The following is a 137,350-nucleotide window of genomic DNA, read 5'->3' on the forward strand; positions in this document are numbered from 1 at the left end:
CGGGCTGGGTGCCACGGCAGTCGACCAGCCGGCCCGGCGGGACTGAGCGTCCTAGCTCAGGCCGCGGGGGTCGACCAGCCGTCCCGGCGGGACTTGGCCTCCGGGCGCGATGCTCCACCAGCCAGCACAGCCGGACTGAGCCTCCGAGCGCGGTGCTCCACCAGACTGCCCGGCCGGACGGAGCCTCCTGGCTCGGCCCGCAGGGGTCGACGAGCTGGCCGAGCGGGACTTGGCCTCTGCGCGCGGGGCCGCGGGGGTCAACCAGCTGGCCGGGCGGGACTTGGCCTCTGGGCGCGGGGCCGCGGGGGTCGACCAGCTGGCCCGGCGGGACTCTGCCTCCGGGCTCGGGGTGCGTGGTTTCGACCAGACTGCCCTGCGGGACTCATCTTCGAGGCGCGGGCCACGGGGTCCGGCCAGACGGCCAGGCGGGAAACAGCCTCCGGACGCTGTGCTGCGGGGCTCAGTCAGCTCGGCGGTACTCATCCTGCAGGCGCTGGGCTGCGGGACTCGACCAGCCGGCCCGGTGGGACTGAGCCTCCGAGCACTTGGTCCACTAGCCTGCCCGTCGGGACTGAGCTTCCTGGCTCTTACGGCGGGGTTCGACCAGCCGGCCTAGAGGGACTCAGCCTCCGGGCTGGGTGCCACGGCAGTCGACCAGCCGGCCCGGCGGTACTGAGCGTCCTAGCTCAGGCTGCGGGGGTCGACCAGCCGTCCCGGCGGGACTTGGCCTCCGGGCGCGGTGCTCCACCAGCCAGCACAGCCGGACTGAGCCTCCGAGCGCGGTGCTCCACCAGACTGCCCGGCCGGACGGAGCCTCCTGGCGCGGCCCGCGGGGGTCGACGAGCTGGCCGAGCGGGACTTGGCCTCTGGGGGCGGGGCCGCGGGGGTCAACCAGCTGGCCGGGCGGGACTTGGCCTCTGGGCGCGGGGCCGCGGGGGTCGACCAGCTGGCCGGGCGGGACTTGGCCTCTGTGCGCGGGGCCGCGGGGGTCAACCAGCTGGCCGAGCGGCACTTGGCCTTTGGGCGGGGTCGCGGGGGTCAACCAGCTGGCCGAGCGGGACTTGGCCTCTGGGGGCGGGGCCGCGGGGGTTAACCAGCTGGCCGGGCGGGACTTGGCCTCTGGGCGCGGGGCCGCGGGGGTCGACCAGCTGGCCGGGCGGGACCTGGCCTCTGGGCGCGGGGCCGCGGGGGGTCGACCAGCTGGCCCGGCGGGACTCTGCCTCCGGGCTCGGGGTGTGTGGTTTCGACCAGACTGCCCTGCGGGACTCATCTTCGAGGCGCGGGCCACGGGGTCCGGCCAGACGGCCAGGCGGGAAACAGCCTCCGGACGCTGTGCTGCGGGGCTCAGTCAGCTCGGCGATACTCATCCTGCAGGCGCTGGGCTGCGGGACTCGACCAGCCGGCCCGGTGGGACTGAGCCTCCGAGCACTTGGTCCACTAGCCTGCCCTTCGGGACTGAGCTTCCTGGCTCTTACGGCGGGGTTCGACCAGCCGGCCTAGAGGGACTCAGCCTCCGGGCTGGGTGCCACGGCAGTCGACCAGCCGGCCCGGCGGGACTGAGCGTCCTAGCTCAGGCCGCGGGGGTCGACCAGCCGTCCCGGCGGGACTTGGCCTTCGGGCGCGGTGCTCCACCAGCCAGCACAGCCGGACTGAGCCTCCGAGCGCGGTGCTCCACCAGACTTCCCGGCCGGACGGAGCCTCCTGGCGCGGGCCGCGGGGGTCGACCAGCTGGCCGAGCGGGACTTGGCCTCTGGGGGCGGGGCCGCGGGGGTCAACTAGATGGCCGGGCGGGACTGGGCCACTGGGCGCGGGGCCGCGGGGGTCGACCAGCTGGCCGGGCGGGACCTGGCCTCTGGGCGCGTGGCCGCGGGGGTCGACCAGCTGGCCGGGCGGGACTTGGCCTCTGTGCGCGGGACCGCGGGGGTCAACCAGCTGGCCGGGCGGGACTGGGCCTCTGGGCGCGGGGCCGCGGGGGTCGACCAGCTGGCCGGGCGGGACTTGGCCTCTGTGCGCGGGGCCGCGGGGGTCAACCAGCTGGCCGAGTGGGACTTGGCCTCTGGGCGCGGGGTCGCGGGGGTCAACCAGCTGGCCGGGCGGGACTTGGCCTCTGGGCGCGGGGCCGCGGGGGATCGACCAGCTGGCCCGGAGGGACTCTGCCTCCGGGCTCGGGGTGTGTGGTTTCGACCAGACTGCCCTGCGGGACTCATCTTCGAGGCGCGGGCCACGGGGTCCGGCCAGACGGCCAGGCGGGAAACAGCCTCCGGACGCTGTGCTGCGGGGCTCAGTCAGCTCGGCGGTACTCATCCTGCAGGCGCTGGGCTGCGGGACTCGACCAGCCGGCCCGGTGGGACTTGGCCTCCGGGCGCGGAGCCGCGGGGGTCGACCAGCTGGCCGGGCGGGACTTGGCCTCTGTGCGCGGGGCCGCGGGGGTCAACCAGCTGGCCGAGTGGGACTTGGCCTCTGGGCGCGGGGTCTCGGGGATCAACCAGCTGGCCGGGCGGGACTTGGCCTCTGTGCGCGGGGCCGCGGGGGATCGACCAGCTGGCCCGGAGGGACTCTGCCTCCGGGCTCGGGGTGTGTGGTTTCGACCAGACTGCCCTGCGGGACTCATCGTCCAGGCGCGGGCCACGGGGTCCGGCCAGACGGCCAGGCGGGAAACAGCCTCCGGACGCTGGGCTGCGGGGCTCAGTCAGCTCGGCGCTACTAAGCCTGCAGGCGCTTGGCTGCGGGGTCGACCATCTGGCCCGGCATGACTTAGGCCCGAAGCGTCCCCGGACCCCAGCGCGTGCCAAGACCGGGGCAGGGGTCCCGTGCCATCGCCGCAGCACTTTCCGCCCGTTCCCGACGCCTCGGGGGTCGCGTTCTGTAGGCGGCGGCGGCGGCGGCTTGGAGGGTATTGGGGTGGAGACGGTCGTGGGGGTGGAAGCTCGGTGTGGTACTGTCGCGCCTGCCCGCCGGCGACTCAGGGGAAATTCTGTCGCGTGCCAGGCACCCGGCCACCGTGGCCCGAGAGCCTAAGGTCTTCTTTCCCAGCCCCCCTACCGCAGCCGCGGTCGCGCCGTGGAGTCCGGGAGCTCCGAGGCGGACGTGGTGTGCCGGGACGGGATCGGCCCTACGGCCGGGCAGTGGGTCGCCCTGGCCGCCCGGTGATCCGGCTCGGTCCCGCTGACGCGCGCGACAGTTGTCGGGCGCCACCTGGCGGCCGTTTGTATATCGTTCGTTCCTTCCGGAGCCACGACGGACGCGATTTGGCCACGTCGCAAGCGCTGGACTTCCAGCAGGCCGGCGGTGCTTGCGGGATCCTGCGGGTGGCGCCGGCGTGTCGGTGCCCGGCCTCTGGGCCCGAGGTTGCACCTGCAGGATTAGTAGGGCGGTATGGCCGCCTGCACGGGTCGACCAGCACGCGCGGGCGCCCGCGGTGACGGACGGACAGACCGAACGACGCCCCTGGTCCGTGGTGCGGGAACGCCTGAGGTGGTTGGCACCTGGCCGTTCCGGAGCTGCCGACCGAGGCAGGCCGTGTCGGGCGATCGAACGACGCTCCGCGGACGCTCCTGGACGCGGACCTCGACCAGCAGGCCCGGCGGGACTCAGCCCCCGTGCACAGGGTCTGGGGGTTCGACCAGCCAGCCCGGCGGGACTCATCGTCGAGTCACGGGCCACGGGGTTCGACCAACCGGGCAGGAGGGAAACATCCTCCGGACGCTGGACTGCGTGGCTCAGTCAGCTCGGCGGTACTCATCCTGCAGGCGCTGGGCTGCGGGACTCGACCAGCCGGCCCGGTGGGACTGAGCCTCCGAGCACTTGGTCCACTAGCCTGCCCGTCGGGACTGAGCTTCCTGGCTCTTACGGCGGGGTTCGACCAGCCGGCCTAGAGGGACTCAGCCTCCGGGCTGGGTGCCACGGCAGTCGACCAGCCGGCCCGGCGGGACTGAGCGTCCTAGCTCAGGCCGCGGGGGTCGACCAGCCGTCCCGGCGGGACTTGGCCTCCGGGCGCGATGCTCCACCAGCCAGCACAGCCGGACTGAGCCTCCGAGCGCGGTGCTCCACCAGACTGCCCGGCCGGACGGAGCCTCCTGGCTCGGCCCGCAGGGGTCGACGAGCTGGCCGAGCGGGACTTGGCCTCTGCGCGCGGGGCCGCGGGGGTCAACCAGCTGGCCGGGCGGGACTTGGCCTCTGGGCGCGGGGCCGCGGGGGTCGACCAGCTGGCCGGGCGGGACTTGGCCTCTGTGCGCGGGGCCGCGGGGTGTCGACCAGCTGGCCCGGCGGGACTCTGCCTCCGGGCTCGGGGTGTGTGGTTTCGACCAGACTGCCCTGCGGGACTCATCTTCGAGGCGCGGGCCACGGGGTCCGGCCAGACGGCCAGGCGGGAAACAGCCTCCGGACGCTGTGCTGCGGGGCTCAGTCAGCTCGGCGGTACTCATCCTGCAGGCGCTGGGCTGCGGGACTCGACCAGCCGGCCCGGTGGGACTGAGCCTCCGAGCACTTGGTCCACTAGCCTGCCCTTCGGGACTGAGCTTCCTGGCTCTTACGGCGGGGTTCGACCAGCCGGCCTAGAGGGACTCAGCCTCCGGGCTGGGTGCCACGGCAGTCGACCAGCCGGCCCGGCGGGACTGAGCGTCCTAGCGCAGGGCGCGGGGGTCGACCAGCCGTCCCGGCGGGACTTGGCCTCCGGGCGCGGTGCTCCACCAGCCAGCACAGCCGGACTGAGCCTCCGAGCGCGGTGCTCCACCAGACTGCCCGGCCGGACGGAGCCTCCTGGCGCGGCCCGCGGGGGTCGACGAGCTGGCCGAGCGGGACTTGGCCTCTGGGGGCGGGGCCGCGGGGGTCAACCAGCTGGCCGGGCGGGACTTGGCCTCTGGGCGCGGGGCCGCGGGGGTCGACCAGCTGGCCGGGCGGGACTTGGCCTCTGTGCGCGGGACCGCGGGGGTCAACCAGCTGGCCGAGCGGGACTTGGCCTCTGGGCACGGGGTCGCGGGGGTCAACCAGCTGGCCGGGCGGGACCTGGCCTCTGGGCGCGGGGCCGCGGGGGTCGACCAGCTGGCCGGGCGGGACTTGGCCTCTGTGCGCGGGGCCGCGGGGGGTCGACCAGCTGGCCCGGCGGGACTCTGCCTCCGGGCTCGGGGTGTGTGGTTTCGACCAGACTGCCCTGCGGGACTCATCTTCGAGGCGCGGGCCACGGGGTCCGGCCAGACGGCCAGGCGGGAAACAGCCTCCGGACGCTGTGCTGCGGGGCTCAGTCAGCTCGGCGGTACTCATCCTGCAGGCGCTGGGCTGCGGGACTCGACCAGCCGGCCCGGTGGGACTGAGCCTCCGAGCACTTGGTCCACTAGCCTGCCCTTCGGGACTGAGCTTCCTGGCTCTTACGGCGGGGTTCGACCAGCCGGCCTAGAGGGACTCAGCCTCCGGGCTCGGGGCCACGGCGGTCGACCAGCAGGCCCGGCGGGACTGAGCCTCCTCGCTCAGGCGGCGGGGGTCGACCAGTGGGACCGGCGGGACTCGCCTCCGGGCCCGGGGCTCCAGCAGCCTGCCCGGCCGGTCTGAGCCTGTTGGCGCGGGCCGCGGGGCTCCACCAGCCTCCACGGCGGGACTCAGGCTCCGCGCGCGGGGGCCACAGCGGTCGACTGGTTGGCCCGGCGGCACTCAGCCTCCGTGCACGCGGTCTGGGGGTTCGACCAGCCAGCCCGGCGGGACTCATCGTCGAGTCACGGGCCACGGGGTTCGACCAACCGGGCAGGAGGGAAACATCCTCCGGACGCTGGACTGCGTGGCTCAGTCAGCTCGGCGGTACTCATCCTGCAGGCGCTGGGCTGCGGGACTCGACCAGCCGGCCCGGTGGGACTGAGCCTCCGAGCACTTGGTCCACTAGCCTGCCCGTTGGGACTGAGCTTCCTGGCTCTTACGGCGGGGTTCGACCAGCCGGCCTAGAGGGACTCAGCCTCCGGGCTGGGTGCCACGGCAGTCGACCAGCCGGCCCGGCGGGACTGAGCGTCCTAGCTCAGGCCGCGGGGGTCGACCAGCCGTCCCGTCGGGACTTGGCCTCCGGGCGCGGTGCTCCACCAGCCAGCACAGCCGGACTGAGCCTCCGAGCACTTGGTCCACCTGCCTGTCCGTCGGAACTGAGCTTCCTGGCTCGTACGGCGGGGGTCGACCAGCCGTCCCGGCGGGACTCGGCCTCCGGGCGCGGTGCTCCTCCAGCCAGCACAGCCGGACTGAGCCTCCGAGAGCGGTTCTCCACCAGACTGCCCGGCCGGACGGAGCGTCCTGGCGCGGGCCGCGGGGGTCGACCAGCCGTCCCGGCGGGACTCGGCCTCCGGGCGCGGTGCTCCACCAGCCAGCACAGCCGCACTGAGCCTCCGAGAGCGGTTCTCCACGAGACTGCCCGGCCGGACGGAGCCTCCTGGCGCGGGCCGCAGGGGTCGACCAGCTGGCCGGGCGGGACTCTGCCTCCATGCTCGGGGTGTGTGGTTTCGACCAGACTGCCCTGCGGGACTCATCGTCCAGGCGCGGGCCACGGGGTCCGGCCAGACGGCCAGGCGGGAAACAGCCTCCGGACGCTGGGCTGCGGGGCTCAGTCAGCTCGGCGCTACTAAGCCTGCGGGCGCTTGGCTGCGGGGTCGACCATCTGGCCCGGCATGACTTAGGCCCGAAGCGTCCCCGGACCCCAGCGCGTGCCAAGACCGGGGCGGGGGTCCCGTGCCATCGCCGCGGCGCTTTCCGCCCCTTCCCGACGCCTCGGGGGTCGCGTTCCGTAGGCGGCGGCGGCGGCGGCTTGGAGGGTATTGGGGTGGAGACGGTCGTGGGGGTGGAAGCTCCGTGTGGTACTGTCGCGCCTGCCCGCCGGCGACTCGGGAAATTCTGTCGCGTGCCAGGCACCCGGCCACCGTGGCCCGAGAGCCTAAGGTCTTCTTTCCCAGCCCCCCTACCGCTGCCACGGTCTCGCCGTGGAGTCCGGGAGCTCCGAGGCGGACGTGGTGTGCCGGGACGGGATCGGCCCTACGGAAGGGCGGCAGGTCGCCCTGGCCGCCCGGTGATCCGGCTCGGTCCCGCTGACGCGCGCGACAGTTGTCGGGCGCCACCTGGCGGCCGTTTGTATATCGTTCGTTCCTTCCGGAGCCACGACGGACGCGATTTGGCCACGTCGCACGCGCTGGACTTCCAGCAGGCCGGCGGTGCTTGCGGGATCGTGCGGGTGGCGCCGGCGTGTCGGTGCCCGGCCTCTGGGCCCGAGGTTGCCCCTGCAGGATTAGTAGGGCTGTATGGCCGCCTGCACGGGTCGACCAGCACGCGCGGGCGCCCGCGGTGACGGACGGACAGACCGAACGACGCCCCTGGTCCGTGGTGGGGGAACGCCTGAGGTGGTTGGCACCTGGCCGTTCCGGAGCTGCCGACCGAGGCAGGCCGTGTCGGGCGATCGAACGACGCTCCGCGGACGCTCCTGGACGCGGACCTCGACCAGCAGGCCCGGCGGGACTCAGCCCCCGTGCACGGGGTCTGTGGGTTCGACCAGCTGCACGGTGGGACTCAGCTTGCGGTAGCGGGCCACGGGGGTCGACCAGCCAGCCCGGCGGGACACAGCCTCGAGGCGTGGGCCCGGGCCGTCGACCAGCTGGCCCGGCGGCATTCATTGTCCGGGCGCGGGCCACGGGTGTAGACCAGCCGTCCAGCGGGACTCAGCCTCCGGGCTCGGGGCCACGGCGGTCGACCAGCAGGCCCGGCGGGACTGAGCCTCCTCGCTCAGGCGGCGGGGGTCGACCAGTGGGACCGGCGGGACTCGCCTCCGGGCCCGGGGCTCCAGCAGCCTGCCCGGCCGGTCTGAGCCTGTTGGCGCGGGCCGCGGGGCTCCACCAGCCTCCACGGCGGGACTCAGGCTCCGCGCGCGGGGGCCCCAGCGGACGACTGGGTGGCCCGGCGGCACTCAGCCTCCGTGCACGGGGTCTGGGGGTTCGACCAGCCAGCGCGGCGGGACTCATCGTCGAGTCACGGGCCACGGGGTTCGACCAACCGGGCAGGAGGGAAACATCCTCCGGACGCTGGACTGCGTGGCTCAGTCAGCTCGGCGGTACTCATCCTGCAGGCGCTGGGCTGCGGGACTCGACCAGCCGGCCCGGTGGGACTGAGCCTCCGAGCACTTGGTCCACTAGCCTGCCCGTCGGGACTGAGCTTCCTGGCTCTTACGGCGGGGTTCGACCAGCCGGCCTAGAGGGACTCAGCCTCCGGGCTGGGTGCCACGGCAGTCGACCAGCCGGCCAGGCGGGACTGAGCGTCCTAGCTCAGGCCGCGGGGGTCGACCAGCCGTCCCGGCGGGACTTGGCCTCCGGGCGCGATGCTCCACCAGCCAGCACAGCCGGACTGAGCCTCCGAGCGCGGTGCTCCACCAGACTGCCCGGCCGGACGGAGCCTCCTGGCCCGGCCCGCGGGGGTCGACGAGCTGGCCGAGCGGGACTTGGCCTCTGGGGGCGGGGCCGCGGGGGTCAACCAGCTGGCCGGGCGGGACTTGGCCTCTGGGCGCGGGGCCGCGGGGGTCAACCAGCTGGCCGGGCGGGACCTGGCCTCTGTGCGCGGGACCGCGGGGGTCAACCAGCTGGCCGAGCGGGACTTGGCCTCTGGGCGCGGGGTCGCGGGGGTCAACCAGCTGGCCGCGCGGGACCTGGCCTCTGGGCGCGGGGCCGCGGGGGTCGACCAGCTGGCCGGGCGGGACTTGGCCTCTGTGCGCGGGACCGCGGGGGTCAACCAGCTGGCCGAACGGGACTTGGCCTCTGGGCGCGGGGCCGCGGGGGTCGACCAGCTGGCCGGACGGGACTTGGCCTCTGTGCGCGGGGCCGCGGGGGGTCGACCAGCTGGCCCGGCGGGACTCTGCCTCCGGGCTCGGGGTGTGTGGTTTCGACCAGACTGCCCTGCGGGACTCATCTTCGAGGCGCGGGCCACGGGGTCCGGCCAGACGGCCAGGCGGGAAACAGCCTCCGGACGCTGTGCTGCGGGGCTCAGTCAGCTCGGCGGTACTCATCCTGCAGGCGCTGGGCTGCGGGACTCGACCAGCCGGCCCGGCGGGACTCAGCCCCCGTGCACAGGGTCTGGGGGTTCGACCAGCCAGCCCGGCGGGACTCATCGTCGAGTCACGGGCCACGGGGTTCGACCAACCGGTCAGGAGGGAAACATCCTCCGGACGCTGGACTGCGTGGCTCAGTCAGCTCGGCGGTACTCATCCTGCAGGCGCTGGGCTGCGGGACTCGACCAGCCGGCCCGGTGGGACTGAGCCTCCGAGCACTTGGTCCACTAGCCTGCCCGTCGGGACTGAGCTTCCTGGCTCTTACGGCGGGGTTCGACCAGCCGGCCTAGAGGGACTCAGCCTCCGGGCTGGGTGCCACGGCAGTCGACCAGCCGGCCCGGCGGGACTGAGCGTCCTAGCTCAGGCCGCGGGGGTCGACCAGCCGTCCCGGCGGGACTTGGCCTCCGGGCGCGATGCTCCACCAGCCAGCACAGCCGGACTGAGCCTCCGAGCGCGGTGCTCCACCAGACTGCCCGGCCGGACGGAGCCTCCTGGCTCGGCCCGCAGGGGTCGACGAGCTGGCCGAGCGGGACTTGGCCTCTGCGCGCGGGGCCGCGGGGGTCAACCAGCTGGCCGGGCGGGACTTGGCCTCTGGGCGCGGGGCCGCGGGGGTCGACCAGCTGGCCGGGCGGGACTTGGCCTCTGTGCGCGGGGCCGCGGGGGTCAACCAGCTGGCCGAGTGGGACTTGGCCTCTGGGCGCGGGGTCGCGGGGGTCAACCAGCTGGCCGGGCGGGACTTGGCCTCTGGGCGCGGGGCCGCGGGGGATCGACCAGCTGGCCCGGAGGGACTCTGCCTCCGGGCTCGGGGTGTGTGGTTTCGACCAGACTGCCCTGCGGGACTCATCTTCGAGGCGCGGGCCACGGGGTCCGGCCAGACGGCCAGGCGGGAAACAGCCTCCGGACGCTGTGCTGCGGGGCTCAGTCAGCTCGGCGGTACTCATCCTGCAGGCGCTGGGCTGCGGGACTCGACCAGCCGGCCCGGTGGGACTTGGCCTCCGGGCGCGGAGCCGCGGGGGTCGACCAGCTGGCCGGGCGGGACTTGGCCTCTGTGCGCGGGGCCGCGGGGGTCAACCAGCTGGCCGAGTGGGACTTGGCCTCTGGGCGCGGGGTCTCGGGGATCAACCAGCTGGCCGGGCGGGACTTGGCCTCTGTGCGCGGGGCCGCGGGGGATCGACCAGCTGGCCCGGAGGGACTCTGCCTCCGGGCTCGGGGTGTGTGGTTTCGACCAGACTGCCCTGCGGGACTCATCGTCCAGGCGCGGGCCACGGGGTCCGGCCAGACGGCCAGGCGGGAAACAGCCTCCGGACGCTGGGCTGCGGGGCTCAGTCAGCTCGGCGCTACTAAGCCTGCAGGCGCTTGGCTGCGGGGTCGACCATCTGGCCCGGCATGACTTAGGCCCGAAGCGTCCCCGGACCCCAGCGCGTGCCAAGACCGGGGCAGGGGTCCCGTGCCATCGCCGCAGCACTTTCCGCCCGTTCCCGACGCCTCGGGGGTCGCGTTCTGTAGGCGGCGGCGGCGGCGGCTTGGAGGGTATTGGGGTGGAGACGGTCGTGGGGGTGGAAGCTCGGTGTGGTACTGTCGCGCCTGCCCGCCGGCGACTCAGGGGAAATTCTGTCGCGTGCCAGGCACCCGGCCACCGTGGCCCGAGAGCCTAAGGTCTTCTTTCCCAGCCCCCCTACCGCAGCCGCGGTCGCGCCGTGGAGTCCGGGAGCTCCGAGGCGGACGTGGTGTGCCGGGACGGGATCGGCCCTACGGCCGGGCAGTGGGTCGCCCTGGCCGCCCGGTGATCCGGCTCGGTCCCGCTGACGCGCGCGACAGTTGTCGGGCGCCACCTGGCGGCCGTTTGTATATCGTTCGTTCCTTCCGGAGCCACGACGGACGCGATTTGGCCACGTCGCAAGCGCTGGACTTCCAGCAGGCCGGCGGTGCTTGCGGGATCCTGCGGGTGGCGCCGGCGTGTCGGTGCCCGGCCTCTGGGCCCGAGGTTGCACCTGCAGGATTAGTAGGGCGGTATGGCCGCCTGCACGGGTCGACCAGCACGCGCGGGCGCCCGCGGTGACGGACGGACAGACCGAACGACGCCCCTGGTCCGTGGTGCGGGAACGCCTGAGGTGGTTGGCACCTGGCCGTTCCGGAGCTGCCGACCGAGGCAGGCCGTGTCGGGCGATCGAACGACGCTCCGCGGACGCTCCTGGACGCGGACCTCGACCAGCAGGCCCGGCGGGACTCAGCCCCCGTGCACAGGGTCTGGGGGTTCGACCAGCCAGCCCGGCGGGACTCATCGTCGAGTCACGGGCCACGGGGTTCGACCAACCGGGCAGGAGGGAAACATCCTCCGGACGCTGGACTGCGTGGCTCAGTCAGCTCGGCGGTACTCATCCTGCAGGCGCTGGGCTGCGGGACTCGACCAGCCGGCCCGGTGGGACTGAGCCTCCGAGCACTTGGTCCACTAGCCTGCCCGTCGGGACTGAGCTTCCTGGCTCTTACGGCGGGGTTCGACCAGCCGGCCTAGAGGGACTCAGCCTCCGGGCTGGGTGCCACGGCAGTCGACCAGCCGGCCCGGCGGGACTGAGCGTCCTAGCTCAGGCCGCGGGGGTCGACCAGCCGTCCCGGCGGGACTTGGCCTCCGGGCGCGATGCTCCACCAGCCAGCACAGCCGGACTGAGCCTCCGAGCGCGGTGCTCCACCAGACTGCCCGGCCGGACGGAGCCTCCTGGCTCGGCCCGCAGGGGTCGACGAGCTGGCCGAGCGGGACTTGGCCTCTGCGCGCGGGGCCGCGGGGGTCAACCAGCTGGCCGGGCGGGACTTGGCCTCTGGGCGCGGGGCCGCGGGGGTCGACCAGCTGGCCCGGCGGGACTCTGCCTCCGGGCTCGGGGTGCGTGGTTTCGACCAGACTGCCCTGCGGGACTCATCTTCGAGGCGCGGGCCACGGGGTCCGGCCAGACGGCCAGGCGGGAAACAGCCTCCGGACGCTGTGCTGCGGGGCTCAGTCAGCTCGGCGGTACTCATCCTGCAGGCGCTGGGCTGCGGGACTCGACCAGCCGGCCCGGTGGGACTGAGCCTCCGAGCACTTGGTCCACTAGCCTGCCCGTCGGGACTGAGCTTCCTGGCTCTTACGGCGGGGTTCGACCAGCCGGCCTAGAGGGACTCAGCCTCCGGGCTGGGTGCCACGGCAGTCGACCAGCCGGCCCGGCGGTACTGAGCGTCCTAGCTCAGGCTGCGGGGGTCGACCAGCCGTCCCGGCGGGACTTGGCCTCCGGGCGCGGTGCTCCACCAGCCAGCACAGCCGGACTGAGCCTCCGAGCGCGGTGCTCCACCAGACTGCCCGGCCGGACGGAGCCTCCTGGCGCGGCCCGCGGGGGTCGACGAGCTGGCCGAGCGGGACTTGGCCTCTGGGGGCGGGGCCGCGGGGGTCAACCAGCTGGCCGGGCGGGACTTGGCCTCTGGGCGCGGGGCCGCGGGGGTCGACCAGCTGGCCGGGCGGGACTTGGCCTCTGTGCGCGGGGCCGCGGGGGTCAACCAGCTGGCCGAGCGGCACTTGGCCTTTGGGCGGGGTCGCGGGGGTCAACCAGCTGGCCGAGCGGGACTTGGCCTCTGGGGGCGGGGCCGCGGGGGTTAACCAGCTGGCCGGGCGGGACTTGGCCTCTGGGCGCGGGGCCGCGGGGGTCGACCAGCTGGCCGGGCGGGACCTGGCCTCTGGGCGCGGGGCCGCGGGGGGTCGACCAGCTGGCCCGGCGGGACTCTGCCTCCGGGCTCGGGGTGTGTGGTTTCGACCAGACTGCCCTGCGGGACTCATCTTCGAGGCGCGGGCCACGGGGTCCGGCCAGACGGCCAGGCGGGAAACAGCCTCCGGACGCTGTGCTGCGGGGCTCAGTCAGCTCGGCGATACTCATCCTGCAGGCGCTGGGCTGCGGGACTCGACCAGCCGGCCCGGTGGGACTGAGCCTCCGAGCACTTGGTCCACTAGCCTGCCCTTCGGGACTGAGCTTCCTGGCTCTTACGGCGGGGTTCGACCAGCCGGCCTAGAGGGACTCAGCCTCCGGGCTGGGTGCCACGGCAGTCGACCAGCCGGCCCGGCGGGACTGAGCGTCCTAGCTCAGGCCGCGGGGGTCGACCAGCCGTCCCGGCGGGACTTGGCCTTCGGGCGCGGTGCTCCACCAGCCAGCACAGCCGGACTGAGCCTCCGAGCGCGGTGCTCCACCAGACTTCCCGGCCGGACGGAGCCTCCTGGCGCGGGCCGCGGGGGTCGACCAGCTGGCCGAGCGGGACTTGGCCTCTGGGGGCGGGGCCGCGGGGGTCAACTAGATGGCCGGGCGGGACTGGGCCACTGGGCGCGGGGCCGCGGGGGTCGACCAGCTGGCCGGGCGGGACCTGGCCTCTGGGCGCGTGGCCGCGGGGGTCGACCAGCTGGCCGGGCGGGACTTGGCCTCTGTGCGCGGGACCGCGGGGGTCAACCAGCTGGCCGGGCGGGACTGGGCCTCTGGGCGCGGGGCCGCGGGGGTCGACCAGCTGGCCGGGCGGGACTTGGCCTCTGTGCGCGGGGCCGCGGGGGTCAACCAGCTGGCCGAGTGGGACTTGGCCTCTGGGCGCGGGGTCGCGGGGGTCAACCAGCTGGCCGGGCGGGACTTGGCCTCTGGGCGCGGGGCCGCGGGGGATCGACCAGCTGGCCCGGAGGGACTCTGCCTCCGGGCTCGGGGTGTGTGGTTTCGACCAGACTGCCCTGCGGGACTCATCTTCGAGGCGCGGGCCACGGGGTCCGGCCAGACGGCCAGGCGGGAAACAGCCTCCGGACGCTGTGCTGCGGGGCTCAGTCAGCTCGGCGGTACTCATCCTGCAGGCGCTGGGCTGCGGGACTCGACCAGCCGGCCCGGTGGGACTTGGCCTCCGGGCGCGGAGCCGCGGGGGTCGACCAGCTGGCCGGGCGGGACTTGGCCTCTGTGCGCGGGGCCGCGGGGGTCAACCAGCTGGCCGAGTGGGACTTGGCCTCTGGGCGCGGGGTCTCGGGGATCAACCAGCTGGCCGGGCGGGACTTGGCCTCTGTGCGCGGGGCCGCGGGGGATCGACCAGCTGGCCCGGAGGGACTCTGCCTCCGGGCTCGGGGTGTGTGGTTTCGACCAGACTGCCCTGCGGGACTCATCGTCCAGGCGCGGGCCACGGGGTCCGGCCAGACGGCCAGGCGGGAAACAGCCTCCGGACGCTGGGCTGCGGGGCTCAGTCAGCTCGGCGCTACTAAGCCTGCAGGCGCTTGGCTGCGGGGTCGACCATCTGGCCCGGCATGACTTAGGCCCGAAGCGTCCCCGGACCCCAGCGCGTGCCAAGACCGGGGCAGGGGTCCCGTGCCATCGCCGCAGCACTTTCCGCCCGTTCCCGACGCCTCGGGGGTCGCGTTCTGTAGGCGGCGGCGGCGGCGGCTTGGAGGGTATTGGGGTGGAGACGGTCGTGGGGGTGGAAGCTCGGTGTGGTACTGTCGCGCCTGCCCGCCGGCGACTCAGGGGAAATTCTGTCGCGTGCCAGGCACCCGGCCACCGTGGCCCGAGAGCCTAAGGTCTTCTTTCCCAGCCCCCCTACCGCAGCCGCGGTCGCGCCGTGGAGTCCGGGAGCTCCGAGGCGGACGTGGTGTGCCGGGACGGGATCGGCCCTACGGCCGGGCAGTGGGTCGCCCTGGCCGCCCGGTGATCCGGCTCGGTCCCGCTGACGCGCGCGACAGTTGTCGGGCGCCACCTGGCGGCCGTTTGTATATCGTTCGTTCCTTCCGGAGCCACGACGGACGCGATTTGGCCACGTCGCAAGCGCTGGACTTCCAGCAGGCCGGCGGTGCTTGCGGGATCCTGCGGGTGGCGCCGGCGTGTCGGTGCCCGGCCTCTGGGCCCGAGGTTGCACCTGCAGGATTAGTAGGGCGGTATGGCCGCCTGCACGGGTCGACCAGCACGCGCGGGCGCCCGCGGTGACGGACGGACAGACCGAACGACGCCCCTGGTCCGTGGTGCGGGAACGCCTGAGGTGGTTGGCACCTGGCCGTTCCGGAGCTGCCGACCGAGGCAGGCCGTGTCGGGCGATCGAACGACGCTCCGCGGACGCTCCTGGACGCGGACCTCGACCAGCAGGCCCGGCGGGACTCAGCCCCCGTGCACAGGGTCTGGGGGTTCGACCAGCCAGCCCGGCGGGACTCATCGTCGAGTCACGGGCCACGGGGTTCGACCAACCGGGCAGGAGGGAAACATCCTCCGGACGCTGGACTGCGTGGCTCAGTCAGCTCGGCGGTACTCATCCTGCAGGCGCTGGGCTGCGGGACTCGACCAGCCGGCCCGGTGGGACTGAGCCTCCGAGCACTTGGTCCACTAGCCTGCCCGTCGGGACTGAGCTTCCTGGCTCTTACGGCGGGGTTCGACCAGCCGGCCTAGAGGGACTCAGCCTCCGGGCTGGGTGCCACGGCAGTCGACCAGCCGGCCCGGCGGGACTGAGCGTCCTAGCTCAGGCCGCGGGGGTCGACCAGCCGTCCCGGCGGGACTTGGCCTCCGGGCGCGATGCTCCACCAGCCAGCACAGCCGGACTGAGCCTCCGAGCGCGGTGCTCCACCAGACTGCCCGGCCGGACGGAGCCTCCTGGCTCGGCCCGCAGGGGTCGACGAGCTGGCCGAGCGGGACTTGGCCTCTGCGCGCGGGGCCGCGGGGGTCAACCAGCTGGCCGGGCGGGACTTGGCCTCTGGGCGCGGGGCCGCGGGGGTCGACCAGCTGGCCGGGCGGGACTTGGCCTCTGTGCGCGGGGCCGCGGGGTGTCGACCAGCTGGCCCGGCGGGACTCTGCCTCCGGGCTCGGGGTGTGTGGTTTCGACCAGACTGCCCTGCGGGACTCATCTTCGAGGCGCGGGCCACGGGGTCCGGCCAGACGGCCAGGCGGGAAACAGCCTCCGGACGCTGTGCTGCGGGGCTCAGTCAGCTCGGCGGTACTCATCCTGCAGGCGCTGGGCTGCGGGACTCGACCAGCCGGCCCGGTGGGACTGAGCCTCCGAGCACTTGGTCCACTAGCCTGCCCTTCGGGACTGAGCTTCCTGGCTCTTACGGCGGGGTTCGACCAGCCGGCCTAGAGGGACTCAGCCTCCGGGCTGGGTGCCACGGCAGTCGACCAGCCGGCCCGGCGGGACTGAGCGTCCTAGCTCAGGGCGCGGGGGTCGACCAGCCGTCCCGGCGGGACTTGGCCTCCGGGCGCGGTGCTCCACCAGCCAGCACAGCCGGACTGAGCCTCCGAGCGCGGTGCTCCACCAGACTGCCCGGCCGGACGGAGCCTCCTGGCGCGGCCCGCGGGGGTCGACGAGCTGGCCGAGCGGGACTTGGCCTCTGGGGGCGGGGCCGCGGGGGTCAACCAGCTGGCCGGGCGGGACTTGGCCTCTGGGCGCGGGGCCGCGGGGGTCGACCAGCTGGCCGGGCGGGACTTGGCCTCTGTGCGCGGGACCGCGGGGGTCAACCAGCTGGCCGAGCGGGACTTGGCCTCTGGGCACGGGGTCGCGGGGGTCAACCAGCTGGCCGGGCGGGACCTGGCCTCTGGGCGCGGGGCCGCGGGGGTCGACCAGCTGGCCGGGCGGGACTTGGCCTCTGTGCGCGGGGCCGCGGGGGGTCGACCAGCTGGCCCGGCGGGACTCTGCCTCCGGGCTCGGGGTGTGTGGTTTCGACCAGACTGCCCTGCGGGACTCATCTTCGAGGCGCGGGCCACGGGGTCCGGCCAGACGGCCAGGCGGGAAACAGCCTCCGGACGCTGTGCTGCGGGGCTCAGTCAGCTCGGCGGTACTCATCCTGCAGGCGCTGGGCTGCGGGACTCGACCAGCCGGCCCGGTGGGACTGAGCCTCCGAGCACTTGGTCCACTAGCCTGCCCTTCGGGACTGAGCTTCCTGGCTCTTACGGCGGGGTTCGACCAGCCGGCCTAGAGGGACTCAGCCTCCGGGCTCGGGGCCACGGCGGTCGACCAGCAGGCCCGGCGGGACTGAGCCTCCTCGCTCAGGCGGCGGGGGTCGACCAGTGGGACCGGCGGGACTCGCCTCCGGGCCCGGGGCTCCAGCAGCCTGCCCGGCCGGTCTGAGCCTGTTGGCGCGGGCCGCGGGGCTCCACCAGCCTCCACGGCGGGACTCAGGCTCCGCGCGCGGGGGCCACAGCGGTCGACTGGTTGGCCCGGCGGCACTCAGCCTCCGTGCACGCGGTCTGGGGGTTCGACCAGCCAGCCCGGCGGGACTCATCGTCGAGTCACGGGCCACGGGGTTCGACCAACCGGGCAGGAGGGAAACATCCTCCGGACGCTGGACTGCGTGGCTCAGTCAGCTCGGCGGTACTCATCCTGCAGGCGCTGGGCTGCGGGACTCGACCAGCCGGCCCGGTGGGACTGAGCCTCCGAGCACTTGGTCCACTAGCCTGCCCGTTGGGACTGAGCTTCCTGGCTCTTACGGCGGGGTTCGACCAGCCGGCCTAGAGGGACTCAGCCTCCGGGCTGGGTGCCACGGCAGTCGACCAGCCGGCCCGGCGGGACTGAGCGTCCTAGCTCAGGCCGCGGGGGTCGACCAGCCGTCCCGTCGGGACTTGGCCTCCGGGCGCGGTGCTCCACCAGCCAGCACAGCCGGACTGAGCCTCCGAGCACTTGGTCCACCTGCCTGTCCGTCGGAACTGAGCTTCCTGGCTCGTACGGCGGGGGTCGACCAGCCGTCCCGGCGGGACTCGGCCTCCGGGCGCGGTGCTCCTCCAGCCAGCACAGCCGGACTGAGCCTCCGAGAGCGGTTCTCCACCAGACTGCCCGGCCGGACGGAGCGTCCTGGCGCGGGCCGCGGGGGTCGACCAGCCGTCCCGGCGGGACTCGGCCTCCGGGCGCGGTGCTCCACCAGCCAGCACAGCCGCACTGAGCCTCCGAGAGCGGTTCTCCACGAGACTGCCCGGCCGGACGGAGCCTCCTGGCGCGGGCCGCAGGGGTCGACCAGCTGGCCGGGCGGGACTCTGCCTCCAGGCTCGGGGTGTGTGGTTTCGACCAGACTGCCCTGCGGGACTCATCGTCCAGGCGCGGGCCACGGGGTCCGGCCAGACGGCCAGGCGGGAAACAGCCTCCGGACGCTGGGCTGCGGGGCTCAGTCAGCTCGGCGCTACTAAGCCTGCGGGCGCTTGGCTGCGGGGTCGACCATCTGGCCCGGCATGACTTAGGCCCGAAGCGTCCCCGGACCCCAGCGCGTGCCAAGACCGGGGCGGGGGTCCCGTGCCATCGCCGCGGCGCTTTCCGCCCCTTCCCGACGCCTCGGGGGTCGCGTTCCGTAGGCGGCGGCGGCGGCGGCTTGGAGGGTATTGGGGTGGAGACGGTCGTGGGGGTGGAAGCTCCGTGTGGTACTGTCGCGCCTGCCCGCCGGCGACTCGGGAAATTCTGTCGCGTGCCAGGCACCCGGCCACCGTGGCCCGAGAGCCTAAGGTCTTCTTTCCCAGCCCCCCTACCGCTGCCACGGTCTCGCCGTGGAGTCCGGGAGCTCCGAGGCGGACGTGGTGTGCCGGGACGGGATCGGCCCTACGGAAGGGCGGCAGGTCGCCCTGGCCGCCCGGTGATCCGGCTCGGTCCCGCTGACGCGCGCGACGGTTGTCGGGCGCCACCTGGCGGCCGTTTGTATATCGTTCGTTCCTTCCGGAGCCACGACGGACGCGATTTGGCCACGTCGCACGCGCTGGACTTCCAGCAGGCCGGCGGTGCTTGCGGGATCGTGCGGGTGGCGCCGGCGTGTCGGTGCCCGGCCTCTGGGCCCGAGGTTGCCCCTGCAGGATTAGTAGGGCTGTATGGCCGCCTGCACGGGTCGACCAGCACGCGCGGGCGCCCGCGGTGACGGACGGACAGACCGAACGACGCCCCTGGTCCGTGGTGGGGGAACGCCTGAGGTGGTTGGCACCTGGCCGTTCCGGAGCTGCCGACCGAGGCAGGCCGTGTCGGGCGATCGAACGACGCTCCGCGGACGCTCCTGGACGCGGACCTCGACCAGCAGGCCCGGCGGGACTCAGCCCCCGTGCACGGGGTCTGTGGGTTCGACCAGCTGCACGGTGGGACTCAGCTTGCGGTAGCGGGCCACGGGGGTCGACCAGCCAGCCCGGCGGGACACAGCCTCGAGGCGTGGGCCCGGGCCGTCGACCAGCTGGCCCGGCGGCATTCATTGTCCGGGCGCGGGCCACGGGTGTAGACCAGCCGTCCAGCGGGACTCAGCCTCCGGGCTCGGGGCCACGGCGGTCGACCAGCAGGCCCGGCGGGACTGAGCCTCCTCGCTCAGGCGGCGGGGGTCGACCAGTGGGACCGGCGGGACTCGCCTCCGGGCCCGGGGCTCCAGCAGCCTGCCCGGCCGGTCTGAGCCTGTTGGCGCGGGCCGCGGGGCTCCACCAGCCTCCACGGCGGGACTCAGGCTCCGCGCGCGGGGGCCCCAGCGGACGACTGGGTGGCCCGGCGGCACTCAGCCTCCGTGCACGGGGTCTGGGGGTTCGACCAGCCAGCGCGGCGGGACTCATCGTCGAGTCACGGGCCACGGGGTTCGACCAACCGGGCAGGAGGGAAACATCCTCCGGACGCTGGACTGCGTGGCTCAGTCAGCTCGGCGGTACTCATCCTGCAGGCGCTGGGCTGCGGGACTCGACCAGCCGGCCCGGTGGGACTGAGCCTCCGAGCACTTGGTCCACTAGCCTGCCCGTCGGGACTGAGCTTCCTGGCTCTTACGGCGGGGTTCGACCAGCCGGCCTAGAGGGACTCAGCCTCCGGGCTGGGTGCCACGGCAGTCGACCAGCCGGCCAGGCGGGACTGAGCGTCCTAGCTCAGGCCGCGGGGGTCGACCAGCCGTCCCGGCGGGACTTGGCCTCCGGGCGCGATGCTCCACCAGCCAGCACAGCCGGACTGAGCCTCCGAGCGCGGTGCTCCACCAGACTGCCCGGCCGGACGGAGCCTCCTGGCCCGGCCCGCGGGGGTCGACGAGCTGGCCGAGCGGGACTTGGCCTCTGGGGGCGGGGCCGCGGGGGTCAACCAGCTGGCCGGGCGGGACTTGGCCTCTGGGCGCGGGGCCGCGGGGGTCAACCAGCTGGCCGGGCGGGACCTGGCCTCTGTGCGCGGGACCGCGGGGGTCAACCAGCTGGCCGAGCGGGACTTGGCCTCTGGGCGCGGGGTCGCGGGGGTCAACCAGCTGGCCGCGCGGGACCTGGCCTCTGGGCGCGGGGCCGCGGGGGTCGACCAGCTGGCCGGGCGGGACTTGGCCTCTGTGCGCGGGACCGCGGGGGTCAACCAGCTGGCCGAACGGGACTTGGCCTCTGGGCGCGGGGCCGCGGGGGTCGACCAGCTGGCCGGACGGGACTTGGCCTCTGTGCGCGGGGCCGCGGGGGGTCGACCAGCTGGCCCGGCGGGACTCTGCCTCCGGGCTCGGGGTGTGTGGTTTCGACCAGACTGCCCTGCGGGACTCATCTTCGAGGCGCGGGCCACGGGGTCCGGCCAGACGGCCAGGCGGGAAACAGCCTCCGGACGCTGTGCTGCGGGGCTCAGTCAGCTCGGCGGTACTCATCCTGCAGGCGCTGGGCTGCGGGACTCGACCAGCCGGCCCGGCGGGACTCAGCCCCCGTGCACAGGGTCTGGGGGTTCGACCAGCCAGCCCGGCGGGACTCATCGTCGAGTCACGGGCCACGGGGTTCGACCAACCGGTCAGGAGGGAAACATCCTCCGGACGCTGGACTGCGTGGCTCAGTCAGCTCGGCGGTACTCATCCTGCAGGCGCTGGGCTGCGGGACTCGACCAGCCGGCCCGGTGGGACTGAGCCTCCGAGCACTTGGTCCACTAGCCTGCCCGTCGGGACTGAGCTTCCTGGCTCTTACGGCGGGGTTCGACCAGCCGGCCTAGAGGGACTCAGCCTCCGGGCTGGGTGCCACGGCAGTCGACCAGCCGGCCCGGCGGGACTGAGCGTCCTAGCTCAGGCCGCGGGGGTCGACCAGCCGTCCCGGCGGGACTTGGCCTCCGGGCGCGATGCTCCACCAGCCAGCACAGCCGGACTGAGCCTCCGAGCGCGGTGCTCCACCAGACTGCCCGGCCGGACGGAGCCTCCTGGCTCGGCCCGCAGGGGTCGACGAGCTGGCCGAGCGGGACTTGGCCTCTGCGCGCGGGGCCGCGGGGGTCAACCAGCTGGCCGGGCGGGACTTGGCCTCTGGGCGCGGGGCCGCGGGGGTCGACCAGCTGGCCGGGCGGGACTTGGCCTCTGTGCGCGGGGCCGCGGGGTGTCGACCAGCTGGCCCGGCGGGACTCTGCCTCCGGGCTCGGGGTGTGTGGTTTCGACCAGACTGCCCTGCGGGACTCATCTTCGAGGCGCGGGCCACGGGGTCCGGCCAGACGGCCAGGCGGCAAACAGCCTCCGGACGCTGTGCTGCGGGGCTCAGTCAGCTCGGCGGTACTCATCCTGCAGGCGCTGGGCTGCGGGACTCGACCAGCCGGCCCGGTGGGACTGAGCCTCCGAGCACTTGGTCCACTAGCCTGCCCGTCGGGACTGAGCTTCCTGGCTCTTACGGCGGGGTTCGACCAGCCGGCCTAGAGGGACTCAGCCTCCGGGCTGGGTGCCACGGCAGTCGACCAGCCGGCCCGGCGGGACTGAGCGTCCTAGCGCAGGCTGCGGGGGTCGACCAGCCGTCCCGGCGGGACTTGGCCTCCGGGCGCGGTGCTCCACCAGCCAGCACAGCCGGACTGAGCCTCCGAGCGCGGTGCTCCACCAGACTTCCCGGCCGGACGGAGCCTCCTGGCGCGGGCCGCGGGGGTCGACCAGCTGGCCGAGCGGGACTTGGCCTCTGGGGGCGGGGCCGCGGGGGTCAACCAGCTGGCCGGGCGGGACTTGGCCTCTGGGCGCGGGGCCGCGGGGGTCGACCAGCTGGCCGGGCGGGACTTGGCCTTTGGGCGGGGTCGCGGGGGTCAACCAGCTGGCCGAGCGGGACTTGGCCTCTGCGCGCGAGGCCGCGGGGGTCAACCAGCTGGCCGGGCGGGACTTGGCCTCTGGGCGCGGGGCCGCGGGGGTCGACCAGCTGGCCGGGCGGGACTTGGCCTCTGTGCGCGGGACCGCGGGGGTCAACCAGCTGGCCGAGCGGGACTTGGCCTCTGGGCACGGGGTCGCGGGGGTCAACCAGCTGGCCGGGCGGGACCTGGCCTCTGGGCGCGGGGCCGCGGGGGTCGACCAGCTGGCCGGGCGGGACTTGGCCTCTGTGCGCGGGGCCGCGGGGGGTCGACCAGCTGGCCCGGCGGGACTCTGCCTCCGGGCTCGGGGTGTGTGGTTTCGACCAGACTGCCCTGCGGGACTCATCTTCGAGGCGCGGGCCACGGGGTCCGGCCAGACGGCCAGGCGGGAAACAGCCTCCGGACGCTGTGCTGCGGGGCTCAGTCAGCTCGGCGGTACTCATCCTGCAGGCGCTGGGCTGCGGGACTCGACCAGCCGGCCCGGTGGGACTGAGCCTCCGAGCACTTGGTCCACTAGCCTGCCCTTCGGGACTGAGCTTCCTGGCTCTTACGGCGGGGTTCGACCAGCCGGCCTAGAGGGACTCAGCCTCCGGGCTCGGGGCCACGGCGGTCGACCAGCAGGCCCGGCGGGACTGAGCCTCCTCGCTCAGGCGGCGGGGGTCGACCAGTGGGACCGGCGGGACTCGCCTCCGGGCCCGGGGCTCCAGCAGCCTGCCCGGCCGGTCTGAGCCTGTTGGCGCGGGCCGCGGGGCTCCACCAGCCTCCACGGCGGGACTCAGGCTCCGCGCGCGGGGGCCACAGCGGTCGACTGGTTGGCCCGGCGGCACTCAGCCTCCGTGCACGCGGTCTGGGGGTTCGACCAGCCAGCCCGGCGGGACTCATCGTCGAGTCACGGGCCACGGGGTTCGACCAACCGGGCAGGAGGGAAACATCCTCCGGACGCTGGACTGCGTGGCTCAGTCAGCTCGGCGGTACTCATCCTGCAGGCGCTGGGCTGCGGGACTCGACCAGCCGGCCCGGTGGGACTGAGCCTCCGAGCACTTGGTCCACTAGCCTGCCCGTTGGGACTGAGCTTCCTGGCTCTTACGGCGGGGTTCGACCAGCCGGCCTAGAGGGACTCAGCCTCCGGGCTGGGTGCCACGGCAGTCGACCAGCCGGCCCGGCGGGACTGAGCGTCCTAGCTCAGGCCGCGGGGGTCGACCAGCCGTCCCGTCGGGACTTGGCCTCCGGGCGCGGTGCTCCACCAGCCAGCACAGCCGGACTGAGCCTCCGAGCACTTGGTCCACCTGCCTGTCCGTCGGGACTGAGCTTCCTGGCTCGTACGGCGGGGGTCGACCAGCCGTCCCGGCGGGACTCGGCCTCCGGGCGCGGTGCTCCTCCAGCCAGCACAGCCGGACTGAGCCTCCGAGAGCGGTTCTCCACCAGACTGCCCGGCCGGACGGAGCGTCCTGGCGCGGGCCGCGGGGGTCGACCAGCCGTCCCGGCGGGACTCGGCCTCCGGGCGCGGTGCTCCACCAGCCAGCACAGCCGGACTGAGCCTCCGAGAGCGGTTCTCCACGAGAGTGCCCGGCCGGACGGAGCCTCCTGGCGCGGGCCGCAGGGGTCGACCAGCTGGCCGGGCGGGACTCTGCCTCCAGGCTCGGGGTGTGTGGTTTCGACCAGACTGCCCTGCGGGACTCATCGTCCAGGCGCGGGCCACGGGGTCCGGCCAGACGGCCAGGCGGGAAACAGCCTCCGGACGCTGGGCTGCGGGGCTCAGTCAGCTCGGCGCTACTAAGCCTGCGGGCGCTTGGCTGCGGGGTCGACCATCTGGCCCGGCATGACTTAGGCCCGAAGCGTCCCCGGACCCCAGCGCGTGCCAAGACCGGGGCGGGGGTCCCGTGCCATCGCCGCGGCGCTTTCCGCCCCTTCCCGACGCCTCGGGGGTCGCGTTCCGTAGGCGGCGGCGGCGGCGGCTTGGAGGGTATTGGGGTGGAGACGGTCGTGGGGGTGGAAGCTCCGTGTGGTACTGTCGCGCCTGCCCGCCGGCGACTCGGGAAATTCTGTCGCGTGCCAGGCACCCGGCCACCGTGGCCCGAGAGCCTAAGGTCTTCTTTCCCAGCCCCCCTACCGCTGCCGCGGTCTCGCCGTGGAGTCCGGGAGCTCCGAGGCGGACGTGGTGTGCCGGGACGGGATCGGCCCTACGGAAGGGCGGCAGGTCGCCCTGGCCGCCCGGTGATCCGGCTCGGTCCCGCTGACGCGCGCGACGGTTGTCGGGCGCCACCTGGCGGCCGTTTGTATATCGTTCGTTCCTTCCGGAGCCACGACGGACGCGATTTGGCCACGTCGCACGCGCTGGACTTCCAGCAGGCCGGCGGTGCTTGCGGGATCGTGCGGGTGGCGCCGGCGTGTCGGTGCCCGGCCTCTGGGCCCGAGGTTGCCCCTGCAGGATTAGTAGGGCTGTATGGCCGCCTGCACGGGTCGACCAGCACGCGCGGGCGCCCGCGGTGACGGACGGACAGACCGAACGACGCCCCTGGTCCGTGGTGGGGGAACGCCTGAGGTGGTTGGCACCTGGCCGTTCCGGAGCTGCCGACCGAGGCAGGCCGTGTCGGGCGATCGAACGACGCTCCGCGGACGCTCCTGGACGCGGACCTCGACCAGCAGGCCCGGCGGGACTCAGCCCCCGTGCACGGGGTCTGTGGGTTCGACCAGCTGCACGGTGGGACTCAGCTTGCGGTAGCGGGCCACGGGGGTCGACCAGCCAGCCCGGCGGGACACAGCCTCGAGGCGTGGGCCCGGGCCGTCGACCAGCTGGCCCGGCGGCATTCATTGTCCGGGCGCGGGCCACGGGTGTAGACCAGCCGTCCAGCGGGACTCAGCCTCCGGGCTCGGGGCCACGGCGGTCGACCAGCAGGCCCGGCGGGACTGAGCCTCCTCGCTCAGGCGGCGGGGGTCGACCAGTGGGACCGGCGGGACTCGCCTCCGGGCCCGGGGCTCCAGCAGCCTGCCCGGCCGGTCTGAGCCTGTTGGCGCGGGCCGCGGGGCTCCACCAGCCTCCACGGCGGGACTCAGGCTCCGCGCGCGGGGGCCCCAGCGGACGACTGGGTGGCCCGGCGGCACTCAGCCTCCGTGCACGGGGTCTGGGGGTTCGACCAGCCAGCGCGGCGGGACTCATCGTCGAGTCACGGGCCACGGGGTTCGACCAACCGGGCAGGAGGGAAACATCCTCCGGACGCTGGACTGCGTGGCTCAGTCAGCTCGGCGGTACTCATCCTGCAGGCGCTGGGCTGCGGGACTCGACCAGCCGGCCCGGTGGGACTGAGCCTCCGAGCACTTGGTCCACTAGCCTGCCCGTCGGGACTGAGCTTCCTGGCTCTTACGGCGGGGTTCGACCAGCCGGCCTAGAGGGACTCAGCCTCCGGGCTGGGTGCCACGGCAGTCGACCAGCCGGCCAGGCGGGACTGAGCGTCCTAGCTCAGGCCGCGGGGGTCGACCAGCCGTCCCGGCGGGACTTGGCCTCCGGGCGCGATGCTCCACCAGCCAGCACAGCCGGACTGAGCCTCCGAGCGCGGTGCTCCACCAGACTGCCCGGCCGGACGGAGCCTCCTGGCGCGGCCCGCGGGGGTCGACGAGCTGGCCGAGCGGGACTTGGCCTCTGGGGGCGGGGCCGCGGGGGTCAACCAGCTGGCCGGGCGGGACTTGGCCTCTGGGCGCGGGGCCGTGGGGGTCGACCAGCTGGCCGGGCGGGACCTGGCCTCTGTGCGCGGGACCGCGGGGGTCAACCAGCTGGCCGAGCGGGACTTGGCCTCTGGGCGCGGGGTCGCGGGGGTCAACCAGCTGGCCGGGCGGGACCTGGCCTCTGGGCGCGGGGCCGCGGGGGTCGACCAGCTGGCCGGGCGGGACTTGGCCTCTGTGCGCGGGACCGCGGGGGTCAACCAGCTGGCCGAACGGGACTTGGCCTCTGGGCGCGGGGCCGCGGGGGTCGACCAGCTGGCCGGACGGGACTTGGCCTCTGTGCGCGGGGCCGCGGGGGGTCGACCAGCTGGCCCGGCGGGACTCTGCCTCCGGGCTCGGGGTGTGTGGTTTCGACCAGACTGCCCTGCGGGACTCATCTTCGAGGCGCGGGCCACGGGGTCCGGCCAGACGGCCAGGCGGGAAACAGCCTCCGGACGCTGTGCTGCGGGGCTCAGTCAGCTCGGCGGTACTCATCCTGCAGGCGCTGGGCTGCGGGACTCGACCAGCCGGCCCGGCGGGACTCAGCCCCCGTGCACAGGGTCTGGGGGTTCGACCAGCCAGCCCGGCGGGACTCATCGTCGAGTCACGGGCCACGGGGTTCGACCAACCGGGCAGGAGGGAAACATCCTCCGGACGCTGGACTGCGTGGCTCAGTCAGCTCGGCGGTACTCATCCTGCAGGCGCTGGGCTGCGGGACTCGACCAGCCGGCCCGGTGGGACTGAGCCTCCGAGCACTTGGTCCACTAGCCTGCCCGTCGGGACTGAGCTTCCTGGCTCTTACGGCGGGGTTCGACCAGCCGGCCTAGAGGGACTCAGCCTCCGGGCTGGGTGCCACGGCAGTCGACCAGCCGGCCCGGCGGGACTGAGCGTCCTAGCTCAGGCCGCGGGGGTCGACCAGCCGTCCCGGCGGGACTTGGCCTCCGGGCGCGATGCTCCACCAGCCAGCACAGCCGGACTGAGCCTCCGAGCGCGGTGCTCCACCAGACTGCCCGGCCGGACGGAGCCTCCTGGCTCGGCCCGCAGGGGTCGACGAGCTGGCCGAGCGGGACTTGGCCTCTGCGCGCGGGGCCGCGGGGGTCAACCAGCTGGCCGGGCGGGACTTGGCCTCTGGGCGCGGGGCCGCGGGGGTCGACCAGCTGGCCGGGCGGGACTTGGCCTCTGTGCGCGGGGCCGCGGGGTGTCGACCAGCTGGCCCGGCGGGACTCTGCCTCCGGGCTCGGGGTGTGTGGTTTCGACCAGACTGCCTTGCGGGACTCATCTTCGAGGCGCGGGCCACGGGGTCCGGCCAGACGGCCAGGCGGCAAACAGCCTCCGGACGCTGTGCTGCGGGGCTCAGTCAGCTCGGCGGTACTCATCCTGCAGGCGCTGGGCTGCGGGACTCGACCAGCCGGCCCGGTGGGACTGAGCCTCCGAGCACTTGGTCCACTAGCCTGCCCGTCGGGACTGAGCTTCCTGGCTCTTACGGCGGGGTTCGACCAGCCGGCCTAGAGGGACTCAGCCTCCGGGCTGGGTGCCACGGCAGTCGACCAGCCGGCCCGGCGGGACTGAGCGTCCTAGCGCAGGCTGCGGGGGTCGACCAGCCGTCCCGGCGGGACTTGGCCTCCGGGCGCGGTGCTCCACCAGCCAGCACAGCCGGACTGAGCCTCCGAGCGCGGTGCTCCACCAGATTGCCCGGCCGGACGGAGCCTCCTGGCGCGGCCCGCGGGGGTCGACGAGCTGGCCGAGCGGGACTTGGCCTCTGGGGGCGGGGCCGCGGGGGTCAACCAGCTGGCCGGGCGGGACTTGGCCTCTGGGCGCGGGGCCGCGGGGGTCGACCAGCTGGCCGGGCGGGACTTGGCCTCTGTGCGCGGGGCCGCGGGGGTCAACCAGCTGGCCGAGCGGCACTTGGCCTTTGGGCGGGGTCGCGGGGGTCAACCAGCTGGCCGAGCGGGACTTGGCCTCTGCGCGCGGGTCCGCGGGGGTCAACCAGCTGGCCGGGCGGGACTTGGCCTCTGGGCGCGGGGCCGCGGGGGTCGACCAGCTGGCCGGGCGGGACCTGGCCTCTGGGCGCGGGGCCGCGGGGGGTCGACCAGCTGGCCCGGCGGGACTCTGCCTCCGGGCTCGGGGTGTGTGGTTTCGACCAGACTGCCCTGCGGGACTCATCTTCGAGGCGCGGGCCACGGGGTCCGGCCAGACGGCCAGGCGGGAAACAGCCTCCGGACGCTGTGCTGCCGGGCTCAGTCAGCTCGGCGGTACTCATCCTGCAGGCGCTGGGCTGCGGGACTCGACCAGCCGGCCCGGTGGGACTGAGCCTCCGAGCACTTGGTCCACTAGCCTGCCCTTCGGGACTGAGCTTCCTGGCTCTTACGGCGGGGTTCGACCAGCCGGCCTAGAGGGACTCAGCCTCCGGGCTGGGTGCCACGGCAGTCGACCAGCCGGCCCGGCGGGACTGAGCGTCCTAGCTCAGGCCGCGGGGGTCGACCAGCCGTCCCGGCGGGACTTGGCCTCCGGGCGCGGTGCTCCACCAGCCAGCACAGCCGGACTGAGCCTCCGAGCGCGGTGCTCCACCAGACTTCCCGGCCGGACGGAGCCTCCTGGCGCGGGCCGCGGGGGTCGACCAGCTGGCCGAGCGGGACTTGGCCTCTGGGGGCGGGGCCGCGGGGGTCAACTAGATGGCCGGGCGGGACTGGGCCTCTGGGCGCGGGGCCGCGGGGGTCGACCAGCTGGCCGGGCGGGACCTGGCCTCTGGGCGCGGGGCCGCGGGGGGTCGACCAGCTGGCCCGGCGGGACTCTGCCTCCGGGCTCGGGGTGTGTGGTTTCGACCAGACTGCCCTGCGGGACTCATCTTCGAGGCGCGGGCCACGGGGTCCGGCCAGACGGCCAGGCGGGAAACAGCCTCCGGACGCTGTGCTGCGGGGCTCAGTCAGCTCGGCGGTACTCATCCTGCAGGCGCTGGGCTGCGGGACTCGACCAGCCGGCCCGGTGGGACTGAGCCTCCGAGCACTTGGTCCACTAGCCTGCCCTTCGGGACTGAGCTTCCTGGCTCTTACGGCGGGGTTCGACCAGCCGGCCTAGAGGGACTCAGCCTCCGGGCTCGGGGCCACGGCGGTCGACCAGCAGGCCCGGCGGGACTGAGCCTCCTCGCTCAGGCGGCGGGGGTCGACCAGTGGGACCGGCGGGACTCGCCTCCGGGCCCGGGGCTCCAGCAGCCTGCCCGGCCGGTCTGAGCCTGTTGGCGCGGGCCGCGGGGCTCCACCAGCCTCCACGGCGGGACTCAGGCTCCGCGCGCGGGGGCCACAGCGGTCGACTGGTTGGCCCGGCGGCACTCAGCCTCCGTGCACGCGGTCTGGGGGTTCGACCAGCCAGCCCGGCGGGACTCATCGTCGAGTCACGGGCCACGGGGTTCGACCAACCGGGCAGGAGGGAAACATCCTCCGGACGCTGGACTGCGTGGCTCAGTCAGCTCGGCGGTACTCATCCTGCAGGCGCTGGGCTGCGGGACTCGACCAGCCGGCCCGGTGGGACTGAGCCTCCGAGCACTTGGTCCACTAGCCTGCCCGTCGGGACTGAGCTTCCTGGCTCTTACGGCGGGGTTCGACCAGCCGGCCTAGAGGGACTCAGCCTCCGGGCTGGGTGCCACGGCAGTCGACCAGCCGGCCCGGCGGGACTGAGCGTCCTAGCTCAGGCCGCGGGGGTCGACCAGCCGTCCCGTCGGGACTTGGCCTCCGGGCGCGGTGCTCCACCAGCCAGCACAGCCGGACTGAGCCTCCGAGCACTTGGTCCACCTGCCTGTCCGTCGGGACTGAGCTTCCTGGCTCGTACGGCGGGGGTCGACCAGCCGTCCCGGCGGGACTCGGCCTCCGGGCGCGGTGCTCCACCAGCCAGCACAGCCGGACTGAGCCTCCGAGAGCGGTTCTCCACGAGACTGCCCGGCCGGACGGAGCCTCCTGGCGCGGGCCGCAGGGGTCGACCAGCTGGCCGGGCGGGACTCTGCCTCCAGGCTCGGGGTGTGTGGTTTCGACCAGACTGCCCTGCGGGACTCATCGTCCAGGCGCGGGCCACGGGGCCGGCCAGACGGCCAGGCGGGAAACAGCCTCCGGACGCTGGGCTGCGGGGCTCAGTCAGCTCGGCGCTACTAAGCCTGCGGGCGCTTGGCTGCGGGGTCGACCATCTGGCCCGGCATGACTTAGGCCCGAAGCGTCCCCGGACCCCAGCGCGTGCCAAGACCGGGGCGGGGGTCCCGTGCCATCGCCGCGGCGCTTTCCGCCCCTTCCCGACGCCTCGGGGGTCGCGTTCCGTAGGCGGCGGCGGCGGCGGCTTGGAGGGTATTGGGGTGGAGACGGTCGTGGGGGTGGAAGCTCCGTGTGGTACTGTCGCGCCTGCCCGCCGGCGACTCGGGAAATTCTGTCGCGTGCCAGGCACCCGGCCACCGTGGCCCGAGAGCCTAAGGTCTTCTTTCCCAGCCCCCCTACCGCTGCCGCGGTCTCGCCGTGGAGTCCGGGAGCTCCGAGGCGGACGTGGTGTGCCGGGACGGGATCGGCCCTACGGAAGGGCGGCAGGTCGCCCTGGCCGCCCGGTGATCCGGCTCGGTCCCGCTGACGCGCGCGACGGTTGTCGGGCGCCACCTGGCGGCCGTTTGTATATCGTTCGTTCCTTCCGGAGCCACGACGGACGCGATTTGGCCACGTCGCACGCGCTGGACTTCCAGCAGGCCGGCGGTGCTTGCGGGATCGTGCGGGTGGCGCCGGCGTGTCGGTGCCCGGCCTCTGGGCCCGAGGTTGCCCCTGCAGGATTAGTAGGGCTGTATGGCCGCCTGCACGGGTCGACCAGCACGCGCGGGCGCCCGCGGTGACGGACGGACAGACCGAACGACGCCCCTGGTCCGTGGTGGGGGAACGCCTGAGGTGGTTGGCACCTGGCCGTTCCGGAGCTGCCGACCGAGGCAGGCCGTGTCGGGCGATCGAACGACGCTCCGCGGACGCTCCTGGACGCGGACCTCGACCAGCAGGCCCGGCGGGACTCAGCCCCCGTGCACGGGGTCTGTGGGTTCGACCAGCTGCACGGTGGGACTCAGCTTGCGGTAGCGGGCCACGGGGGTCGACCAGCCAGCCCGGCGGGACACAGCCTCGAGGCGTGGGCCCGGGCCGTCGACCAGCTGGCCCGGCGGCATTCATTGTCCGGGCGCGGGCCACGGGTGTAGACCAGCCGTCCAGCGGGACTCAGCCTCCGGGCTCGGGGCCACGGCGGTCGACCAGCAGGCCCGGCGGGACTGAGCCTCCTCGCTCAGGCGGCGGGGGTCGACCAGTGGGACCGGCGGGACTCGCCTCCGGGCCCGGGGCTCCAGCAGCCTGCCCGGCCGGTCTGAGCCTGTTGGCGCGGGCCGCGGGGCTCCACCAGCCTCCACGGCGGGACTCAGGCTCCGCGCGCGGGGGCCCCAGCGGACGACTGGGTGGCCCGGCGGCACTCAGCCTCCGTGCACGGGGTCTGGGGGTTCGACCAGCCAGCGCGGCGGGACTCATCGTCGAGTCACGGGCCACGGGGTTCGACCAACCGGGCAGGAGGGAAACATCCTCCGGACGCTGGACTGCGTGGCTCAGTCAGCTCGGCGGTACTCATCCTGCAGGCGCTGGGCTGCGGGACTCGACCAGCCGGCCCGGTGGGACTGAGCCTCCGAGCACTTGGTCCACTAGCCTGCCCGTCGGGACTGAGCTTCCTGGCTCTTACGGCGGGGTTCGACCAGCCGGCCTAGAGGGACTCAGCCTCCGGGCTGGGTGCCACGGCAGTCGACCAGCCGGCCAGGCGGGACTGAGCGTCCTAGCTCAGGCCGCGGGGGTCGACCAGCCGTCCCGGCGGGACTTGGCCTCCGGGCGCGATGCTCCACCAGCCAGCACAGCCGGACTGAGCCTCCGAGCGCGGTGCTCCACCAGACTGCCCGGCCGGACGGAGCCTCCTGGCGCGGCCCGCGGGGGTCAACCAGCTGGCCGAGCGGGACTTGGCCTCTGGGCGCGGGGTCGCGGGGGTCAACCAGCTGGCCGGGCGGGACCTGGCCTCTGGGCGCGGGGCCGCGGGGGTCGACCAGCTGGCCGGGCGGGACTTGGCCTCTGTGCGCGGGACCGCGGGGGTCAACCAGCTGGCCGAACGGGACTTGGCCTCTGGGCGCGGGGCCGCGGGGGTCGACCAGCTGGCCGGACGGGACTTGGCCTCTGTGCGCGGGGCCGCGGGGGGTCGACCAGCTGGCCCGGCGGGACTCTGCCTCCGGGCTCGGGGTGTGTGGTTTCGACCAGACTGCCCTGCGGGACTCATCTTCGAGGCGCGGGCCACGGGGTCCGGCCAGACGGCCAGGCGGGAAACAGCCTCCGGACGCTGTGCTGCGGGGCTCAGTCAGCTCGGCGGTACTCATCCTGCAGGCGCTGGGCTGCGGGACTCGACCAGCCGGCCCGGCGGGACTCAGCCCCCGTGCACAGGGTCTGGGGGTTCGACCAGCCAGCCCGGCGGGACTCATCGTCGAGTCACGGGCCACGGGGTTCGACCAACCGGGCAGGAGGGAAACATCCTCCGGACGCTGGACTGCGTGGCTCAGTCAGCTCGGCGGTACTCATCCTGCAGGCGCTGGGCTGCGGGACTCGACCAGCCGGCCCGGTGGGACTGAGCCTCCGAGCACTTGGTCCACTAGCCTGCCCGTCGGGACTGAGCTTCCTGGCTCTTACGGCGGGGTTCGACCAGCCGGCCTAGAGGGACTCAGCCTCCGGGCTGGGTGCCACGGCAGTCGACCAGCCGGCCCGGCGGGACTGAGCGTCCTAGCTCAGGCCGCGGGGGTCGACCAGCCGTCCCGGCGGGACTTGGCCTCCGGGCGCGATGCTCCACCAGCCAGCACAGCCGGACTGAGCCTCCGAGCGCGGTGCTCCACCAGACTGCCCGGCCGGACGGAGCCTCCTTGCTCGGCCCGCAGGGGTCGACGAGCTGGCCGAGCGGGACTTGGCCTCTGCGCGCGGGGCCGCGGGGGTCAACCAGCTGGCCGGGCGGGACTTGGCCTCTGGGCGCGGGGCCGCGGGGGTCGACCAGCTGGCCGGGCGGGACTTGGCCTCTGTGCGCGGGGCCGCGGGGTGTCGACCAGCTGGCCCGGCGGGACTCTGCCTCCGGGCTCGGGGTGTGTGGTTTCGACCAGACTGCCCTGCGGGACTCATCTTCGAGGCGCGGGCCACGGGGTCCGGCCAGACGGCCAGGCGGCAAACAGCCTCCGGACGCTGTGCTGCGGGGCTCAGTCAGCTCGGCGGTACTCATCCTGCAGGCGCTGGGCTGCGGGACTCGACCAGCCGGCCCGGTGGGACTGAGCCTCCGAGCACTTGGTCCACTAGCCTGCCCGTCGGGACTGAGCTTCCTGGCTCTTACGGCGGGGTTCGACCAGCCGGCCTAGAGGGACTCAGCCTCCGGGCTGGGTGCCACGGCAGTCGACCAGCCGGCCCGGCGGGACTGAGCGTCCTAGCGCAGGCTGCGGGGGTCGACCAGCCGTCCCGGCGGGACTTGGCCTCCGGGCGCGGTGCTCCACCAGCCAGCACAGCCGGACTGAGCCTCCGAGCGCGGTGCTCCACCAGACTGCCCGGCCGGACGGAGCCTCCTGGCGCGGCCCGCGGGGGTCGACGAGCTGGCCGAGCGGGACTTGGCCTCTGGGGGCGGGGCCGCGGGGGTCAACCAGCTGGCCGGGCGGGACTTGGCCTCTGGGCGCGGGGCCGCGGGGGTCGACCAGCTGGCCGGGCGGGACTTGGCCTCTGTGCGCGGGGCCGCGGGGGTCAACCAGCTGGCCGAGCGGCACTTGGCCTTTGGGCGGGGTCGCGGGGGTCAACCAGCTGGCCGAGCGGGACTTGGCCTCTGCGCGCGGGGCCGCGGGGGTCAACCAGCTGGCCGGGCGGGACTTGGCCTCTGGGCGCGGGGCCGCGGGGGTCGACCAGCTGGCCGGGCGGGACCTGGCCTCTGGGCGCGGGGCCGCGGGGGGTCGACCAGCTGGCCCGGCGGGACTCTGCCTCCGGGCTCGGGGTGTGTGGTTTCGACCAGACTGCCCTGCGGGACTCATCTTCGAGGCGCGGGCCACGGGGTCCGGCCAGACGGCCAGGCGGGAAACAGCCTCCGGACGCTGTGCTGCCGGGCTCAGTCAGCTCGGCGGTACTCATCCTGCAGGCGCTGGGCTGCGGGACTCGACCAGCCGGCCCGGTGGGACTGAGCCTCCGAGCACTTGGTCCACTAGCCTGCCCGTCGGGACTGAGCTTCCTGGCTCTTACGGCGGGGTTCGACCAGCCGGCCTAGAGGGACTCAGCCTCCGGGCTGGGTGCCACGGCAGTCGACCAGCCGGCCCGGCGGGACTGAGCGTCCTAGCTCAGGCCGCGGGGGTCGACCAGCCGTCCCGGCGGGACTTGGCCTCCGGGCGCGATGCTCCACCAGCCAGCACAGCCGGACTGATCCTCCGAGCGCGGTGCTCCACCAGACTGCCCGGCCGGACGGAGCCTCCTGGCTCGGCCCGCAGGGGTCGACGAGCTGGCCGAGCGGGACTTGGCCTCTGCGCGCGGGGCCGCGGGGGTCAACCAGCTGGCCGGGCGGGACTTGGCCTCTGGGCGCGGGGCCGCGGGGGTCGACCAGCTGGCCGGGTGGGACTTGGCCTCTGTGCGCGGGGCCGCGGGGTGTCGACCAGCTGGCCCGGCGGGACTCTGCCTCCGGGCTCGGGGTGTGTGGTTTCGACCAGACTGCCCTGCGGGACTCATCTTCGAGGCGCGGGCCACGGGGTCCGGCCAGACGGCCAGGCGGCAAACAGCCTCCGGACGCTGTGCTGCGGGGCTCAGTCAGCTCGGCGGTACTCATCCTGCAGGCGCTGGGCTGCGGGACTCGACCAGCCGGCCCGGTGGGACTGAGCCTCCGAGCACTTGGTCCACTAGCCTGCCCGTCGGGACTGAGCTTCCTGGCTCTTACGGCGGGGTTCGACCAGCCGGCCTAGAGGGACTCAGCCTCCGGGCTGGGTGCCACGGCAGTCGACCAGCCGGCCCGGCGGGACTGAGCGTCCTAGCGCAGGCTGCGGGGGTCGACCAGCCGTCCCGGCGGGACTTGGCCTCCGGGCGCGGTGCTCCACCAGCCAGCACAGCCGGACTGAGCCTCCGAGCGCGGTGCTCCACCAGACTGCCCGGCCGGACGGAGCCTCCTGGCGCGGCCCGCGGGGGTCGACGAGCTGGCCGAGCGGGACTTGGCCTCTGGGGGCGGGGCCGCGGGGGTCAACCAGCTGGCCGGGCGGGACTTGGCCTCTGGGCGCGGGGCCGCGGGGGTCGACCAGCTGGCCGGGCGGGACTTGGCCTCTGTGCGCGGGGCCGCGGGGGTCAACCAGCTGGCCGAGCGGCACTTGGCCTTTGGGCGGGGTCGCGGGGGTCAACCAGCTGGCCGAGCGGGACTTGGCCTCTGCGCGCGGGGCCGCGGGGGTCAACCAGCTGGCCGGGCGGGACTTGGCCTCTGGGCGCGGGGCCGCGGGGGTCGACCAGCTGGCCGGGCGGGACCTGGCCTCTGGGCGCGGGGCCGCGGGGGGTCGACCAGCTGGCCCGGCGGGACTCTGCCTCCGGGCTCGGGGTGTGTGGTTTCGACCAGACTGCCCTGCGGGACTCATCTTCGAGGCGCGGGCCACGGGGTCCGGCCAGACGGCCAGGCGGGAAACAGCCTCCGGACGCTGTGCTGCCGGGCTCAGTCAGCTCGGCGGTACTCATCCTGCAGGCGCTGGGCTGCGGGACTCGACCAGCCGGCCCGGTGGGACTGAGCCTCCGAGCACTTGGTCCACTAGCCTGCCCTTCGGGACTGAGCTTCCTGGCTCTTACGGCGGGGTTCGACCAGCCGGCCTAGAGGGACTCAGCCTCCGGGCTGGGTGCCACGGCAGTCGACCAGCCGGCCCGGCGGGACTGAGCGTCCTAGCTCAGGCCGCGGGGGTCGACCAGCCGTCCCGGCGGGACTTGGCCTCCGGGCGCGGTGCTCCACCAGCCAGCACAGCCGGACTGAGCCTCCGAGCGCGGTGCTCCACCAGACTTCCCGGCCGGACGGAGCCTCCTGGCGCGGGCCGCGGGGGTCGACCAGCTGGCCGAGCGGGACTTGGCCTCTGGGGGCGGGGCCGCGGGGGTCAACTAGATGGCCGGGCGGGACTGGGCCTCTGGGCGCGGGGCCGCGGGGGTCGACCAGCTGGCCGGGCGGGACCTGGCCTCTGGGCGCGGGGCCGCGGGGGGTCGACCAGCTGGCCCGGCGGGACTCTGCCTCCGGGCTCGGGGTGTGTGGTTTCGACCAGACTGCCCTGCGGGACTCATCTTCGAGGCGCGGGCCACGGGGTCCGGCCAGACGGCCAGGCGGGAAACAGCCTCCGGACGCTGTGCTGCGGGGCTCAGTCAGCTCGGCGGTACTCATCCTGCAGGCGCTGGGCTGCGGGACTCGACCAGCCGGCCCGGTGGGACTGAGCCTCCGAGCACTTGGTCCACTAGCCTGCCCTTCGGGACTGAGCTTCCTGGCTCTTACGGCGGGGTTCGACCAGCCGGCCTAGAGGGACTCAGCCTCCGGGCTCGGGGCCACGGCGGTCGACCAGCAGGCCCGGCGGGACTGAGCCTCCTCGCTCAGGCGGCGGGGGTCGACCAGTGGGACCGGCGGGACTCGCCTCCGGGCCCGGGGCTCCAGCAGCCTGCCCGGCCGGTCTGAGCCTGTTGGCGCGGGCCGCGGGGCTCCACCAGCCTCCACGGCGGGACTCAGGCTCCGCGCGCGGGGGCCACAGCGGTCGACTGGTTGGCCCGGCGGCACTCAGCCTCCGTGCACGCGGTCTGGGGGTTCGACCAGCCAGCCCGGCGGGACTCATCGTCGAGTCACGGGCCACGGGGTTCGACCAACCGGGCAGGAGGGAAACATCCTCCGGACGCTGGACTGCGTGGCTCAGTCAGCTCGGCGGTACTCATCCTGCAGGCGCTGGGCTGCGGGACTCGACCAGCCGGCCCGGTGGGACTGAGCCTCCGAGCACTTGGTCCACTAGCCTGCCCGTCGGGACTGAGCTTCCTGGCTCTTACGGCGGGGTTCGACCAGCCGGCCTAGAGGGACTCAGCCTCCGGGCTGGGTGCCACGGCAGTCGACCACCCGGCCCGGCGGGACTGAGCGTCCTAGCTCAGGCCGCGGGGGTCGACCAGCCGTCCCGTCGGGACTTGGCCTCCGGGCGCGGTGCTCCACCAGCCAGCACAGCCGGACTGAGCCTCCGAGCACTTGGTCCACCTGCCTGTCCGTCGGGACTGAGCTTCCTGGCTCGTACGGCGGGGGTCGACCAGCCGTCCCGGCGGGACTTGGCCTCCGGGCGCGATGCTCCACCAGCCAGCACAGCCGGACTGAGCCTCCGAGCGCGGTGCTCCACCAGACTGCCCGGCCGGACGGAGCCTCCTGGCGCGGCCCGCGGGGGTCAACCAGCTGGCCGAGCGGGACTTGGCCTCTGGGCGCGGGGTCGCGGGGGTCAACCAGCTGGCCGGGCGGGACCTGGCCTCTGGGCGCGGGGCCGCGGGGGTCGACCAGCTGGCCGGGCGGGACTTGGCCTCTGTGCGCGGGACCGCGGGGGTCAACCAGCTGGCCGAACGGGACTTGGCCTCTGGGCGCGGGGCCGCGGGGGTCGACCAGCTGGCCGGACGGGACTTGGCCTCTGTGCGCGGGGCCGCGGGGGGTCGACCAGCTGGCCCGGCGGGACTCTGCCTCCGGGCTCGGGGTGTGTGGTTTCGACCAGACTGCCCTGCGGGACTCATCTTCGAGGCGCGGGCCACGGGGTCCGGCCAGACGGCCAGGCGGGAAACAGCCTCCGGACGCTGTGCTGCGGGGCTCAGTCAGCTCGGCGGTACTCATCCTGCAGGCGCTGGGCTGCGGGACTCGACCAGCCGGCCCGGCGGGACTCAGCCCCCGTGCACAGGGTCTGGGGGTTCGACCAGCCAGCCCGGCGGGACTCATCGTCGAGTCACGGGCCACGGGGTTCGACCAACCGGGCAGGAGGGAAACATCCTCCGGACGCTGGACTGCGTGGCTCAGTCAGCTCGGCGGTACTCATCCTGCAGGCGCTGGGCTGCGGGACTCGACCAGCCGGCCCGGTGGGACTGAGCCTCCGAGCACTTGGTCCACTAGCCTGCCCGTCGGGACTGAGCTTCCTGGCTCTTACGGCGGGGTTCGACCAGCCGGCCTAGAGGGACTCAGCCTCCGGGCTGGGTGCCACGGCAGTCGACCAGCCGGCCCGGCGGGACTGAGCGTCCTAGCTCAGGCCGCGGGGGTCGACCAGCCGTCCCGGCGGGACTTGGCCTCCGGGCGCGATGCTCCACCAGCCAGCACAGCCGGACTGAGCCTCCGAGCGCGGTGCTCCACCAGACTGCCCGGCCGGACGGAGCCTCCTTGCTCGGCCCGCAGGGGTCGACGAGCTGGCCGAGCGGGACTTGGCCTCTGCGCGCGGGGCCGCGGGGGTCAACCAGCTGGCCGGGCGGGACTTGGCCTCTGGGCGCGGGGCCGCGGGGGTCGACCAGCTGGCCGGGCGGGACTTGGCCTCTGTGCGCGGGGCCGCGGGGTGTCGACCAGCTGGCCCGGCGGGACTCTGCCTCCGGGCTCGGGGTGTGTGGTTTCGACCAGACTGCCCTGCGGGACTCATCTTCGAGGCGCGGGCCACGGGGTCCGGCCAGACGGCCAGGCGGCAAACAGCCTCCGGACGCTGTGCTGCGGGGCTCAGTCAGCTCGGCGGTACTCATCCTGCAGGCGCTGGGCTGCGGGACTCGACCAGCCGGCCCGGTGGGACTGAGCCTCCGAGCACTTGGTCCACTAGCCTGCCCGTCGGGACTGAGCTTCCTGGCTCTTACGGCGGGGTTCGACCAGCCGGCCTAGAGGGACTCAGCCTCCGGGCTGGGTGCCACGGCAGTCGACCAGCCGGCCCGGCGGGACTGAGCGTCCTAGCGCAGGCTGCGGGGGTCGACCAGCCGTCCCGGCGGGACTTGGCCTCCGGGCGCGGTGCTCCACCAGCCAGCACAGCCGGACTGAGCCTCCGAGCGCGGTGCTCCACCAGACTGCCCGGCCGGACGGAGCCTCCTGGCGCGGCCCGCGGGGGTCGACGAGCTGGCCGAGCGGGACTTGGCCTCTGGGGGCGGGGCCGCGGGGGTCAACCAGCTGGCCGGGCGGGACTTGGCCTCTGGGCGCGGGGCCGCGGGGGTCGACCAGCTGGCCGGGCGGGACTTGGCCTCTGTGCGCGGGGCCGCGGGGGTCAACCAGCTGGCCGAGCGGCACTTGGCCTTTGGGCGGGGTCGCGGGGGTCAACCAGCTGGCCGAGCGGGACTTGGCCTCTGCGCGCGGGGCCGCGGGGGTCAACCAGCTGGCCGGGCGGGACTTGGCCTCTGGGCGCGGGGCCGCGGGGGTCGACCAGCTGGCCGGGCGGGACCTGGCCTCTGGGCGCGGGGCCGCGGGGGGTCGACCAGCTGGCCCGGCGGGACTCTGCCTCCGGGCTCGGGGTGTGTGGTTTCGACCAGACTGCCCTGCGGGACTCATCTTCGAGGCGCGGGCCACGGGGTCCGGCCAGACGGCCAGGCGGGAAACAGCCTCCGGACGCTGTGCTGCCGGGCTCAGTCAGCTCGGCGGTACTCATCCTGCAGGCGCTGGGCTGCGGGACTCGACCAGCCGGCCCGGTGGGACTGAGCCTCCGAGCACTTGGTCCACTAGCCTGCCCGTCGGGACTGAGCTTCCTGGCTCTTACGGCGGGGTTCGACCAGCCGGCCTAGAGGGACTCAGCCTCCGGGCTGGGTGCCACGGCAGTCGACCAGCCGGCCCGGCGGGACTGAGCGTCCTAGCTCAGGCCGCGGGGGTCGACCAGCCGTCCCGGCGGGACTTGGCCTCCGGGCGCGATGCTCCACCAGCCAGCACAGCCGGACTGAGCCTCCGAGCGCGGTGCTCCACCAGACTGCCCGGCCGGACGGAGCCTCCTGGCTCGGCCCGCAGGGGTCGACGAGCTGGCCGAGCGGGACTTGGCCTCTGCGCGCGGGGCCGCGGGGGTCAACCAGCTGGCCGGGCGGGACTTGGCCTCTGGGCGCGGGGCCGCGGGGGTCGACCAGCTGGCCGGGTGGGACTTGGCCTCTGTGCGCGGGGCCGCGGGGTGTCGACCAGCTGGCCCGGCGGGACTCTGCCTCCGGGCTCGGGGTGTGTGGTTTCGACCAGACTGCCCTGCGGGACTCATCTTCGAGGCGCGGGCCACGGGGTCCGGCCAGACGGCCAGGCGGCAAACAGCCTCCGGACGCTGTGCTGCGGGGCTCAGTCAGCTCGGCGGTACTCATCCTGCAGGCGCTGGGCTGCGGGACTCGACCAGCCGGCCCGGTGGGACTGAGCCTCCGAGCACTTGGTCCACTAGCCTGCCCGTCGGGACTGAGCTTCCTGGCTCTTACGGCGGGGTTCGACCAGCCGGCCTAGAGGGACTCAGCCTCCGGGCTGGGTGCCACGGCAGTCGACCAGCCGGCCCGGCGGGACTGAGCGTCCTAGCGCAGGCTGCGGGGGTCGACCAGCCGTCCCGGCGGGACTTGGCCTCCGGGCGCGGTGCTCCACCAGCCAGCACAGCCGGACTGAGCCTCCGAGCGCGGTGCTCCACCAGACTGCCCGGCCGGACGGAGCCTCCTGGCGCGGCCCGCGGGGGTCGACGAGCTGGCCGAGCGGGACTTGGCCTCTGGGGGCGGGGCCGCGGGGGTCAACCAGCTGGCCGGGCGGGACTTGGCCTCTGGGCGCGGGGCCGCGGGGGTCGACCAGCTGGCCGGGCGGGACTTGGCCTCTGTGCGCGGGGCCGCGGGGGTCAACCAGCTGGCCGAGCGGCACTTGGCCTTTGGGCGGGGTCGCGGGGGTCAACCAGCTGGCCGAGCGGGACTTGGCCTCTGCGCGCGGGGCCGCGGGGGTCAACCAGCTGGCCGGGCGGGACTTGGCCTCTGGGCGCGGGGCCGCGGGGGTCGACCAGCTGGCCGGGCGGGACCTGGCCTCTGGGCGCGGGGCCGCGGGGGGTCGACCAGCTGGCCCGGCGGGACTCTGCCTCCGGGCTCGGGGTGTGTGGTTTCGACCAGACTGCCCTGCGGGACTCATCTTCGAGGCGCGGGCCACGGGGTCCGGCCAGACGGCCAGGCGGGAAACAGCCTCCGGACGCTGTGCTGCCGGGCTCAGTCAGCTCGGCGGTACTCATCCTGCAGGCGCTGGGCTGCGGGACTCGACCAGCCGGCCCGGTGGGACTGAGCCTCCGAGCACTTGGTCCACTAGCCTGCCCTTCGGGACTGAGCTTCCTGGCTCTTACGGCGGGGTTCGACCAGCCGGCCTAGAGGGACTCAGCCTCCGGGCTGGGTGCCACGGCAGTCGACCAGCCGGCCCGGCGGGACTGAGCGTCCTAGCTCAGGCCGCGGGGGTCGACCAGCCGTCCCGGCGGGACTTGGCCTCCGGGCGCGGTGCTCCACCAGCCAGCACAGCCGGACTGAGCCTCCGAGCGCGGTGCTCCACCAGACTTCCCGGCCGGACGGAGCCTCCTGGCGCGGGCCGCGGGGGTCGACCAGCTGGCCGAGCGGGACTTGGCCTCTGGGGGCGGGGCCGCGGGGGTCAACTAGATGGCCGGGCGGGACTGGGCCTCTGGGCGCGGGGCCGCGGGGGTCGACCAGCTGGCCGGGCGGGACCTGGCCTCTGGGCGCGGGGCCGCGGGGGGTCGACCAGCTGGCCCGGCGGGACTCTGCCTCCGGGCTCGGGGTGTGTGGTTTCGACCAGACTGCCCTGCGGGACTCATCTTCGAGGCGCGGGCCACGGGGTCCGGCCAGACGGCCAGGCGGGAAACAGCCTCCGGACGCTGTGCTGCCGGGCTCAGTCAGCTCGGCGGTACTCATCCTGCAGGCGCTGGGCTGCGGGACTCGACCAGCCGGCCCGGTGGGACTGAGCCTCCGAGCACTTGGTCCACTAGCCTGCCCGTCGGGACTGAGCTTCCTGGCTCTTACGGCGGGGTTCGACCAGCCGGCCTAGAGGGACTCAGCCTCCGGGCTGGGTGCCACGGCAGTCGACCAGCCGGCCCGGCGGGACTGAGCGTCCTAGCTCAGGCCGCGGGGGTCGACCAGCCGTCCCGGCGGGACTTGGCCTCCGGGCGCGATGCTCCACCAGCCAGCACAGCCGGACTGAGCCTCCGAGCGCGGTGCTCCACCAGACTGCCCGGCCGGACGGAGCCTCCTGGCTCGGCCCGCAGGGGTCGACGAGCTGGCCGAGCGGGACTTGGCCTCTGCGCGCGGGGCCGCGGGGGTCAACCAGCTGGCCGGGCGGGACTTGGCCTCTGGGCGCGGGGCCGCGGGGGTCGACCAGCTGGCCGGGTGGGACTTGGCCTCTGTGCGCGGGGCCGCGGGGTGTCGACCAGCTGGCCCGGCGGGACTCTGCCTCCGGGCTCGGGGTGTGTGGTTTCGACCAGACTGCCCTGCGGGACTCATCTTCGAGGCGCGGGCCACGGGGTCCGGCCAGACGGCCAGGCGGCAAACAGCCTCCGGACGCTGTGCTGCGGGGCTCAGTCAGCTCGGCGGTACTCATCCTGCAGGCGCTGGGCTGCGGGACTCGACCAGCCGGCCCGGTGGGACTGAGCCTCCGAGCACTTGGTCCACTAGCCTGCCCGTCGGGACTGAGCTTCCTGGCTCTTACGGCGGGGTTCGACCAGCCGGCCTAGAGGGACTCAGCCTCCGGGCTGGGTGCCACGGCAGTCGACCAGCCGGCCCGGCGGGACTGAGCGTCCTAGCGCAGGCTGCGGGGGTCGACCAGCCGTCCCGGCGGGACTTGGCCTCCGGGCGCGGTGCTCCACCAGCCAGCACAGCCGGACTGAGCCTCCGAGCGCGGTGCTCCACCAGACTGCCCGGCCGGACGGAGCCTCCTGGCGCGGCCCGCGGGGGTCGACGAGCTGGCCGAGCGGGACTTGGCCTCTGGGGGCGGGGCCGCGGGGGTCAACCAGCTGGCCGGGCGGGACTTGGCCTCTGGGCGCGGGGCCGCGGGGGTCGACCAGCTGGCCGGGCGGGACTTGGCCTCTGTGCGCGGGGCCGCGGGGGTCAACCAGCTGGCCGAGCGGCACTTGGCCTTTGGGCGGGGTCGCGGGGGTCAACCAGCTGGCCGAGCGGGACTTGGCCTCTGCGCGCGGGGCCGCGGGGGTCAACCAGCTGGCCGGGCGGGACTTGGCCTCTGGGCGCGGGGCCGCGGGGGTCGACCAGCTGGCCGGGCGGGACCTGGCCTCTGGGCGCGGGGCCGCGGGGGGTCGACCAGCTGGCCCGGCGGGACTCTGCCTCCGGGCTCGGGGTGTGTGGTTTCGACCAGACTGCCCTGCGGGACTCATCTTCGAGGCGCGGGCCACGGGGTCCGGCCAGACGGCCAGGCGGGAAACAGCCTCCGGACGCTGTGCTGCCGGGCTCAGTCAGCTCGGCGGTACTCATCCTGCAGGCGCTGGGCTGCGGGACTCGACCAGCCGGCCCGGTGGGACTGAGCCTCCGAGCACTTGGTCCACTAGCCTGCCCTTCGGGACTGAGCTTCCTGGCTCTTACGGCGGGGTTCGACCAGCCGGCCTAGAGGGACTCAGCCTCCGGGCTGGGTGCCACGGCAGTCGACCAGCCGGCCCGGCGGGACTGAGCGTCCTAGCTCAGGCCGCGGGGGTCGACCAGCCGTCCCGGCGGGACTTGGCCTCCGGGCGCGGTGCTCCACCAGCCAGCACAGCCGGACTGAGCCTCCGAGCGCGGTGCTCCACCAGACTTCCCGGCCGGACGGAGCCTCCTGGCGCGGGCCGCGGGGGTCGACCAGCTGGCCGAGCGGGACTTGGCCTCTGGGGGCGGGGCCGCGGGGGTCAACTAGATGGCCGGGCGGGACTGGGCCTCTGGGCGCGGGGCCGCGGGGGTCGACCAGCTGGCCGGGCGGGACCTGGCCTCTGGGCGCGGGGCCGCGGGGGGTCGACCAGCTGGCCCGGCGGGACTCTGCCTCCGGGCTCGGGGTGTGTGGTTTCGACCAGACTGCCCTGCGGGACTCATCTTCGAGGCGCGGGCCACGGGGTCCGGCCAGACGGCCAGGCGGGAAACAGCCTCCGGACGCTGTGCTGCGGGGCTCAGTCAGCTCGGCGGTACTCATCCTGCAGGCGCTGGGCTGCGGGACTCGACCAGCCGGCCCGGTGGGACTGAGCCTCCGAGCACTTGGTCCACTAGCCTGCCCTTCGGGACTGAGCTTCCTGGCTCTTACGGCGGGGTTCGACCAGCCGGCCTAGAGGGACTCAGCCTCCGGGCTCGGGGCCACGGCGGTCGACCAGCAGGCCCGGCGGGACTGAGCCTCCTCGCTCAGGCGGCGGGGGTCGACCAGTGGGACCGGCGGGACTCGCCTCCGGGCCCGGGGCTCCAGCAGCCTGCCCGGCCGGTCTGAGCCTGTTGGCGCGGGCCGCGGGGCTCCACCAGCCTCCACGGCGGGACTCAGGCTCCGCGCGCGGGGGCCACAGCGGTCGACTGGTTGGCCCGGCGGCACTCAGCCTCCGTGCACGCGGTCTGGGGGTTCGACCAGCCAGCCCGGCGGGACTCATCGTCGAGTCACGGGCCACGGGGTTCGACCAACCGGGCAGGAGGGAAACATCCTCCGGACGCTGGACTGCGTGGCTCAGTCAGCTCGGCGGTACTCATCCTGCAGGCGCTGGGCTGCGGGACTCGACCAGCCGGCCCGGTGGGACTGAGCCTCCGAGCACTTGGTCCACTAGCCTGCCCGTCGGGACTGAGCTTCCTGGCTCTTACGGCGGGGTTCGACCAGCCGGCCTAGAGGGACTCAGCCTCCGGGCTGGGTGCCACGGCAGTCGACCACCCGGCCCGGCGGGACTGAGCGTCCTAGCTCAGGCCGCGGGGGTCGACCAGCCGTCCCGTCGGGACTTGGCCTCCGGGCGCGGTGCTCCACCAGCCAGCACAGCCGGACTGAGCCTCCGAGCACTTGGTCCACCTGCCTGTCCGTCGGGACTGAGCTTCCTGGCTCGTACGGCGGGGGTCGACCAGCCGTCCCGGCGGGACTTGGCCTCCGGGCGCGATGCTCCACCAGCCAGCACAGCCGGACTGAGCCTCCGAGCGCGGTGCTCCACCAGACTGCCCGGCCGGACGGAGCCTCCTGGCGCGGCCCGCGGGGGTCAACCAGCTGGCCGAGCGGGACTTGGCCTCTGGGCGCGGGGTCGCGGGGGTCAACCAGCTGGCCGGGCGGGACCTGGCCTCTGGGCGCGGGGCCGCGGGGGTCGACCAGCTGGCCGGGCGGGACTTGGCCTCTGTGCGCGGGACCGCGGGGGTCAACCAGCTGGCCGAACGGGACTTGGCCTCTGGGCGCGGGGCCGCGGGGGTCGACCAGCTGGCCGGACGGGACTTGGCCTCTGTGCGCGGGGCCGCGGGGGGTCGACCAGCTGGCCCGGCGGGACTCTGCCTCCGGGCTCGGGGTGTGTGGTTTCGACCAGACTGCCCTGCGGGACTCATCTTCGAGGCGCGGGCCACGGGGTCCGGCCAGACGGCCAGGCGGGAAACAGCCTCCGGACGCTGTGCTGCGGGGCTCAGTCAGCTCGGCGGTACTCATCCTGCAGGCGCTGGGCTGCGGGACTCGACCAGCCGGCCCGGCGGGACTCAGCCCCCGTGCACAGGGTCTGGGGGTTCGACCAGCCAGCCCGGCGGGACTCATCGTCGAGTCACGGGCCACGGGGTTCGACCAACCGGGCAGGAGGGAAACATCCTCCGGACAGTGGACTGCGTGGCTCAGTCAGCTCGGCGGTACTCATCCTGCAGGCGCTGGGCTGCGGGACTCGACCAGCCGGCCCGGTGGGACTGAGCCTCCGAGCACTTGGTCCACTAGCCTGCCCGTCGGGACTGAGCTTCCTGGCTCTTACGGCGGGGTTCGACCAGCCGGCCTAGAGGGACTCAGCCTCCGGGCTGGGTGCCACGGCAGTCGACCAGCCGGCCCGGCGGGACTGAGCGTCCTAGCTCAGGCCGCGGGGGTCGACCAGCCGTCCCGGCGGGACTTGGCCTCCGGGCGCGATGCTCCACCAGCCAGCACAGCCGGACTGAGCCTCCGAGCGCGGTGCTCCACCAGACTGCCCGGCCGGACGGAGCCTCCTTGCTCGGCCCGCAGGGGTCGACGAGCTGGCCGAGCGGGACTTGGCCTCTGCGCGCGGGGCCGCGGGGGTCAACCAGCTGGCCGGGCGGGACTTGGCCTCTGGGCGCGGGGCCGCGGGGGTCGACCAGCTGGCCGGGTGGGACTTGGCCTCTGTGCGCGGGGCCGCGGGGTGTCGACCAGCTGGCCCGGCGGGACTCTGCCTCCGGGCTCGGGGTGTGTGGTTTCGACCAGACTGCCCTGCGGGACTCATCTTCGAGGCGCGGGCCACGGGGTCCGGCCAGACGGCCAGGCGGCAAACAGCCTCCGGACGCTGTGCTGCGGGGCTCAGTCAGCTCGGCGGTACTCATCCTGCAGGCGCTGGGCTGCGGGACTCGACCAGCCGGCCCGGTGGGACTGAGCCTCCGAGCACTTGGTCCACTAGCCTGCCCGTCGGGACTGAGCTTCCTGGCTCTTACGGCGGGGTTCGACCAGCCGGCCTAGAGGGACTCAGCCTCCGGGCTGGGTGCCACGGCAGTCGACCAGCCGGCCCGGCGGGACTGAGCGTCCTAGCGCAGGCTGCGGGGGTCGACCAGCCGTCCCGGCGGGACTTGGCCTCCGGGCGCGGTGCTCCACCAGCCAGCACAGCCGGACTGAGCCTCCGAGCGCGGTGCTCCACCAGACTGCCCGGCCGGACGGAGCCTCCTGGCGCGGCCCGCGGGGGTCGACGAGCTGGCCGAGCGGGACTTGGCCTCTGGGGGCGGGGCCGCGGGGGTCAACCAGCTGGCCGGGCGGGACTTGGCCTCTGGGCGCGGGGCCGCGGGGGTCGACCAGCTGGCCGGGCGGGACTTGGCCTCTGTGCGCGGGGCCGCGGGGGTCAACCAGCTGGCCGAGCGGCACTTGGCCTTTGGGCGGGGTCGCGGGGGTCAACCAGCTGGCCGAGCGGGACTTGGCCTCTGCGCGCGGGGCCGCGGGGGTCAACCAGCTGGCCGGGCGGGACTTGGCCTCTGGGCGCGGGGCCGCGGGGGTCGACCAGCTGGCCGGGCGGGACCTGGCCTCTGGGCGCGGGGCCGCGGGGGGTCGACCAGCTGGCCCGGCGGGACTCTGCCTCCGGGCTCGGGGTGTGTGGTTTCGACCAGACTGCCCTGCGGGACTCATCTTCGAGGCGCGGGCCACGGGGTCCGGCCAGACGGCCAGGCGGGAAACAGCCTCCGGACGCTGTGCTGCCGGGCTCAGTCAGCTCGGCGGTACTCATCCTGCAGGCGCTGGGCTGCGGGACTCGACCAGCCGGCCCGGTGGGACTGAGCCTCCGAGCGCTTGGTCCACTAGCCTGCCCGTCGGGACTGAGCTTCCTGGCTCTTACGGCGGGGTTCGACCAGCCGGCCTAGAGGGACTCAGCCTCCGGGCTGGGTGCCACGGCAGTCGACCAGCCGGCCCGGCGGGACTGAGCGTCCTAGCTCAGGCCGCGGGGGTCGACCAGCCGTCCCGGCGGGACTTGGCCTCCGGGCGCGATGCTCCACCAGCCAGCACAGCCGGACTGAGCCTCCGAGCGCGGTGCTCCACCAGACTGCCCGGCCGGACGGAGCCTCCTGGCTCGGCCCGCAGGGGTCGACGAGCTGGCCGAGCGGGACTTGGCCTCTGCGCGTGGGGCCGCGGGGGTCAACCAGCTGGCCGGGCGGGACTTGGCCTCTGGGCGCGGGGCCGCGGGGGTCGACCAGCTGGCCGGGTGGGACTTGGCCTCTGTGCGCGGGGCCGCGGGGGTCGACCAGCTGGCCGGGCGGGACCTGGCCTCTGGGCGCGGGGCCGCGGGGGGTCGACCAGCTGGCCCGGCGGGACTCTGCCTCCGGGCTCGGGGTGTGTGGTTTCGACCAGACTGCCCTGCGGGACTCATCTTCGAGGCGCGGGCCACGGGGTCCGGCCAGACGGCCAGGCGGCAAACAGCCTCCGGACGCTGTGCTGCGGGGCTCAGTCAGCTCGGCGGTACTCATCCTGCAGGCGCTGGGCTGCGGGACTCGACCAGCCGGCCCGGTGGGACTGAGCCTCCGAGCACTTGGTCCACTAGCCTGCCCGTCGGGACTGAGCTTCCTGGCTCTTACGGCGGGGTTCGACCAGCCGGCCTAGAGGGACTCAGCCTCCGGGCTGGGTGCCACGGCAGTCGACCAGCCGGCCAGGCGGGACTGAGCGTCCTAGCTCAGGCCGCGGGGGTCGACCAGCCGTCCCGGCGGGACTTGGCCTCCGGGCGCGATGCTCCACCAGCCAGCACAGCCGGACTGAGCCTCCGAGCGCGGTGCTCCACCAGACTGCCCGGCCGGACGGAGCCTCCTGGCGCGGCCCGCGGGGGTCGACGAGCTGGCCGAGCGGGACTTGGCCTCTGGGGGCGGGGCCGCGGGGGTCAACCAGCTGGCCGGGCGGGACTTGGCCTCTGGGCGCGGGGCCGCGGGGGTCGACCAGCTGGCCGGGCGGGACTTGGCCTCTGTGCGCGGGGCCGCGGGGGTCAACCAGCTGGCCGAGCGGCACTTGGCCTTTGGGCGGGGTCGCGGGGGTCAACCAGCTGGCCGAGCGGGACTTGGCCTCTGCGCGCGGGGCCGCGGGGGTCAACCAGCTGGCCGGGCGGGACTTGGCCTCTGGGCGCGGGGCCGCGGGGGTCGACCAGCTGGCCGGGCGGGACCTGGCCTCTGGGCGCGGGGCCGCGGGGGGTCGACCAGCTGGCCCGGCGGGACTCTGCCTCCGGGCTCGGGGTGTGTGGTTTCGACCAGACTGCCCTGCGGGACTCATCTTCGAGGCGCGGGCCACGGGGTCCGGCCAGACGGCCAGGCGGGAAACAGCCTCCGGACGCTGTGCTGCCGGGCTCAGTCAGCTCGGCGGTACTCATCCTGCAGGCGCTGGGCTGCGGGACTCGACCAGCCGGCCCGGTGGGACTGAGCCTCCGAGCACTTGGTCCACTAGCCTGCCCTTCGGGACTGAGCTTCCTGGCTCTTACGGCGGGGTTCGACCAGCCGGCCTAGAGGGACTCAGCCTCCGGGCTGGGTGCCACGGCAGTCGACCAGCCGGCCCGGCGGGACTGAGCGTCCTAGCTCAGGCCGCGGGGGTCGACCAGCCGTCCCGGCGGGACTTGGCCTCCGGGCGCGGTGCTCCACCAGCCAGCACAGCCGGACTGAGCCTCCGAGCGCGGTGCTCCACCAGACTTCCCGGCCGGACGGAGCCTCCTGGCGCGGGCCGCGGGGGTCGACCAGCTGGCCGAGCGGGACTTGGCCTCTGGGGGCGGGGCCGCGGGGGTCAACTAGATGGCCGGGCGGGACTGGGCCTCTGGGCGCGGGGCCGCGGGGGTCGACCAGCTGGCCGGGCGGGACCTGGCCTCTGGGCGCGGGGCCGCGGGGGGTCGACCAGCTGGCCCGGCGGGACTCTGCCTCCGGGCTCGGGGTGTGTGGTTTCGACCAGACTGCCCTGCGGGACTCATCTTCGAGGCGCGGGCCACGGGGTCCGGCCAGACGGCCAGGCGGGAAACAGCCTCCGGACGCTGTGCTGCGGGGCTCAGTCAGCTCGGCGGTACTCATCCTGCAGGCGCTGGGCTGCGGGACTCGACCAGCCGGCCCGGTGGGACTGAGCCTCCGAGCACTTGGTCCACTAGCCTGCCCTTCGGGACTGAGCTTCCTGGCTCTTACGGCGGGGTTCGACCAGCCGGCCTAGAGGGACTCAGCCTCCGGGCTCGGGGCCACGGCGGTCGACCAGCAGGCCCGGCGGGACTGAGCCTCCTCGCTCAGGCGGCGGGGGTCGACCAGTGGGACCGGCGGGACTCGCCTCCGGGCCCGGGGCTCCAGCAGCCTGCCCGGCCGGTCTGAGCCTGTTGGCGCGGGCCGCGGGGCTCCACCAGCCTCCACGGCGGGACTCAGGCTCCGCGCGCGGGGGCCACAGCGGTCGACTGGTTGGCCCGGCGGCACTCAGCCTCCGTGCACGCGGTCTGGGGGTTCGACCAGCCAGCCCGGCGGGACTCATCGTCGAGTCACGGGCCACGGGGTTCGACCAACCGGGCAGGAGGGAAACATCCTCCGGACGCTGGACTGCGTGGCTCAGTCAGCTCGGCGGTACTCATCCTGCAGGCGCTGGGCTGCGGGACTCGACCAGCCGGCCCGGTGGGACTGAGCCTCCGAGCACTTGGTCCACTAGCCTGCCCGTCGGGACTGAGCTTCCTGGCTCTTACGGCGGGGTTCGACCAGCCGGCCTAGAGGGACTCAGCCTCCGGGCTGGGTGCCACGGCAGTCGACCACCCGGCCCGGCGGGACTGAGCGTCCTAGCTCAGGCCGCGGGGGTCGACCAGCCGTCCCGTCGGGACTTGGCCTCCGGGCGCGGTGCTCCACCAGCCAGCACAGCCGGACTGAGCCTCCGAGCACTTGGTCCACCTGCCTGTCCGTCGGGACTGAGCTTCCTGGCTCGTACGGCGGGGGTCGACCAGCCGTCCCGGCGGGACTCGGCCTCCGGGCGCGGTGCTCCACCAGCCAGCACAGCCGGACTGAGCCTCCGAGAGCGGTTCTCCACGAGACTGCCCGGCCGGACGGAGCCTCCTGGCGCGGGCCGCAGGGGTCGACCAGCTGGCCGGGCGGGACTCTGCCTCCAGGCTCGGGGTGTGTGGTTTCGACCAGACTGCCCTGCGGGACTCATCGTCCAGGCGCGGGCCACGGGGTCCGGCCAGACGGCCAGGCGGGAAACAGCCTCCGGACGCTGGGCTGCGGGGCTCAGTCAGCTCGGCGCTACTAAGCCTGCGGGCGCTTGGCTGCGGGGTCGACCATCTGGCCCGGCATGACTTAGGCCCGAAGCGTCCCCGGACCCCAGCGCGTGCCAAGACCGGGGCGGGGGTCCCGTGCCATCGCCGCGGCGCTTTCCGCCCCTTCCCGACGCCTCGGGGGTCGCGTTCCGTAGGCGGCGGCGGCGGCGGCTTGGAGGGTATTGGGGTGGAGACGGTCGTGGGGGTGGAAGCTCCGTGTGGTACTGTCGCGCCTGCCCGCCGGCGACTCGGGAAATTCTGTCGCGTGCCAGGCACCCGGCCACCGTGGCCCGAGAGCCTAAGGTCTTCTTTCCCAGCCCCCCTACCGCTGCCGCGGTCTCGCCGTGGAGTCCGGGAGCTCCGAGGCGGACGTGGTGTGCCGGGACGGGATCGGCCCTACGGAAGGGCGGCAGGTCGCCCTGGCCGCCCGGTGATCCGGCTCGGTCCCGCTGACGCGCGCGACGGTTGTCGGGCGCCACCTGGCGGCCGTTTGTATATCGTTCGTTCCTTCCGGAGCCACGACGGACGCGATTTGGCCACGTCGCACGCGCTGGACTTCCAGCAGGCCGGCGGTGCTTGCGGGATCGTGCGGGTGGCGCCGGCGTGTCGGTGCCCGGCCTCTGGGCCCGAGGTTGCCCCTGCAGGATTAGTAGGGCTGTATGGCCGCCTGCACGGGTCGACCAGCACGCGCGGGCGCCCGCGGTGACGGACGGACAGACCGAACGACGCCCCTGGTCCGTGGTGGGGGAACGCCTGAGGTGGTTGGCACCTGGCCGTTCCGGAGCTGCCGACCGAGGCAGGCCGTGTCGGGCGATCGAACGACGCTCCGCGGACGCTCCTGGACGCGGACCTCGACCAGCAGGCCCGGCGGGACTCAGCCCCCGTGCACGGGGTCTGTGGGTTCGACCAGCTGCACGGTGGGACTCAGCTTGCGGTAGCGGGCCACGGGGGTCGACCAGCCAGCCCGGCGGGACACAGCCTCGAGGCGTGGGCCCGGGCCGTCGACCAGCTGGCCCGGCGGCATTCATTGTCCGGGCGCGGGCCACGGGTGTAGACCAGCCGTCCAGCGGGACTCAGCCTCCGGGCTCGGGGCCACGGCGGTCGACCAGCAGGCCCGGCGGGACTGAGCCTCCTCGCTCAGGCGGCGGGGGTCGACCAGTGGGACCGGCGGGACTCGCCTCCGGGCCCGGGGCTCCAGCAGCCTGCCCGGCCGGTCTGAGCCTGTTGGCGCGGGCCGCGGGGCTCCACCAGCCTCCACGGCGGGACTCAGGCTCCGCGCGCGGGGGCCCCAGCGGACGACTGGGTGGCCCGGCGGCACTCAGCCTCCGTGCACGGGGTCTGGGGGTTCGACCAGCCAGCGCGGCGGGACTCATCGTCGAGTCACGGGCCACGGAGTTCGACCAACCGGGCAGGAGGGAAACATCCTCCGGACGCTGGACTGCGTGGCTCAGTCAGCTCGGCGGTACTCATCCTGCAGGCGCTGGGCTGCGGGACTCGACCAGCCGGCCCGGTGGGACTGAGCCTCCGAGCACTTGGTCCACTAGCCTGCCCGTCGGGACTGAGCTTCCTGGCTCTTACGGCGGGGTTCGACCAGCCGGCCTAGAGGGACTCAGCCTCCGGGCTGGGTGCCACGGCAGTCGACCAGCCGGCCAGGCGGGACTGAGCGTCCTAGCTCAGGCCGCGGGGGTCGACCAGCCGTCCCGGCGGGACTTGGCCTCCGGGCGCGATGCTCCACCAGCCAGCACAGCCGGACTGAGCCTCCGAGCGCGGTGCTCCACCAGACTGCCCGGCCGGACGGAGCCTCCTGGCGCGGCCCGCGGGGGTCGACGAGCTGGCCGAGCGGGACTTGGCCTCTGGGGGCGGGGCCGCGGGGGTCAACCAGCTGGCCGGGCGGGACTTGGCCTCTGGGCGCGGGGCCGCGGGGGTCGACCAGCTGGCCGGGCGGGACTTGGCCTCTGTGCGCGGGGCCGCGGGGGTCAACCAGCTGGCCGAGCGGCACTTGGCCTTTGGGCGGGGTCGCGGGGGTCAACCAGCTGGCCGAGCGGGACTTGGCCTCTGCGCGCGGGGCCGCGGGGGTCAACCAGCTGGCCGGGCGGGACTTGGCCTCTGGGCGCGGGGCCGCGGGGGTCGACCAGCTGGCCGGGCGGGACCTGGCCTCTGGGCGCGGGGCCGCGGGGGGTCGACCAGCTGGCCCGGCGGGACTCTGCCTCCGGGCTCGGGGTGTGTGGTTTCGACCAGACTGCCCTGCGGGACTCATCTTCGAGGCGCGGGCCACGGGGTCCGGCCAGACGGCCAGGCGGGAAACAGCCTCCGGACGCTGTGCTGCCGGGCTCAGTCAGCTCGGCGGTACTCATCCTGCAGGCGCTGGGCTGCGGGACTCGACCAGCCGGCCCGGTGGGACTGAGCCTCCGAGCACTTGGTCCACTAGCCTGCCCTTCGGGACTGAGCTTCCTGGCTCTTACGGCGGGGTTCGACCAGCCGGCCTAGAGGGACTCAGCCTCCGGGCTGGGTGCCACGGCAGTCGACCAGCCGGCCCGGCGGGACTGAGCGTCCTAGCTCAGGCCGCGGGGGTCGACCAGCCGTCCCGGCGGGACTTGGCCTCCGGACGCGGTGCTCCACCAGCCAGCACAGCCGGACTGAGCCTCCGAGCGCGGTGCTCCACCAGACTGCCCGGCCGGACGGAGCCTCCTGGCGCGGGCCGCGGGGGTCGACCAGCTGGCCGAGCGGGACTTGGCCTCTGGGCGCGGGGTCGCGGGGGTCAACCAGCTGGCCGGGCGGGACCTGGCCTCTGGGCGCGGGGCCGCGGGGGTCGACCAGCTGGCCGGGCGGGACTTGGCCTCTGTGCGCGGGACCGCGGGGGTCAACCAGCTGGCCGAACGGGACTTGGCCTCTGGGCGCGGGGCCGCGGGGGTCGACCAGCTGGCCGGACGGGACTTGGCCTCTGTGCGCGGGGCCGCGGGGGGTCGACCAGCTGGCCCGGCGGGACTCTGCCTCCGGGCTCGGGGTGTGTGGTTTCGACCAGACTGCCCTGCGGGACTCATCTTCGAGGCGCGGGCCACGGGGTCCGGCCAGACGGCCAGGCGGGAAACAGCCTCCGGACGCTGTGCTGCGGGGCTCAGTCAGCTCGGCGGTACTCATCCTGCAGGCGCTGGGCTGCGGGACTCGACCAGCCGGCCCGGCGGGACTCAGCCCCCGTGCACAGGGTCTGGGGGTTCCACCAGCCAGCCCGGCGGGACTCATCGTCGAGTCACGGGCCACGGGGTTCGACCAACCGGGCAGGAGGGAAACATCCTCCGGACGCTGGACTGCGTGGCTCAGTCAGCTCGGCGGTACTCATCCTGCAGGCGCTGGGCTGCGGGACTCGACCAGCCGGCCCGGTGGGACTGAGCCTCCGAGCACTTGGTCCACTAGCCTGCCCGTCGGGACTGAGCTTCCTGGCTCTTACGGCGGGGTTCGACCAGCCGGCCTAGAGGGACTCAGCCTCCGGGCTGGGTGCCACGGCAGTCGACCAGCCGGCCCGGCGGGACTGAGCGTCCTAGCTCAGGCCGCGGGGGTCGACCAGCCGTCCCGGCGGGACTTGGCCTCCGGGCGCGATGCTCCACCAGCCAGCACAGCCGGACTGAGCCTCCGAGCGCGGTGCTCCACCAGACTGCCCGGCCGGACGGAGCCTCCTGGCTCGGCCCGCAGGGGTCGACGAGCTGGCCGAGCGGGACTTGGCCTCTGCGCGCGGGGCCGCGGGGGTCAACCAGCTGGCCGGGCGGGACTTGGCCTCTGGGCGCGGGGCCGCGGGGGTCGACCAGCTGGCCGGGTGGGACTTGGCCTCTGTGCGCGGGGCCGCGGGGTGTCGACCAGCTGGACCGGCGGGACTCTGCCTCCGGGCTCGGGGTGTGTGGTTTCGACCAGACTGCCCTGCGGGACTCATCTTCGAGGCGCGGGCCACGGGGTCCGGCCAGACGGCCAGGCGGCAAACAGCCTCCGGACGCTGTGCTGCGGGGCTCAGTCAGCTCGGCGGTACTCATCCTGCAGGCGCTGGGCTGCGGGACTCGACCAGCCGGCCCGGTGGGACTGAGCCTCCGAGCACTTGGTCCACTAGCCTGCCCGTCGGGACTGAGCTTCCTGGCTCTTACGGCGGGGTTCGACCAGCCGGCCTAGAGGGACTCAGCCTCCGGGCTGGGTGCCACGGCAGTCGACCAGCCGGCCCGGCGGGACTGAGCGTCCTAGCGCAGGCTGCGGGGGTCGACCAGCCGTCCCGGCGGGACTTGGCCTCCGGGCGCGGTGCTCCACCAGCCAGCACAGCCGGACTGAGCCTCCGAGCGCGGTGCTCCACCAGACTGCCCGGCCGGACGGAGCCTCCTGGCGCGGCCCGCGGGGGTCGACGAGCTGGCCGAGCGGGACTTGGCCTCTGGGGGCGGGGCCGCGGGGGTCAACCAGCTGGCCGGGCGGGACTTGGCCTCTGGGCGCGGGGCCGCGGGGGTCGACCAGCTGGCCGGGCGGGACTTGGCCTCTGTGCGCGGGGCCGCGGGGGTCAACCAGCTGGCCGAGCGGCACTTGGCCTTTGGGCGGGGTCGCGGGGGTCAACCAGCTGGCCGAGCGGGACTTGGCCTCTGCGCGCGGGGCCGCGGGGGTCAACCAGCTGGCCGGGCGGGACTTGGCCTCTGGGCGCGGGGCCGCGGGGGTCGACCAGCTGGCCGGGCGGGACCTGGCCTCTGGGCGCGGGGCCGCGGGGGGTCGACCAGCTGGCCCGGCGGGACTCTGCCTCCGGGCTCGGGGTGTGTGGTTTCGACCAGACTGCCCTGCGGGACTCATCTTCGAGGCGCGGGCCACGGGGTCCGGCCAGACGGCCAGGCGGGAAACAGCCTCCGGACGCTGTGCTGCCGGGCTCAGTCAGCTCGGCGGTACTCATCCTGCAGGCGCTGGGCTGCGGGACTCGACCAGCCGGCCCGGTGGGACTGAGCCTCCGAGCACTTGGTCCACTAGCCTGCCCTTCGGGACTGAGCTTCCTGGCTCTTACGGCGGGGTTCGACCAGCCGGCCTAGAGGGACTCAGCCTCCGGGCTGGGTGCCACGGCAGTCGACCAGCCGGCCCGGCGGGACTGAGCGTCCTAGCTCAGGCCGCGGGGGTCGACCAGCCGTCCCGGCGGGACTTGGCCTCCGGGCGCGGTGCTCCACCAGCCAGCACAGCCGGACTGAGCCTCCGAGCGCGGTGCTCCACCAGACTTCCCGGCCGGACGGAGCCTCCTGGCGCGGGCTGCGGGGGTCGACCAGCTGGCCGAGCGGGACTTGGCCTCTGGGGGCGGGGCCGCGGGGGTCAACTAGATGGCCGGGCGGGACTGGGCCTCTGGGCGCGGGGCCGCGGGGGTCGACCAGCTGGCCGGGCGGGACCTGGCCTCTGGGCGCGGGGCCGCGGGGGGTCGACCAGCTGGCCCGGCGGGACTCTGCCTCCGGGCTCGGGGTGTGTGGTTTCGACCAGACTGCCCTGCGGGACTCATCTTCGAGGCGCGGGCCACGGGGTCCGGCCAGACGGCCAGGCGGGAAACAGCCTCCGGACGCTGTGCTGCGGGGCTCAGTCAGCTCGGCGGTACTCATCCTGCAGGCGCTGGGCTGCGGGACTCGACCAGCCGGCCCGGTGGGACTGAGCCTCCGAGCACTTGGTCCACTAGCCTGCCCTTCGGGACTGAGCTTCCTGGCTCTTACGGCGGGGTTCGACCAGCCGGCCTAGAGGGACTCAGCCTCCGGGCTCGGGGCCACGGCGGTCGACCAGCAGGCCCGGCGGGACTGAGCCTCCTCGCTCAGGCGGCGGGGGTCGACCAGTGGGACCGGCGGGACTCGCCTCCGGGCCCGGGGCTCCAGCAGCCTGCCCGGCCGGTCTGAGCCTGTTGGCGCGGGCCGCGGGGCTCCACCAGCCTCCACGGCGGGACTCAGGCTCCGCGCGCGGGGGCCACAGCGGTCGACTGGTTGGCCCGGCGGCACTCAGCCTCCGTGCACGCGGTCTGGGGGTTCGACCAGCCAGCCCGGCGGGACTCATCGTCGAGTCACGGGCCACGGGGTTCGACCAACCGGGCAGGAGGGAAACATCCTCCGGACGCTGGACTGCGTGGCTCAGTCAGCTCGGCGGTACTCATCCTGCAGGCGCTGGGCTGCGGGACTCGACCAGCCGGCCCGGTGGGACTGAGCCTCCGAGCACTTGGTCCACTAGCCTGCCCGTCGGGACTGAGCTTCCTGGCTCTTACGGCGGGGTTCGACCAGCCGGCCTAGAGGGACTCAGCCTCCGGGCTGGGTGCCACGGCAGTCGACCACCCGGCCCGGCGGGACTGAGCGTCCTAGCTCAGGCCGCGGGGGTCGACCAGCCGTCCCGTCGGGACTTGGCCTCCGGGCGCGGTGCTCCACCAGCCAGCACAGCCGGACTGAGCCTCCGAGCACTTGGTCCACCTGCCTGTCCGTCGGGACTGAGCTTCCTGGCTCGTACGGCGGGGGTCGACCAGCCGTCCCGGCGGGACTCGGCCTCCGGGCGCGGTGCTCCACCAGCCAGCACAGCCGGACTGAGCCTCCGAGAGCGGTTCTCCACGAGACTGCCCGGCCGGACGGAGCCTCCTGGCGCGGGCCGCAGGGGTCGACCAGCTGGCCGGGCGGGACTCTGCCTCCAGGCTCGGGGTGTGTGGTTTCGACCAGACTGCCCTGCGGGACTCATCGTCCAGGCGCGGACCACGGGGTCCGGCCAGACGGCCAGGCGGGAAACAGCCTCCGGACGCTGGGCTGCGGGGCTCAGTCAGCTCGGCGCTACTAAGCCTGCGGGCGCTTGGCTGCGGGGTCGACCATCTGGCCCGGCATGACTTAGGCCCGAAGCGTCCCCGGACCCCAGCGCGTGCCAAGACCGGGGCGGGGGTCCCGTGCCATCGCCGCGGCGCTTTCCGCCCCTTCCCGACGCCTCGGGGGTCGCGTTCCGTAGGCGGCGGCGGCGGCGGCTTGGAGGGTATTGGGGTGGAGACGGTCGTGGGGGTGGAAGCTCCGTGTGGTACTGTCGCGCCTGCCCGCCGGCGACTCGGGAAATTCTGTCGCGTGCCAGGCACCCGGCCACCGTGGCCCGAGAGCCTAAGGTCTTCTTTCCCAGCCCCCCTACCGCTGCCGCGGTCTCGCCGTGGAGTCCGGGAGCTCCGAGGCGGACGTGGTGTGCCGGGACGGGATCGGCCCTACGGAAGGGCGGCAGGTCGCCCTGGCCGCCCGGTGATCCGGCTCGGTCCCGCTGACGCGCGCGACGGTTGTCGGGCGCCACCTGGCGGCCGTTTGTATATCGTTCGTTCCTTCCGGAGCCACGACGGACGCGATTTGGCCACGTCGCACGCGCTGGACTTCCAGCAGGCCGGCGGTGCTTGCGGGATCGTGCGGGTGGCGCCGGCGTGTCGGTGCCCGGCCTCTGGGCCCGAGGTTGCCCCTGCAGGATTAGTAGGGCTGTATGGCCGCCTGCACGGGTCGACCAGCACGCGCGGGCGCCCGCGGTGACGGACGGACAGACCGAACGACGCCCCTGGTCCGTGGTGGGGGAACGCCTGAGGTGGTTGGCACCTGGCCGTTCCGGAGCTGCCGACCGAGGCAGGCCGTGTCGGGCGATCGAACGACGCTCCGCGGACGCTCCTGGACGCGGACCTCGACCAGCAGGCCCGGCGGGACTCAGCCCCCGTGCACGGGGTCTGTGGGTTCGACCAGCTGCACGGTGGGACTCAGCTTGCGGTAGCGGGCCACGGGGGTCGACCAGCCAGCCCGGCGGGACACAGCCTCGAGGCGTGGGCCCGGGCCGTCGACCAGCTGGCCCGGCGGCATTCATTGTCCGGGCGCGGGCCACGGGTGTAGACCAGCCGTCCAGCGGGACTCAGCCTCCGGGCTCGGGGCCACGGCGGTCGACCAGCAGGCCCGGCGGGACTGAGCCTCCTCGCTCAGGCGGCGGGGGTCGACCAGTGGGACCGGCGGGACTCGCCTCCGGGCCCGGGGCTCCAGCAGCCTGCCCGGCCGGTCTGAGCCTGTTGGCGCGGGCCGCGGGGCTCCACCAGCCTCCACGGCGGGACTCAGGCTCCGCGCGCGGGGGCCCCAGCGGACGACTGGGTGGCCCGGCGGCACTCAGCCTCCGTGCACGGGGTCTGGGGGTTCGACCAGCCAGCGCGGCGGGACTCATCGTCGAGTCACGGGCCACGGGGTTCGACCAACCGGGCAGGAGGGAAACATCCTCCGGACGCTGGACTGCGTGGCTCAGTCAGCTCGGCGGTACTCATCCTGCAGGCGCTGGGCTGCGGGACTCGACCAGCCGGCCCGGTGGGACTGAGCCTCCGAGCACTTGGTCCACTAGCCTGCCCGTCGGGACTGAGCTTCCTGGCTCTTACGGCGGGGTTCGACCAGCCGGCCTAGAGGGACTCAGCCTCCGGGCTGGGTGCCACGGCAGTCGACCAGCCGGCCAGGCGGGACTGAGCGTCCTAGCTCAGGCCGCGGGGGTCGACCAGCCGTCCCGGCGGGACTTGGCCTCCGGGCGCGATGCTCCACCAGCCAGCACAGCCGGACTGAGCCTCCGAGCGCGGTGCTCCACCAGACTGCCCGGCCGGACGGAGCCTCCTGGCGCGGCCCGCGGGGGTCGACGAGCTGGCCGAGCGGGACTTGGCCTCTGGGGGCGGGGCCGCGGGGGTCAACCAGCTGGCCGGGCGGGACTTGGCCTCTGGGCGCGGGGCCGCGGGGGTCGACCAGCTGGCCGGGCGGGACTTGGCCTCTGTGCGCGGGGCCGCGGGGGGTCGACCAGCTGGCCCGGCGGGACTCTGCCTCCGGGCTCGGGGTGTGTGGTTTCGACCAGACTGCCCTGCGGGACTCATCTTCGAGGCGCGGGCCACGGGGTCCGGCCAGACGGCCAGGCGGGAAACAGCCTCCGGACGCTGTGCTGCCGGGCTCAGTCAGCTCGGCGGTACTCATCCTGCAGGCGCTGGGCTGCGGGACTCGACCAGCCGGCCCGGTGGGACTGAGCCTCCGAGCACTTGGTCCACTAGCCTGCCCTTCGGGACTGAGCTTCCTGGCTCTTACGGCGGGGTTCGACCAGCCGGCCTAGAGGGACTCAGCCTCCGGGCTGGGTGCCACGGCAGTCGACCAGCCGGCCCGGCGGGACTGAGCGTCCTAGCTCAGGCCGCGGGGGTCGACCAGCCGTCCCGGCGGGACTTGGCCTCCGGGCGCGGTGCTCCACCAGCCAGCACAGCCGGACTGAGCCTCCGAGCGCGGTGCTCCACCAGACTTCCCGGCCGGACGGAGCCTCCTGGCGCGGGCCGCGGGGGTCGACCAGCTGGCCGAGCGGGACTTGGCCTCTGGGGGCGGGGCCGCGGGGGTCAACTAGATGGCCGGGCGGGACTGGGCCTCTGGGCGCGGGGCCGCGGGGGTCGACCAGCTGGCCGGGCGGGACCTGGCCTCTGGGCGCGGGGCCGCGGGGGGTCGACCAGCTGGCCCGGCGGGACTCTGCCTCCGGGCTCGGGGTGTGTGGTTTCGACCAGACTGCCCTGCGGGACTCATCTTCGAGGCGCGGGCCACGGGGTCCGGCCAGACGGCCAGGCGGGAAACAGCCTCCGGACGCTGTGCTGCGGGGCTCAGTCAGCTCGGCGGTACACATCCTGCAGGCGCTGGGCTGCGGGACTCGACCAGCCGGCCCGGTGGGACTGAGCCTCCGAGCACTTGGTCCACTAGCCTGCCCTTCGGGACTGAGCTTCCTGGCTCTTACGGCGGGGTTCGACCAGCCGGCCTAGAGGGACTCAGCCTCCGGGCTCGGGGCCACGGCGGTCGACCAGCAGGCCCGGCGGGACTGAGCCTCCTCGCTCAGGCGGCGGGGGTCGACCAGTGGGACCGGCGGGACTCGCCTCCGGGCCCGGGGCTCCAGCAGCCTGCCCGGCCGGTCTGAGCCTGTTGGCGCGGGCCGCGGGGCTCCACCAGCCTCCACGGCGGGACTCAGGCTCCGCGCGCGGGGGCCACAGCGGTCGACTGGTTGGCCCGGCGGCACTCAGCCTCCGTGCACGCGGTCTGGGGGTTCGACCAGCCAGCCCGGCGGGACTCATCGTCGAGTCACGGGCCACGGGGTTCGACCAACCGGGCAGGAGGGAAACATCCTCCGGACGCTGGACTGCGTGGCTCAGTCAGCTCGGCGGTACTCATCCTGCAGGCGCTGGGCTGCGGGACTCGATCAGCCGGCCCGGTGGGACTGAGCCTCCGAGCACTTGGTCCACTAGCCTGCCCGTCGGGACTGAGCTTCCTGGCTCTTACGGCGGGGTTCGACCAGCCGGCCTAGAGGGACTCAGCCTCCGGGCTGGGTGCCACGGCAGTCGACCACCCGGCCCGGCGGGACTGAGCGTCCTAGCTCAGGCCGCGGGGGTCGACCAGCCGTCCCGTCGGGACTTGGCCTCCGGGCGCGGTGCTCCACCAGCCAGCACAGCCGGACTGAGCCTCCGAGCACTTGGTCCACCTGCCTGTCCGTCGGGACTGAGCTTCCTGGCTCGTACGGCGGGGGTCGACCAGCCGTCCCGGCGGGACTCGGCCTCCGGGCGCGGTGCTCCACCAGCCAGCACAGCCGGACTGAGCCTCCGAGAGCGGTTCTCCACGAGACTGCCCGGCCGGACGGAGCCTCCTGGCGCGGGCCGCAGGGGTCGACCAGCTGGCCGGGCGGGACTCTGCCTCCAGGCTCGGGGTGTGTGGTTTCGACCAGACTGCCCTGCGGGACTCATCGTCCAGGCGCGGGCCACGGGGTCCGGCCAGACGGCCAGGCGGGAAACAGCCTCCGGACGCTGGGCTGCGGGGCTCAGTCAGCTCGGCGCTACTAAGCCTGCGGGCGCTTGGCTGCGGGGTCGACCATCTGGCCCGGCATGACTTAGGCCCGAAGCGTCCCCGGACCCCAGCGCGTGCCAAGACCGGGGCGGGGGTCCCGTGCCATCGCCGCGGCGCTTTCCGCCCCTTCCCGACGCCTCGGGGGTCGCGTTCCGTAGGCGGCGGCGGCGGCGGCTTGGAGGGTATTGGGGTGGAGACGGTCGTGGGGGTGGAAGCTCCGTGTGGTACTGTCGCGCCTGCCCGCCGGCGACTCGGGAAATTCTGTCGCGTGCCAGGCACCCGGCCACCGTGGCCCGAGAGCCTAAGGTCTTCTTTCCCAGCCCCCCTACCGCTGCCGCGGTCTCGCCGTGGAGTCCGGGAGCTCCGAGGCGGACGTGGTGTGCCGGGACGGGATCGGCCCTACGGAAGGGCGGCAGGTCGCCCTGGCCGCCCGGTGATCCGGCTCGGTCCCGCTGACGCGCGCGACGGTTGTCGGGCGCCACCTGGCGGCCGTTTGTATATCGTTCGTTCCTTCCGGAGCCACGAGGGACGCGATTTGGCCACGTCTCACGCGCTGGACTTCCAGCAGGCCGGCGGTGCTTGCGGGATCGTGCGGGTGGCGCCGGCGTGTCGGTGCCCGGCCTCTGGGCCCGAGGTTGCCCCTGCAGGATTAGTAGGGCCGTATGGCCGCCTGCACGGGTCGACCAGCACGCGCGGGCGCCCGCGGTGACGGACGGACAGACCGAACGACGCCCCTGGTCCGTGGTGGGGGAACGCCTGAGGTGGTTGGCACCTGGCCGTTCCGGAGCTGCCGACCGAGGCAGGCCGTGTCGGGCGATCGAACGACGCTCCGCGGACGCTCCTGGACGCGGACCTCGACCAGCAGGCCCGGCGGGACTCAGCCCCCGTGCACGGGGTCTGTGGGTTCGACCAGCTGCACGGTGGGACTCAGCTTGCGGTAGCGGGCCACGGGGGTCGACCAGCCAGCCCGGCGGGACACAGCCTCGAGGCGTGGGCCCGGGCCGTCGACCAGCTGGCCCGGCGGCATTCATTGTCCGGGCGCGGGCCACGGGTGTAGACCAGCCGTCCAGCGGGACTCAGCCTCCGGGCTCGGGGCCACGGCGGTCGACCAGCAGGCCCGGCGGGACTGAGCCTCCTCGCTCAGGCGGCGGGGGTCGACCAGTGGGACCGGCGGGACTCGCCTCCGGGCCCGGGGCTCCAGCAGCCTGCCCGGCCGGTCTGAGCCTGTTGGCGCGGGCCGCGGGGCTCCACCAGCCTCCACGGCGGGACTCAGGCTCCGCGCGCGGGGGCCACAGCGGTCGACTGGGTGGCCCGGCGGCACTCAGCCTCCGTGCACGGGGTCTGGGGGTTCGACCAGCCAGCCCGGCGGGACTCATCGTCGAGTCACGGGCCACGGGGTTCGACCAACCGGGCAGGAGGGAAACATCCTCCGGACGCTGGACTGCGTGGCTCAGTCAGCTCGGCGGTACTCATCCTGCAGGCGCTGGGCTGCGGGACTCGACCAGCCGGCCCGGTGGGACTGAGCCTCCGAGCACTTGGTCCACTAGCCTGCCCGTCGGGACTGAGCTTCCTGGCTCTTACGGCGGGGTTCGACCAGCCGGCCTAGAGGGACTCAGCCTCCGGGCTGGGTGCCACGGCAGTCGACCAGCCGGCCCGGCGGGACTGAGCGTCCTAGCTCAGGCCGCGGGGGTCGACCAGCCGTCCCGGCGGGACTTGGCCTCCGGGCGCGGTGCTCCACCAGCCAGCACAGCCGGACTGAGCCTCCGAGAGCGGTGCTCCACCAGACTTCCCGGCCGGACGGAGCCTCCTGGCGCGGGCCGCGGGGGTCGACCAGCTGGCCGAGCGGGACTTGGCCTCTGGGGGCGGGGCCGCGGGGGTCAACTAGATGGCCGGGCGGGACTTGGCCTCTGTGCGCGGGGCCGCGGGGTGTCGACCAGCTGGCCCGGCGGGACTCTGCCTCCGGGCTCGGGGTGTGTGGTTTCGACCAGACTGCCCTGCGGGACTCATCTTCGAGGCGCGGGCCACGGGGTCCGGCCAGACGGCCAGGCGGGAAACAGCCTCCGGACGCTGTGCTGCGGGGCTCAGTCAGCTCGGCGGTACTCATCCTGCAGGCGCTGGGCTGCGGGACTCGACCAGCCGGCCCGGTGGGACTGAGCCTCCGAGCACTTGGTCCACTAGCCTGTCCGTCGGGACTGAGCTTCCTGGCTCTTACGGCGGGGTTCGACCAGCCGGCCTAGAGGCACTCAGCCTCCGGGCTGGGTGCCACGGCAGTCGACCAGCCGGCCCGGCGGGACTGAGCGTCCTAGCTCAGGCCGCGGGGCTCGACCAGCCGTCCCGGCGGGACTTGGCCTCCGGGCGCGGTGCTCCACCAGCCAGCACAGCCGGACTGAGCCTCCGAGCGCGGTGCTCCACCAGACTGCCCGGCCGGACGGAGCCTCCTGGCGCGGCCCGCGGGGGTCGACGAGCTGGCCGAGCGGGACTTGGCCTCTGGGGGCGGGGCCGCGGGGGTCAACCAGCTGGCCGGGCGGGACTTGGCCTCTGGGCGCGGGGCCGCGGTGGTCGACCAGCTGTCCGGGCGGGACTTGGCCTCTGTGCGCGGGACCGCGGGGGTCAACCAGCTGGCCGAGCGGGACTTGGCCTCTGGGCGCGGGGTCGCGGGGGTCAACCAGCTGGCCGGGCGGGACCTGGCCTCTGGGCGCGGGGCCGCGGGGGTCGACCAGCTGGCCGGGCGCGACTTGGCTTCTGGGCGCGGGGCCGCGGGGGGTCGACCAGCTGGCCCGGCGGGACTCTGCCTCCGGGCTCGGGGTGTGTGGTTTCGACCAGACTGCCCTGCGGGACTCATCTTCGAGGCGCGGGCCACGGGGTCCGGCCAGACGGCCAGGCGGGAAACAGCCTCCGGACGCTGTGCTGCGGGGCTCAGTCAGCTCGGCGGTACTCATCCTGCAGGCGCTGGGCTGCGGGACTCGACCAGCCGGCCCGGTGGGACTGAGCCTCCGAGCACTTGGTCCACTAGCCTGCCCGTCGGGACTGAGCTTCCTGGCTCTTACGGCGGGGTTCGACCAGCCGGCCTAGAGGGACTCAGCCTCCGGGCTGGGTGCCACGGCGGTCGACCAGCAGGCCCGGCGGGACTGAGCCTCCTCGCTCAGGCGGCGGGGGTCGACCAGTGGGACCGGCGGGACTCGCCTCCGGGCCCGGGGCTCCAGCAGCCTGCCCGGCCGGTCTGAGCCTGTTGGCGCGGGCCGCGGGGCTCCACCAGCCTCCACGGCGGGACTCAGGCTCCGCGCGCGGGGGCCACAGCGGTCGACTGGGTGGCCCGGCGGCACTCAGCCTCCGTGCACGCGGTCTGGGGGTTCGACCAGCCAGCCCGGCGGGACTCATCGTCGAGTCACGGGCCACGGGGTTCGACCAACCGGGCAGGAGGGAAACATCCTCCGGACGCTGGACTGCGTGGCTCAGTCAGCTCGGCGGTACTCATCCTGCAGGCGCTGGGCTGCGGGACTCGACCAGCCGGCCCGGCGGGACTGAGCGTCCTAGCTCAGGCCGCGGGGGTCGACCAGCCGTCCAGGCGGGACTCGGCCTCCGGGCGCGGTGCTCCTCCAGCCAGCACAGCCGGACTGAGCCTCCGAGAGCGGTTCTCCACCAGACTGCCCGGCCGGACGGAGCGTCCTGGCGCGGGCCTCGGGGGTCGACCAGCCGTCCCGGCGGGACTCGGCTTCCGGGCGCGGTGCTCCACCAGCCAGCACAGCCGGACTGAGCCTCCGAGAGCGGTTCTCCACGAGACTGCCCGGCCGGACGGAGCCTCCTGGCGCGGGCCGCAGGGGTCGACCAGCTGGCCGGGCGGGACTCTGCCTCCAGGCTCGGGGTGTGTGGTTTCGACCAGACTGCCCTGCGGGACTCATCGTCCAGGCGCGGGCCACGGGGTCCGGCCAGACGGCCAGGCGGGAAACAGCCTCCGGACGCTGGGCTGCGGGGCTCAGTCAGCTCGGCGCTACTAAGCCTGCGGGCGCTTGGCTGCGGGGTCGACCATCTGGCCCGGCATGACTTAGGCCCGAAGCGTCCCCGGACCCCAGCGCGTGCCAAGACCGGGGCGGGGGTCCCGTGCCATCGCCGCGGCGCTTTCCGCCCCTTCCCGACGCCTCGGGGGTCGCGTTCCGTAGGCGGCGGCGGCGGCGGCTTGGAGGGTATTGGGGTGGAGACGGTCGTGGGGGTGGAAGCTCCGTGTGGTACTGTCGCGCCTGCCCGCCGGCGACTCGGGAAATTCTGTCGCGTGCCAGGCACCCGGCCACCGTGGCCCGAGAGCCTAAGGTCTTCTTTCCCAGCCCCCCTACCGCTGCCGCGGTCTCGCCGTGGAGTCCGGGAGCTCCGAGGCGGACGTGGTGTGCCGGGACGGGATCGGCCCTACGGAAGGGCGGCAGGTCGCCCTGGCCGCCCGGTGATCCGGCTCGGTCCCGCTGACGCTCGCGACGGTTGTCGGGCGCCACCTGGCGGCCGTTTGTATATCGTTCGTTCCTTCCGGAGCCACGAGGGACGCGATTTGGCCACGTCGCACGCGCTGGACTTCCAGCAGGCCGGCGGTGCTTGCGGGATCGTGCGGGTGGCGCCGGCGTGTCGGTGCCCGGCCTCTGGGCCCGAGGTTGCCCCTGCAGGATTAGTAGGGCTGTATGGCCGCCTGCACGGGTCGACCAGCACGCGCGGGCTCCCGCGGTGACGGACGGACAGACCGAACGACGCCCCTGGTCCGTGGTGGGGGAACGCCTGAGGTGGTTGGCACCTGGCCGTTCCGGAGCTGCCGACCGAGGCACGCCGTGTCGGGCGATCGAACGACGCTCCGCGGACGCTCCTGGACGCGGACCTCGACCAGCAGGCCCGGCGGGACTCAGCCCCCGTGCACGGGGTCTGTGGGTTCGACCAGCTGCACGGTGGGACTCAGCTTGCGGTAGCGGGCCACGGGGGTCGACCAGCCAGCCCGGCGGGACACAGCCTCGAGGCGTGGGCTCGGGCCGTCGACCAGCTGGCCCGGCGGCATTCATTGTCCGGGCGCGGGCCACGGGTGTAGACCAGCCGTCCAGCGGGACTCAGCCTCCGGGCTCGGGGCCACGGCGGTCGACCAGCAGGCCCGGCGGGACTGAGCCTCCTCGCTCAGGCGGCGGGGGTCGACCAGTGGGACCGGCGGGACTCGCCTCCGGGCCCGGGGCTCCAGCAGCCTGCCCGGCCGGTCTGAGCCTGTTGGCGCGGGCCGCGGGGCTCCACCAGCCTCCACGGCGGGACTCAGGCTCCGCGCGCGGGGGCCACAGCGGTCGACTGGGTGGCCCGGCGGCACTCAGCCTCCGTGCACGGGGTCTGGGGGTTCGACCAGCCAGCCCGGCGGGACTCATCGTCGAGTCACGGGCCACGGGGTTCGACCAACCGGGCAGGAGGGAAACATCCTCCGGACGCTGGACTGCGTGGCTCAGTCAGCTCGGCGGTACTCATCCTGCAGGCGCTGGGCTGCGGGACTCGACCAGCCGGCCCGGTGGGACTGAGCCTCCGAGCACTTGGTCCACTAGCCTGCCCGTCGGGACTGAGCTTCCTGGCTCTTACGGCGGGGTTCGACCAGCCGGCCTAGAGGGACTCAGCCTCCGGGCTGGGTGCCACGGCAGTCGACCAGCCGGCCCGGCGGGACTGAGCGTCCTAGCTCAGGCCGCGGGGGTCGACCAGCCGTCCCGGCGGGACTTGGCCTCCAGGCGCGATGCTCCACCAGCCAGCACAGCCGGACTGAGCCTCCGAGCGCGGTGCTCCACCAGACTGCCCGGCCGGACGGAGCCTCCAGGCGCGGCCCGCGGGGGTCGACCAGCTGGCCGAGCGGGACTTGGCCTCTGGGGGCGGGGCCGCGGGGGTCAACCAGCTGGCCGGGCGGGACTTGGCCTCTGGGCGCGGGGCCGCGGGGGTCGACCAGCTGGCCGGGCGGGACTTGGCCTCTGTGCGCGGGACCGCGGGGGTCGACCAGCTGGCCGAGCGGGACTTGGCCTCTGGGGGCGGGGCCGCGGGGGTCAACCAGCTGGCCGGGCGGGACCTGGCCTCTGGGCGCGGGGCCGCGGGGGTCGACCAGCTGGCCGGGCGCGACTTGGCTTCTGGGCGCGGGGCCGCGGGGGGTCGACCAGCTGGCCCGGCGGGACTCTGCCTCCGGGCTCGGGGTGTGTGGTTTCGACCAGACTGCCCTGCGGGACTCATCTTCGAGGCGCGGGCCACGGGGTCCGGCCAGACGGCCACACGGGAAACAGCCTCCGGACGCTGTGCTGCGGGGCTCAGTCAGCTCGGCGGTACTCATCCTGCAGGCGCTGGGCTGCGGGACTCGACCAGCCGGCCCGGTGGGACTGAGCCTCCGAGCACTTGGTCCACTAGCCTGCCCTTCGGGACTGAGCTTCCTGGCTCTTACGGCGGGGTTCGACCAGCCGGCCTAGAGGGACTCAGCCTCCGGGCTGGGTGCCACGGCGGTCGACCAGCAGGCCCGGCGGGACTGAGCCTCCTCGCTCAGGCGGCGGGGGTCGACCAGTGGGACCGGCGGGACTCGCCTCCGGGCCCGGGGCTCCAGCAGCCTGCCCGGCCGGTCTGAGCCTGTTGGCGCGGGCCGCGGGGCTCCACCAGCCTCCACGGCGGGACTCAGGCTCCGCGCGCGGGGGCCACAGCGGTCGACTGGGTGGCCCGGCGGCACTCAGCCTCCGTGCACGCGGTCTGGGGGTTCGACCAGCCAGCCCGGCGGGACTCATCGTCGAGTCACGGGCCACGGGGTTCGACCAACCGGGCAGGAGGGAAACATCCTCCGGACGCTGGACTGCGTGGCTCAGTCAGCTCGGCGGTACTCATCCTGCAGGCGCTGGGCTGCGGGACTCGACCAGCCGGCCCGGCGGGACTGAGCGTCCTAGCTCAGGCCGCGGGGGTCGACCAGCCGTCCCGGCGGGACTCGGCCTCCGGGTGCGGTGCTCCTCCAGCCAGCACAGCCGGACTGAGCCTCCGAGAGCGGTTCTCCACCAGACTGCCCGGCCGGACGGAGCGTCCTGGCGCGGGCCGCGGGGGTCGACCAGCCGTCCCGGCGGGACTCGGCCTCCGGGCGCGGTGCTCCACCAGCCAGCACAGCCGGACTGAGCCTCCGAGAGCGGTTCTCCACGAGACTGCCCGGCCGGACGGAGCCTCCTGGCGCGGGCCGCAGGGGTCGACCAGCTGGCCGGGCGGGACTCTGCCTCCAGGCTCGGGGTGTGTGGTTTCGACCAGACTGCCCTGCGGGACTCATCGTCCAGGCGCGGGCCACGGGGTCCGGCCAGACGGCCAGGCGGGAAACAGCCTCCGGACGCTGGGCTGCGGGGCTCAGTCAGCTCGGCGCTACTAAGCCTGCGGGCGCTTGGCTGCGGGGTCGACCATCTGGCCCGGCATGACTTAGGCCCGAAGCGTCCCCGGACCCCAGCGCGTGCCAAGACCGGGGCGGGGGTCCCGTGCCATCGCCGCGGCGCTTTCCGCCCCTTCCCGACGCCTCGGGGGTCGCGTTCCGTAGGCGGCGGCGGCGGCGGCTTGGAGGGTATTGGGGTGGAGACGGTCGTGGGGGTGGAAGCTCCGTGTGGTACTGTCGCGCCTGCCCGCCGGCGACTCGGGAAATTCTGTCGCGTGCCAGGCACCCGGCCACCGTGGCCCGAGAGCCTAAGGTCTTCTTTCCCAGCCCCCCTACCGCTGCCGCGGTCTCGCCGTGGAGTCCGGGAGCTCCGAGGCGGACGTGGTGTGCCGGGACGGGATCGGCCCTACGGAAGGGCGGCAGGTCGCCCTGGCCGCCCGGTGATCCGGCTCGGTCCCGCTGACGCGCGCGACGGTTGTCGGGCGCCACCTGGCGGCCGTTTGTATATCGTTCGTTCCTTCCGGAGCCACGAGGGACGCGATTTGGCCACGTCGCACGCGCTGGACTTCCAGCAGGCCGGCGGTGCTTGCGGGATCGTGCGGGTGGCGCCGGCGTGTCGGTGCCCGGCCTCTGGGCCCGAGGTTGCCCCTGCAGGATTAGTAGGGCCGTATGGCCGCCTGCACGGGTCGACCAGCACGCGCGGGCTCCCGCGGTGACGGACGGACAGACCGAACGACGCCCCTGGTCCGTGGTGGGGGAACGCCTGAGGTGGTTGGCACCTGGCCGTTCCGGAGCTGCCGACCGAGGCACGCCGTGTCGGGCGATCGAACGACGCTCCGCGGACGCTCCTGGACGCGGACCTCGACCAGCAGGCCCGGCGGGACTCAGCCCCCGTGCACGGGGTCTGTGGGTTCGACCAGCTGCACGGTGGGACTCAGCTTGCGGTAGCGGGCCACGGGGGTCGACCAGCCAGCCCGGCGGGACACAGCCTCGAGGCGTGGGCTCGGGCCGTCGACCAGCTGGCCCGGCGGCATTCATTGTCCGGGCGCGGGCCACGGGTGTAGACCAGCCGTCCAGCGGGACTCAGCCTCCGGGCTCGGGGCCACGGCGGTCGACCAGCAGGCCCGGCGGGACTGAGCCTCCTCGCTCAGGCGGCGGGGGTCGACCAGTGGGACCGGCGGGACTCGCCTCCGGGCCCGGGGCTCCAGCAGCCTGCCCGGCCGGTCTGAGCCTGTTGGCGCGGGCCGCGGGGCTCCACCAGCCTCCACGGCGGGACTCAGGCTCCGCGCGCGGGGGCCACAGCGGTCGACTGGGTGGCCCGGCGGCACTCAGCCTCCGTGCACGGGGTCTGGGGGTTCGACCAGCCAGCCCGGCGGGACTCATCGTCGAGTCACGGGCCACGGGGTTCGACCAACCGGGCAGGAGGGAAACATCCTCCGGACGCTGGACTGCGTGGCTCAGTCAGCTCGGCGGTACTCATCCTGCAGGCGCTGGGCTGCGGGACTCGACCAGCCGGCCCGGTGGGACTGAGCCTCCGAGCACTTGGTCCACTAGCCTGCCCGTCGGGACTGAGCTTCCTGGCTCTTACGGCGGGGTTCGACCAGCCGGCCTAGAGGGACTCAGCCTCCGGGCTGGGTGCCACGGCAGTCGACCAGCCGGCCCGGCGGGACTGAGCGTCCTAGCTCAGGCCGCGGGGGTCGACCAGCCGTCCCGGCGGGACTTGGCCTCCGGGCGCGATGCTCCACCAGCCAGCACAGCCGGACTGAGCCTCCGAGCGCGGTGCTCCACCAGACTGCCCGGCCGGACGGAGCCTCCAGGCGCGGCCCGCGGGGGTCGACCAGCTGGCCGAGCGGGACTTGGCCTCTGGGGGCGGGGCCGCGGGGGTCAACCAGCTGGCCGGGCGGGACTTGGCCTCTGGGCGCGGGGCCGCGGGGGTCGACCAGCTGGCCGGGCGGGACTTGGCCTCTGTGCGCGGGACCGCGGGGGTCAACCAGCTGGCCGGGCGGGACCTGGCCTCTGGGCGCGGGGCCGCGGGGGTCGACCAGCTGGCCGGGCGCGACTTGGCTTCTGGGCGCGGGGCCGCGGGGGGTCGACCAGCTGGCCCGTCGGGACTCTGCCTCCGGGCTCGGGGTGTGTGGTTTCGACCAGACTGCCCTGCGGGACTCATCTTCGAGGCGCGGGCCACGGGGTCCGGCCAGACGGCCAGGCGGGAAACAGCCTCCGGACGCTGTGCTGCGGGGCTCAGTCAGCTCGGCGGTACTCATCCTGCAGGCGCTGGGCTGCGGGACTCGACCAGCCGGCCCGGTGGGACTGAGCCTCCGAGCACTTGGTCCACTAGCCTGCCCTTCGGGACTGAGCTTCCTGGCTCTTACGGCGGGGTTCGACCAGCCGGCCTAGAGGGACTCAGCCTCCGGGCTGGGTGCCACGGCGGTCGACCAGCAGGCCCGGCGGGACTGAGCCTCCTCGCTCAGGCGGCGGGGGTCGACCAGTGGGACCGGCGGGACTCGCCTCCGGGCCCGGGGCTCCAGCAGCCTGCCCGGCCGGTCTGAGCCTGTTGGCGCGGGCCGCGGGGCTCCACCAGCCTCCACGGCGGGACTCAGGCTCCGCGCGCGGGGGCCACAGCGGTCGACTGGGTGGCCCGGCGGCACTCAGCCTCCGTGCACGGGGTCTGGGGGTTCGACCAGCCAGCCCGGCGGGACTCATCGTCGAGTCACGGGCCACGGGGTTCGACCAACCGGGCAGGAGGGAAACATCCTCCGGACGCTGGACTGCGTGGCTCAGTCAGCTCGGCGGTACTCATCCTGCAGGCGCTGGGCTGCGGGACTCGACCAGCCGGCCCGGTGGGACTGAGCCTCCGAGCACTTGGTCCACTAGCCTGCCCTTCGGGACTGAGCTTCCTGGCTCTTACGGCGGGGTTCGACCAGCCGGCCTAGAGGGACTCAGCCTCCGGGCGGGGTGCCACGGCGGTCGACCAGCAGGCCCGGCGGGACTGAGCCTCCTCGCTCAGGCGGCGGGGGTCGACCAGTGGGACCGGCGGGACTCGCCTCCGGGCCCGGGGCTCCAGCAGCCTGCCCGGCCGGTCTGAGCCTGTTGGCGCGGGCCGCGGGGCTCCACCAGCCTCCACGGCGGGACTCAGGCTCCGCGCGCGGGGGCCACAGCGGTCGACTGGGTGGCCCGGCGGCACTCAGCCTCCGTGCACGGGGTCTGGGGGTTCGACCAGCCAGCCCGGCGGGACTCATCGTCGAGTCACGGGCCACGGGGTTCGACCAACCGGGCAGGAGGGAAACATCCTCCGGACGCTGGACTGCGTGGCTCAGTCAGCTCGGCGGTACTCATCCTGCAGGCGCTGGGCTGCGGGACTCGACCAGCCGGCCCGGTGGGACTGAGCCTCCGAGCACTTGGTCCACTAGCCTGCCCGTCGGGACTGAGCTTCCTGGCTCTTACGGCGGGGTTCGACCAGCCGGCCTAGAGGGACTCAGCCTCCGGGTTGGGTGCCACGGCAGTCGACCAGCCGGCCCGGCGGGACTGAGCGTCCTAGCTCAGGCCGCGGGGGTCGACCAGCCGTCCCGTCGGGACTTGGCCTCCGGGCGCGGTGCTCCACCAGCCAGCACAGCCGGACTGAGCCTCCGAGCACTTGGTCCACCTGCCTGTCCGTCGGGACTGAGCTTCCTGGCTCGTACGGCGGGGGTCGACCAGCCGTCCCGGCGGGACTCGGCCTCCGGGCGCGGTGCTCCTCCAGCCAGCACAGCCGGACTGAGCCTCCGAGAGCGGTTCTCCACCAGACTGCCCGGCCGGACGGAGCGTCCTGGCGCGGGCCGCGGGGTTCGACCAGCCGTCCCGGCGGGACTCGGCCTCCGGGCGCGGTGCTCCACCAGCCAGCACAGCCGGACTGAGCCTCCGAGAGCGGTTCTCCACGAGACTGCCCGGCCGGACGGAGCCTCCTGGCGCGGGCCGCAGGGGTCGACCAGCTGGCCGGGCGGGACTCTGCCTCCAGGCTCGGGGTGTGTGGTTTCGACCAGACTGCCCTGCGGGACTCATCGTCCAGGCGCGGGCCACGGGGTCCGGCCAGACGGCCAGGCGGGAAACAGCCTCCGGACGCTGGGCTGCGGGGCTCAGTCAGCTCGGCGCTACTAAGCCTGCGGGCGCTTGGCTGCGGGGTCGACCATCTGGCCCGGCATGACTTAGGCCCGAAGCGTCCCCGGACCCCAGCGCGTGCCAAGACCGGGGCGGGGGTCCCGTGCCATCGCCGCGGCGCTTTCCGCCCCTTCCCGACGCCTCGGGGGTCGCGTTCCGTAGGCGGCGGCGGCGGCGGCTTGGAGGGTATTGGGGTGGAGACGGTCGTGGGGGTGGAAGCTCCGTGTGGTACTGTCGCGCCTGCCCGCCGGCGACTCGGGAAATTCTGTCGCGTGCCAGGCACCCGGCCACCGTGGCCCGAGAGCCTAAGGTCTTCTTTCCCAGCCCCCCTACCGCTGCCGCGGTCTCGCCGTGGAGTCCGGGAGCTCCGAGGCGGACGTGGTGTGCCGGGACGGGATCGGCCCTACGGAAGGGCGGCAGGTCGCCCTGGCCGCCCGGTGATCCGGCTCGGTCCCGCTGACGCGCGCGACGGTTGTCGGGCGCCACCTGGCGGCCGTTTGTATATCGTTCGTTCCTTCCGGAGCCACGAGGGACGCGATTTGGCCACGTCGCACGCGCTGGACTTCCAGCAGGCCGGCGGTGCTTGCGGGATCGTGCGGGTGGCGCCGGCGTGTCGGTGCCCGGCCTCTGGGCCCGAGGTTGCCCCTGCAGGATTAGTAGGGCCGTATGGCCGCCTGCACGGGTCGACCAGCACGCGCGGGCGCCCGCGGTGACGGACGGACAGACCGAACGACGCCCCTGGTCCGTGGTGGGGGAACGCCTGAGGTGGTTGGCACCTGGCCGTTCCGGAGCTGCCGACCGAGGCACGCCGTGTCGGGCGATCGAACGACGCTCCGCGGACGCTCCTGGACGCGGACCTCGACCAGCAGGCCCGGCGGGACTCAGCCCCCGTGCACGGGGTCTGTGGGTTCGACCAGCTGCACGGTGGGACTCAGCTTGCGGTAGCGGGCCACGGGGGTCGACCAGCCAGCCCGGCGGGACACAGCCTCGAGGCGTGGGCCCGGTCCGTCGACCAGCTGGCCCGGCGGCATTCATTGTCCGGGCGCGGGCCACGGGTGTAGACCAGCCGTCCAGCGGGACTCAGCCTCCGGGCTCGGTGCCACGGCGGTCGACCAGCAGGCCCGGCGGGATTGAGCCTCCTCGCTCAGGCGGCGGGGGTCGACCAGTGGGACCGGCGGGACTCGCCTCCGGGCCCGGGGCTCCAGCAGCCTGCCCGGCCGGTCTGAGCCTGTTGGCGCGGGCCGCGGGGCTCCACCAGCCTCCACGGCGGGACTCAGGCTCCGCGCGCGGGGACCACGGCGGTCGACTGGGTGGCCCGGCGGCACTCAGCCTCCGTGCACGGGGTCTGGGGGTTCGACCAGCCAGCCCGGCGGGACTCATCGTCGAGTCACGGGCCACGTGGTTCGACCAGCCGGGCAGGAGGGAAACATCCTCCGGACGCTGGACTGCGTGGCTCAGTCAGCTCGGCGGTACTCATCCTGCAGGCGCTGGGCTGCGGGACTCGACCAGCCAGCCCGGCGGGACTGAGCGTCCTAGCTCAGGCCGCGGGGGTCGACCAGCTGTCCGGGCGGGACTTGGCCTCTGTGCGCGGGACCGCGGGGGTCAACCAGCTGGCCGAGCGGGACTTGGCCTCTGGGCGCGGGGTCGCGGGGGTCAACCAGCTGGCCGGGCGGGACCTGGCCTCTGGGCGCGGGGCCGCGGGGGTCGACCAGCTGGCCGGGCGCGACTTGGCTTCTGGGCGCGGGGGCCGCGGGGGGTCGACCAGCTGGCCCGTCGGGACTCTGCCTCCGGGCTCGGGGTGTGTGGTTTCGACCAGACTGCCCTGCGGGACTCATCTTCGAGGCGCGGGCCACGGGGTCCGGCCAGACGGCCAGGCGGGAAACAGCCTCCGGACGCTGTGCTGCGGGGCTCAGTCAGCTCGGCGGTACTCATCCTGCAGGCGCTGGGCTGCGGGACTCGACCAGCCGGCCCGGTGGGACTGAGCCTCCGAGCACTTGGTCCACTAGCCTGCCCTTCGGGACTGAGCTTCCTGGCTCTTACGGCGGGGTTCGACCAGCCGGCCTAGAGGGACTCAGCCTCCGGGCGGGGTGCCACGGCGGTCGACCAGCAGGCCCGGCGGGACTGAGCCTCCTCGCTCAGGCGGCGGGGGTCGACCAGTGGGACCGGCGGGACTCGCCTCCGGGCCCGGGGCTCCAGCAGCCTGCCCGGCCGGTCTGAGCCTGTTGGCGCGGGCCGCGGGGCTCCACCAGCCTCCACGGCGGGACTCAGGCTCCGCGCGCGGGGGCCACAGCGGTCGACTGGGTGGCCCGGCGGCACTCAGCCTCCGTGCACGGGGTCTGGGGGTTCGACCAGCCAGCCCGGCGGGACTCATCGTCGAGTCACGGGCCACGGGGTTCGACCAACCGGGCAGGAGGGAAACATCCTCCGGACGCTGGACTGCGTGGCTCAGTCAGCTCGGCGGTACTCATCCTGCAGGCGCTGGGCTGCGGGACTCGACCAGCCGGCCCGGTGGGACTGAGCCTCCGAGCACTTGGTCCACTAGCCTGCCCGTCGGGACTGAGCTTCCTGGCTCTTACGGCGGGGTTCGACCAGCCGGCCTAGAGGGACTCAGCCTCCGGGTTGGGTGCCACGGCAGTCGACCAGCCGGCCCGGCGGGACTGAGCGTCCTAGCTCAGGCCGCGGGGGTCGACCAGCCGTCCCGTCGGGACTTGGCCTCCGGGCGCGGTGCTCCACCAGCCAGCACAGCCGGACTGAGCCTCCGAGCACTTGGTCCACCTGCCTGTCCGTCGGGACTGAGCTTCCTGGCTCGTACGGCGGGGGTCGACCAGCCGTCCCGGCGGGACTCGGCCTCCGGGCGCGGTGCTCCTCCAGCCAGCACAGCCGGACTGAGCCTCCGAGAGCGGTTCTCCACCAGACTGCCCGGCCGGACGGAGCGTCCTGGCGCGGGCCGCGGGGTTCGACCAGCCGTCCCGGCGGGACTCGGCCTCCGGGCGCGGTGCTCCACCAGCCAGCACAGCCGGACTGAGCCTCCGAGAGCGGTTCTCCACGAGACTGCCCGGCCGGACGGAGCCTCCTGGCGCGGGCCGCAGGGGTCGACCAGCTGGCCGGGCGGGACTCTGCCTCCAGGCTCGGGGTGTGTGGTTTCGACCAGACTGCCCTGCGGGACTCATCGTCCAGGCGCGGGCCACGGGGTCCGGCCAGACGGCCAGGCGGGAAACAGCCTCCGGACGCTGGGCTGCGGGGCTCAGTCAGCTCGGCGCTACTAAGCCTGCGGGCGCTTGGCTGCGGGGTCGACCATCTGGCCCGGCATGACTTAGGCCCGAAGCGTCCCCGGACGCCAGCGCGTGCCAAGACCGGGGCGGGGGTCCCGTGCCATCGCCGCGGCGCTTTCCGCCCCTTCCCGACGCCTCGGGGGTCGCGTTCCGTAGGCGGCGGCGGCGGCGGCTTGGAGGGTATTGGGGTGGAGACGGTCGTGGGGGTGGAAGCTCCGTGTGGTACTGTCGCGCCTGCCCGCCGGCGACTCGGGAAATTCTGTCGCGTGCCAGGCACCCGGCCACCGTGGCCCGAGAGCCTAAGGTCTTCTTTCCCAGCCCCCCTACCGCTGCCGCGGTCTCGCCGTGGAGTCCGGGAGCTCCGAGGCGGACGTGGTGTGCCGGGACGGGATCGGCCCTACGGAAGGGCGGCAGGTCGCCCTGGCCGCCCGGTGATCCGGCTCGGTCCCGCTGACGCGCGCGACGGTTGTCGGGCGCCACCTGGCGGCCGTTTGTATATCGTTCGTTCCTTCCGGAGCCACGAGGGACGCGATTTGGCCACGTCGCACGCGCTGGACTTCCAGCAGGCCGGCGGTGCTTGCGGGATCGTGCGGGTGGCGCCGGCGTGTCGGTGCCCGGCCTCTGGGCCCGAGGTTGCCCCTGCAGGATTAGTAGGGCCGTATGGCCGCCTGCACGAGTCGACCAGCACGCGCGGGCGCCCGCGGTGACGGACGGACAGACCGAACGACGCCCCTGGTCCGTGGTGGGGGAACGCCTGAGGTGGTTGGCACCTGGCCGTTCCGGAGCTGCCGACCGAGGCACGCCGTGTCGGGCGATCGAACGACGCTCCGCGGACGCTCCTGGACGCGGACCTCGACCAGCAGGCCCGGCGGGACTCAGCCCCCGTGCACGGGGTCTGTGGGTTCGACCAGCTGCACGGTGGGACTCAGCTTGCGGTAGCGGGCCACGGGGGTCGACCAGCCAGCCCGGCGGGACACAGCCTCGAGGCGTGGGCTCGGGCCGTCGACAAGCTGGCCCGGCGGCATTCATTGTCCGGGCGCGGGCCACGGGTGTAGACCAGCCGTCCAGCGGGACTCAGCCTCCGGGCTCGGGGCCACTTCGGTCGACCAGCAGGCCCGGCGGGACTGAGCCTCCTCGCTCAGGCGGCGGGGGTCGACCAGTGGGACCGGCGGGACTCGCCTCCGGGCCCGGGGCTCCAGCAGCCGGCCCGGCCGGTCTGAGCCTGTTGGCGCGGGCCGCGGGGCTCCACCAGCCTCCACGGCGGGACTCAGGCTCCGCGCGCGGGGGCCACAGCGGTCGACTGGGTGGCCCGGCGGCACTCAGCCTCCGTGCACGGGGTCTGGGGGTTCGACCAGCCAGCCCGGCGGGACTCATCGTCGAGTCACGGGCCACGGGGTTCGACCAACCGGGCAGGAGGGAAACATCCTCCGGACGCTGGACTGCGTGGCTCAGTCAGCTCGGCGGTACTCATCCTGCAGGCGCTGGGCTGCGGGACTCGACCAGCCGGCCCGGTGGGACTGAGCCTCCGAGCACTTGGTCCACTAGCCTGCCCGTCGGGACTGAGCTTCCTGGCTCTTACGGCGGGGTTCGACCAGCCGGCCTAGAGGGACTCAGCCTCCGGGTTGGGTGCCACGGCAGTCGACCAGCCGGCCCGGCGGGACTGAGCGTCCTAGCTCAGGCCGCGGGGGTCGACCAGCCGTCCCGTCGGGACTTGGCCTCCGGGCGCGGTGCTCCACCAGCCAGCACAGCCGGACTGAGCCTCCGAGCACTTGGTCCACCTGCCTGTCCGTCGGGACTGAGCTTCCTGGCTCGTACGGCGGGGGTCGACCAGCCGTCCCGGCGGGACTCGGCCTCCGGGCGCGGTGCTCCTCCAGCCAGCACAGCCGGACTGAGCCTCCGAGAGCGGTTCTCCACCAGACTGCCCGGCCGGACGGAGCGTCCTGGCGCGGGCCGCGGGGTTCGACCAGCCGTCCCGGCGGGACTCGGCCTCCGGGCGCGGTGCTCCACCAGCCAGCACAGCCGGACTGAGCCTCCGAGAGCGGTTCTCCACGAGACTGCCCGGCCGGACGGAGCCTCCTGGCGCGGGCCGCAGGGGTCGACCAGCTGGCCGGGCGGGACTCTGCCTCCAGGCTCGGGGTGTGTGGTTTCGACCAGACTGCCCTGCGGGACTCATCGTCCAGGCGCGGGCCACGGGGTCCGGCCAGACGGCCAGGCGGGAAACAGCCTCCGGACGCTGGGCTGCGGGGCTCAGTCAGCTCGGCGCTACTAAGCCTGCGGGCGCTTGGCTGCGGGGTCGACCATCTGGCCCGGCATGACTTAGGCCCGAAGCGTCCCCGGACCCCAGCGCGTGCCAAGACCGGGGCGGGGGTCCCGTGCCATCGCCGCGGCGCTTTCCGCCCCTTCCCGACGCCTCGGGGGTCGCGTTCCGTAGGCGGCGGCGGCGGCGGCTTGGAGGGTATTGGGGTGGAGACGGTCGTGGGGGTGGAAGCTCCGTGTGGTACTGTCGCGCCTGCCCGCCGGCGACTCGGGAAATTCTGTCGCGTGCCAGGCACCCGGCCACCGTGGCCCGAGAGCCTAAGGTCTTCTTTCCCAGCCCCCCTACCGCTGCCGCGGTCTCGCCGTGGAGTCCGGGAGCTCCGAGGCGGACGTGGTGTGCCGGGACGGGATCGGCCCTACGGAAGGGCGGCAGGTCGCCCTGGCCGCCCGGTGATCCGGCTCGGTCCCGCTGACGCGCGCGACGGTTGTCGGGCGCCACCTGGCGGCCGTTTGTATATCGTTCGTTCCTTCCGGAGCCACGAGGGACGCGATTTGGCCACGTCGCACGCGCTGGACTTCCAGCAGGCCGGCGGTGCTTGCGGGATCGTGCGGGTGGCGCCGGCGTGTCGGTGCCCGGCCTCTGGGCCCGAGGTTGCCCCTGCAGGATTAGTAGGGCCGTATGGCCGCCTGCACGGGTCGACCAGCACGCGCGGGCGCCCGCGGTGACGGACGGACAGACCGAACGACGCCCCTGGTCCGTGGTGGGGGAACGCCTGAGGTGGTTGGCACCTGGCCGTTCCGGAGCTGCCGACCGAGGCACGCCGTGTCGGGCGATCGAACGACGCTCCGCGGACGCTCCTGGACGCGGACCTCGACCAGCAGGCCCGGCGGGACTCAGCCCCCGTGCACGGGGTCTGTGGGTTCGACCAGCTGCACGGTGGGACTCAGCTTGCGGTAGCGGGCCACGGGGGTCGACCAGCCAGCCCGGCGGGACACAGCCTCGAGGCGTGGGCCCGGTCCGTCGACCAGCTGGCCCGGCGGCATTCATTGTCCGGGCGCGGGCCACGGGTGTAGACCAGCCGTCCAGCGGGACTCAGCCTCCGGGCTCGGTGCCACGGCGGTCGACCAGCAGGCCCGGCGGGATTGAGCCTCCTCGCTCAGGCGGCGGGGGTCGACCAGTGGGACCGGCGGGACTCGCCTCCGGGCCCGGGGCTCCAGCAGCCTGCCCGGCCGGTCTGAGCCTGTTGGCGCGGGCCGCGGGGCTCCACCAGCCTCCACGGCGGGACTCAGGCTCCGCGCGCGGGGACCACGGCGGTCGACTGGGTGGCCCGGCGGCACTCAGCCTCCGTGCACGGGGTCTGGGGGTTCGACCAGCCAGCCCGGCGGGACTCATCGTCGAGTCACGGGCCACGTGGTTCGACCAGCCGGGCAGGAGGGAAACATCCTCCGGACGCTGGACTGCGTGGCTCAGTCAGCTCGGCGGTACTCATCCTGCAGGCGCTGGGCTGCGGGACTCGACCAGCCAGCCCGGCGGGACTGAGCGTCCTAGCTCAGGCCGCGGGGGTCGACCAGCTGTCCGGGCGGGACTTGGCCTCTGTGCGCGGGACCGCGGGGGTCAACCAGCTGGCCGAGCGGGACTTGGCCTCTGGGCGCGGGGTCGCGGGGGTCAACCAGCTGGCCGGGCGGGACCTGGCCTCTGGGCGCGGGGCCGCGGGGGTCGACCAGCTGGCCGGGCGCGACTTGGCTTCTGGGCGCGGGGGCCGCGGGGGGTCGACCAGCTGGCCCGTCGGGACTCTGCCTCCGGGCTCGGGGTGTGTGGTTTCGACCAGACTGCCCTGCGGGACTCATCTTCGAGGCGCGGGCCACGGGGTCCGGCCAGACGGCCAGGCGGGAAACAGCCTCCGGACGCTGTGCTGCGGGGCTCAGTCAGCTCGGCGGTACTCATCCTGCAGGCGCTGGGCTGCGGGACTCGACCAGCCGGCCCGGTGGGACTGAGCCTCCGAGCACTTGGTCCACTAGCCTGCCCTTCGGGACTGAGCTTCCTGGCTCTTACGGCGGGGTTCGACCAGCCGGCCTAGAGGGACTCAGCCTCCGGGCGGGGTGCCACGGCGGTCGACCAGCAGGCCCGGCGGGACTGAGCCTCCTCGCTCAGGCGGCGGGGGTCGACCAGTGGGACCGGCGGGACTCGCCTCCGGGCCCGGGGCTCCAGCAGCCTGCCCGGCCGGTCTGAGCCTGTTGGCGCGGGCCGCGGGGCTCCACCAGCCTCCACGGCGGGACTCAGGCTCCGCGCGCGGGGGCCACAGCGGTCGACTGGGTGGCCCGGCGGCACTCAGCCTCCGTGCACGGGGTCTGGGGGTTCGACCAGCCAGCCCGGCGGGACTCATCGTCGAGTCACGGGCCACGGGGTTCGACCAACCGGGCAGGAGGGAAACATCCTCCGGACGCTGGACTGCGTGGCTCAGTCAGCTCGGCGGTACTCATCCTGCAGGCGCTGGGCTGCGGGACTCGACCAGCCGGCCCGGTGGGACTGAGCCTCCGAGCACTTGGTCCACTAGCCTGCCCGTCGGGACTGAGCTTCCTGGCTCTTACGGCGGGGTTCGACCAGCCGGCCTAGAGGGACTCAGCCTCCGGGTTGGGTGCCACGGCAGTCGACCAGCCGGCCCGGCGGGACTGAGCGTCCTAGCTCAGGCCGCGGGGGTCGACCAGCCGTCCCGTCGGGACTTGGCCTCCGGGCGCGGTGCTCCACCAGCCAGCACAGCCGGACTGAGCCTCCGAGCACTTGGTCCACCTGCCTGTCCGTCGGGACTGAGCTTCCTGGCTCGTACGGCGGGGGTCGACCAGCCGTCCCGGCGGGACTCGGCCTCCGGGCGCGGTGCTCCTCCAGCCAGCACAGCCGGACTGAGCCTCCGAGAGCGGTTCTCCACCAGACTGCCCGGCCGGACGGAGCGTCCTGGCGCGGGCCGCGGGGTTCGACCAGCCGTCCCGGCGGGACTCGGCCTCCGGGCGCGGTGCTCCACCAGCCAGCACAGCCGGACTGAGCCTCCGAGAGCGGTTCTCCACGAGACTGCCCGGCCGGACGGAGCCTCCTGGCGCGGGCCGCAGGGGTCGACCAGCTGGCCGGGCGGGACTCTGCCTCCAGGCTCGGGGTGTGTGGTTTCGACCAGACTGCCCTGCGGGACTCATCGTCCAGGCGCGGGCCACGGGGTCCGGCCAGACGGCCAGGCGGGAAACAGCCTCCGGACGCTGGGCTGCGGGGCTCAGTCAGCTCGGCGCTACTAAGCCTGCGGGCGCTTGGCTGCGGGGTCGACCATCTGGCCCGGCATGACTTAGGCCCGAAGCGTCCCCGGACGCCAGCGCGTGCCAAGACCGGGGCGGGGGTCCCGTGCCATCGCCGCGGCGCTTTCCGCCCCTTCCCGACGCCTCGGGGGTCGCGTTCCGTAGGCGGCGGCGGCGGCGGCTTGGAGGGTATTGGGGTGGAGACGGTCGTGGGGGTGGAAGCTCCGTGTGGTACTGTCGCGCCTGCCCGCCGGCGACTCGGGAAATTCTGTCGCGTGCCAGGCACCCGGCCACCGTGGCCCGAGAGCCTAAGGTCTTCTTTCCCAGCCCCCCTACCGCTGCCGCGGTCTCGCCGTGGAGTCCGGGAGCTCCGAGGCGGACGTGGTGTGCCGGGACGGGATCGGCCCTACGGAAGGGCGGCAGGTCGCCCTGGCCGCCCGGTGATCCGGCTCGGTCCCGCTGACGCGCGCGACGGTTGTCGGGCGCCACCTGGCGGCCGTTTGTATATCGTTCGTTCCTTCCGGAGCCACGAGGGACGCGATTTGGCCACGTCGCACGCGCTGGACTTCCAGCAGGCCGGCGGTGCTTGCGGGATCGTGCGGGTGGCGCCGGCGTGTCGGTGCCCGGCCTCTGGGCCCGAGGTTGCCCCTGCAGGATTAGTAGGGCCGTATGGCCGCCTGCACGAGTCGACCAGCACGCGCGGGCGCCCGCGGTGACGGACGGACAGACCGAACGACGCCCCTGGTCCGTGGTGGGGGAACGCCTGAGGTGGTTGGCACCTGGCCGTTCCGGAGCTGCCGACCGAGGCACGCCGTGTCGGGCGATCGAACGACGCTCCGCGGACGCTCCTGGACGCGGACCTCGACCAGCAGGCCCGGCGGGACTCAGCCCCCGTGCACGGGGTCTGTGGGTTCGACCAGCTGCACGGTGGGACTCAGCTTGCGGTAGCGGGCCACGGGGGTCGACCAGCCAGCCCGGCGGGACACAGCCTCGAGGCGTGGGCTCGGGCCGTCGACAAGCTGGCCCGGCGGCATTCATTGTCCGGGCGCGGGCCACGGGTGTAGACCAGCCGTCCAGCGGGACTCAGCCTCCGGGCTCGGGGCCACTTCGGTCGACCAGCAGGCCCGGCGGGACTGAGCCTCCTCGCTCAGGCGGCGGGGGTCGACCAGTGGGACCGGCGGGACTCGCCTCCGGGCCCGGGGCTCCAGCAGCCGGCCCGGCCGGTCTGAGCCTGTTGGCGCGGGCCGCGGGGCTCCACCAGCCTCCACGGCGGGACTCAGGCTCCGCGCGCGGGGGCCACAGCGGTCGACTGGGTGGCCCGGCGGCACTCAGCCTCCGTGCACGGGGTCTGGGGGTTCGACCAGCCAGCCCGGCGGGACTCATCGTCGAGTCACGGGCCACGGGGTTCGACCAACCGGGCAGGAGGGAAACATCCTCCGGACGCTGGACTGCGTGGCTCAGTCAGCTCGGCGGTACTCATCCTGCAGGCGCTGGGCTGCGGGACTCGACCAGCCGGCCCGGTGGGACTGAGCCTCCGAGCACTTGGTCCACTAGCCTGCCCGTCGGGACTGAGCTTCCTGGCTCTTACGACGGGGTTCGACCAGCCGGCCTAGAGGGACTCAGCCTCCGGGCTGGGTGCCACGGCAGTCGACCAGGCAGCCCGGCGGGACTGAGCGTCCTAGCTCAGGCCGCGGGGGTCGACCAGCCGTCCCGGCGGGACTTGGCCTCCGGGCGCGGTGCTCCACCAGCCAGCACAGCCGGAGTGAGCCTCCGAGAGCGGTGCTCCACCAGACTTCCCGGCCGGACGGAGCCTCCTGGCGCGGGCCGCGGGGGTCGACCAGCTGGCCGAGCGGGACTTGGCCTCTGGGGGCGGGGCCGCGGGGGTCAACTAGATGGCCGGGCGGGACTTGGCCTCTGTGCGCGGGGCCGCGGGGTGTCGACCAGCTGGCCCGGCGGGACTCTGCCTCCGGGCTCGGGGTGTGTGGTTTCGACCAGACTGCCCTGCGGGACTCATCTTCGAGGCGCGGGCCACGGGGTCCGGCCAGACGGCCAGGCGGGAAACAGCCTCCGGACGCTGTGCTGCTGGGCTCAGTCAGCTCGGCGGTACTCATCCTGCAGGCGCTGGGCTGCGGGACTCGACCAGCCGGCCCGGTGGGACTGAGCCTCCGAGCACTTGGTCCACTAGCCTGCCCTTCGGGACTGAGCTTCCTGGCTCTTACGGCGGGGTTCGACCAGCCGGCCTAGAGGGACTCATCCTCCGGGCTGGGTGCCACGGCGGTCGACCAGCAGGCCCGGCGGGACTGAGCCTCCTCGCTCAGGCGGCGGGGGTCGACCAGTGGGACCGGCGGGACTCGCCTCCGGGCCCGGGGCTCCAGCAGCCTGCCCGGCCGGTCTGAGCCTGTTGGCGCGGGCCGCGGGGCTCCACCAGCCTCCACGGCGGGACTCAGGCTCCGCGCGCGGGGGCCACAGCGGTCGACTGGGTGGCCCGGCGGCACTCAGCCTCCGTGCACGGGGTCTGGGGGTTCGACCAGCCAGCCCGGCGGGACTCATCGTCGAGTCACGGGCCACGGGGTTCGACCAACCGGGCAGGAGGGAAACATCCTCCGGACGCTGGACTGCGTGGCTCAGTCAGCTCGGCGGTACTCATCCTGCAGGCGCTGGGCTGCGGGACTCGACCAGCCGGCCCGGTGGGACTGAGCCTCCGAGCACTTGGTCCACTAGCCTGCCCGTCGGGACTGAGCTTCCTGGCTCTTACGGCGGGGTTCGACCAGCCGGCCTAGAGGGACTCAGCCTCCGGGTTGGGTGCCACGGCAGTCGACCAGCCGGCCCGGCGGGACTGAGCGTCCTAGCTCAGGCCGCGGGGGTCGACCAGCCGTCCCGTCGGGACTTGGCCTCCGGGCGCGGTGCTCCACCAGCCAGCACAGCCGGACTGAGCCTCCGAGCACTTGGTCCACCTGCCTGTCCGTCGGGACTGAGCTTCCTGGCTCGTACGGCGGGGGTCGACCAGCCGTCCCGGCGGGACTCGGCCTCCGGGCGCGGTGCTCCTCCAGCCAGCACAGCCGGACTGAGCCTCCGAGAGCGGTTCTCCACCAGACTGCCCGGCCGGACGGAGCGTCCTGGCGCGGGCCGCGGGGTTCGACCAGCCGTCCCGGCGGGACTCGGCCTCCGGGCGCGGTGCTCCACCAGCCAGCACAGCCGGACTGAGCCTCCGAGAGCGGTTCTCCACGAGACTGCCCGGCCGGACGGAGCCTCCTGGCGCGGGCCGCAGGGGTCGACCAGCTGGCCGGGCGGGACTCTGCCTCCAGGCTCGGGGTGTGTGGTTTCGACCAGACTGCCCTGCGGGACTCATCGTCCAGGCGCGGGCCACGGGGTCCGGCCAGACGGCCAGGCGGGAAACAGCCTCCGGACGCTGGGCTGCGGGGCTCAGTCAGCTCGGCGCTACTAAGCCTGCGGGCGCTTGGCTGCGGGGTCGACCATCTGGCCCGGCATGACTTAGGCCCGAAGCGTCCCCGGACGCCAGCGCGTGCCAAGACCGGGGCGGGGGTCCCGTGCCATCACCGCGGCGCTTTCCGCCCCTTCCCGACGCCTCGGGGGTCGCGTTCCGTAGGCGGCGGCGGCGGCGGCTTGGAGGGTATTGGGGTGGAGACGGTCGTGGGGGTGGAAGCTCCGTGTGGTACTGTCGCGCCTGCCCGCCGGCGACTCGGGAAATTCTGTCGCGTGCCAGGCACCCGGCCACCGTGGCCCGAGAGCCTAAGGTCTTCTTTCCCAGCCCCCCTACCGCTGCCGCGGTCTCGCCGTGGAGTCCGGGAGCTCCGAGGCGGACGTGGTGTGCCGGGACGGGATCGGCCCTACGGAAGGGCGGCAGGTCGCCCTGGCCGCCCGGTGATCCGGCTCGGTCCCGCTGACGCGCGCGACGGTTGTCGGGCGCCACCTGGCGGCCGTTTGTATATCGTTCGTTCCTTCCGGAGCCACGAGGGACGCGATTTGGCCACGTCGCACGCGCTGGACTTCCAGCAGGCCGGCGGTGCTTGCGGGATCGTGCGGGTGGCGCCGGCGTGTCGGTGCCCGGCCTCTGGGCCCGAGGTTGCCCCTGCAGGATTAGTAGGGCCGTATGGCCGCCTGCACGAGTCGACCAGCACGCGCGGGCGCCCGCGGTGACGGACGGACAGACCGAACGACGCCCCTGGTCCGTGGTGGGGGAACGCCTGAGGTGGTTGGCACCTGGCCGTTCCGGAGCTGCCGACCGAGGCACGCCGTGTCGGGCGATCGAACGACGCTCCGCGGACGCTCCTGGACGCGGACCTCGACCAGCAGGCCCGGCGGGACTCAGCCCCCGTGCACGGGGTCTGTGGGTTCGACCAGCTGCACGGTGGGACTCAGCTTGCGGTAGCGGGCCACGGGGGTCGACCAGCCAGCCCGGCGGGACACAGCCTCGAGGCGTGGGCTCGGGCCGTCCACAAGCTGGCCCGGCGGCATTCATTGTCCGGGCGCGGGCCACGGGTGTAGACCAGCCGTCCAGCGGGACTCAGCCTCCGGGCTCGGGGCCACTTCGGTCGACCAGCAGGCCCGGCGGGACTGAGCCTCCTCGCTCAGGCGGCGGGGGTCGACCAGTGGGACCGGCGGGACTCGCCTCCGGGCCCGGGGCTCCAGCAGCCGGCCCGGCCGGTCTGAGCCTGTTGGCGCGGGCCGCGGGGCTCCACCAGCCTCCACGGCGGGACTCAGGCTCCGCGCGCGGGGGCCACAGCGGTCGACTGGGTGGCCCGGCGGCACTCAGCCTCCGTGCACGGGGTCTGGGGGTTCGACCAGCCAGCCCGGCGGGACTCATCGTCGAGTCACGGGCCACGGGGTTCGACCAACCGGGCAGGAGGGAAACATCCTCCGGACGCTGGACTGCGTGGCTCAGTCAGCTCGGCGGTACTCATCCTGCAGGCGCTGGGCTGCGGGACTCGACCAGCCGGCCCGGTGGGACTGAGCCTCCGAGCACTTGGTCCACTAGCCTGCCCGTCGGGACTGAGCTTCCTGGCTCTTACGACGGGGTTCGACCAGCCGGCCTAGAGGGACTCAGCCTCCGGGCTGGGTGCCACGGCAGTCGACCAGGCGGCCCGGCGGGACTGAGCGTCCTAGCTCAGGCCGCGGGGGTCGACCAGCCGTCCCGGCGGGACTTGGCCTCCGGGCGCGGTGCTCCACCAGCCAGCACAGCCGGACTGAGCCTCCGAGAGCGGTGCTCCACCAGACTTCCCGGCCGGACGGAGCCTCCTGGCGCGGGCCGCGGGGGTCGACCAGCTGGCCGAGCGGGACTTGGCCTCTGGGGGCGGGGCCGCGGGGGTCAACTAGATGGCCGGGCGGGACTTGGCCTCTGTGCGCGGGGCCGCGGGGTGTCGACCAGCTGGCCCGGCGGGACTCTGCCTCCGGGCTCGGGGTGTGTGGTTTCGACCAGACTGCCCTGCGGGACTCATCTTCGAGGCGCGGGCCACGGGGTCCGGCCAGACGGCCAGGCGGGAAACAGCCTCCGGACGCTGTGCTGCTGGGCTCAGTCAGCTCGGCGGTACTCATCCTGCAGGCGCTGGGCTGCGGGACTCGACCAGCCGGCCCGGTGGGACTGAGCCTCCGAGCACTTGGTCCACTAGCCTGCCCGTCGGGACTGAGCTTCCTGGCTCATACGGCGGGGTTCGACCAGCCGGCCTAGAGGCACTCAGCCTCCGGGCTGGGTGCCACGGCAGTCGACCAGCCGGCCCGGCGGGACTGAGCGTCCTAGCTCAGGCCGCGGGGGTCGACCAGCCGTCCCGGCGGGACTTGGCCTCCGGGCGCGGTGCTCCACCAGCCAGCACAGCCGGACTGAGCCTCCGAGCGCGGTGCTCCACCAGACTGCCCGGCCGGACGGAGCCTCCTGGCGCGGCCCGCGGGGGTCGACGAGCTGGCCGAGCGGGACTTGGCCTCTGGGGGCGGGGCCGCGGGGGTCAACCAGCTGGCCGGGCGGGACTTGGCCTCTGGGCGCGGGGCCGCGGGGGTCGACCAGCTGTCCGGGCGGGACTTGGCCTCTGTGCGCGGGACCGCGGGGGTCAACCAGCTGGCCGAGCGGGACTTGGCCTCTGGGCGCGGGGTCGCGGGGGTCAACCAGCTGGCCGGGCGGGACCTGGCCTCTGGGCGCGGGGCCGCGGGGGTCGACCAGCTGGCCGGGCGCGACTTGGCTTCTGGGCGCGGGGCCGCGGGGGGTCGACCAGCTGGCCCGTCGGGACTCTGCCTCCGGGCTCGGGGTGTGTGGTTTCGACCAGACTGCCCTGCGGGACTCATCTTCGAGGCGCGGGCCACGGGGTCCGGCCAGACGGCCAGGCGGGAAACAGCCTCCGGACGCTGTGCTGCGGGGCTCAGTCAGCTCGGCGGTACTCATCCTGCAGGCGCTGGGCTGCGGGACTCGACCAGCCGGCCCGGTGGGACTGAGCCTCCGAGCACTTGGTCCACTAGCCTGCCCTTCGGGACTGAGCTTCCTGGCTCTTACGGCGGGGTTCGACCAGCCGGCCTAGAGGGACTCAGCCTCCGGGCTGGGTGCCACGGCGGTCGACCAGCAGGCCCGGCGGGACTGAGCCTCCTCGCTCAGGCGGCGGGGGTCGACCAGTGGGACCGGCGGGACTCGCCTCCGGGCCCGGGGCTCCAGCAGCCTGCCCGGCCGGTCTGAGCCTGTTGGCGCGGGCCGCGGGGCTCCACCAGCCTCCACGGCGGGACTCAGGCTCCGCGCGCGGGGGCCACAGCGGTCGACTGGGTGGCCCGGCGGCACTCCGCCTCCGTGCACGGGGTCTGGGGGTTCGACCAGCCAGCCCGGCGGGACTCATCGTCGAGTCACGGGCCACGGGGTTCGACCAACCGGGCAGGAGGGAAACATCCTCCGGACGCTGGACTGCGTGGCTCAGTCAGCTCGGCGGTACTCATCCTGCAGGCGCTGGGCTGCGGGACTCGACCAGCCGGCCCGGTGGGACTGAGCCTCCGAGCACTTGGTCCACTAGCCTGCCCGTCGGGACTGAGCTTCCTGGCTCTTACGGCGGGGTTCGACCAGCCGGCCTAGAGGGACTCAGCCTCCGGGCTGGGTGCCACGGCAGTCGACCAGGCGGCCCGGCGGGACTGAGCGTCCTAGCTCAGGCCGCGGGGGTCGACCAGCCGTCCCGGCGGGACTTGGCCTCCGGGCGCGGTGCTCCACCAGCCAGCACAGCCGGACTGAGCCTCCGAGAGCGGTGCTCCACCAGACTTCCCGGCCGGACGGAGCCTCCTGGCGCGGGCCGCGGGGGTCGACCACCTGGCCGAGCGGGACTTGGCCTCTGGGGGCGGGGCCGCGGGGGTCAACTAGATGGCCGGGCGGGACTTGGCCTCTGTGCGCGGGGCCGCGGGGTGTCGACCAGCTGGCCCGGCGGGACTCTGCCTCCGGGCTCGGGGTGTGTGGTTTCGACCAGACTGCCCTGCGGGACTCATCTTCGAGGCGCGGGCCACGGGGTCCGGCCAGACGGCCAGGCGGGAAACAGCCTCCGGACGCTGTGCTGCTGGGCTCAGTCAGCTCGGCGGTACTCATCCTGCAGGCGCTGGGCTGCGGGACTCGACCAGCCGGCCCGGTGGGACTGAGCCTCCGAGCACTTGGTCCACTAGCCTGCCCGTCGGGACTGAGCTTCCTGGCTCATACGGCGGGGTTCGACCAGCCGGCCTAGAGGCACTCAGCCTCCGGGCTGGGTGCCACGGCAGTCGACCAGCCGGCCCGGCGGGACTGAGCGTCCTAGCTCAGGCCGCGGGGGTCGACCAGCCGTCCCGGCGGGACTTGGCCTCCGGGCGCGGTGCTCCACAAGCCAGCACAGCCGGACTGAGCCTCCGAGCGCGGTGCTCCACCAGACTGCCCGGCCGGACGGAGCCTCCTGGCGCGGCCCGCGGGGGTCGACGAGCTGGCCGAGCGGGACTTGGCCTCTGGGGGCGGGGCCGCGGGGGTCAACCAGCTGGCCGGGCGGGACTCTGCCTCCAGGCTCGGGGTGTGTGGTTTCGACCAGACTGCCCTGCGGGACTCATCGTCCAGGCGCGGGCCACGGGGTCCGGCCAGACGGCCAGGCGGGAAACAGCCTCCGGACGCTGGGCTGCGGGGCTCAGTCAGCTCGGCGCTACTAAGCCTGCGGGCGCTTGGCTGCGGGGTCGACCATCTGGCCCGGCATGACTTAGGCCCGAAGCGTCCCCGGACCCCAGCGCGTGCCAAGACCGGGGCGGGGGTCCCGTGCCATCGCCGCGGCGCTTTCCGCCCCTTCCCGACGCCTCGGGGGTCGCGTTCCGTAGGCGGCGGCGGCGGCGGCTTGGAGGGTATTGGGGTGGAGACGGTCGTGGGGGTGGAAGCTCCGTGTGGTACTGTCGCGCCTGCCCGCCGGCGACTCGGGAAATTCTGTCGCGTGCCAGGCACCCGGCCACCGTGGCCCGAGAGCCTAAGGTCTTCTTTCCCAGCCCCCCTACCGCTGCCGCGGTCTCGCCGTGGAGTCCGGGAGCTCCGAGGCGGACGTGGTGTGCCGGGACGGGATCGGCCCTACGGAAGGGCGGCAGGTCGCCCTGGCCGCCCGGTGATCCGGCTCGGTCCCGCTGACGCGCGCGACGGTTGTCGGGCGCCACCTGGCGGCCGTTTGTATATCGTTCGTTCCTTCCGGAGCCACGAGGGACGCGATTTGGCCACGTCGCACGCGCTGGACTTCCAGCAGGCCGGCGGTGCTTGCGGGATCGTGCGGGTGGCGCCGGCGTGTCGGTGCCCGGCCTCTGGGCCCGAGGTTGCCCCTGCAGGATTAGTAGGGCCGTATGGCCGCCTGCACGAGTCGACCAGCACGCGCGGGCGCCCGCGGTGACGGACGGACAGACCGAACGACGCCCCTGGTCCGTGGTGGGGGAACGCCTGAGGTGGTTGGCACCTGGCCGTTCCGGAGCTGCCGACCGAGGCACGCCGTGTCGGGCGATCGAACGACGCTCCGCGGACGCTCCTGGACGCGGACCTCGACCAGCAGGCCCGGCGGGACTCAGCCCCCGTGCACGGGGTCTGTGGGTTCGACCAGCTGCACGGTGGGACTCAGCTTGCGGTAGCGGGCCACGGGGGTCGACCAGCCAGCCCGGCGGGACACAGCCTCGAGGCGTGGGCTCGGGCCGTCGACAAGCTGGCCCGGCGGCATTCATTGTCCGGGCGCGGGCCACGGGTGTAGACCAGCCGTCCAGCGGGACTCAGCCTCCGGGCTCGGGGCCACTTCGGTCGACCAGCAGGCCCGGCGGGACTGAGCCTCCTCGCTCAGGCGGCGGGGGTCGACCAGTGGGACCGGCGGGACTCGCCTCCGGGCCCGGGGCTCCAGCAGCCTGCCCGGCCGGTCTGAGCCTGTTGGCGCGGGCCGCGGGGCTCCACCAGCCTCCACGGCGGGACTCAGGCTCCGCGCGCGGGGGCCACAGCGGTCGACTGGGTGGCCCGGCGGCACTCAGCCTCCGTGCACGGGGTCTGGGGTTTCGACCAGCCAGCCCGGCGGGACTCATCGTCGAGTCACGGGCCACGGGGTTCGACCAACCGGGCAGGAGGGAAACATCCTCCGGACGCTGGACTGCGTGGCTCAGTCAGCTCGGCGGTACTCATCCTGCAGGCGCTGGGCTGCGGGACTCGACCAGCCGGCCCGGTGGGACTGAGCCTCCGAGCACTTGGTCCACTAGCCTGCCCGTCGGGACTGAGCTTCCTGGCTCTTACGGCGGGGTTCGACCAGCCGGCCTAGAGGGACTCAGCCTCCGGGCTGGGTGCCACGGCAGTCGACCAGCCGGCCCGGCGGGACTGAGCGTCCTAGCTCAGGCCGCGGGGGTCGACCAGCCGTCCCGGCGGGACTTGGCCTCCGGGCGCGATGCTCCACCAGCCAGCACAGCCGGACTGAGCCTCCGAGCGCGGTGCTCCACCAGACTGCCCGGCCGGACGGAGCCTCCAGGCGCGGCCCGCGGGGGTCGACCAGCTGGCCGAGCGGGACTTGGCCTCTGGGGGCGGGGCCGCGGGGGTCAACCAGCTGGCCGGGCGGGACTTGGCCTCTGGGCGCGGGGCCGCGGGGGTCGACCAGCTGGCCGGGCGGGACTTGGCCTCTGCGCGCGGGACCGCGGGGGTCAACCAGCTGGCCGGGCGGGACCTGGCCTCTGGGCGCGGGGCCGCGGGGGTCGACCAGCTGGCCGGGCGGGACTTGGCCTCTGTGAGCGGGGCCGCGGGGGTCAACCAGCTGGCCGGGCGGGACTTGGCCTCTGGGCGCGGGGCCGCGGGGGTCGACCAGCTGGCCGGGCGGGACCTGGCCTCTGGGCGCGGGGCCGCGGGGGTCAACCAGCTGGCCGAGCGGCACTTGGCCTTTGGGCGGGGTCGCGGGGGTCAACCAGCTGGCCGAGCGGGACTTGGCCTCTGCGCGCGGGGCCGCGGGGGTCAACCAGCTGGCCGGGCGGGACTTGGCCTCTGGGCGCGGGGCCGCGGGGGTCGACCAGCTGGCCGGGCGGGACCTGGCCTCTGGGCGCGGGGCCGCGGGGGGTCGACCAGCTGGCCCGGCGGGACTCTGCCTCCGGGCTCGGGGTGTGTGGTTTCGACCAGACTGCCCTGCGGGACTCATCTTCGAGGCGCGGGCCACGGGGTCCGGCCAGACGGCCAGGCGGGAAACAGCCTCCGGACGCTGTGCTGCCGGGCTCAGTCAGCTCGGCGGTACTCATCCTGCAGGCGCTGGGCTGCGGGACTCGACCAGCCGGCCCGGTGGGACTGAGCCTCCGAGCACTTGGTCCACTAGCCTGCCCTTCGGGACTGAGCTTCCTGGCTCTTACGGCGGGGTTCGACCAGCCGGCCTAGAGGGACTCAGCCTCCGGGCTGGGTGCCACGGCAGTCGACCAGCCGGCCCGGCGGGACTGAGCGTCCTAGCTCAGGCCGCGGGGGTCGACCAGCCGTCCCGGCGGGACTTGGCCTCCGGGCGCGGTGCTCCACCAGCCAGCACAGCCGGACTGAGCCTCCGAGCGCGGTGCTCCACCAGACTTCCCGGCCGGACGGAGCCTCCTGGCGTGGGCCGCGGGGGTCGACCAGCTGGCCGAGCGGGACTTGGCCTCTGGGGGCGGGGCCGTCGGGGTCAACTAGATGGCCGGGCGGGACTGGGCCTCTGGGCGCGGGGCCGCGGGGGTCGACCAGCTGGCCGGGCGGGACCTGGCCTCTGGGCGCGGGGCCGCGGGGGGTCGACCAGCTGGCCCGGCGGGACTCTGCCTCCGGGCTCGGGGTGTGTGGTTTCGACCAGACTGCCCTGCGGGACTCATCTTCGAGGCGCGGGCCACGGGGTCCGGCCAGACGGCCAGGCGGGAAACAGCCTCCGGATGCTGTGCTGCGGGGCTCAGTCAGCTCGGCGGTACTCATCCTGCAGGCGCTGGGCTGCGGGACTCGACCAGCCGGCCCGGTGGGACTGAGCCTCCGAGCACTTGGTCCACTAGCCTGCCCGTCGGGACTGAGCTTCCTGGCTCTTACGGCGGGGTTCGACCAGCCGGCCTAGAGGGACTCAGCCTCCGGGCTGGGTGCCACGGCAGTCGACCAGCCGGCCCGGCGGGACTGAGCGTCCTAGCTCAGGCCGCGGGGGTCGACCAGCCGTCCCGGCGGGACTTGGCCTCCGGGCGCGATGCTCCACCAGCCAGCACAGCCGGACTGAGCCTCCGAGCGCGGTGCTCCACCAGACTGCCCGGCCGGACGGAGCCTCCTGGCTCGGCCCGCAGGGGTCGACGAGCTGGCCGAGCGGGACTTGGCCTCTGCGCGCGGGGCCGCGGGGGTCAACCAGCTGGCTGGGCGGGACTTGGCCTCTGGGCGCGGGGCCGCGGGGGTCGACCAGCTGGCCCGGCGGGACTCTGCCTCCGGGCTCGGGGTGTGTGGTTTCGACCAGACTGCCCTGCGGGACTCATCTTCGAAGCGCGGGCCACGGGGTCCGGCCAGACGGCCAGGCGGGAAACATCCTCCGGACGCTGGACTGCGTGGCTCAGTCAGCTCGGCGGTACTCATCCTGCAGGCGCTGGGCTGCGGGACTCGACCAGCCGGCCCGGTGGGACTGAGCCTCCGAGCACTTGGTCCACTAGCCTGCCCGTCGGGACTGAGCTTCCTGGCTCTTACGGCGGGGTTCGACCAGCCGGCCTAGAGGGACTCAGCCTCCGGGCTGGGTGCCACGGCAGTCGACCAGCCGGCCCGGCGGGACTGAGCGTCCTAGCTCAGGCCGCGGGGGTCGACCAGCCGTCCCGGCGGGACTTGGCCTCCGGGCGCGGTGCTCCACCAGCCAGCACAGCCGGACTGAGCCTCCGAGAGCGGTGCTCCACCAGACTTCCCGGCCGGACGGAGCCTCCTGGCGCGGGCCGCGGGGGTCGACCAGCTGGCCGAGCGGGACTTGGCCTCTGGGGGCGGGGCCGCGGGGGTCAACTAGATGGCCGGGCGGGACTTGGCCTCTGTGCGCGGGGCCGCGGGGTGTCGACCAGCTGGCCCGGCGGGACTCTGCCTCCGGGCTCGGGGTGTGTGGTTTCGACCAGACTGCCCTGCGGGACTCATCTTCGAGGCGCGGGCCACGGGGTCCGGCCAGACGGCCAGGCGGGAAACAGCCTCCGGACGCTGTGCTGCGGGGCTCAGTCAGCTCGGCGGTACTCATCCTGCAGGCGCTGGGCTGCGGGACTCGACCAGCCGGCCCGGTGGGACTGAGCCTCCGAGCACTTGGTCCACTAGCCTGTCCGTCGGGACTGAGCTTCCTGGCTCTTACGGCGGGGTTCGACCAGCCGGCCTAGAGGCACTCAGCCTCCGGGCTGGGTGCCACGGCAGTCGACCAGCCGGCCCGGCGGGACTGAGCGTCCTAGCTCAGGCCGCGGGGCTCGACCAGCCGTCCCGGCGGGACTTGGCCTCCGGGCGCGGTGCTCCACCAGCCAGCACAGCCGGACTGAGCCTCCGAGCGCGGTGCTCCACCAGACTGCCCGGCCGGACGGAGCCTCCTGGCGCGGCCCGCGGGGGTCGACGAGCTGGCCGAGCGGGACTTGGCCTCTGGGGGCGGGGCCGCGGGGGTCAACCAGCTGGCCGGGCGGGACTTGGCCTCTGGGCGCGGGGCCGCGGTGGTCGACCAGCTGTCCGGGCGGGACTTGGCCTCTGTGCGCGGGACCGCGGGGGTCAACCAGCTGGCCGAGCGGGACTTGGCCTCTGGGCGCGGGGTCGCGGGGGTCAACCAGCTGGCCGGGCGGGACCTGGCCTCTGGGCGCGGGGCCGCGGGGGTCGACCAGCTGGCCGGGCGCGACTTGGCTTCTGGGCGCGGGGCCGCGGGGGGTCGACCAGCTGGCCCGGCGGGACTCTGCCTCCGGGCTCGGGGTGTGTGGTTTCGACCAGACTGCCCTGCGGGACTCATCTTCGAGGCGCGGGCCACGGGGTCCGGCCAGACGGCCAGGCGGGAAACAGCCTCCGGACGCTGTGCTGCGGGGCTCAGTCAGCTCGGCGGTACTCATCCTGCAGGCGCTGGGCTGCGGGACTCGACCAGCCGGCCCGGTGGGACTGAGCCTCCGAGCACTTGGTCCACTAGCCTGCCCGTCGGGACTGAGCTTCCTGGCTCTTACGGCGGGGTTCGACCAGCCGGCCTAGAGGGACTCAGCCTCCGGGCTGGGTGCCACGGCGGTCGACCAGCAGGCCCGGCGGGACTGAGCCTCCTCGCTCAGGCGGCGGGGGTCGACCAGTGGGACCGGCGGGACTCGCCTCCGGGCCCGGGGCTCCAGCAGCCTGCCCGGCCGGTCTGAGCCTGTTGGCGCGGGCCGCGGGGCTCCACCAGCCTCCACGGCGGGACTCAGGCTCCGCGCGCGGGGGCCACAGCGGTCGACTGGGTGGCCCGGCGGCACTCAGCCTCCGTGCACGCGGTCTGGGGGTTCGACCAGCCAGCCCGGCGGGACTCATCGTCGAGTCACGGGCCACGGGGTTCGACCAACCGGGCAGGAGGGAAACATCCTCCGGACGCTGGACTGCGTGGCTCAGTCAGCTCGGCGGTACTCATCCTGCAGGCGCTGGGCTGCGGGACTCGACCAGCCGGCCCGGCGGGACTGAGCGTCCTAGCTCAGGCCGCGGGGGTCGACCAGCCGTCCAGGCGGGACTCGGCCTCCGGGCGCGGTGCTCCTCCAGCCAGCACAGCCGGACTGAGCCTCCGAGAGCGGTTCTCCACCAGACTGCCCGGCCGGACGGAGCGTCCTGGCGCGGGCCTCGGGGGTCGACCAGCCGTCCCGGCGGGACTCGGCTTCCGGGCGCGGTGCTCCACCAGCCAGCACAGCCGGACTGAGCCTCCGAGAGCGGTTCTCCACGAGACTGCCCGGCCGGACGGAGCCTCCTGGCGCGGGCCGCAGGGGTCGACCAGCTGGCCGGGCGGGACTCTGCCTCCAGGCTCGGGGTGTGTGGTTTCGACCAGACTGCCCTGCGGGACTCATCGTCCAGGCGCGGGCCACGGGGTCCGGCCAGACGGCCAGGCGGGAAACAGCCTCCGGACGCTGGGCTGCGGGGCTCAGTCAGCTCGGCGCTACTAAGCCTGCGGGCGCTTGGCTGCGGGGTCGACCATCTGGCCCGGCATGACTTAGGCCCGAAGCGTCCCCGGACCCCAGCGCGTGCCAAGACCGGGGCGGGGGTCCCGTGCCATCGCCGCGGCGCTTTCCGCCCCTTCCCGACGCCTCGGGGGTCGCGTTCCGTAGGCGGCGGCGGCGGCGGCTTGGAGGGTATTGGGGTGGAGACGGTCGTGGGGGTGGAAGCTCCGTGTGGTACTGTCGCGCCTGCCCGCCGGCGACTCGGGAAATTCTGTCGCGTGCCAGGCACCCGGCCACCGTGGCCCGAGAGCCTAAGGTCTTCTTTCCCAGCCCCCCTACCGCTGCCGCGGTCTCGCCGTGGAGTCCGGGAGCTCCGAGGCGGACGTGGTGTGCCGGGACGGGATCGGCCCTACGGAAGGGCGGCAGGTCGCCCTGGCCGCCCGGTGATCCGGCTCGGTCCCGCTGACGCTCGCGACGGTTGTCGGGCGCCACCTGGCGGCCGTTTGTATATCGTTCGTTCCTTCCGGAGCCACGAGGGACGCGATTTGGCCACGTCGCACGCGCTGGACTTCCAGCAGGCCGGCGGTGCTTGCGGGATCGTGCGGGTGGCGCCGGCGTGTCGGTGCCCGGCCTCTGGGCCCGAGGTTGCCCCTGCAGGATTAGTAGGGCTGTATGGCCGCCTGCACGGGTCGACCAGCACGCGCGGGCTCCCGCGGTGACGGACGGACAGACCGAACGACGCCCCTGGTCCGTGGTGGGGGAACGCCTGAGGTGGTTGGCACCTGGCCGTTCCGGAGCTGCCGACCGAGGCACGCCGTGTCGGGCGATCGAACGACGCTCCGCGGACGCTCCTGGACGCGGACCTCGACCAGCAGGCCCGGCGGGACTCAGCCCCCGTGCACGGGGTCTGTGGGTTCGACCAGCTGCACGGTGGGACTCAGCTTGCGGTAGCGGGCCACGGGGGTCGACCAGCCAGCCCGGCGGGACACAGCCTCGAGGCGTGGGCTCGGGCCGTCGACCAGCTGGCCCGGCGGCATTCATTGTCCGGGCGCGGGCCACGGGTGTAGACCAGCCGTCCAGCGGGACTCAGCCTCCGGGCTCGGGGCCACGGCGGTCGACCAGCAGGCCCGGCGGGACTGAGCCTCCTCGCTCAGGCGGCGGGGGTCGACCAGTGGGACCGGCGGGACTCGCCTCCGGGCCCGGGGCTCCAGCAGCCTGCCCGGCCGGTCTGAGCCTGTTGGCGCGGGCCGCGGGGCTCCACCAGCCTCCACGGCGGGACTCAGGCTCCGCGCGCGGGGGCCACAGCGGTCGACTGGGTGGCCCGGCGGCACTCAGCCTCCGTGCACGGGGTCTGGGGGTTCGACCAGCCAGCCCGGCGGGACTCATCGTCGAGTCACGGGCCACGGGGTTCGACCAACCGGGCAGGAGGGAAACATCCTCCGGACGCTGGACTGCGTGGCTCAGTCAGCTCGGCGGTACTCATCCTGCAGGCGCTGGGCTGCGGGACTCGACCAGCCGGCCCGGTGGGACTGAGCCTCCGAGCACTTGGTCCACTAGCCTGCCCGTCGGGACTGAGCTTCCTGGCTCTTACGGCGGGGTTCGACCAGCCGGCCTAGAGGGACTCAGCCTCCGGGCTGGGTGCCACGGCAGTCGACCAGCCGGCCCGGCGGGACTGAGCGTCCTAGCTCAGGCCGCGGGGGTCGACCAGCCGTCCCGGCGGGACTTGGCCTCCGGGCGCGGTGCTCCACCAGCCAGCACAGCCGGACTGAGCCTCCGAGAGCGGTGCTCCACCAGACTGCCCGGCCGGACGGAGCCTCCAGGCGCGGGCCGCGGGGGTCGACCAGCTGGCCGAGCGGGACTTGGCTTCTGGGGGCGGGGCCGCGGGGGTCAACCAGCTGGCCGGGCGGGACTTGGCCTCTGGGCGCGGAGCCGCGGGGGTCGACCAGCTGGCCGGGCGGGACTTGGCCTCTGTGCGCGGGACCGCGGGGGTCGACCAGCTGGCCGAGCGGGACTTGGCCTCTGGGGGCGGGGCCGCGGGGGTCAACCAGCTGGCCGGGCGGGACCTGGCCTCTGGGCGCGGGGCCGCGGGGGTCGACCAGCTGGCCGGGCGCGACTTGGCTTCTGGGCGCGGGGCCGCGGGGGGTCGACCAGCTGGCCCGGCGGGACTCTGCCTCCGGGCTCGGGGTGTGTGGTTTCGACCAGACTGCCCTGCGGGACTCATCTTCGAGGCGCGGGCCACGGGGTCCGGCCAGACGGCCACACGGGAAACAGCCTCCGGACGCTGTGCTGCGGGGCTCAGTCAGCTCGGCGGTACTCATCCTGCAGGCGCTGGGCTGCGGGACTCGACCAGCCGGCCCGGTGGGACTGAGCCTCCGAGCACTTGGTCCACTAGCCTGCCCTTCGGGACTGAGCTTCCTGGCTCTTACGGCGGGGTTCGACCAGCCGGCCTAGAGGGACTCAGCCTCCGGGCTGGGTGCCACGGCGGTCGACCAGCAGGCCCGGCGGGACTGAGCCTCCTCGCTCAGGCGGCGGGGGTCGACCAGTGGGACCGGCGGGACTCGCCTCCGGGCCCGGGGCTCCAGCAGCCTGCCCGGCCGGTCTGAGCCTGTTGGCGCGGGCCGCGGGGCTCCACCAGCCTCCACGGCGGGACTCAGGCTCCGCGCGCGGGGGCCACAGCGGTCGACTGGGTGGCCCGGCGGCACTCAGCCTCCGTGCACGCGGTCTGGGGGTTCGACCAGCCAGCCCGGCGGGACTCATCGTCGAGTCACGGGCCACGGGGTTCGACCAACCGGGCAGGAGGGAAACATCCTCCGGACGCTGGACTGCGTGGCTCAGTCAGCTCGGCGGTACTCATCCTGCAGGCGCTGGGCTGCGGGACTCGACCAGCCGGCCCGGCGGGACTGAGCGTCCTAGCTCAGGCCGCGGGGGTCGACCAGCCGTCCCGGCGGGACTCGGCCTCCGGGTGCGGTGCTCCTCCAGCCAGCACAGCCGGACTGAGCCTCCGAGAGCGGTTCTCCACCAGACTGCCCGGCCGGACGGAGCGTCCTGGCGCGGGCCGCGGGGGTCGACCAGCCGTCCCGGCGGGACTCGGCCTCCGGGCGCGGTGCTCCACCAGCCAGCACAGCCGGACTGAGCCTCCGAGAGCGGTTCTCCACGAGACTGCCCGGCCGGACGGAGCCTCCTGGCGCGGGCCGCAGGGGTCGACCAGCTGGCCGGGCGGGACTCTGCCTCCAGGCTCGGGGTGTGTGGTTTCGACCAGACTGCCCTGCGGGACTCATCGTCCAGGCGCGGGCCACGGGGTCCGGCCAGACGGCCAGGCGGGAAACAGCCTCCGGACGCTGGGCTGCGGGGCTCAGTCAGCTCGGCGCTACTAAGCCTGCGGGCGCTTGGCTGCGGGGTCGACCATCTGGCCCGGCATGACTTAGGCCCGAAGCGTCCCCGGACCCCAGCGCGTGCCAAGACCGGGGCGGGGGTCCCGTGCCATCGCCGCGGCGCTTTCCGCCCCTTCCCGACGCCTCGGGGGTCGCGTTCCGTAGGCGGCGGCGGCGGCGGCTTGGAGGGTATTGGGGTGGAGACGGTCGTGGGGGTGGAAGCTCCGTGTGGTACTGTCGCGCCTGCCCGCCGGCGACTCGGGAAATTCTGTCGCGTGCCAGGCACCCGGCCACCGTGGCCCGAGAGCCTAAGGTCTTCTTTCCCAGCCCCCCTACCGCTGCCGCGGTCTCGCCGTGGAGTCCGGGAGCTCCGAGGCGGACGTGGTGTGCCGGGACGGGATCGGCCCTACGGAAGGGCGGCAGGTCGCCCTGGCCGCCCGGTGATCCGGCTCGGTCCCGCTGACGCGCGCGACGGTTGTCGGGCGCCACCTGGCGGCCGTTTGTATATCGTTCGTTCCTTCCGGAGCCACGAGGGACGCGATTTGGCCACGTCGCACGCGCTGGACTTCCAGCAGGCCGGCGGTGCTTGCGGGATCGTGCGGGTGGCGCCGGCGTGTCGGTGCCCGGCCTCTGGGCCCGAGGTTGCCCCTGCAGGATTAGTAGGGCCGTATGGCCGCCTGCACGGGTCGACCAGCACGCGCGGGCTCCCGCGGTGACGGACGGACAGACCGAACGACGCCCCTGGTCCGTGGTGGGGGAACGCCTGAGGTGGTTGGCACCTGGCCGTTCCGGAGCTGCCGACCGAGGCACGCCGTGTCGGGCGATCGAACGACGCTCCGCGGACGCTCCTGGACGCGGACCTCGACCAGCAGGCCCGGCGGGACTCAGCCCCCGTGCACGGGGTCTGTGGGTTCGACCAGCTGCACGGTGGGACTCAGCTTGCGGTAGCGGGCCACGGGGGTCGACCAGCCAGCCCGGCGGGACACAGCCTCGAGGCGTGGGCTCGGGCCGTCGACCAGCTGGCCCGGCGGCATTCATTGTCCGGGCGCGGGCCACGGGTGTAGACCAGCCGTCCAGCGGGACTCAGCCTCCGGGCTCGGGGCCACGGCGGTCGACCAGCAGGCCCGGCGGGACTGAGCCTCCTCGCTCAGGCGGCGGGGGTCGACCAGTGGGACCGGCGGGACTCGCCTCCGGGCCCGGGGCTCCAGCAGCCTGCCCGGCCGGTCTGAGCCTGTTGGCGCGGGCCGCGGGGCTCCACCAGCCTCCACGGCGGGACTCAGGCTCCGCGCGCGGGGGCCACAGCGGTCGACTGGGTGGCCCGGCGGCACTCAGCCTCCGTGCACGGGGTCTGGGGGTTCGACCAGCCAGCCCGGCGGGACTCATCGTCGAGTCACGGGCCACGGGGTTCGACCAACCGGGCAGGAGGGAAACATCCTCCGGACGCTGGACTGCGTGGCTCAGTCAGCTCGGCGGTACTCATCCTGCAGGCGCTGGGCTGCGGGACTCGACCAGCCGGCCCGGTGGGACTGAGCCTCCGAGCACTTGGTCCACTAGCCTGCCCGTCGGGACTGAGCTTCCTGGCTCTTACGGCGGGGTTCGACCAGCCGGCCTAGAGGGACTCAGCCTCCGGGCTGGGTGCCACGGCAGTCGACCAGCCGGCCCGGCGGGACTGAGCGTCCTAGCTCAGGCCGCGGGGGTCGACCAGCCGTCCCGGCGGGACTTGGCCTCCGGGCGCGATGCTCCACCAGCCAGCACAGCCGGACTGAGCCTCCGAGCGCGGTGCTCCACCAGACTGCCCGGCCGGACGGAGCCTCCAGGCGCGGCCCGCGGGGGTCGACCAGCTGGCCGAGCGGGACTTGGCCTCTGGGGGCGGGGCCGCGGGGGTCAACCAGCTGGCCGGGCGGGACTTGGCCTCTGGGCGCGGGGCCGCGGGGGTCGACCAGCTGGCCGGGCGGGACTTGGCCTCTGTGCGCGGGACCGCGGGGGTCAACCAGCTGGCCGGGCGGGACCTGGCCTCTGGGCGCGGGGCCGCGGGGGTCGACCAGCTGGCCGGGCGCGACTTGGCTTCTGGGCGCGGGGCCGCGGGGGGTCGACCAGCTGGCCCGTCGGGACTCTGCCTCCGGGCTCGGGGTGTGTGGTTTCGACCAGACTGCCCTGCGGGACTCATCTTCGAGGCGCGGGCCACGGGGTCCGGCCAGACGGCCAGGCGGGAAACAGCCTCCGGACGCTGTGCTGCGGGGCTCAGTCAGCTCGGCGGTACTCATCCTGCAGGCGCTGGGCTGCGGGACTCGACCAGCCGGCCCGGTGGGACTGAGCCTCCGAGCACTTGGTCCACTAGCCTGCCCTTCGGGACTGAGCTTCCTGGCTCTTACGGCGGGGTTCGACCAGCCGGCCTAGAGGGACTCAGCCTCCGGGCTGGGTGCCACGGCGGTCGACCAGCAGGCCCGGCGGGACTGAGCCTCCTCGCTCAGGCGGCGGGGGTCGACCAGTGGGACCGGCGGGACTCGCCTCCGGGCCCGGGGCTCCAGCAGCCTGCCCGGCCGGTCTGAGCCTGTTGGCGCGGGCCGCGGGGCTCCACCAGCCTCCACGGCGGGACTCAGGCTCCGCGCGCGGGGGCCACAGCGGTCGACTGGGTGGCCCGGCGGCACTCAGCCTCCGTGCACGGGGTCTGGGGGTTCGACCAGCCAGCCCGGCGGGACTCATCGTCGAGTCACGGGCCACGGGGTTCGACCAACCGGGCAGGAGGGAAACATCCTCCGGACGCTGGACTGCGTGGCTCAGTCAGCTCGGCGGTACTCATCCTGCAGGCGCTGGGCTGCGGGACTCGACCAGCCGGCCCGGTGGGACTGAGCCTCCGAGCACTTGGTCCACTAGCCTGCCCTTCGGGACTGAGCTTCCTGGCTCTTACGGCGGGGTTCGACCAGCCGGCCTAGAGGGACTCAGCCTCCGGGCGGGGTGCCACGGCGGTCGACCAGCAGGCCCGGCGGGACTGAGCCTCCTCGCTCAGGCGGCGGGGGTCGACCAGTGGGACCGGCGGGACTCGCCTCCGGGCCCGGGGCTCCAGCAGCCTGCCCGGCCGGTCTGAGCCTGTTGGCGCGGGCCGCGGGGCTCCACCAGCCTCCACGGCGGGACTCAGGCTCCGCGCGCGGGGGCCACAGCGGTCGACTGGGTGGCCCGGCGGCACTCAGCCTCCGTGCACGGGGTCTGGGGGTTCGACCAGCCAGCCCGGCGGGACTCATCGTCGAGTCACGGGCCACGGGGTTCGACCAACCGGGCAGGAGGGAAACATCCTCCGGACGCTGGACTGCGTGGCTCAGTCAGCTCGGCGGTACTCATCCTGCAGGCGCTGGGCTGCGGGACTCGACCAGCCGGCCCGGTGGGACTGAGCCTCCGAGCACTTGGTCCACTAGCCTGCCCGTCGGGACTGAGCTTCCTGGCTCTTACGGCGGGGTTCGACCAGCCGGCCTAGAGGGACTCAGCCTCCGGGTTGGGTGCCACGGCAGTCGACCAGCCGGCCCGGCGGGACTGAGCGTCCTAGCTCAGGCCGCGGGGGTCGACCAGCCGTCCCGTCGGGACTTGGCCTCCGGGCGCGGTGCTCCACCAGCCAGCACAGCCGGACTGAGCCTCCGAGCACTTGGTCCACCTGCCTGTCCGTCGGGACTGAGCTTCCTGGCTCGTACGGCGGGGGTCGACCAGCCGTCCCGGCGGGACTCGGCCTCCGGGCGCGGTGCTCCTCCAGCCAGCACAGCCGGACTGAGCCTCCGAGAGCGGTTCTCCACCAGACTGCCCGGCCGGACGGAGCGTCCTGGCGCGGGCCGCGGGGTTCGACCAGCCGTCCCGGCGGGACTCGGCCTCCGGGCGCGGTGCTCCACCAGCCAGCACAGCCGGACTGAGCCTCCGAGAGCGGTTCTCCACGAGACTGCCCGGCCGGACGGAGCCTCCTGGCGCGGGCCGCAGGGGTCGACCAGCTGGCCGGGCGGGACTCTGCCTCCAGGCTCGGGGTGTGTGGTTTCGACCAGACTGCCCTGCGGGACTCATCGTCCAGGCGCGGGCCACGGGGTCCGGCCAGACGGCCAGGCGGGAAACAGCCTCCGGACGCTGGGCTGCGGGGCTCAGTCAGCTCGGCGCTACTAAGCCTGCGGGCGCTTGGCTGCGGGGTCGACCATCTGGCCCGGCATGACTTAGGCCCGAAGCGTCCCCGGACCCCAGCGCGTGCCAAGACCGGGGCGGGGGTCCCGTGCCATCGCCGCGGCGCTTTCCGCCCCTTCCCGACGCCTCGGGGGTCGCGTTCCGTAGGCGGCGGCGGCGGCGGCTTGGAGGGTATTGGGGTGGAGACGGTCGTGGGGGTGGAAGCTCCGTGTGGTACTGTCGCGCCTGCCCGCCGGCGACTCGGGAAATTCTGTCGCGTGCCAGGCACCCGGCCACCGTGGCCCGAGAGCCTAAGGTCTTCTTTCCCAGCCCCCCTACCGCTGCCGCGGTCTCGCCGTGGAGTCCGGGAGCTCCGAGGCGGACGTGGTGTGCCGGGACGGGATCGGCCCTACGGAAGGGCGGCAGGTCGCCCTGGCCGCCCGGTGATCCGGCTCGGTCCCGCTGACGCGCGCGACGGTTGTCGGGCGCCACCTGGCGGCCGTTTGTATATCGTTCGTTCCTTCCGGAGCCACGAGGGACGCGATTTGGCCACGTCGCACGCGCTGGACTTCCAGCAGGCCGGCGGTGCTTGCGGGATCGTGCGGGTGGCGCCGGCGTGTCGGTGCCCGGCCTCTGGGCCCGAGGTTGCCCCTGCAGGATTAGTAGGGCCGTATGGCCGCCTGCACGGGTCGACCAGCACGCGCGGGCGCCCGCGGTGACGGACGGACAGACCGAACGACGCCCCTGGTCCGTGGTGGGGGAACGCCTGAGGTGGTTGGCACCTGGCCGTTCCGGAGCTGCCGACCGAGGCACGCCGTGTCGGGCGATCGAACGACGCTCCGCGGACGCTCCTGGACGCGGACCTCGACCAGCAGGCCCGGCGGGACTCAGCCCCCGTGCACGGGGTCTGTGGGTTCGACCAGCTGCACGGTGGGACTCAGCTTGCGGTAGCGGGCCACGGGGGTCGACCAGCCAGCCCGGCGGGACACAGCCTCGAGGCGTGGGCCCGGTCCGTCGACCAGCTGGCCCGGCGGCATTCATTGTCCGGGCGCGGGCCACGGGTGTAGACCAGCCGTCCAGCGGGACTCAGCCTCCGGGCTCGGTGCCACGGCGGTCGACCAGCAGGCCCGGCGGGATTGAGCCTCCTCGCTCAGGCGGCGGGGGTCGACCAGTGGGACCGGCGGGACTCGCCTCCGGGCCCGGGGCTCCAGCAGCCTGCCCGGCCGGTCTGAGCCTGTTGGCGCGGGCCGCGGGGCTCCACCAGCCTCCACGGCGGGACTCAGGCTCCGCGCGCGGGGACCACGGCGGTCGACTGGGTGGCCCGGCGGCACTCAGCCTCCGTGCACGGGGTCTGGGGGTTCGACCAGCCAGCCCGGCGGGACTCATCGTCGAGTCACGGGCCACGTGGTTCGACCAGCCGGGCAGGAGGGAAACATCCTCCGGACGCTGGACTGCGTGGCTCAGTCAGCTCGGCGGTACTCATCCTGCAGGCGCTGGGCTGCGGGACTCGACCAGCCAGCCCGGCGGGACTGAGCGTCCTAGCTCAGGCCGCGGGGGTCGACCAGCTGTCCGGGCGGGACTTGGCCTCTGTGCGCGGGACCGCGGGGGTCAACCAGCTGGCCGAGCGGGACTTGGCCTCTGGGCGCGGGGTCGCGGGGGTCAACCAGCTGGCCGGGCGGGACCTGGCCTCTGGGCGCGGGGCCGCGGGGGTCGACCAGCTGGCCGGGCGCGACTTGGCTTCTGGGCGCGGGGGCCGCGGGGGGTCGACCAGCTGGCCCGTCGGGACTCTGCCTCCGGGCTCGGGGTGTGTGGTTTCGACCAGACTGCCCTGCGGGACTCATCTTCGAGGCGCGGGCCACGGGGTCCGGCCAGACGGCCAGGCGGGAAACAGCCTCCGGACGCTGTGCTGCGGGGCTCAGTCAGCTCGGCGGTACTCATCCTGCAGGCGCTGGGCTGCGGGACTCGACCAGCCGGCCCGGTGGGACTGAGCCTCCGAGCACTTGGTCCACTAGCCTGCCCTTCGGGACTGAGCTTCCTGGCTCTTACGGCGGGGTTCGACCAGCCGGCCTAGAGGGACTCAGCCTCCGGGCGGGGTGCCACGGCGGTCGACCAGCAGGCCCGGCGGGACTGAGCCTCCTCGCTCAGGCGGCGGGGGTCGACCAGTGGGACCGGCGGGACTCGCCTCCGGGCCCGGGGCTCCAGCAGCCTGCCCGGCCGGTCTGAGCCTGTTGGCGCGGGCCGCGGGGCTCCACCAGCCTCCACGGCGGGACTCAGGCTCCGCGCGCGGGGGCCACAGCGGTCGACTGGGTGGCCCGGCGGCACTCAGCCTCCGTGCACGGGGTCTGGGGGTTCGACCAGCCAGCCCGGCGGGACTCATCGTCGAGTCACGGGCCACGGGGTTCGACCAACCGGGCAGGAGGGAAACATCCTCCGGACGCTGGACTGCGTGGCTCAGTCAGCTCGGCGGTACTCATCCTGCAGGCGCTGGGCTGCGGGACTCGACCAGCCGGCCCGGTGGGACTGAGCCTCCGAGCACTTGGTCCACTAGCCTGCCCGTCGGGACTGAGCTTCCTGGCTCTTACGGCGGGGTTCGACCAGCCGGCCTAGAGGGACTCAGCCTCCGGGTTGGGTGCCACGGCAGTCGACCAGCCGGCCCGGCGGGACTGAGCGTCCTAGCTCAGGCCGCGGGGGTCGACCAGCCGTCCCGTCGGGACTTGGCCTCCGGGCGCGGTGCTCCACCAGCCAGCACAGCCGGACTGAGCCTCCGAGCACTTGGTCCACCTGCCTGTCCGTCGGGACTGAGCTTCCTGGCTCGTACGGCGGGGGTCGACCAGCCGTCCCGGCGGGACTCGGCCTCCGGGCGCGGTGCTCCTCCAGCCAGCACAGCCGGACTGAGCCTCCGAGAGCGGTTCTCCACCAGACTGCCCGGCCGGACGGAGCGTCCTGGCGCGGGCCGCGGGGTTCGACCAGCCGTCCCGGCGGGACTCGGCCTCCGGGCGCGGTGCTCCACCAGCCAGCACAGCCGGACTGAGCCTCCGAGAGCGGTTCTCCACGAGACTGCCCGGCCGGACGGAGCCTCCTGGCGCGGGCCGCAGGGGTCGACCAGCTGGCCGGGCGGGACTCTGCCTCCAGGCTCGGGGTGTGTGGTTTCGACCAGACTGCCCTGCGGGACTCATCGTCCAGGCGCGGGCCACGGGGTCCGGCCAGACGGCCAGGCGGGAAACAGCCTCCGGACGCTGGGCTGCGGGGCTCAGTCAGCTCGGCGCTACTAAGCCTGCGGGCGCTTGGCTGCGGGGTCGACCATCTGGCCCGGCATGACTTAGGCCCGAAGCGTCCCCGGACGCCAGCGCGTGCCAAGACCGGGGCGGGGGTCCCGTGCCATCGCCGCGGCGCTTTCCGCCCCTTCCCGACGCCTCGGGGGTCGCGTTCCGTAGGCGGCGGCGGCGGCGGCTTGGAGGGTATTGGGGTGGAGACGGTCGTGGGGGTGGAAGCTCCGTGTGGTACTGTCGCGCCTGCCCGCCGGCGACTCGGGAAATTCTGTCGCGTGCCAGGCACCCGGCCACCGTGGCCCGAGAGCCTAAGGTCTTCTTTCCCAGCCCCCCTACCGCTGCCGCGGTCTCGCCGTGGAGTCCGGGAGCTCCGAGGCGGACGTGGTGTGCCGGGACGGGATCGGCCCTACGGAAGGGCGGCAGGTCGCCCTGGCCGCCCGGTGATCCGGCTCGGTCCCGCTGACGCGCGCGACGGTTGTCGGGCGCCACCTGGCGGCCGTTTGTATATCGTTCGTTCCTTCCGGAGCCACGAGGGACGCGATTTGGCCACGTCGCACGCGCTGGACTTCCAGCAGGCCGGCGGTGCTTGCGGGATCGTGCGGGTGGCGCCGGCGTGTCGGTGCCCGGCCTCTGGGCCCGAGGTTGCCCCTGCAGGATTAGTAGGGCCGTATGGCCGCCTGCACGAGTCGACCAGCACGCGCGGGCGCCCGCGGTGACGGACGGACAGACCGAACGACGCCCCTGGTCCGTGGTGGGGGAACGCCTGAGGTGGTTGGCACCTGGCCGTTCCGGAGCTGCCGACCGAGGCACGCCGTGTCGGGCGATCGAACGACGCTCCGCGGACGCTCCTGGACGCGGACCTCGACCAGCAGGCCCGGCGGGACTCAGCCCCCGTGCACGGGGTCTGTGGGTTCGACCAGCTGCACGGTGGGACTCAGCTTGCGGTAGCGGGCCACGGGGGTCGACCAGCCAGCCCGGCGGGACACAGCCTCGAGGCGTGGGCTCGGGCCGTCGACAAGCTGGCCCGGCGGCATTCATTGTCCGGGCGCGGGCCACGGGTGTAGACCAGCCGTCCAGCGGGACTCAGCCTCCGGGCTCGGGGCCACTTCGGTCGACCAGCAGGCCCGGCGGGACTGAGCCTCCTCGCTCAGGCGGCGGGGGTCGACCAGTGGGACCGGCGGGACTCGCCTCCGGGCCCGGGGCTCCAGCAGCCGGCCCGGCCGGTCTGAGCCTGTTGGCGCGGGCCGCGGGGCTCCACCAGCCTCCACGGCGGGACTCAGGCTCCGCGCGCGGGGGCCACAGCGGTCGACTGGGTGGCCCGGCGGCACTCAGCCTCCGTGCACGGGGTCTGGGGGTTCGACCAGCCAGCCCGGCGGGACTCATCGTCGAGTCACGGGCCACGGGGTTCGACCAACCGGGCAGGAGGGAAACATCCTCCGGACGCTGGACTGCGTGGCTCAGTCAGCTCGGCGGTACTCATCCTGCAGGCGCTGGGCTGCGGGACTCGACCAGCCGGCCCGGTGGGACTGAGCCTCCGAGCACTTGGTCCACTAGCCTGCCCGTCGGGACTGAGCTTCCTGGCTCTTACGGCGGGGTTCGACCAGCCGGCCTAGAGGGACTCAGCCTCCGGGTTGGGTGCCACGGCAGTCGACCAGCCGGCCCGGCGGGACTGAGCGTCCTAGCTCAGGCCGCGGGGGTCGACCAGCCGTCCCGTCGGGACTTGGCCTCCGGGCGCGGTGCTCCACCAGCCAGCACAGCCGGACTGAGCCTCCGAGCACTTGGTCCACCTGCCTGTCCGTCGGGACTGAGCTTCCTGGCTCGTACGGCGGGGGTCGACCAGCCGTCCCGGCGGGACTCGGCCTCCGGGCGCGGTGCTCCTCCAGCCAGCACAGCCGGACTGAGCCTCCGAGAGCGGTTCTCCACCAGACTGCCCGGCCGGACGGAGCGTCCTGGCGCGGGCCGCGGGGTTCGACCAGCCGTCCCGGCGGGACTCGGCCTCCGGGCGCGGTGCTCCACCAGCCAGCACAGCCGGACTGAGCCTCCGAGAGCGGTTCTCCACGAGACTGCCCGGCCGGACGGAGCCTCCTGGCGCGGGCCGCAGGGGTCGACCAGCTGGCCGGGCGGGACTCTGCCTCCAGGCTCGGGGTGTGTGGTTTCGACCAGACTGCCCTGCGGGACTCATCGTCCAGGCGCGGGCCACGGGGTCCGGCCAGACGGCCAGGCGGGAAACAGCCTCCGGACGCTGGGCTGCGGGGCTCAGTCAGCTCGGCGCTACTAAGCCTGCGGGCGCTTGGCTGCGGGGTCGACCATCTGGCCCGGCATGACTTAGGCCCGAAGCGTCCCCGGACCCCAGCGCGTGCCAAGACCGGGGCGGGGGTCCCGTGCCATCGCCGCGGCGCTTTCCGCCCCTTCCCGACGCCTCGGGGGTCGCGTTCCGTAGGCGGCGGCGGCGGCGGCTTGGAGGGTATTGGGGTGGAGACGGTCGTGGGGGTGGAAGCTCCGTGTGGTACTGTCGCGCCTGCCCGCCGGCGACTCGGGAAATTCTGTCGCGTGCCAGGCACCCGGCCACCGTGGCCCGAGAGCCTAAGGTCTTCTTTCCCAGCCCCCCTACCGCTGCCGCGGTCTCGCCGTGGAGTCCGGGAGCTCCGAGGCGGACGTGGTGTGCCGGGACGGGATCGGCCCTACGGAAGGGCGGCAGGTCGCCCTGGCCGCCCGGTGATCCGGCTCGGTCCCGCTGACGCGCGCGACGGTTGTCGGGCGCCACCTGGCGGCCGTTTGTATATCGTTCGTTCCTTCCGGAGCCACGAGGGACGCGATTTGGCCACGTCGCACGCGCTGGACTTCCAGCAGGCCGGCGGTGCTTGCGGGATCGTGCGGGTGGCGCCGGCGTGTCGGTGCCCGGCCTCTGGGCCCGAGGTTGCCCCTGCAGGATTAGTAGGGCCGTATGGCCGCCTGCACGGGTCGACCAGCACGCGCGGGCGCCCGCGGTGACGGACGGACAGACCGAACGACGCCCCTGGTCCGTGGTGGGGGAACGCCTGAGGTGGTTGGCACCTGGCCGTTCCGGAGCTGCCGACCGAGGCACGCCGTGTCGGGCGATCGAACGACGCTCCGCGGACGCTCCTGGACGCGGACCTCGACCAGCAGGCCCGGCGGGACTCAGCCCCCGTGCACGGGGTCTGTGGGTTCGACCAGCTGCACGGTGGGACTCAGCTTGCGGTAGCGGGCCACGGGGGTCGACCAGCCAGCCCGGCGGGACACAGCCTCGAGGCGTGGGCCCGGTCCGTCGACCAGCTGGCCCGGCGGCATTCATTGTCCGGGCGCGGGCCACGGGTGTAGACCAGCCGTCCAGCGGGACTCAGCCTCCGGGCTCGGTGCCACGGCGGTCGACCAGCAGGCCCGGCGGGATTGAGCCTCCTCGCTCAGGCGGCGGGGGTCGACCAGTGGGACCGGCGGGACTCGCCTCCGGGCCCGGGGCTCCAGCAGCCTGCCCGGCCGGTCTGAGCCTGTTGGCGCGGGCCGCGGGGCTCCACCAGCCTCCACGGCGGGACTCAGGCTCCGCGCGCGGGGACCACGGCGGTCGACTGGGTGGCCCGGCGGCACTCAGCCTCCGTGCACGGGGTCTGGGGGTTCGACCAGCCAGCCCGGCGGGACTCATCGTCGAGTCACGGGCCACGTGGTTCGACCAGCCGGGCAGGAGGGAAACATCCTCCGGACGCTGGACTGCGTGGCTCAGTCAGCTCGGCGGTACTCATCCTGCAGGCGCTGGGCTGCGGGACTCGACCAGCCAGCCCGGCGGGACTGAGCGTCCTAGCTCAGGCCGCGGGGGTCGACCAGCTGTCCGGGCGGGACTTGGCCTCTGTGCGCGGGACCGCGGGGGTCAACCAGCTGGCCGAGCGGGACTTGGCCTCTGGGCGCGGGGTCGCGGGGGTCAACCAGCTGGCCGGGCGGGACCTGGCCTCTGGGCGCGGGGCCGCGGGGGTCGACCAGCTGGCCGGGCGCGACTTGGCTTCTGGGCGCGGGGGCCGCGGGGGGTCGACCAGCTGGCCCGTCGGGACTCTGCCTCCGGGCTCGGGGTGTGTGGTTTCGACCAGACTGCCCTGCGGGACTCATCTTCGAGGCGCGGGCCACGGGGTCCGGCCAGACGGCCAGGCGGGAAACAGCCTCCGGACGCTGTGCTGCGGGGCTCAGTCAGCTCGGCGGTACTCATCCTGCAGGCGCTGGGCTGCGGGACTCGACCAGCCGGCCCGGTGGGACTGAGCCTCCGAGCACTTGGTCCACTAGCCTGCCCTTCGGGACTGAGCTTCCTGGCTCTTACGGCGGGGTTCGACCAGCCGGCCTAGAGGGACTCAGCCTCCGGGCGGGGTGCCACGGCGGTCGACCAGCAGGCCCGGCGGGACTGAGCCTCCTCGCTCAGGCGGCGGGGGTCGACCAGTGGGACCGGCGGGACTCGCCTCCGGGCCCGGGGCTCCAGCAGCCTGCCCGGCCGGTCTGAGCCTGTTGGCGCGGGCCGCGGGGCTCCACCAGCCTCCACGGCGGGACTCAGGCTCCGCGCGCGGGGGCCACAGCGGTCGACTGGGTGGCCCGGCGGCACTCAGCCTCCGTGCACGGGGTCTGGGGGTTCGACCAGCCAGCCCGGCGGGACTCATCGTCGAGTCACGGGCCACGGGGTTCGACCAACCGGGCAGGAGGGAAACATCCTCCGGACGCTGGACTGCGTGGCTCAGTCAGCTCGGCGGTACTCATCCTGCAGGCGCTGGGCTGCGGGACTCGACCAGCCGGCCCGGTGGGACTGAGCCTCCGAGCACTTGGTCCACTAGCCTGCCCGTCGGGACTGAGCTTCCTGGCTCTTACGGCGGGGTTCGACCAGCCGGCCTAGAGGGACTCAGCCTCCGGGTTGGGTGCCACGGCAGTCGACCAGCCGGCCCGGCGGGACTGAGCGTCCTAGCTCAGGCCGCGGGGGTCGACCAGCCGTCCCGTCGGGACTTGGCCTCCGGGCGCGGTGCTCCACCAGCCAGCACAGCCGGACTGAGCCTCCGAGCACTTGGTCCACCTGCCTGTCCGTCGGGACTGAGCTTCCTGGCTCGTACGGCGGGGGTCGACCAGCCGTCCCGGCGGGACTCGGCCTCCGGGCGCGGTGCTCCTCCAGCCAGCACAGCCGGACTGAGCCTCCGAGAGCGGTTCTCCACCAGACTGCCCGGCCGGACGGAGCGTCCTGGCGCGGGCCGCGGGGTTCGACCAGCCGTCCCGGCGGGACTCGGCCTCCGGGCGCGGTGCTCCACCAGCCAGCACAGCCGGACTGAGCCTCCGAGAGCGGTTCTCCACGAGACTGCCCGGCCGGACGGAGCCTCCTGGCGCGGGCCGCAGGGGTCGACCAGCTGGCCGGGCGGGACTCTGCCTCCAGGCTCGGGGTGTGTGGTTTCGACCAGACTGCCCTGCGGGACTCATCGTCCAGGCGCGGGCCACGGGGTCCGGCCAGACGGCCAGGCGGGAAACAGCCTCCGGACGCTGGGCTGCGGGGCTCAGTCAGCTCGGCGCTACTAAGCCTGCGGGCGCTTGGCTGCGGGGTCGACCATCTGGCCCGGCATGACTTAGGCCCGAAGCGTCCCCGGACGCCAGCGCGTGCCAAGACCGGGGCGGGGGTCCCGTGCCATCGCCGCGGCGCTTTCCGCCCCTTCCCGACGCCTCGGGGGTCGCGTTCCGTAGGCGGCGGCGGCGGCGGCTTGGAGGGTATTGGGGTGGAGACGGTCGTGGGGGTGGAAGCTCCGTGTGGTACTGTCGCGCCTGCCCGCCGGCGACTCGGGAAATTCTGTCGCGTGCCAGGCACCCGGCCACCGTGGCCCGAGAGCCTAAGGTCTTCTTTCCCAGCCCCCCTACCGCTGCCGCGGTCTCGCCGTGGAGTCCGGGAGCTCCGAGGCGGACGTGGTGTGCCGGGACGGGATCGGCCCTACGGAAGGGCGGCAGGTCGCCCTGGCCGCCCGGTGATCCGGCTCGGTCCCGCTGACGCGCGCGACGGTTGTCGGGCGCCACCTGGCGGCCGTTTGTATATCGTTCGTTCCTTCCGGAGCCACGAGGGACGCGATTTGGCCACGTCGCACGCGCTGGACTTCCAGCAGGCCGGCGGTGCTTGCGGGATCGTGCGGGTGGCGCCGGCGTGTCGGTGCCCGGCCTCTGGGCCCGAGGTTGCCCCTGCAGGATTAGTAGGGCCGTATGGCCGCCTGCACGAGTCGACCAGCACGCGCGGGCGCCCGCGGTGACGGACGGACAGACCGAACGACGCCCCTGGTCCGTGGTGGGGGAACGCCTGAGGTGGTTGGCACCTGGCCGTTCCGGAGCTGCCGACCGAGGCACGCCGTGTCGGGCGATCGAACGACGCTCCGCGGACGCTCCTGGACGCGGACCTCGACCAGCAGGCCCGGCGGGACTCAGCCCCCGTGCACGGGGTCTGTGGGTTCGACCAGCTGCACGGTGGGACTCAGCTTGCGGTAGCGGGCCACGGGGGTCGACCAGCCAGCCCGGCGGGACACAGCCTCGAGGCGTGGGCTCGGGCCGTCGACAAGCTGGCCCGGCGGCATTCATTGTCCGGGCGCGGGCCACGGGTGTAGACCAGCCGTCCAGCGGGACTCAGCCTCCGGGCTCGGGGCCACTTCGGTCGACCAGCAGGCCCGGCGGGACTGAGCCTCCTCGCTCAGGCGGCGGGGGTCGACCAGTGGGACCGGCGGGACTCGCCTCCGGGCCCGGGGCTCCAGCAGCCGGCCCGGCCGGTCTGAGCCTGTTGGCGCGGGCCGCGGGGCTCCACCAGCCTCCACGGCGGGACTCAGGCTCCGCGCGCGGGGGCCACAGCGGTCGACTGGGTGGCCCGGCGGCACTCAGCCTCCGTGCACGGGGTCTGGGGGTTCGACCAGCCAGCCCGGCGGGACTCATCGTCGAGTCACGGGCCACGGGGTTCGACCAACCGGGCAGGAGGGAAACATCCTCCGGACGCTGGACTGCGTGGCTCAGTCAGCTCGGCGGTACTCATCCTGCAGGCGCTGGGCTGCGGGACTCGACCAGCCGGCCCGGTGGGACTGAGCCTCCGAGCACTTGGTCCACTAGCCTGCCCGTCGGGACTGAGCTTCCTGGCTCTTACGGCGGGGTTCGACCAGCCGGCCTAGAGGGACTCAGCCTCCGGGTTGGGTGCCACGGCAGTCGACCAGCCGGCCCGGCGGGACTGAGCGTCCTAGCTCAGGCCGCGGGGGTCGACCAGCCGTCCCGTCGGGACTTGGCCTCCGGGCGCGGTGCTCCACCAGCCAGCACAGCCGGACTGAGCCTCCGAGCACTTGGTCCACCTGCCTGTCCGTCGGGACTGAGCTTCCTGGCTCGTACGGCGGGGGTCGACCAGCCGTCCCGGCGGGACTCGGCCTCCGGGCGCGGTGCTCCTCCAGCCAGCACAGCCGGACTGAGCCTCCGAGAGCGGTTCTCCACCAGACTGCCCGGCCGGACGGAGCGTCCTGGCGCGGGCCGCGGGGTTCGACCAGCCGTCCCGGCGGGACTCGGCCTCCGGGCGCGGTGCTCCACCAGCCAGCACAGCCGGACTGAGCCTCCGAGAGCGGTTCTCCACGAGACTGCCCGGCCGGACGGAGCCTCCTGGCGCGGGCCGCAGGGGTCGACCAGCTGGCCGGGCGGGACTCTGCCTCCAGGCTCGGGGTGTGTGGTTTCGACCAGACTGCCCTGCGGGACTCATCGTCCAGGCGCGGGCCACGGGGTCCGGCCAGACGGCCAGGCGGGAAACAGCCTCCGGACGCTGGGCTGCGGGGCTCAGTCAGCTCGGCGCTACTAAGCCTGCGGGCGCTTGGCTGCGGGGTCGACCATCTGGCCCGGCATGACTTAGGCCCGAAGCGTCCCCGGACCCCAGCGCGTGCCAAGACCGGGGCGGGGGTCCCGTGCCATCGCCGCGGCGCTTTCCGCCCCTTCCCGACGCCTCGGGGGTCGCGTTCCGTAGGCGGCGGCGGCGGCGGCTTGGAGGGTATTGGGGTGGAGACGGTCGTGGGGGTGGAAGCTCCGTGTGGTACTGTCGCGCCTGCCCGCCGGCGACTCGGGAAATTCTGTCGCGTGCCAGGCACCCGGCCACCGTGGCCCGAGAGCCTAAGGTCTTCTTTCCCAGCCCCCCTACCGCTGCCGCGGTCTCGCCGTGGAGTCCGGGAGCTCCGAGGCGGACGTGGTGTGCCGGGACGGGATCGGCCCTACGGAAGGGCGGCAGGTCGCCCTGGCCGCCCGGTGATCCGGCTCGGTCCCGCTGACGCGCGCGACGGTTGTCGGGCGCCACCTGGCGGCCGTTTGTATATCGTTCGTTCCTTCCGGAGCCACGAGGGACGCGATTTGGCCACGTCGCACGCGCTGGACTTCCAGCAGGCCGGCGGTGCTTGCGGGATCGTGCGGGTGGCGCCGGCGTGTCGGTGCCCGGCCTCTGGGCCCGAGGTTGCCCCTGCAGGATTAGTAGGGCCGTATGGCCGCCTGCACGGGTCGACCAGCACGCGCGGGCGCCCGCGGTGACGGACGGACAGACCGAACGACGCCCCTGGTCCGTGGTGGGGGAACGCCTGAGGTGGTTGGCACCTGGCCGTTCCGGAGCTGCCGACCGAGGCACGCCGTGTCGGGCGATCGAACGACGCTCCGCGGACGCTCCTGGACGCGGACCTCGACCAGCAGGCCCGGCGGGACTCAGCCCCCGTGCACGGGGTCTGTGGGTTCGACCAGCTGCACGGTGGGACTCAGCTTGCGGTAGCGGGCCACGGGGGTCGACCAGCCAGCCCGGCGGGACACAGCCTCGAGGCGTGGGCCCGGTCCGTCGACCAGCTGGCCCGGCGGCATTCATTGTCCGGGCGCGGGCCACGGGTGTAGACCAGCCGTCCAGCGGGACTCAGCCTCCGGGCTCGGTGCCACGGCGGTCGACCAGCAGGCCCGGCGGGATTGAGCCTCCTCGCTCAGGCGGCGGGGGTCGACCAGTGGGACCGGCGGGACTCGCCTCCGGGCCCGGGGCTCCAGCAGCCTGCCCGGCCGGTCTGAGCCTGTTGGCGCGGGCCGCGGGGCTCCACCAGCCTCCACGGCGGGACTCAGGCTCCGCGCGCGGGGACCACGGCGGTCGACTGGGTGGCCCGGCGGCACTCAGCCTCCGTGCACGGGGTCTGGGGGTTCGACCAGCCAGCCCGGCGGGACTCATCGTCGAGTCACGGGCCACGTGGTTCGACCAGCCGGGCAGGAGGGAAACATCCTCCGGACGCTGGACTGCGTGGCTCAGTCAGCTCGGCGGTACTCATCCTGCAGGCGCTGGGCTGCGGGACTCGACCAGCCAGCCCGGCGGGACTGAGCGTCCTAGCTCAGGCCGCGGGGGTCGACCAGCTGTCCGGGCGGGACTTGGCCTCTGTGCGCGGGACCGCGGGGGTCAACCAGCTGGCCGAGCGGGACTTGGCCTCTGGGCGCGGGGTCGCGGGGGTCAACCAGCTGGCCGGGCGGGACCTGGCCTCTGGGCGCGGGGCCGCGGGGGTCGACCAGCTGGCCGGGCGCGACTTGGCTTCTGGGCGCGGGGGCCGCGGGGGGTCGACCAGCTGGCCCGTCGGGACTCTGCCTCCGGGCTCGGGGTGTGTGGTTTCGACCAGACTGCCCTGCGGGACTCATCTTCGAGGCGCGGGCCACGGGGTCCGGCCAGACGGCCAGGCGGGAAACAGCCTCCGGACGCTGTGCTGCGGGGCTCAGTCAGCTCGGCGGTACTCATCCTGCAGGCGCTGGGCTGCGGGACTCGACCAGCCGGCCCGGTGGGACTGAGCCTCCGAGCACTTGGTCCACTAGCCTGCCCTTCGGGACTGAGCTTCCTGGCTCTTACGGCGGGGTTCGACCAGCCGGCCTAGAGGGACTCAGCCTCCGGGCGGGGTGCCACGGCGGTCGACCAGCAGGCCCGGCGGGACTGAGCCTCCTCGCTCAGGCGGCGGGGGTCGACCAGTGGGACCGGCGGGACTCGCCTCCGGGCCCGGGGCTCCAGCAGCCTGCCCGGCCGGTCTGAGCCTGTTGGCGCGGGCCGCGGGGCTCCACCAGCCTCCACGGCGGGACTCAGGCTCCGCGCGCGGGGGCCACAGCGGTCGACTGGGTGGCCCGGCGGCACTCAGCCTCCGTGCACGGGGTCTGGGGGTTCGACCAGCCAGCCCGGCGGGACTCATCGTCGAGTCACGGGCCACGGGGTTCGACCAACCGGGCAGGAGGGAAACATCCTCCGGACGCTGGACTGCGTGGCTCAGTCAGCTCGGCGGTACTCATCCTGCAGGCGCTGGGCTGCGGGACTCGACCAGCCGGCCCGGTGGGACTGAGCCTCCGAGCACTTGGTCCACTAGCCTGCCCGTCGGGACTGAGCTTCCTGGCTCTTACGGCGGGGTTCGACCAGCCGGCCTAGAGGGACTCAGCCTCCGGGTTGGGTGCCACGGCAGTCGACCAGCCGGCCCGGCGGGACTGAGCGTCCTAGCTCAGGCCGCGGGGGTCGACCAGCCGTCCCGTCGGGACTTGGCCTCCGGGCGCGGTGCTCCACCAGCCAGCACAGCCGGACTGAGCCTCCGAGCACTTGGTCCACCTGCCTGTCCGTCGGGACTGAGCTTCCTGGCTCGTACGGCGGGGGTCGACCAGCCGTCCCGGCGGGACTCGGCCTCCGGGCGCGGTGCTCCTCCAGCCAGCACAGCCGGACTGAGCCTCCGAGAGCGGTTCTCCACCAGACTGCCCGGCCGGACGGAGCGTCCTGGCGCGGGCCGCGGGGTTCGACCAGCCGTCCCGGCGGGACTCGGCCTCCGGGCGCGGTGCTCCACCAGCCAGCACAGCCGGACTGAGCCTCCGAGAGCGGTTCTCCACGAGACTGCCCGGCCGGACGGAGCCTCCTGGCGCGGGCCGCAGGGGTCGACCAGCTGGCCGGGCGGGACTCTGCCTCCAGGCTCGGGGTGTGTGGTTTCGACCAGACTGCCCTGCGGGACTCATCGTCCAGGCGCGGGCCACGGGGTCCGGCCAGACGGCCAGGCGGGAAACAGCCTCCGGACGCTGGGCTGCGGGGCTCAGTCAGCTCGGCGCTACTAAGCCTGCGGGCGCTTGGCTGCGGGGTCGACCATCTGGCCCGGCATGACTTAGGCCCGAAGCGTCCCCGGACGCCAGCGCGTGCCAAGACCGGGGCGGGGGTCCCGTGCCATCGCCGCGGCGCTTTCCGCCCCTTCCCGACGCCTCGGGGGTCGCGTTCCGTAGGCGGCGGCGGCGGCGGCTTGGAGGGTATTGGGGTGGAGACGGTCGTGGGGGTGGAAGCTCCGTGTGGTACTGTCGCGCCTGCCCGCCGGCGACTCGGGAAATTCTGTCGCGTGCCAGGCACCCGGCCACCGTGGCCCGAGAGCCTAAGGTCTTCTTTCCCAGCCCCCCTACCGCTGCCGCGGTCTCGCCGTGGAGTCCGGGAGCTCCGAGGCGGACGTGGTGTGCCGGGACGGGATCGGCCCTACGGAAGGGCGGCAGGTCGCCCTGGCCGCCCGGTGATCCGGCTCGGTCCCGCTGACGCGCGCGACGGTTGTCGGGCGCCACCTGGCGGCCGTTTGTATATCGTTCGTTCCTTCCGGAGCCACGAGGGACGCGATTTGGCCACGTCGCACGCGCTGGACTTCCAGCAGGCCGGCGGTGCTTGCGGGATCGTGCGGGTGGCGCCGGCGTGTCGGTGCCCGGCCTCTGGGCCCGAGGTTGCCCCTGCAGGATTAGTAGGGCCGTATGGCCGCCTGCACGAGTCGACCAGCACGCGCGGGCGCCCGCGGTGACGGACGGACAGACCGAACGACGCCCCTGGTCCGTGGTGGGGGAACGCCTGAGGTGGTTGGCACCTGGCCGTTCCGGAGCTGCCGACCGAGGCACGCCGTGTCGGGCGATCGAACGACGCTCCGCGGACGCTCCTGGACGCGGACCTCGACCAGCAGGCCCGGCGGGACTCAGCCCCCGTGCACGGGGTCTGTGGGTTCGACCAGCTGCACGGTGGGACTCAGCTTGCGGTAGCGGGCCACGGGGGTCGACCAGCCAGCCCGGCGGGACACAGCCTCGAGGCGTGGGCTCGGGCCGTCGACAAGCTGGCCCGGCGGCATTCATTGTCCGGGCGCGGGCCACGGGTGTAGACCAGCCGTCCAGCGGGACTCAGCCTCCGGGCTCGGGGCCACTTCGGTCGACCAGCAGGCCCGGCGGGACTGAGCCTCCTCGCTCAGGCGGCGGGGGTCGACCAGTGGGACCGGCGGGACTCGCCTCCGGGCCCGGGGCTCCAGCAGCCGGCCCGGCCGGTCTGAGCCTGTTGGCGCGGGCCGCGGGGCTCCACCAGCCTCCACGGCGGGACTCAGGCTCCGCGCGCGGGGGCCACAGCGGTCGACTGGGTGGCCCGGCGGCACTCAGCCTCCGTGCACGGGGTCTGGGGGTTCGACCAGCCAGCCCGGCGGGACTCATCGTCGAGTCACGGGCCACGGGGTTCGACCAACCGGGCAGGAGGGAAACATCCTCCGGACGCTGGACTGCGTGGCTCAGTCAGCTCGGCGGTACTCATCCTGCAGGCGCTGGGCTGCGGGACTCGACCAGCCGGCCCGGTGGGACTGAGCCTCCGAGCACTTGGTCCACTAGCCTGCCCGTCGGGACTGAGCTTCCTGGCTCTTACGACGGGGTTCGACCAGCCGGCCTAGAGGGACTCAGCCTCCGGGCTGGGTGCCACGGCAGTCGACCAGGCAGCCCGGCGGGACTGAGCGTCCTAGCTCAGGCCGCGGGGGTCGACCAGCCGTCCCGGCGGGACTTGGCCTCCGGGCGCGGTGCTCCACCAGCCAGCACAGCCGGACTGAGCCTCCGAGAGCGGTGCTCCACCAGACTTCCCGGCCGGACGGAGCCTCCTGGCGCGGGCCGCGGGGGTCGACCAGCTGGCCGAGCGGGACTTGGCCTCTGGGGGCGGGGCCGCGGGGGTCAACCAGCTGGCCGGGCGGGACTTGGCCTCTGTGCGCGGGGCCGCGGGGTGTCGACCAGCTGGCCCGGCGGGACTCTGCCTCCGGGCTCGGGGTGTGTGGTTTCGACCAGACTGCCCTGCGGGACTCATCTTCGAGGCGCGGGCCACGGGGTCCGGCCAGACGGCCAGGCGGGAAACAGCCTCCGGACGCTGTGCTGCTGGGCTCAGTCAGCTCGGCGGTACTCATCCTGCAGGCGCTGGGCTGCGGGACTCGACCAGCCGGCCCGGTGGGACTGAGCCTCCGAGCACTTGGTCCACTAGCCTGCCCTTCGGGACTGAGCTTCCTGGCTCTTACGGCGGGGTTCGACCAGCCGGCCTAGAGGGACTCATCCTCCGGGCTGGGTGCCACGGCGGTCGACCAGCAGGCCCGGCGGGACTGAGCCTCCTCGCTCAGGCGGCGGGGGTCGACCAGTGGGACCGGCGGGACTCGCCTCCGGGCCCGGGGCTCCAGCAGCCTGCCCGGCCGGTCTGAGCCTGTTGGCGCGGGCCGCGGGGCTCCACCAGCCTCCACGGCGGGACTCAGGCTCCGCGCGCGGGGGCCACAGCGGTCGACTGGGTGGCCCGGCGGCACTCAGCCTCCGTGCACGGGGTCTGGGGGTTCGACCAGCCAGCCCGGCGGGACTCATCGTCGAGTCACGGGCCACGGGGTTCGACCAACCGGGCAGGAGGGAAACATCCTCCGGACGCTGGACTGCGTGGCTCAGTCAGCTCGGCGGTACTCATCCTGCAGGCGCTGGGCTGCGGGACTCGACCAGCCGGCCCGGTGGGACTGAGCCTCCGAGCACTTGGTCCACTAGCCTGCCCGTCGGGACTGAGCTTCCTGGCTCTTACGGCGGGGTTCGACCAGCCGGCCTAGAGGGACTCAGCCTCCGGGTTGGGTGCCACGGCAGTCGACCAGCCGGCCCGGCGGGACTGAGCGTCCTAGCTCAGGCCGCGGGGGTCGACCAGCCGTCCCGTCGGGACTTGGCCTCCGGGCGCGGTGCTCCACCAGCCAGCACAGCCGGACTGAGCCTCCGAGCACTTGGTCCACCTGCCTGTCCGTCGGGACTGAGCTTCCTGGCTCGTACGGCGGGGGTCGACCAGCCGTCCCGGCGGGACTCGGCCTCCGGGCGCGGTGCTCCTCCAGCCAGCACAGCCGGACTGAGCCTCCGAGAGCGGTTCTCCACCAGACTGCCCGGCCGGACGGAGCGTCCTGGCGCGGGCCGCGGGGTTCGACCAGCCGTCCCGGCGGGACTCGGCCTCCGGGCGCGGTGCTCCACCAGCCAGCACAGCCGGACTGAGCCTCCGAGAGCGGTTCTCCACGAGACTGCCCGGCCGGACGGAGCCTCCTGGCGCGGGCCGCAGGGGTCGACCAGCTGGCCGGGCGGGACTCTGCCTCCAGGCTCGGGGTGTGTGGTTTCGACCAGACTGCCCTGCGGGACTCATCGTCCAGGCGCGGGCCACGGGGTCCGGCCAGACGGCCAGGCGGGAAACAGCCTCCGGACGCTGGGCTGCGGGGCTCAGTCAGCTCGGCGCTACTAAGCCTGCGGGCGCTTGGCTGCGGGGTCGACCATCTGGCCCGGCATGACTTAGGCCCGAAGCGTCCCCGGACGCCAGCGCGTGCCAAGACCGGGGCGGGGGTCCCGTGCCATCACCGCGGCGCTTTCCGCCCCTTCCCGACGCCTCGGGGGTCGCGTTCCGTAGGCGGCGGCGGCGGCGGCTTGGAGGGTATTGGGGTGGAGACGGTCGTGGGGGTGGAAGCTCCGTGTGGTACTGTCGCGCCTGCCCGCCGGCGACTCGGGAAATTCTGTCGCGTGCCAGGCACCCGGCCACCGTGGCCCGAGAGCCTAAGGTCTTCTTTCCCAGCCCCCCTACCGCTGCCGCGGTCTCGCCGTGGAGTCCGGGAGCTCCGAGGCGGACGTGGTGTGCCGGGACGGGATCGGCCCTACGGAAGGGCGGCAGGTCGCCCTGGCCGCCCGGTGATCCGGCTCGGTCCCGCTGACGCGCGCGACGGTTGTCGGGCGCCACCTGGCGGCCGTTTGTATATCGTTCGTTCCTTCCGGAGCCACGAGGGACGCGATTTGGCCACGTCGCACGCGCTGGACTTCCAGCAGGCCGGCGGTGCTTGCGGGATCGTGCGGGTGGCGCCGGCGTGTCGGTGCCCGGCCTCTGGGCCCGAGGTTGCCCCTGCAGGATTAGTAGGGCCGTATGGCCGCCTGCACGAGTCGACCAGCACGCGCGGGCGCCCGCGGTGACGGACGGACAGACCGAACGACGCCCCTGGTCCGTGGTGGGGGAACGCCTGAGGTGGTTGGCACCTGGCCGTTCCGGAGCTGCCGACCGAGGCACGCCGTGTCGGGCGATCGAACGACGCTCCGCGGACGCTCCTGGACGCGGACCTCGACCAGCAGGCCCGGCGGGACTCAGCCCCCGTGCACGGGGTCTGTGGGTTCGACCAGCTGCACGGTGGGACTCAGCTTGCGGTAGCGGGCCACGGGGGTCGACCAGCCAGCCCGGCGGGACACAGCCTCGAGGCGTGGGCTCGGGCCGTCCACAAGCTGGCCCGGCGGCATTCATTGTCCGGGCGCGGGCCACGGGTGTAGACCAGCCGTCCAGCGGGACTCAGCCTCCGGGCTCGGGGCCACTTCGGTCGACCAGCAGGCCCGGCGGGACTGAGCCTCCTCGCTCAGGCGGCGGGGGTCGACCAGTGGGACCGGCGGGACTCGCCTCCGGGCCCGGGGCTCCAGCAGCCGGCCCGGCCGGTCTGAGCCTGTTGGCGCGGGCCGCGGGGCTCCACCAGCCTCCACGGCGGGACTCAGGCTCCGCGCGCGGGGGCCACAGCGGTCGACTGGGTGGCCCGGCGGCACTCAGCCTCCGTGCACGGGGTCTGGGGGTTCGACCAGCCAGCCCGGCGGGACTCATCGTCGAGTCACGGGCCACGGGGTTCGACCAACCGGGCAGGAGGGAAACATCCTCCGGACGCTGGACTGCGTGGCTCAGTCAGCTCGGCGGTACTCATCCTGCAGGCGCTGGGCTGCGGGACTCGACCAGCCGGCCCGGTGGGACTGAGCCTCCGAGCACTTGGTCCACTAGCCTGCCCGTCGGGACTGAGCTTCCTGGCTCTTACGACGGGGTTCGACCAGCCGGCCTAGAGGGACTCAGCCTCCGGGCTGGGTGCCACGGCAGTCGACCAGGCGGCCCGGCGGGACTGAGCGTCCTAGCTCAGGCCGCGGGGGTCGACCAGCCGTCCCGGCGGGACTTGGCCTCCGGGCGCGGTGCTCCACCAGCCAGCACAGCCGGACTGAGCCTCCGAGAGCGGTGCTCCACCAGACTTCCCGGCCGGACGGAGCCTCCTGGCGCGGGCCGCGGGGGTCGACCAGCTGGCCGAGCGGGACTTGGCCTCTGGGGGCGGGGCCGCGGGGGTCAACTAGATGGCCGGGCGGGACTTGGCCTCTGTGCGCGGGGCCGCGGGGTGTCGACCAGCTGGCCCGGCGGGACTCTGCCTCCGGGCTCGGGGTGTGTGGTTTCGACCAGACTGCCCTGCGGGACTCATCTTCGAGGCGCGGGCCACGGGGTCCGGCCAGACGGCCAGGCGGGAAACAGCCTCCGGACGCTGTGCTGCTGGGCTCAGTCAGCTCGGCGGTACTCATCCTGCAGGCGCTGGGCTGCGGGACTCGACCAGCCGGCCCGGTGGGACTGAGCCTCCGAGCACTTGGTCCACTAGCCTGCCCGTCGGGACTGAGCTTCCTGGCTCATACGGCGGGGTTCGACCAGCCGGCCTAGAGGCACTCAGCCTCCGGGCTGGGTGCCACGGCAGTCGACCAGCCGGCCCGGCGGGACTGAGCGTCCTAGCTCAGGCCGCGGGGGTCGACCAGCCGTCCCGGCGGGACTTGGCCTCCGGGCGCGGTGCTCCACCAGCCAGCACAGCCGGACTGAGCCTCCGAGCGCGGTGCTCCACCAGACTGCCCGGCCGGACGGAGCCTCCTGGCGCGGCCCGCGGGGGTCGACGAGCTGGCCGAGCGGGACTTGGCCTCTGGGGGCGGGGCCGCGGGGGTCAACCAGCTGGCCGGGCGGGACTTGGCCTCTGGGCGCGGGGCCGCGGGGGTCGACCAGCTGTCCGGGCGGGACTTGGCCTCTGTGCGCGGGACCGCGGGGGTCAACCAGCTGGCCGAGCGGGACTTGGCCTCTGGGCGCGGGGTCGCGGGGGTCAACCAGCTGGCCGGGCGGGACCTGGCCTCTGGGCGCGGGGCCGCGGGGGTCGACCAGCTGGCCGGGCGCGACTTGGCTTCTGGGCGCGGGGCCGCGGGGGGTCGACCAGCTGGCCCGTCGGGACTCTGCCTCCGGGCTCGGGGTGTGTGGTTTCGACCAGACTGCCCTGCGGGACTCATCTTCGAGGCGCGGGCCACGGGGTCCGGCCAGACGGCCAGGCGGGAAACAGCCTCCGGACGCTGTGCTGCGGGGCTCAGTCAGCTCGGCGGTACTCATCCTGCAGGCGCTGGGCTGCGGGACTCGACCAGCCGGCCCGGTGGGACTGAGCCTCCGAGCACTTGGTCCACTAGCCTGCCCTTCGGGACTGAGCTTCCTGGCTCTTACGGCGGGGTTCGACCAGCCGGCCTAGAGGGACTCAGCCTCCGGGCTGGGTGCCACGGCGGTCGACCAGCAGGCCCGGCGGGACTGAGCCTCCTCGCTCAGGCGGCGGGGGTCGACCAGTGGGACCGGCGGGACTCGCCTCCGGGCCCGGGGCTCCAGCAGCCTGCCCGGCCGGTCTGAGCCTGTTGGCGCGGGCCGCGGGGCTCCACCAGCCTCCACGGCGGGACTCAGGCTCCGCGCGCGGGGGCCACAGCGGTCGACTGGGTGGCCCGGCGGCACTCCGCCTCCGTGCACGGGGTCTGGGGGTTCGACCAGCCAGCCCGGCGGGACTCATCGTCGAGTCACGGGCCACGGGGTTCGACCAACCGGGCAGGAGGGAAACATCCTCCGGACGCTGGACTGCGTGGCTCAGTCAGCTCGGCGGTACTCATCCTGCAGGCGCTGGGCTGCGGGACTCGACCAGCCGGCCCGGTGGGACTGAGCCTCCGAGCACTTGGTCCACTAGCCTGCCCGTCGGGACTGAGCTTCCTGGCTCTTACGGCGGGGTTCGACCAGCCGGCCTAGAGGGACTCAGCCTCCGGGCTGGGTGCCACGGCAGTCGACCAGGCGGCCCGGCGGGACTGAGCGTCCTAGCTCAGGCCGCGGGGGTCGACCAGCCGTCCCGGCGGGACTTGGCCTCCGGGCGCGGTGCTCCACCAGCCAGCACAGCCGGACTGAGCCTCCGAGAGCGGTGCTCCACCAGACTTCCCGGCCGGACGGAGCCTCCTGGCGCGGGCCGCGGGGGTCGACCACCTGGCCGAGCGGGACTTGGCCTCTGGGGGCGGGGCCGCGGGGGTCAACTAGATGGCCGGGCGGGACTTGGCCTCTGTGCGCGGGGCCGCGGGGTGTCGACCAGCTGGCCCGGCGGGACTCTGCCTCCGGGCTCGGGGTGTGTGGTTTCGACCAGACTGCCCTGCGGGACTCATCTTCGAGGCGCGGGCCACGGGGTCCGGCCAGACGGCCAGGCGGGAAACAGCCTCCGGACGCTGTGCTGCTGGGCTCAGTCAGCTCGGCGGTACTCATCCTGCAGGCGCTGGGCTGCGGGACTCGACCAGCCGGCCCGGTGGGACTGAGCCTCCGAGCACTTGGTCCACTAGCCTGCCCGTCGGGACTGAGCTTCCTGGCTCATACGGCGGGGTTCGACCAGCCGGCCTAGAGGCACTCAGCCTCCGGGCTGGGTGCCACGGCAGTCGACCAGCCGGCCCGGCGGGACTGAGCGTCCTAGCTCAGGCCGCGGGGGTCGACCAGCCGTCCCGGCGGGACTTGGCCTCCGGGCGCGGTGCTCCACAAGCCAGCACAGCCGGACTGAGCCTCCGAGCGCGGTGCTCCACCAGACTGCCCGGCCGGACGGAGCCTCCTGGCGCGGCCCGCGGGGGTCGACGAGCTGGCCGAGCGGGACTTGGCCTCTGGGGGCGGGGCCGCGGGGGTCAACCAGCTGGCCGGGCGGGACTCTGCCTCCAGGCTCGGGGTGTGTGGTTTCGACCAGACTGCCCTGCGGGACTCATCGTCCAGGCGCGGGCCACGGGGTCCGGCCAGACGGCCAGGCGGGAAACAGCCTCCGGACGCTGGGCTGCGGGGCTCAGTCAGCTCGGCGCTACTAAGCCTGCGGGCGCTTGGCTGCGGGGTCGACCATCTGGCCCGGCATGACTTAGGCCCGAAGCGTCCCCGGACCCCAGCGCGTGCCAAGACCGGGGCGGGGGTCCCGTGCCATCGCCGCGGCGCTTTCCGCCCCTTCCCGACGCCTCGGGGGTCGCGTTCCGTAGGCGGCGGCGGCGGCGGCTTGGAGGGTATTGGGGTGGAGACGGTCGTGGGGGTGGAAGCTCCGTGTGGTACTGTCGCGCCTGCCCGCCGGCGACTCGGGAAATTCTGTCGCGTGCCAGGCACCCGGCCACCGTGGCCCGAGAGCCTAAGGTCTTCTTTCCCAGCCCCCCTACCGCTGCCGCGGTCTCGCCGTGGAGTCCGGGAGCTCCGAGGCGGACGTGGTGTGCCGGGACGGGATCGGCCCTACGGAAGGGCGGCAGGTCGCCCTGGCCGCCCGGTGATCCGGCTCGGTCCCGCTGACGCGCGCGACGGTTGTCGGGCGCCACCTGGCGGCCGTTTGTATATCGTTCGTTCCTTCCGGAGCCACGAGGGACGCGATTTGGCCACGTCGCACGCGCTGGACTTCCAGCAGGCCGGCGGTGCTTGCGGGATCGTGCGGGTGGCGCCGGCGTGTCGGTGCCCGGCCTCTGGGCCCGAGGTTGCCCCTGCAGGATTAGTAGGGCCGTATGGCCGCCTGCACGAGTCGACCAGCACGCGCGGGCGCCCGCGGTGACGGACGGACAGACCGAACGACGCCCCTGGTCCGTGGTGGGGGAACGCCTGAGGTGGTTGGCACCTGGCCGTTCCGGAGCTGCCGACCGAGGCACGCCGTGTCGGGCGATCGAACGACGCTCCGCGGACGCTCCTGGACGCGGACCTCGACCAGCAGGCCCGGCGGGACTCAGCCCCCGTGCACGGGGTCTGTGGGTTCGACCAGCTGCACGGTGGGACTCAGCTTGCGGTAGCGGGCCACGGGGGTCGACCAGCCAGCCCGGCGGGACACAGCCTAGAGGCGTGGGCTCGGGCCGTCGACAAGCTGGCCCGGCGGCATTCATTGTCCGGGCGCGGGCCACGGGTGTAGACCAGCCGTCCAGCGGGACTCAGCCTCCGGGCTCGGGGCCACTTCGGTCGACCAGCAGGCCCGGCGGGACTGAGCCTCCTCGCTCAGGCGGCGGGGGTCGACCAGTGGGACCGGCGGGACTCGCCTCCGGGCCCGGGGCTCCAGCAGCCTGCCCGGCCGGTCTGAGCCTGTTGGCGCGGGCCGCGGGGCTCCACCAGCCTCCACGGCGGGACTCAGGCTCCGCGCGCGGGGGCCACAGCGGTCGACTGGGTGGCCCGGCGGCACTCAGCCTCCGTGCACGGGGTCTGGGGTTTCGACCAGCCAGCCCGGCGGGACTCATCGTCGAGTCACGGGCCACGGGGTTCGACCAACCGGGCAGGAGGGAAACATCCTCCGGACGCTGGACTGCGTGGCTCAGTCAGCTCGGCGGTACTCATCCTGCAGGCGCTGGGCTGCGGGACTCGACCAGCCGGCCCGGTGGGACTGAGCCTCCGAGCACTTGGTCCACTAGCCTGCCCGTCGGGACTGAGCTTCCTGGCTCTTACGGCGGGGTTCGACCAGCCGGCCTAGAGGGACTCAGCCTCCGGGCTGGGTGCCACGGCAGTCGACCAGCCGGCCCGGCGGGACTGAGCGTCCTAGCTCAGGCCGCGGGGGTCGACCAGCCGTCCCGGCGGGACTTGGCCTCCGGGCGCGATGCTCCACCAGCCAGCACAGCCGGACTGAGCCTCCGAGCGCGGTGCTCCACCAGACTGCCCGGCCGGACGGAGCCTCCAGGCGCGGCCCGCGGGGGTCGACCAGCTGGCCGAGCGGGACTTGGCCTCTGGGGGCGGGGCCGCGGGGGTCAACCAGCTGGCCGGGCGGGACTTGGCCTCTGGGCGCGGGGCCGCGGGGGTCGACCAGCTGGCCGGGCGGGACTTGGCCTCTGCGCGCGGGACCGCGGGGGTCAACCAGCTGGCCGGGCGGGACCTGGCCTCTGGGCGCGGGGCCGCGGGGGTCGACCAGCTGGCCGGGCGGGACTTGGCCTCTGTGAGCGGGGCCGCGGGGGTCAACCAGCTGGCCGGGCGGGACTTGGCCTCTGGGCGCGGGGCCGCGGGGGTCGACCAGCTGGCCGGGCGGGACCTGGCCTCTGGGCGCGGGGCCGCGGGGGTCAACCAGCTGGCCGAGCGGCACTTGGCCTTTGGGCGGGGTCGCGGGGGTCAACCAGCTGGCCGAGCGGGACTTGGCCTCTGCGCGCGGGGCCGCGGGGGTCAACCAGCTGGCCGGGCGGGACTTGGCCTCTGGGCGCGGGGCCGCGGGGGTCGACCAGCTGGCCGGGCGGGACCTGGCCTCTGGGCGCGGGGCCGCGGGGGGTCGACCAGCTGGCCCGGCGGGACTCTGCCTCCGGGCTCGGGGTGTGTGGTTTCGACCAGACTGCCCTGCGGGACTCATCTTCGAGGCGCGGGCCACGGGGTCCGGCCAGACGGCCAGGCGGGAAACAGCCTCCGGACGCTGTGCTGCCGGGCTCAGTCAGCTCGGCGGTACTCATCCTGCAGGCGCTGGGCTGCGGGACTCGACCAGCCGGCCCGGTGGGACTGAGCCTCCGAGCACTTGGTCCACTAGCCTGCCCTTCGGGACTGAGCTTCCTGGCTCTTACGGCGGGGTTCGACCAGCCGGCCTAGAGGGACTCAGCCTCCGGGCTGGGTGCCACGGCAGTCGACCAGCCGGCCCGGCGGGACTGAGCGTCCTAGCTCAGGCCGCGGGGGTCGACCAGCCGTCCCGGCGGGACTTGGCCTCCGGGCGCGGTGCTCCACCAGCCAGCACAGCCGGACTGAGCCTCCGAGCGCGGTGCTCCACCAGACTTCCCGGCCGGACGGAGCCTCCTGGCGTGGGCCGCGGGGGTCGACCAGCTGGCCGAGCGGGACTTGGCCTCTGGGGGCGGGGCCGTCGGGGTCAACTAGATGGCCGGGCGGGACTGGGCCTCTGGGCGCGGGGCCGCGGGGGTCGACCAGCTGGCCGGGCGGGACCTGGCCTCTGGGCGCGGGGCCGCGGGGGGTCGACCAGCTGGCCCGGCGGGACTCTGCCTCCGGGCTCGGGGTGTGTGGTTTCGACCAGACTGCCCTGCGGGACTCATCTTCGAGGCGCGGGCCACGGGGTCCGGCCAGACGGCCAGGCGGGAAACAGCCTCCGGATGCTGTGCTGCGGGGCTCAGTCAGCTCGGCGGTACTCATCCTGCAGGCGCTGGGCTGCGGGACTCGACCAGCCGGCCCGGTGGGACTGAGCCTCCGAGCACTTGGTCCACTAGCCTGCCCTTCGGGACTGAGCTTCCTGGCTCTTACGGCGGGGTTCGACCAGCCGGCCTAGAGGGACTCAGCCTCCGGGCTCGGGGCCACGGCGGTCGACCAGCAGGCCCGGCGGGACTGAGCCTCCTCGCTCAGGCGGCGGGGGTCGACCAGTGGGACCGGCGGGACTCGCCTCCGGGCCCGGGGCTCCAGCAGCCTGCCCGGCCGGTCTGAGCCTGTTGGCGCGGGCCGCGGGGCTCCACCAGCCTCCACGGCGGGACTCAGGCTCCGCGCGCGGGGGCCACAGCGGTCGACTGGTTGGCCCGGCGGCACTCAGCCTCCGTGCACGCGGTCTGGGGGTTCGACCAGCCAGCCCGGCGGGACTCATCGTCGAGTCACGGGCCACGGGGTTCGACCAACCGGGCAGGAGGGAAACAACCTCCGGACGCTGGACTGCGTGGCTCAGTCAGCTCGGCGGTACTCATCCTGCAGGCGCTGGGCTGCGGGACTCGACCAGCCGGCCCGGTGGGACTGAGCCTCCGAGCACTTGGTCCACTAGCCTGCCCTTCGGGACTGAGCTTCCTGGCTCTTACGGCGGGGTTCGACCAGCCGGCCTAGAGGGACTCAGCCTCCGGGCTGGGTGCCACGGCAGTCGACCAGCCGGCACGGCGGGACTGAGCGTCCTAGCTCAGGCCGCGGGGGTCGACCAGCCGTCCCGGCGGGACTTGGCCTCCGGGCGCGGTGCTCCACCAGCCAGCACAGCCGGACTGAGCCTCCGAGCGCGGTGCTCCACCAGACTTCCCGGCCGGACGGAGCCTCCTGGCGCGGGCCGCGGGGGTCGACCAGCTGGCCGAGCGGGACTTGGCCTCTGGGGGCGGGGCCGCGGGGGTCAACTAGATGGCCGGGCGGGACTGGGCCACTGGGCGCGGGGCCGCGGGGGTCGACCAGCTGGCCGGGCGGGACCTGGCCTCTGGGCGCGGGGCCGCGGGGGTCGACCAGCTGGCCGGGCGGGACTTGGCCTCTGTGCGCGGGACCGCGGGGGTCAACCAGCTGGCCGAGCGGGACTTGGCCTCTGGGCGCGGGGCCGCGGGGGTCGACCAGCTGGCCGGACGGGACTTGGCCTCTGTGCGCGGGGCCGCGGGGAGTCGACCAGCTGGCCCGGCGGGACTCTGCCTCCGGGCTCGGGGTGTGTGGTTTCGACCAGACTGCCCTGCGGGACTCATCTTCGAGGCGCGGGCCACGGGGTCCGGCCAGACGGCCAGGCGGGAAACAGCCTCCGGACGCTGTGCTGCGGAGCTCAGTCAGCTCGGCGGTACTCATCCTGCAGGCGCTGGGCTGCGGGACTCGACCAGCCGGCCCGGTGGGACTGAGCCTCCGAGCACTTGGTCCACTAGCCTGCCCTTCGGGACTGAGCTTCCTGGCTCTTACGGCGGGGTTCGACCAGCCGGCCTAGAGGGACTCAGCCTCCGGGCTGGGTGCCACGGCGGTCGACCAGCAGGCCCGGCGGGACTGAGCCTCCTCGCTCAGGCGGCGGGGGTCGACCAGTGGGACCGGCGGGACTCGCCTCCGGGCCCGGGGCTCCAGCAGCCTGCCCGGCCGGTCTGAGCCTGTTGGCGCGGGCCGCGGGGCTCCACCAGCCTCCACGGCGGGACTCAGGCTCCGCGCGCGGGGGCCACAGCGGTCGACTGGGTGGCCCGGCGGCACTCAGCCTCCGTGCACGGGGTCTGGGGGTTCGACCAGCCAGCGCGGCGGGACTCATCGTCGAGTCACGGGCCACGGGGTTCGACCAACCGGGCAGGAGGGAAACATCCTCCGGACGCTGGACTGCGTGGCTCAGTCAGCTCGGCGGTACTCATCCTGCAGGCGCTGGGCTGCGGGACTCGACCAGCCGGCCCGGTGGGACTGAGCCTCCGAGCACTTGGTCCACTAGCCTGCCCGTCGGGACTGAGCTTCCTGGCTCTTACGGCGGGGTTCGACCAGCCGGCCTAGAGGGACTCAGCCTCCGGGCTGGGTGCCACGGCAGTCGACCAGCCGGCCCGGCGGGACTGAGCGTCCTAGCTCAGGCCGCGGGGGTCGACCAGCCGTCCCGGCGGGACTTGGCCTCCGGGCGCGATGCTCCACCAGCCAGCACAGCCGGACTGAGCCTCCGAGCGCGGTGCTCCACCAGACTGCCCGGCCGGACGGAGCCTCCTGGCTCGGCCCGCAGGGGTCGACGAGCTGGCCGAGCGGGACTTGGCCTCTGCGCGCGGGGCCGCGGGGGTCAACCAGCTGGCCGGGCGGGACTTGGCCTCTGGGCGCGGGGCCGCGGGGGTCGACCAGCTGGCCGGGCGGGACTTGGCCTCTGTGAGCGGGGCCGCGGGGGTCAACCAGCTGGCCGGGCGGGACTTGGCCTCTGGGCGCGGGGCCGCGGGGGTCGACCAGCTGGCCGGGCGGGACCTGGCCTCTGGGCGCGGGGCCGCGGGGGTCAACCAGCTGGCCGAGCGGCACTTGGCCTTTGGGCGGGGTCGCGGGGGTCAACCAGCTGGCCGAGCGGGACTTGGCCTCTGCGCGCGGGGCCGCGGGGGTCAACCAGCTGGCCGGGCGGGACTTGGCCTCTGGGCGCGGGGCCGCGGGGGTCGACCAGCTGGCCGGGCGGGACCTGGCCTCTGGGCGCGGGGGCCGCGGGGGGTCGACCAGCTGGCCCGGCGGGACTCTGCCTCCGGGCTCGGGGTGTGTGGTTTCGACCAGACTGCCCTGCGGGACTCATCTTCGAGGCGCGGGCCACGGGGTCCGGCCAGACGGCCAGGCGGGAAACAGCCTCCGGACGCTGTGCTGCCGGGCTCAGTCAGCTCGGCGGTACTCATCCTGCAGGCGCTGGGCTGCGGGACTCGACCAGCCGGCCCGGTGGGACTGAGCCTCCGAGCACTTGGTCCACTAGCCTGCCCTTCGGGACTGAGCTTCCTGGCTCTTACGGCGGGGTTCGACCAGCCGGCCTAGAGGGACTCAGCCTCCGGGCTGGGTGCCACGGCAGTCGACCAGCCGGCCCGGCGGGACTGAGCGTCCTAGCTCAGGCCGCGGGGGTCGACCAGCCGTCCCGGCGGGACTTGGCCTCCGGGCGCGGTGCTCCACCAGCCAGCACAGCCGGACTGAGCCTCCGAGCGCGGTGCTCCACCAGACTTCCCGGCCGGACGGAGCCTCCTGGCGTGGGCCGCGGGGGTCGACCAGCTGGCCGAGCGGGACTTGGCCTCTGGGGGCGGGGCCGTCGGGGTCAACTAGATGGCCGGGCGGGACTGGGCCTCTGGGCGCGGGGCCGCGGGGGTCGACCAGCTGGCCGGGCGGGACCTGGCCTCTGGGCGCGGGGCCGCGGGGGGTCGACCAGCTGGCCCGGCGGGACTCTGCCTCCGGGCTCGGGGTGTGTGGTTTCGACCAGACTGCCCTGCGGGACTCATCTTCGAGGCGCGGGCCACGGGGTCCGGCCAGACGGCCAGGCGGGAAACAGCCTCCGGATGCTGTGCTGCGGGGCTCAGTCAGCTCGGCGGTACTCATCCTGCAGGCGCTGGGCTGCGGGACTCGACCAGCCGGCCCGGTGGGACTGAGCCTCCGAGCACTTGGTCCACTAGCCTGCCCTTCGGGACTGAGCTTCCTGGCTCTTACGGCGGGGTTCGACCAGCCGGCCTAGAGGGACTCAGCCTCCGGGCTCGGGGCCACGGCGGTCGACCAGCAGGCCCGGCGGGACTGAGCCTCCTCGCTCAGGCGGCGGGGGTCGACCAGTGGGACCGGCGGGACTCGCCTCCGGGCCCGGGGCTCCAGCAGCCTGCCCGGCCGGTCTGAGCCTGTTGGCGCGGGCCGCGGGGCTCCACCAGCCTCCACGGCGGGACTCAGGCTCCGCGCGCGGGGGCCACAGCGGTCGACTGGTTGGCCCGGCGGCACTCAGCCTCCGTGCACGCGGTCTGGGGGTTCGACCAGCCAGCCCGGCGGGACTCATCGTCGAGTCACGGGCCACGGGGTTCGACCAACCGGGCAGGAGGGAAACAACCTCCGGACGCTGGACTGCGTGGCTCAGTCAGCTCGGCGGTACTCATCCTGCAGGCGCTGGGCTGCGGGACTCGACCAGCCGGCCCGGTGGGACTGAGCCTCCGAGCACTTGGTCCACTAGCCTGCCCGTCGGGACTGAGCTTCCTGGCTCTTACGACGGGGTTCGACCAGCCGGCCTAGAGGGACTCAGCCTCCGGGCTGGGTGCCACGGCAGTCGACCAGGCGGCCCGGCGGGACTGAGCGTCCTAGCTCAGGCCGCGGGGGTCGACCAGCCGTCCCGGCGGGACTTGGCCTCCGGGCGCGGTGCTCCACCAGCCAGCACAGCCGGACTGAGCCTCCGAGAGCGGTGCTCCACCAGACTTCCCGGCCGGACGGAGCCTCCTGGCGCGGGCCGCGGGGGTCGACCACCTGGCCGAGCGGGACTTGGCCTCTGGGGGCGGGGCCGCGGGGGTCAACTAGATGGCCGGGCGGGACTTGGCCTCTGTGCGCGGGGCCGCGGGGTGTCGACCAGCTGGCCCGGCGGGACTCTGCCTCCGGGCTCGGGGTGTGTGGTTTCGACCAGACTGCCCTGCGGGACTCATCTTCGAGGCGCGGGCCACGGGGTCCGGCCAGACGGCCAGGCGGGAAACAGCCTCCGGACGCTGTGCTGCTGGGCTCAGTCAGCTCGGCGGTACTCATCCTGCAGGCGCTGGGCTGCGGGACTCGACCAGCCGGCCCGGTGGGACTGAGCCTCCGAGCACTTGGTCCACTAGCCTGCCCGTCGGGACTGAGCTTCCTGGCTCATACGGCGGGGTTCGACCAGCCGGCCTAGAGGCACTCAGCCTCCGGGCTGGGTGCCACGGCAGTCGACCAGCCGGCCCGGCGGGACTGAGCGTCCTAGCTCAGGCCGCGGGGGTCGACCAGCCGTCCCGGCGGGACTTGGCCTCCGGGCGCGGTGCTCCACCAGCCAGCACAGCCGGACTGAGCCTCCGAGCGCGGTGCTCCACCAGACTGCCCGGCCGGACGGAGCCTCCTGGCGCAGCCCGCGGGGGTCGACGAGCTGGCCGAGCGGGACTTGGCCTCTGGGGGCGGGGCCGCGGGGGTCAACCAGCTGGCCGGGCGGGACTTGGCCTCTGGGCGCGGGGCCGCGGGGGTCGACCAGCTGGCCGGGCGGGACTTGGCCTCTGTGCGCGGGGCCGCGGGGGTCAACCAGCTGGCCGGGCGGGACTTGGCCTCTGTGCGCGGGGCCGCGGGGGATCGACCAGCTGGCCCGGAGGGACTCTGCCTCCGGGCTCGGCGTGTGTGGTTTCGACCAGACTGCCCTGCGGGACTCATCTTCGAGGCGCGGGCCACGGGGTCCGGCCAGACGGCCAGGCGGGAAACAGCCTCCGGACGCTGGGCTGCGGGGCTCAGTCAGCTCGGCGCTACTAAGCCTGCAGGCGCTTGGCTGCGGGGTCGACCATCTGGCCCGGCATGACTTAGGCCCGAAGCGTCCCCGGACCCCAGCGCGTGCCAAGACCGGGGCAGGGGTCCCGTGCCATCGCCGCAGCACTTTCCGCCCGTTCCCGACGCCTCGGGGGTCGCGTTCTGTAGGCGGCGGCGGCGGCGGCTTGGAGGGTATTGGGGTGGAGACGGTCGTGGGGGTGGAAGCTCGGTGTGGTACTGTCGCGCCTGCCCGCCGGCGACTCAGGGGAAATTCTGTCGCGTGCCAGGCACCCGGCCACCGTGGCCCGAGAGCCTAAGGTCTTCTTTCCCAGCCCCCCTACCGCAGCCGCGGTCGCGCCGTGGAGTCCGGGAGCTCCGAGGCGGACGTGGTGTGCCGGGACGGGATCGGCCCTACGGCCGGGCAGTGGGTCGCCCTGGCCGCCCGGTGATCCGGCTCGGTCCCGCTGACGCGCGCGACAGTTGTCGGGCGCCACCTGGCGGCCGTTTGTATATCGTTCGTTCCTTCCGGAGCCACGACGGACGCGATTTGGCCACGTCGCAAGCGCTGGACTTCCAGCAGGCCGGCGGTGCTTGCGGGATCCTGCGGGTGGCGCCGGCGTGTCGGTGCCCGGCCTCTGGGCCCGAGGTTGCACCTGCAGGATTAGTAGGGCGGTATGGCCGCCTGCACGGGTCGACCAGCACGCGCGGGCGCCCGCGGTGACGGACGGACAGACCGAACGACGCCCCTGGTCCGTGGTGGGGGAACGCCTGAGGTGGTTGGCACCTGGCCGTTCCGGAGCTGCCGACCGAGGCAGGCCGTGTCGGGCGATCGAACGACGCTCCGCGGACGCTCCTGGACGCGGACCTCGACCAGCAGGCCCGGCGGGACTCAGCCCCCGTGCACAGGGTCTGGGGGTTCGACCAGCCAGCCCGGCGGGACTCATCGTCGAGTCACGGGCCACGGGGTTCGACCAACCGGGCAGGAGGGAAACATCCTCCGGACGCTGGACTGCGTGGCTCAGTCAGCTCGGCGGTACTCATCCTGCAGGCGCTGGGCTGCGGGACTCGACCAGCCGGCCCGGTGGGACTGAGCCTCCGAGCACTTGGTCCACTAGCCTGCCCGTCGGGACTGAGCTTCCTGGCTCTTACGGCGGGGTTCGACCAGCCGGCCTAGAGGGACTCAGCCTCCGGGCTGGGTGCCACGGCAGTCGACCAGCCGGCCCGGCGGGACTGAGCGTCCTAGCTCAGGCCGCGGGGGTCGACCAGCCGTCCCAGCGGGACTTGGCCTCCGGGCGCGATGCTCCACCAGCCAGCACAGCCGGACTGAGCCTCCGAGCGCGGTGCTCCACCAGACTGCCCGGCCGGACGGAGCCTCCTGGCTCGGCCCGCAGGGGTCGACGAGCTGGCCGAGCGGGACTTGGCCTCTGCGCGCGGGGCCGCGGGGGTCAACCAGCTGGCCGGGCGGGACTTGGCCTCTGGGCGCGGGGCCGCGGGGGTCGACCAGCTGGCCGGGCGGGACTTGGCCTCTGTGCGCGGGGCCGCGGGGGTCAACCAGCTGGCCGAGCGGCACTTGGCCTTTGGGCGGGGTCGCGGGGGTCAACCAGCTGGCCGAGCGGGACTTGGCCTCTGGGTGCGGGGCCGCGGGGGTTAACCAGCTGGCCGGGCGGGACTTGGCCTCTGGGCGCGGGGCCGCGGGGGTCGACCAGCTGGCCGGGAGGGACCTGGCCTCTGGGCGCGGGGGCCGCGGGGGGTCGACCAGCTGGCCCGTCGGGACTCTGCCTCCGGGCTCGGGGTGTGTGGTTTCGACCAGACTGCCCTGCGGGACTCATCTTCGAGGCGCGGGCCACGGGGTCCGGCCAGACGGCCAGGCGGGAAACAGCCTCCGGACGCTGTGCTGCGGGGCTCAGTCAGCTCGGCGGTACTCATCCTGCAGGCGCTGGGCTGCGGGACTCGACCAGCCGGCCCGGTGGGACTGAGCCTCCGAGCACTTGGTCCACTAGCCTGCCCTTCGGGACTGAGCTTCCTGGCTCTTACGGCGGGGTTCGACCAGCCGGCCTAGAGGGACTCAGCCTCCGGGCTGGGTGCCACGGCAGTCGACCAGCCGGCCCGGCGGGACTGAGCGTCCTAGCTCAGGCCGCGGGGGTCGACCAGCCGTCCCGGCGGGACTTGGCCTCCGGGCGCGGTGCTCCACCAGCCAGCACAGCCGGACTGAGCCTCCGAGCGCGGTGCTCCACCAGACTTCCCGGCCGGACGGAGCCTCCTGGCGCGGGCCGCGGGGGTCGACCAGCTGGCCGAGCGGGACTTGGCCTCTGGGGGCGGGGCCGCGGGGGTCAACTAGATGGCCGGGCGGGACTGGGCCACTGGGCGCGGGGCCGCGGGGGTCGACCAGCTGGCCGGGCGGGACCTGGCCTCTGGGCGCGGGGCCGCGGGGGTCGACCAGCTGGCC

The sequence above is a fragment of the Desmodus rotundus genome, unplaced genomic scaffold (genome assembly GCF_022682495.2).
Source record: "Desmodus rotundus isolate HL8 unplaced genomic scaffold, HLdesRot8A.1 manual_scaffold_54, whole genome shotgun sequence".
NCBI classification, from domain to species: Eukaryota; Metazoa; Chordata; class Mammalia; order Chiroptera; family Phyllostomidae; genus Desmodus; species Desmodus rotundus.